Below are 144,179 nucleotides of genomic sequence, written 5' to 3'. Positions count from 1 at the left end.
ATATGCATGTGTATATAAACATAAATATATATATATACATATATATATATAAACATATCTATATATGTGAAGTGACAAAGTATGCACACACATATATAATACAAATTTGGGTTCTAAAAATAAACTTCCCAAGTTCAAAAAGGGTGAGCATACATAATAGTTCATGTGAAAAAGACAGGAGTCTTTTAATGAACTGCAAGTTCAATCTAAGTCACCAGTGTGACACTCAGATCCAAAAAGCTGAAGTGATGGTTGGCTGCATTGAGATGGTCAGGTTTGGACCAGGAGAGATGGTAATCTTGCTATTCTCTGCCCTGATCAGGTCACATATGAAAGATTCAATTCCAGGTACCATTTTTAGGAAGGATTTTAACAACCTGGAACGCAATCCAGAGAAGGGTGTCCATCATATGGAGGAGGCTTCAAATTATATCATATGAAGAGCAGCTAAAGAAATGGCCTATTTCCTGGAGGATAGAAGACTTATAGGGGATTTTCTAGTTGTCTTCAAAGAGTTATTATTTGAAAAATGGATTTGATTTGTTCTCTTGGCCCAAGGGAAATCATTGGGACTGTTGGGTAGAAGCTTCAACGAGGCAGATATGAGCTCCATAACATTATACAGGCTGTCCTAACCATTAAAGCTGCCCCCAAATGAAATGGACCACCTTGGGACAATGGTGGATTCTCACTAATGAGAGGACCTCTAGTTTAGACTGGATGACCCTTTGGTAGACCCTTTGTTGGGTTAGATACAGGTAGGACTAGTTGGCCTGTAAGCTCCCTTCCTGCTTTAAGATTCTATGAATATATTCTAGTTGCTGCCTCCTTTTGGCTGGAATTCTTTGAGATTGGTCTAGTAGGTAGATAAAGGCTTTTTAAAGGGCTTTGGCCTGTCATATTGGGAGAGATATAGGACAGAAAAGAGCCTTGGTTGAAGGAATCATGATAAGGAGGCCCAGTGTCTCAGATCATTTGGCCAGCTCTCTGCTCCAACTCTGGCCCTCATACTAGGGATCTTGTTTACACATAGTGGTTTTCCCTCAACTCCTCCAACCTCCAAATTCTTCAGTCTTCCCAGTTCCCATGAACAGTATACTTGTCTATGTCACATCAGCTACAGAAGGGCCAATCGTACCCATTCTCTATTTTTCTCGGCTTTATGACCCATAACAACTGCTTTTCATCCTCACTGTGGCCCTCCATCCCTCCACCCCTCATTTTTCCCCCCAGGTCATTGCCTCTATATTGACTACACTTATCCCTTAGAGAAATACATCAACTCTATATGGATCTCTACAAAAGAATTTTTGAATTCTTTGCCTTCTTGTCCTATTGCCGAGCACATTTTACCAAATCCCAATGGTGGATTACTTCCACCATTTGCCTTTTTCGCTCCTGTTCACAAATTTCTGAACAGAATTTGGGGGAAATCACAGAACTATGCTGACTGGGTTTACTACACATTAACATTATCTTATCTAAACTGGATTCTCATTACAACAAGGCAAACTTTCTATTTCTCTCTTATCAATTTACTATCCTGCTCATCACAACAACTGTTTCAACTCTTCTCTACTCACCACAAACTTCTCACCTCCCTCACTCTCACAATAGAGGACTTGCACCAAAATAATTGAGGTCATTTGTCAAGAATTCCCTCTTCTCCTCAACTTCCAATGCTTTAACAACATCACTTGCTCTCCTTCTTGTGCTCCAGACTTTAATGAAGGGGTAGCCTTTCTCCTTACTAAGATCCACTCCCTTATAAAATGCACCCTTGATCTTGTACTCTCCCATCTTCTCCAGAAGACTGCCTCACTATCACTTTCAATCTCTCTAATATTCAATCTTTCCCCATCTTTTTTGTTTTTTTAATTTTACAATTTTCCCCCAATCTTGCATCTCTCACCCCACCCCCCCACAGAAGGCAGTCTGATAGTCTTTGCTATACATTGATCAAAATTGAATGTGTTGAGAGAAAAATTATATCCTTAAGGAAAATATAAAATATAAGAGATAGCAAAGTTATATAATAAGATACCTTTTAAAAGGTAAATAATAAAGGTAATAATTTTGCTTTTTGTTTAAAGTTCACAATTCTTTCTTTGGATACAGATAGTATTCTACATTGCAGATACCCTAAAATTGTCCCTGGTTGTTGCACTGATGGAATGAGCAAATCCATCAAGGTTGATCATCACCCCCATGTTGCTGTTAGGGTGTACAATGTTCTGGTTCTGCTCATCTCGCTCAGCATCAGTTCCTGTAAATCCTTCCAGGCTTCTCTGAATTCCCATCTGTCCTGGTTTCTAATAGAACAATAGTGTTCCATGACATACATATACCACAGTTTGCTAAGCCATTCCCCAATTGAAGGTGATTCACTCATTTTCCAATTCTTTGCCACCACAAACAGGGCTTCTATGAATATTTTTGTACAAGTGATGTTTTTAACCCTTTTTCATCATCTCTTCAGGGTATAGACCCAGCAGTGGTATTGTTGGATCAAAGGGGATGCACATTTTTATTGACTTATGGGTGCAATTCCAAATTGCTCTCCAGAAAGGTTGGATGACTTCACAACTCCACCAACAATGCATTAGTGTCCCAGATTTCCCACATTCCTTCCAACATTGATCATTGTCCTTTCTGGTCATTGGTCAGTCTGAGAGGTATGGAGTGGTACCTCAGAGATGCTTTAATTTGCATTTCTCTAATCAGTAATGATTTAGCTCAATTTTTCATATGACTATGGATTGCTTTGATTTCCTCATCTGTAAATTGCCTCTGCATATCCTTTGACCATTTGTCAATTGTCTTCTCATCTCTTTACTCTTTCCCTGATGCCTATAACAATGCTCATGTCTCCCCCATCTTCTGTATCATCCTCTACCTTTCTCTTCCAATTCTCAGCTAAACTTTATAAAAAAAAAATTATCTACACTAGGTGCCTCCACTTCATTTTCTCTTTTAAACCATCTCCAATTTGAGTTATGACCTTCAACTGAGTTTTCCAAAGTTAGCAGTTTTGTTCAGTCATATCTAACTCTCCTTAACCCCATTTGAGCATTTTCTTGGCAGAGATGCTGTAGTGGTTTGCCATTTCCTTCTCCAACTCATTTTACAAATGAGGAAACTGAGGCAAAGTAAAATGAGTTGCCTGTGGTCTCCCACAACTAGTAAGTATCTGAGGTCAGACTTGAACTCAGAAAGATAAACTTTCCTTCCTCCAGGCCTAGTACTCTATTCACTGCAATACTTTTTTCTACTGGATATATTCTCTTTTCTAGGTTTTCATAATCCTGCTTTTTTATGGTTCTTCTCCTACCTATGTGATGACACCTTCTTTATCTTCTTTGCTGTATTTTCTTCTATGACATGCTCACCAATTATAAGCATCTCTCAAGGCTCTGTCTTGGGCCCTCTTTCACTTTTTGGTACATTATCTCACTTGGTGATTTTATCAATTCCCATGGATTTAATGATCATTTCTATGCTAATGACTTCCATATTTCTATGTTTAGTCCTCTTCTCTCCCTGGAGCTCTAGCCTTTTTATAAAAAAAAAAAAAAAACACTATGCAAACAATAGCTAATAATAGCTAGCATTTTTTTTAATTTTAATTTTTTTCAGTTCCAAATTATCTCTTATCCCTTACCCTCCCCCACCAATTAAGAAGGTGATATCCATTATACATTTGCAGTCATGTAAAACATTTCTACTTTAGGAGTTCCAGTCTTATAGAATTCACTGCCTACTGGACATTTTGAAAGGGATGGCCCAACCATACCGCCAACTTTTTTTCCAAATTCACTCCTATTTTGAACTTCCTACTACAGTTCATGGCACTGCTAGTCACACAAATTCTCAAACATAATATTATCCTTGACTTCTCACTCTTTGTCATTCCATATTTCCAACCACTGGCTTTTCTTCTTGTATCTACCTCCACATTTCTCCCTTCCATTCCCTTCTCTCTATTCACACAGTCAATAATACCCTAGTTCAAACCCTTATCACCCCTTATTTAGACTATTTCAGTGACCTAATTGCTTTTGCTCCCTCAAGTTTCTCTCCACTCTAAGTCATCCTTGATACCAAAATGATTTTCTAAAGTGTAGATCTGACCAAGTTATCTACCTAATCAGTAAGTTCCATTTGTTTCCTTTTATCGTTAGGATCTAATATGAAGTCTTCTGTTTGGAATTTAAAGATCTTCACAATCTTGTCCCTTCCTGGTCTTCTTACCCACACTTCATTCCTCTTGGTGTATGCTACAGTCTGTCTACACTGGCCTACTTGCCATCCTCCACACAGGATGCTCCATCTTCTATGTGTGAACTTTCACTGACTGCTCTTGCCTTTGTGTCTTAAAATGTCTAACTATCTTCAAAACTCAATATAAGTGCCTCCATCTTCAGGGGGCCTTTCTTCCTCCTCCTCCCCCCCTCCCCCAGCTACTGGTGTCTTCTTTCCTAAGATTACCTTCCATCTACTCTATCTATATTTTATATGTAGGAGTTATTTACATGTTGTCTCCCTCATTAAAATATAAGTTTCTTGAGGGCAGGAATTGTTTTACTTTTTCTCTGTTGCCTGGCACATAGCAAATGCTTAATAAATGATTATTTATTGATTTTCATTTATATGATTGATAACTTTATTATTATTTATTTATTAAAATAAATTAATAACTACATTTCATTAATTAAAGAATTTATCTCTCTCAACAGAGGACTTTCTCATCTTGATTTTCTGCAAAGTGCTTGCTGCATTGCTTCTACTCAATTCTTAATTGTTAATCTGTGATTTCATCTGTGTGAGTATTCTTTCCCCTGATCAAGATTGTAAGCCATTTATGCACTAGTGGAAGGTCTTGAAGAGACTCATAATTAACCTGGCGATGAGCCTCCCTGATTCTAGCCCGACTAATCCTTGGATGGCATACAGTTCAATGCTGGGCCCACAGAAGCCTATCCTTCTTGGTAGGGTACTTGTACCATGATGGTAGCACCTTGAGAACCCAGGGTCACCCCCATACCCACCATAGGGCATTAGCACAGGGGGACTTGAATGGAGTTGTCATAATTTGAGAAATGTTTAAGTTTTAACAAAGCAGCACATTTATATGTTGAATACATTTCTATGTTGAACATATACCATCTACCAATTTCATTTGATCATCAGATAGTCTATAAAAATGTTTGGCATAGAGATCTGAGAATTAAAACCTATCTGCCGCAAAGAATTAAGAAAGATAAGAAGTTGGTGTAGCACAAATAAGTGTGCCAGCATTAAAGGATCATAGAATCTCAGAGTCCTAACGAACCTTAGAGGCCATCCAGTCCAACCCAGGTCTGCTCCATAGTTATGAAAGATAAGAAGTTAATAATTACCTAGCTATGTGGCCTTGGGCAAGCCACTTAACCCCATTTGCCTTACAAAAACCTAAAAAAAAAGATAAGAAGTTGGTATAGCACAAACAACCTTTTGCCAGCATCAAAGAATCATAGAATCTCAGAGTCAGAAAGAACTTCAGAGACCATTCAGCCTAACACAGACCCAGAATCCCTGACAATGTGCCTGACAACTAATGATATGAAGCTACTAATGGTGGAGAAATCCACTAGCTCCCTAGGAAACCCATTCCACTTTGGGATAAAACTAATTGAAAATTATTCATTACATAGAACCTAAATCAAGGATTTTTTTACAAATGTAATTTTTATATACCACTCATAATTCTTCTTATTGGAACCAAGAATAAGTCACAAGGAAGTTCTCCAAATATTGAAGACAGTTATTTTCTTTCAAATGAATTATAAAAAATATGTATTTAGCAATTACTATCTACTAACATTGTTCTAAGAGTTGGGGGACATAAATAGAAAAAATTCAAGATAGTTCCTGCTCTCAAGAAGCCCAGGTTCTAATTTAGATATGTAATACATTTTCAAAAATCAAACTGCAGGACAATCAGAAATGCCCAGAAGCTCTAAGAGTAAAGCAGCAGGGTGGATGGTAAGGACAAGCAATCTAGGTTATATGAATAGATCATATCATTTTCAGGAGATTGGCCTGAAGAACCTTAGAAGACAGTAGTAGAGTAGATCCTGGTAGGCAAATAGCAAATTAAGTTCTGGTATGCCTTAATCTCATCAGAAACAATGGAATTGTTAATAACCATCTCCAAGTCTGGAGAACAGGTTAAATCTCCCCATTTTGGCAGGTACTCTAGTGCCCTCTCCATCCTGGTCAACCTTCTCTGTATGTATCCCAGTCTATTTTTTCTAAACTTAGAATTTAGTACTAAACACAATACTCCAGATGTAGTCCGAATAAGATATGGTATGTGTTAAGGCACATTTGGATCTGGTGTCAGAATGTGTGGATATAAATCCTAATTCTGCTGCTTATTAGCTATTAATGTGAACAAGTCATTTCACTTTACTGGGTCTCAGTTTCTTCATCTGTAAAAGCAGGGACTCAGGCTATCTGATATTTAAAGTCCCTTTTAGCTCTTTATCCTGTTAACCTATAGCTCTGAAATTTCTTCATTTTACAGATGTACACTGAAGCATAGAGAGATAAAGAAATCACACAACTAAAAATAAGAACTAGAATTCAAATCTACCTGTTTTAACTCTAAATCCAGGGCTCTTACCTCTCAACAACAGATCTCTCTCTCTCTCTCTCTCTCTCTCTCTCTCTCTCTCTCTCTCTCTCTCTCTCTCTCTCTCTCTCTCTCTCTCTCTCCCTCTCCTCTCTCTCTCTCTCTCTCTCTCTCTCTCTCTCTCTCTCTCTTTCTCTCTCTGTCTCTCTGTCTCTCTCTCTCCCCCATTATGCTTCTCAATAAAGCCTGAGAGATCATGTTAACTAATTTTCAGCACTTAAATGAATTGAAGTGAATTGACTGCCAACCCTAATAATGATTATTGATTTACATTGGGAAGTCCACTAAAACCCTAATATCTTTTTCAGATGAACTGTTACTCCTTCAACTTGTCCTAATGAAGTTGGGTTTTTTTGGATCCAAAGTGCTAAACTTGACATTTATTCCTATTAAGTATCATGCCAAAAAGCCACAAAGTATAGTAGATAAGAGACCAGTCTTGAAACCAGAAAGTCTTGAGTTCAAGTCCTGACTTTGACACATAGTAGTTATGATAAATCCTCTAGCCTATCAGTTCTCCTCTCTCTTTTCCTCCCCCCTGCCCCTTAAGGCAACTCTTTAAGATCCTAAATTATGGAAAACTTTTTTTTGTAATATGCATCAGAGTTTCCACAAAGGAAACCCCCCCATGCCAATGAAAACATAAGTTCAGACCTCCCTCCTCACCTTGTACCCAGTTTACCCTATTAGATTTAGTTACATTATTCTAGCTTCTTCACATCTCTTTGGTCCTTATTGTCCAGTATATTGGTTACTACTCCAAACTTGGAGGAGACACACACAAATTTGATAAACACCCTCTCCTATGTCTTTAAGTGTTTGATAAAAATGTATTTAAAAACTCACATCTATGAACCATTAATTAAGTGTAGATTCTAGCCTGTGGTCATTTCAGGGTGTGACTCATTCATGCAGCTGAATTACATAGTGAAGAAGGAAAAGGCTTACTTACCTTGAAGGGAATGAAATTGAACTGTGGCAAATCCAACCATGTTTTATAGTCATAAAGACACAGTCTGAAATGCATTATCTGCTGGGGGTTTTCTATGAGCAAGCTGGCATGAACATTTATAGTGCAGTTTTCCCGTGATGAACTCTCTAATCTCTGAGTGTTTGGAGTCTTTAAATTGTGAATCTAACTCAAAATCCACCTTTTCCATGGTTTATGCTGGGAAAGGACCAATTTGTACTAGGTGAGTATCAACTATTTGCCCATTCCATTTCACTACCTGTATAACTGAATGGGGTGTGGGAATGATAGGGGAGAATTGCAAAGGGAAGGAATAAGTGGACGGCTTTAAAAAATTGCCAGCTGGCTCTAATGACTTAACATTCACTCCTAATAGCATTTCTCCTTGCCAGAGTAAATTCAGTGTCCATCAACAAAAGCAAAAGCATTGCAAATGTCTCTATTTGCATAGGATTGTGATAATGGCTTGGAATATATCATCTGGTATATCAACTCTTCTTCAGATTGATGGCCTTTCCCATTTTAATTGCTGATTATATGCTATTTTTAAAAATCCTTATACAGGATTGGATCGCACTGTTTTGTGGTCTCCTTCAGGAGCAAGTTTATCTTCTCCTGATAGCAAAACAATACTTCATCAATACTTAAATACCTGAGATCTCATCAATATGGGTATTTTCTTTTTTACTGGTATGAATTATTTTATCCTGTGCAGTTTCTGTTCATGTTCTCACAACATGCTAAGGGTCTTTCTCTGCATCTGATTTTACTTCCTGGGTATCAGTGGAATACTCAGGTTGTTCATTTGTTACCAAAAGAAATTGCTAGAGAAACAATAGTAGTATAAAATGAAGCAGACTGACATTCATTTGATTGCATGTCATTATTGGGCATATTCCATGCTTGACTCTGTTTTTATGGATGAATATTTTTTATGACTCCTCTCATCTTTCATTTATTTTTTGAATGTTATTTTATTTTATTTTTTCAATTACATGCAAAGATAGTTTTCAACATTCATCTTTTTGAAAGTTTTTGAATTGCACGGTTTTCTACTTCCCTCCTTCATTTCCCCCTCCCCATGACAGTCTGTGCTTGATTCTTGTTCAATAAGAAGACAAATCCTTGTTCACATGACTGATTTCACAGCATCTAAAACCTGGAAGGGATCTCTGAGACCTGTTAGTTTGACCCTGTAGCTTTTCTAGGATTTAGGCTAATCGACAATGATCTTCGGCATTGGCTAAACGCACAGATGAGCCGCACAGCAAAGTGGGTACATTTGCAGTGTTCTTCCTTTGATCACAATTTTTTTTACACACACTATCTAGGATTATGTTACAGAATCCTGAGACTCAGTGGAGGAATATCATTTGAGAAGCACTGGACTAGATGAATTCATGGGTTTGATTTGCCACTATTTCTGTCGGCAGAAGTGGAGCTAAATTGTTCAGGGTAGGGAAACCTAAGGGCACAAAGGTGAGAAGGACAGAATCAGAGTGTGGGCGGTAGACATAGCTATACCTATGCACTCTTAGAGTGGGGTAGAAGGTCCTCTTATTTCACAATCAAAGCATTAGTAGTTGGTGGCAGCTATTTTCTGCTTGAGTGTGGTATAAGTCTGGGAAGGGGGAGCCAAGGGAATACAGAAATGGATGGAGGTTGCGCCTCTTCAATCCGTTCCCAGGAGGAACTGTTGCTAGCTAGCACTGTCTTGGACTTGAGGGGGAAATTGCATCGACTAGTTCAAATAAATTTTGCATTACATTCTTTTAACCAGGATGCTCTGTTTTTTAAATGAATTTTATTTTTAGTTCTAGGGTAGAGTGATTCAGGAAGGAAAAAAATTAGAACTTCAGACAAGAGTTCTTCCAGTGATTGAAAAAGAAGACCTGCCAGACCATGCATAAGGAATGATACACAGTTCATTTCTATAATGGTTATAAAGTCAAGTTGATTAAACATTTTCTAACAGCTTCATTTCTATCTGGAAAAACAACACCATTTTATTTACCTTGATGAATACTTCTAAATTGGGATCTACAGACAAATAAGACACATTGCACATAATGGACTGAGTTTTATTTTATCCATCAACTATAGAAATCTAAATGCAGATTATAAAAAGGTAGAAGGAGAAAAGTAATAGCAAGTTTAAAAACAAACTGCAAACTGTCAATATCTCCTTGGATGGGGATTAGTAAAAGCAGGTAGCCATGTTTGGTTACAGTAATGGTCTTAATATTAGTTTGAATCAGTTTGAAATCAAGAGTGATAATGCTCCCATCCTAAGACCTATGTGAAATAAATGAGTGGGCTGAACTAAGGCCTTGGGGGCTGAAAAGTATATTAGAATCATCCACTATTACAATGAGTACTAATAAATATAAATCATCCTGGTGGGTTTACCCAAAAAGCCAGAATCTGATAAGTTGAGTGACATCTTTTCAATGTGTTTATTCTTTCGGTAAGGATTACTGAAACAGAACCATTTATAAATCTTCAGATGATTTTGGGCATTGTATGGCCTTAAAACATGGAGTGGTAATATAGCATAGAGGATTGTGAGAGTGGCCACAGCATCAGGAAGACCTAGATTCAAATCTAAACATCTTTCTGCCACTCCAACACAGACATAGTGTCACACAGACACACACACACACACACACACACACACACACACTGCCTGTCTGGTCCTGGCTAAGTCACTTAATCTTTCAGTGATCCCAGGCAACTCTGTAGTAAAGAGAGGTTGCCTATCTCCAGCCAGTGGAAGGAGTTACCACACTGATGAAAACATCCACAAGGAACCAAAAAGAGATTCTGTCCTACCTGCTCACTGATGGTAAGATTTTAAATGACATTGGATAGGTGTTCTGGTTAACCAGATTCTGCCAGTGAGTACAAAAAAAAATCCTGGCATATGCATCAACTCTTTGAGGTTATTCTTGGCATAGAGAAATGATTTATTAAATGACACATTAGTCACTGATGTTGGGGAAGGGGGGGTTAGGTGGGAGTGGCTCCTCTTGACAAACAGTTAGTAATGATCTTTTCTCTTCTTTTCCATAGTTCAGCTCCCATAAGTCAAGATCTCAGGGAAGGGGGTGAATATCTTTTTAAGGTTTAAAGGCCCTATCTTACTGAGGAAGTACAGTTCTTTTTTATGAGTTATGTTTGTTGAAGAGAGAGGATTACGTATTGAAGTAACCCACAACAGCATCTCTTTAATGTGAAAAAATAGAATAGTGGCCAAGGAAACTGGAAGGGCCAGCTTTGGTTTGTTCAACACCTTTTTACTTAACGCTGTATTTTAAAAACCCCTTTTGGGTTGTTAAGGAAATAATCCTTTAACCTCTTCTAGAAACTGAGCTCACAGTTTCCTCCCATGAACCTGTTCCTCATTCCCTGGATATCCAGGGAAAGGCTGTTCTTTTAGTTTCTCCCAGGACCAAGTCTCCTTTGCATTCTCCCAGTACTTTGTTTCTCTACTATTGCTATTCATTTAATATATAGTTATTATAATTGTTAGTTTACCTGTCATTTACTTGAGAGTAAGTTTCTTGAGGGCTAAGACTGTATATATCTTTCATCTCTTTAATCCTCCTTTTCCCCAAGCATGCAGAAAGCTCAAAAGTTCATTGAATGATTCAATATTGAAATTGAGGTGCTTAACATACTAGGTATTATTTGAAATAATACCTCTTCCATTTTCTTAAGCATGCTGAAGGTGTCCTCCAGTTTTAGTTTTAGTATTTAGTTGTAAGGAGAGTGGCAATCAGAAAACATATGGTTACTAATTTTTGATGGATTTTAAGTAGAGGGGGTGTATGGTAATTGTGGATAATTTAACTCCTATTAATTTAACTCCTATTTTGTGTCTGTCCCAGTGGATATAAACAATGCAATGATAAGTCATTTTAAACTTCTCTTGCACTAATTTACCACTTACCTTACATGGAGGAGGTATAATTAAGATTAAGTAATGGAAGAATTAGCAATGACATGCAGCCAGCTGGTGGGAGGGAGAAGGGGGGCACTGAACAAACTAGAATTTTAACTGTTCTTTCACCTCTAAAAAAGTTTAAAAGGGTTTCCTTTATTCCTGAAGTAATAGTTGATATTTATACAACACTTTATATGTGTGAAGCATTTTCACATACACAATCTCATTTGATTTTACAAGCCCATGAAATAGGAAGGATGAGGAAACTGAGGCTCAGAGAAGGGAAGGCACCTGCCCAAGGTCGCCCAGCTAAGAAGTAGGAGGAACAGAGAATTCTACTGAGTTCTTCAGATTTCAAGAGGTGGTACTCTTTCTACTATGCCACAATGCTTCTCTAAATCTACTGTTATGTCAGCAGAAACTCAGGGCAACTGCATTTAAGAAATCAGAGGATCATTGATTTTAAGCTAGAAATGAGCTCAGAGGCCATTGAATTCAAACTCCCTCAGCTTTCTAATAAGGAAATTGAGGCACAGATGAAGTTAAGTGACTCTGTAACTGGGTTTACACAGCTAGTTAGTGCCTAAGGCAGAATTTGAACTCAGATCTCTCAGACAACAGGTCTAGTGCTCCAGCCTCTATATTTATCCTGTTTCCTTACAAGAACGTTCTTAGAGTAGACTGGATTGCAAGCTCCTTGAGGGAGAGGACCGTCTTATATATCTTTTTATCTTCCTTGTCACCTAGCTCAATTTCTTGTCATAGTTCATTCTAATAAGTGTTTGTTGACTTATTGCTGAATAGATAAACATTTATAATGGCAAAATGTCACACTATTGTCTTTGCTAACAAAAAAAGCATTTTAAATATCTGCATTCTTCTACCTACATATACAGTAACTAGCTCTGACCACGAAAGACAATGTGTTCAATTTACTTTTCCAAATACAAATCTATATATCTATATACAATATACATATGTACCTCATAGATGTTCATAAATGCATGAATCTGATCAAAATAACCGAACAATGCAAATTAAAATTTACCATCTAGGGTGGCTAGGTGGCCAGTGAATAGAGCACCAGCCTTGGAGTCAGGAGGACCTGAGTTCAAATTCGGCTTCAGACACTTAATAATTACCTAGCTGTGTGGCCTTGGGCAAGGCATTTAACCCCATTGCCTTGCAAAAAACCTAAAAAAAAATTTACCTTCTAACACATTGCAACAAAAACAACCATGAAGGGCAAATGAACATTTTCCATTCTTTTTTGTAAAAAACTAAATTTTGTCTTTTTTCAAATTTTCTCCAAATGGCTCTCTATTTTACTGAAACTCTAAGGAAAATAATAACAATGATGATGATAATAGCAACTCAGCTTCATCTAGCACCTTTGGGTTTTGAGCATCATAGCAAGCTTGTCATATAAATGCTGTAATTATTCCCGTTTTACAGGTGAAATAACTAGGGCTTAGAAAGGTTGTTGGTCAATCAATTAATAACAAGCATGTATTAAGTATTTACCATATGACAAACATTAGGCCAAACGCTGGGGATACAAATAAAAGCAAAAAGAAAGACAGTTCCTGCCCTCAAGGAACTTACATTCTAATGCAGGAAGGTAACAACAATAAAAGGAAGACTGAAAAGTGGAGGCAGGGGAGGTGCCCACTTGGAGGGTCTGGAGGCTACATGGAGACAATGAAGGATGGTGGGATGGATGTCCCAGGAAGAACACCTCAATGAGAACCATCAGGAAGCAGCTGGGACATGGTGCTGTAGACTGAAAAATGAATTAAGTGACTAGTCCAAGGTGATGTAAGGTGACTGAAATGATCCTTGAACTCAGGTCTTCCTGACTCCAAGTTCATAGAAGATTAGGTAAAGTTCCAAAATACAAAACTGTAGGAAATTTCTGAGAGCATCTAACTTAGTTACTCTTTGTAGTTATAGATGAACAGTCTCTAGGATATAGCAAATTGGGGCAGGTGCTCTGAGCTTCATGCTTTGCAGGACCCTGTGTTGCTGCAGAGACCAGGAAGCCAGAGTTATACAGTGACTCAGGATAGCAGTGGGTGGGAGGAGGAGAAGGAAATGGTGCCACCAGCCAGTATTCAAAAATGGCTGGGAAGTTCTTATACAACCAGCACTTAAATGATTCTACCTGTCACCAAGGCAACTGGGGTTGGGGGGAGGAACTTGCAATAGCATCCTTCTCTCTGTCTCTCCCTCATCCCTCCAGCTGTATGTTGTAGTTCTGGGATATTTCTGAATCTTTGGCCAATTCTTCTGGCCAAACTTCTCTTGATTGTTTTTCCTAACATTCACACTCTTGGTTCCATTGAGCAAAGTTCACTTTGGTGTTCCTTTACCTGTGTAAAAATCTTAAGTAGGATGGGGAAAATTGAAAGCATAATTTCCTATTGACCCTATACTTGCTATGGCATTCAAGGCCTGTGAAAGGTACTTTAGATGGAATGTTTAGTACAAAATACTCTGACTTAAGGCACAACATTTATGCTAATAATCAGATTATTTTTCTCAATCCCATGGCACTGTTAGATTCAGTTGTAATAAACATAGATTTAAGAAAAGATTTTATTTGGTTTAAGTTCCATTCTTCCAAATGATTAAAATTCATTAGAAAAGAAATTGTGTTTTTGGACTTCTGATTCAGAGTATATTGCAATCTGACTTTAATTAAATTTCCATTCAAATATACCAGATCATGGTCAGAGCAGTAACTAGCAGAGAAGTGAGGCAGTCGCTTTGACACTTTTGAAAGACTTTTCTGTGGTTACATAGGATATGTTTTCTAAAATAATTCAAATGAGTTATGAGATTCTTTCATATAAAATTCATTTTAAAAGCTGTCTAAATCATACTTTAGGTCAATTCAGAAAAATGTTTTAGAAGGTCCCTTCTAGCTCTAAATCTTTGATCTTCTGATCCTCTGAGCTAAATGCATTCTGAATGCCTATTACTTAAAGTTTATAGTTTCAAATTGGATGCTAAAAAGAATAATAATCAAAATAATTCTTAAATCTCTTCAGGATGGAAGAACCATTTTTTGATGCTCGCTGATTTATTAGTCTTACTTTGCTTCAATTTATTGGATCTTCAGCCTTGACGTCTGGACTAAGAAAGATAGGGATGTGAAAACAAATCATTTATTGATCAGGAAGGTGACTGTCACTAAACTCCTTTCATCCCTTCACACACACACACACACACACAAACATGCACACACAAAAAACACATAGAGTCCCCAGTTAGACAAGAAGGTACCTACTAGTATTCCCCTTGGCTAATTAATTAATATAGGCAAAAAAGGCGATAGTTTCTCTATATTCTGATCTGGCCAGATCACATCTAGAAACCTGTGTTGTCTTCTTCACACTATGTTTCAGAAAAGACAGTGACAAGCTGGAGGACATCAAGACTAAAGTGACTAGAATGGTGAGGGCTCTTAATATTATACCATAATAGGATTAGGTGGGACATCATATCTAGCCTGGAGGAAAGAAAACCTGTTTGGGGGCAGAGGGGGAATAAAAGCTACCTTCAATTACTTGAAGATCTGTCACGTGGAAGAGGGATTAACCTTGTTCTGTTTGGCTCCATAGGGCACAATGAAGAGTGAGAGTGGTGAAAAATGCAGAGGCAGGTTTAGGTTAGATGGAAGGAAAAACTTCCTTGTCATTGGGAGATTGTGGGCACCTACTCACTAGAGTTCTTTAAGAGGCTGGATGACCACTTGTTCATGATGTTGTAGAGGGAATTCCTGTTTAGATTTAGTTTAGGTTAGATTATCAGGGACAGTCATTGTAGGCAATGACTAAGAGATCCCCCTGTGATTGTCACAGGACAGCCCGTTTCCTTTTTCTTTATAGACATGGAGAGTGGAGGCATCCTTGATCTCCTGGGGGATACCCTTCTCTTGCCACATAACCCAAAATATTTTAGTCAACTTTTTTTTGGTCAAATTCTAAAGGAGCAGTAGACCCCTGCTTTGTAGATTTCTGCTGGGATGGAATCAGCACCAGGTGCCTTGTCACATGGGAGGAGCCTAATGGCATTCAAATCCTCTTCTTCAATTGGAAGTTGAGCAAGAAAGGGATTGACTTCAACCTGAGGTATACAGCCAATGGGTTCAGCATTGGTTGATGATAGTCAGTTGAGAACACTTTGGAAGTGTTTGGCCCATCTCTCCAGTAACATGTCCTTATCACTGATCAGTGTAGCTCCATCAACACTGAGTAGTTGAAATGGGGCAAAAGTCTTTGACCCAGAAATAGGTTTCAGGGCATTGTAAAAGCATTTTGGATTGCTAATATCAGCATAAAACTGAATCTTATCTGCCTTCTTACTGAGCGAAGAATCCTGCATTTTTCTAAGCCTTGTTTATACTTTATTTTTGATGGGCTTAAGCACAGTCTTCTTCAAGACAAATGAACTCTCCTACTCTTAACCCCTGTGGAGGTCTCCATCTTTTTGTTTAGCAGCTTTTGAATTTTAGCATCAGTCATTTTTTTCACTAAGTCAATCCTGATGTTTCTAAGTATTCTGGCCCAGATGAGCAAGTGCAGTCCTGTGCCTCAAGTCTCTGAAAGCTGGCCAGGTCGCCTGAATGCCAAAGGCATGTTTACCTAAAAGACTACTTTTTTGAGAGCTTACCCAAGACAAGAGCCCATATAAAGTTAAGAAGAAGATGTACAAGGATATTCTCAAGGTCTCTCTGAAGAATTTTAATATTCATTGCAAGACATGAAAGATAATGGTAAATGACCACTCAGCATGGTGTGCCTGTATCAAAGGCGACACTGCTCCATGAGCAAAGCAGAATTATAGCAGCACAAAAGAAATATGAGATGAACAAATCTAAAGACATCTCTATCCCAAATGTTCAAATAGACTGCTTGTGCCCAACCTTGGGTAGAACATTCTGAGCTCCCATTGGACTGATCATTCAGTCACAATCAAACACACTGTACCCTGATCCCAACATCATAATGTCATTGGTCTTCTTTGAGTAGAAAAGACAAACAACAAAATTAGACAAAATAGTCTATGATGCACCTCCTAATTCTATAATTCTGTGATGTAATTTCTCATTTTCTATGGAAACTGAAAACTCTTGGGGAAGGATAAAGATAATCCTGGTTTCTAGAAAATAATAAGGATATATATATATATATATGTGTGTGTGTGTAATTGAGTGATTGAGGCCCCAGTGTCAACCAAGGAACTCTTCCAAGGGGTGAATACAACTCTGGTTTAAAAGGCCTCAGTAGGGCTTCAAGTCTCCTAAGGAGCTATCCAGGGTACTAGATGGCTTTGGCCTAAAGTGGGAACAGTCCTCTTTGTCAGGCTTACTACTTCAGTCTGTCTTCAACAATTGCTTCCTTATTTTGATTACCCCAATACAAGCTGATTTTCCTGGTCTGTCCTTTATCCTACCTGATCTAATAGTAATCAACAATAATTATTAAGTGCCAAATATGTACAATTAAGTCAGTCAATAAATATTTATCTGTCTACTCTGTGCTATGTAGCATACTAAGCAATGGGGATACAATGATCAGCAAATGGTAGACCTTGTTTTCAAGAATTTCACAGGAGGAGCCAATATAGAAACATAAACATACAAATAAGCTCTAGATGAGATAAACTGAGATAATCAATAGAGGGAAGGCATTAAGGGGAATCAGGGCTAGGAGGATAAAAAGGGAGAGCAGTTCAGGTATGGGGAACAGTCTGAACAATTTCCAGAGTTTGGACCACAGGCATTTCTTGAATTAAAGTGTTCAAGGAAAACTAGCATCTCTGGGCTAAGGGCTTGCTGCACTCTTTTCAGGGTAATTCATCCACTTTTGCTGTTCACCTGCCACTCAACTCTCACCTGTGATTTCAAGAAGCCATAGCATGCTCAGTGGCCATATCTCAGTAAAACCATCTCAGCAGACAGGCTAAACCAGGTTGAGGGTAACCAAGAGGCCTCAAATCTATGGGAGAGTTAGGGGAGATGTCTACCCCAGTCATGTGGAGATTTTCCTGGTGGTATAGGTGGGTGGAACAATATTCCCAAAGGCCATTAAGGACACAGGAGGAATCAGAAGTTGGCAAGACATCAAAGACACCAAGGTCATCCTCTGAATCCTGGGTCATCTCTAGTAGTCTTGATTTTTGTCTTGCCATGGACTTTGATGATTCATGAAGAGATTGTGCGGTCTACAACTTTATGCAACTCTGTCTCATTTAAATCCATTTCTCAAGCAAGTCAAGACCCTGATGTTATTGGCCCTCTTAGAAAACTACAGAGGACAAACAATAACAATTGAATGGGGGAGGGAAGTAACATGGTCACATCTGTATTTTATATGGATCAATTTGACATTGGAGGGTGGTTTAGATTTAGGAGAGACTTAGGACAGGGAGACCAACTATTGGGCTACTACAGTAATCAAGGAGTGAGGTGATGAGGCTGTACATGGTGGTGGTAATGTAAGAAGAAAGGGGCAAATATGAGAGATGTTATCAAGGTAAAATCAAGAGGACTTGAAAACAGATTGGATAAGGAGAACGAGATAGAAAAGAGTCAAAGATAACAACTAGATTATGAAGCTGGGGGACAGAGAACATGGTGGTATTCTCAAAAGGAATAGGGAAGTTAGGAAGAGAGAAGAGTTTGGATAGAAAGAAAAAATGTGCTAGGTGCTGGGAATTCAAAGATAGAAATGAAATAGCCTCTACCCTCAAATAACTTCTGTTTATAAAACACACACATCTAAATAGAATAAAAGCCATTCTAAATAGAATAAAAGCCATTCCCTAATAGTTAAAGGATCAAATGATGTGAACAGGCAGTTTTCAAAGTAAGAAATTCAAGCTATCAACAACCATCTCAAAAAGTGCTCCGAATCACTGGAGAAATGCAAATTAAAACAACTCTGAATTTTATCTCATAGAATTATATTGGCAAAAATGATGAAAATAGAAAATAACAATTGTTATGAGAAAAGAGGAAGACATGCCTTATTGACCAAGCTGTGAATTGGTCCCATAATTCTAGAAATATATTTAGTACTATGCCTCTCAAATCACTAAACTGTACATACTTTTTGATTGATCAATACTATTAGGCTTGTACCTTTAAAGAGATCAAAAAGAGTGGAAAGGTACCCATAGGTACAATAATATTTATAGCAGCTTTATCTGTTATGACAAAGAACTGGAACCCGAAAGGATGACAATCCATTGGGAAATGGCTGGACAAATTATGGTATATGGATATAATGGTATATTGATGTGCAGTAAGAAATGAAGGGGAAGGGATAAACCATAACCATTCCCAATAAGATCAGGGGTGAAATAAAGATGTCCATTATCACCACTATTATTCAATATTGTATTAGAAATGTTAGCTTTAGCAATAAGAAAAGTAAAAGCAATTGAAGATATTAGAATAAGCAGTCAGGAAACAAAACTCTCAATCTTCAAAGATGATAGTATGATATACTTAAAGAACCCTAGAAAAGCAACTAAACAACTACTTGCAACAATCTGCAACTACAGCAAAGTTGCAAGATATAAAATAAACTCACATAAATCACCAGCATTTCTATATATAACAAACAAAACCCAACAAGCTAATATAATAAAAATGACAATTGTACCTAAATTAAATTACTTATTCAGTACCATATCACTCAAACTACCAAAAATTATGTAAAAGAAATAGACAAATAATAACGACATTCATCTGCAGTAACAAAAATATCAAGAGCATCAAGGGAATGAATGAAAAAAAAAAACAAAGGAAGATGGCCTAGCCATATTGGATCTAAAACTATATAAAAAAGAGGTAGTCATCAAAACTGTTTGATTAAGGTTAAGAAATAGAGAAATGGATCAGTGGAATAGATTAGATACAAATGAAATAGTGGTAAAAGACTATGGTAAAATAGCTTCAAGCATAAGAACTCACTATTTGACAAAAACTTCTAGGAAAACTAGAAAACAGTATGACAAAAAATTAGGCATAGCCCAACATCTCATACCCTACATCAAGGTCAAAATGTGAACAGGATTTAGACATAAAGGGTGATACCATAAGTCAATTAGGAGAACAAGGAATAGACTGTCTGTCAGATCTATGGAATGGGGAGAAGTTTATGACCAAAGAAGAGATAGAGAACATAACAAATTGAAAAATGGATAACTTTGACTATAATAAATTAAAAAGATTTTGCTCAAATAAAACCAATGTAACCAAGATTAGACAGAATGAAGGAAGATGGGAAACAATTTTCACCACTAGTGTTTCTGATATATGACTCATTTCTAAAATATACTGAGAACTGAGAGAAATTTATAAGAATACAAGTCATTCTCCAGTTGATAAATGGTCAAAGGATATGAACAAGTAGTTTTCAGATGAAGAAATTAAAACTCTCTTATAGTCATGCGAAAAAAATGCTCCCAAATATTATTGATTAGGGAAATGCAAATTAAAACAATTGAGTTACCACTTCACACCTATCAGATTGGCTAAAATGATGAAAAAGAATAGTGATCAATGTTGGAGAGGATATGGGAAAACTGGGACACTAAGTCTCTGTGGGTGGAGTTGTGAACTGATCCCACCAGTTTGGAGAACAATTTGGAACTATGCCCAAAGAACAGTAAAACTGGGCATATCCCTTGATCTAGCAGTACCACTATTTGGTGTCTATCCAAAAGAAATCAGAAAAAGCAGGAAAAGACCCACATATACAAAAATATCTATAGCAGCTTTTTTAATCGCAAAGAATTGGAAATCAAGGGAATGCCCATCAATTGGGGAATGGCCGAACAAGTTGTAGTATATGAACATGATGGAACACTATTGTTCTTTTAGAAACCAGGAGGGATGGGACTTCAAAATAGACTGGAAAGACTTGCATGAAGTGATGCTGAGCAAAGTGCACAGAACCAGAAGAATATTATACATACTAACAGCAACACTGTGAAATGATGAACTGCGATGGATACAACTCCTCAGGAAAATCCTGTTAAGGAAAATGTCATCTACATTCATCTACTTGGAGTTTGAATGGAGAGCAAAGCATACTATGTTCATTTTTTAAAACTTCTGTTATGCTTTTCTTTCTTTCTCATGGGTTTTCCCACTTAGTTCTTTCTGGTTTGACTAATACAGAAATATGTTCAATGTGATTTTACATGTACAATCTATATCAGATTGTTTGTTGCCATGAGAAGTGGTGAGGGATGGGGGGGATGGTAGAAAAATATGAAACTCAAAAGCTTGAAAAAGGATGAATGTTAAAAACTATCTTTACATGTAATTGGAAAATGAATGAATATGGGGAGAAAAGAAATGAAAGGGGAAGAGAATAAGCATTTATATAGCACTGTGCCAGGCACATTACTTACATTATCTCCTTTGATCTTCACATCCACTTTGTGAAGTAGATGCTGTTGTTATTCCCATTTTACAGTTGAAGAAACTGAGACAAACAGGGGTCAAGTGACTTGCCCAAGTTCACAGAGCTAATAAATGTCTGAGGTGGGATTGGAACTCAGATCTTCTTTACTCCAGCCTGCTAAATGCCATATAAATGATGAGATAGACTTTTAAAAGAGAAATCTGGGAAGACTTGCATGAACTGATTCAGAATGATGTGAGCAGAACTCAGAGAACAAATTTATACAATAACAGATTTGTAAAGAAGAACAATTTTGAATGACTTAATTATTGTGTTCAGTGCAATGTCTGGTCATGATTCCAGGGAAGTAAAGATGAGTCATGCCACCCCACTTCCTGAAAAAGAGGAAAAAGAGTTAAGGAACAGGATGAAAGTACATTTTTGGACACGGTAAATATGGGAATTTATTTTGACTATGTACATTTGTTACAAAGGTTTTGTTTTTCCTTTTCTTTTTTTGGAGGGGGGGACTAGCAATTGCCAAAAAAGGCAAAGAAGAAAAAGGTCACTGAAATGTTTTTAAATACACAGAGGAAGAGCAGAAGAAATTACAATCAAGCAAGAGAAGGTGAAAGGTACAAGGTGAATTTATTATATATTTAAAAAGAAAAGAAAGCTCTACAGAATATTCATGGTTTCATATACAACTCTCTTTTTCTTTTCTACTTTGTATATGAAATTATTCATTTTTAAAATATTTCTGTTAAGTATAGAGTAAACAAATTAAAAAGATGAACTTTTGCGGTGAATAAAAAATGAGAAGACTTACTGTGCAAAGGCATTATACTTTGTATAAGGGGTAATACAAAATTTAGACAATAGTTCAAATTTACATGGTGCTTAAGATTGGCCGAGCATTTTACATACATCATTTTATGAGACCCACAAAGCAGTCCAATGTGGTAGGTACTACAGGTATTATTATCCCTATTTTACAGAAGAGGAAACCAAGGCAGAAATGACTTTCCCAGCTAGTGTCAGATGCAGGATTTGAACTCAAATCTTTCTTTCTTGACTCCAAGACTGTGACTCTTTTCACTATATCTCCCTTATGGGGCCTTTAAGGGATAATACATATGCATGGGTGATTAAAATGTGCCGTTTTACCTAATAAGTATATTAGGAAAGCACAAAATAAAACCTTAATTGAGGCCTAAGTGAAAAGGTTATCACTCACAGCAAAGGTAAGGGAGGGTTTCATGGAAGAGTTGCCATTTAGGGTAAGGTTTCAAAGGAGGGTTATGATTTCAACGAATGAGGAGGGGGAGGGAAGATCTTTTGGACAGAGGGCAGAAAATGAGCAAAGGTATTGATATGGAAAATATCAGGACATATTTGAATGGCACAGAGTCATCTGGTAGCTCAGTTTGGTTGAAGTGCAGAACATATGGGAAGGAGTAATATAGAATAGTAATATAGAAAAGGAGATTGGTGCATGGTTGTAGAAGGTCTTAAAGAACAATTTGTTCTTTACTCAGTAGGCAAAAGGATGTCAATGAAATTTTTGTTCACAGTAATGATGTGATCAAGTCTGTTGAAGAATAGACTGGAAGGAATTGAGCTCAGAGTCTGGAAAACCTATTAGAAGGCTGTGGAAATAACATACTTGGATACTAAAGAAGGTCTCTGCTAGAATAGTGGGAATGAGAATAGAAGAGGGACCAGAGTGTAAGATATTTTAGAGGAAGAGTGAGTAGGATTTGAGTTTCTTCTCATATCTAATAATAGACTAAGTATGAGAGGAGAGAGAGAGAGAGAGAGAGAGAGAGAGAGAGAGTCAAAAGATAAGCAACCTGAAGGCAAAGAACATGGGAGACTCGGTGAATGGTGGTACCACTGACAGGAATAGCAAAATTTTGAGGAGAAACAGATTTAGGTAGAAAGAAAAGAAAGAAAACCTGTTTGGGGTATGATGAATTTGAGTTACTGGTGGTACATCCAGGTGAAGGTTTTCATTGTTTCATAGATTCAGAGATAGAAAGAACCTAGTCACCTACTGCAGCTCTCTTCTACAAAGTAGGAAACTTAAGTGACCTGCTTAAGTTTCTGGTCATTCCCTGGACCAGAATTATGGTTCCCCAGCTCTACTCATGATTTAATAAGTCTAGTCAGTCAAATCTGATAGATTAACAAGAGAGAAAGCTAGTTTGAACTAAAGGTCTAAGTTAAATAATATTTTTTAAAAGTATAGGCTTGTTCCTTTTCAAAAAAAAATCCTGCAATTCAAATGATGTGTAAAGATTATTTGTTGTTAGATCTTGCTATCATTCTCAAAACCAATCTGTTCTCTTCGTGTATATAAGCAAATATCTCCCTTACAATTCTGGTACATTTAAATTTTCTCAGTCCCTTCTTATAGAAAGTAGAAAGGGAAACTTTCATCGAAGCCCTGTTTATATGATGACCAATTTGGAATAGGTATAACATGGTTTAACGAGGTTTTATTGTATCAGAAATTTTTTGAAAGTTAGCTCAGTTAGACTTCAATGCTAATAGGCTGTGGTTGTAAGTCTGACTGGCTCAGCTTTGCATAGGAAAACAAAACCCAAACTGTTCTAAACCACAAATAGAAGTCATAACTTCAGCTACAAATGCTTGGGCCAATCAAAGAGGCACTGAGTGAGCAAGTGCAGTTAGCTTGATGCAATCTACAGCAAATACAGGTCCAACTCAAAGGCTGGGTCATAGCTATCTGTGTGACTTTGGGAAAGTGATTTCATTAGACTTCAGTTTACTCCCCTGCAAAATGAAAGGCTCAGATGATCTTTTTGATCCTTTCTAGGTCTAAAAGTGTGAATTCATGAGTTCTCCCAATATAGACATCTTTGTAATAACATTGAAATGACAGCATAAAATTAGACAAACTATTAAACATTTGAACTAATCCCTTATTATTTTAGTAGTTAAATCACAACCCACCTTGTCTGATTACTGCATTTTTTGGCATCCTTGGAATTTACTTCCTGTTTAGTTACTTATTACAATATCATGGTGAGTCTAACAGTAAGATCTATTGTATTTTGTTAAGTTTTAAAGAAAGTGACACTATTATAAAAGAAAGATTTTGGACATCAAAAATTTCCTATTTCCTGTTCATATAAAATTTTGTAACAAGGCTCATTATTAAAAGGATTTAGTTATTATGGGGTTGGGGTTAATAAAACCCCTTACATCAGACATTAAGAGGAAACCATAGCTGTAGACTTGGAAGAAACCTTAGAAGTAGTCTAGTTCCACTCCCTCATTTTATAGATGAAAGCAAGGCCAAGAGAAGTGAAGTGACTAGTCCAAGGCCATATGGGTAATGTGTGGCAGAGCAAGTATATCCCACTGTATGCATTACATACTTGGGTTAATGTCTATACCGGGGAAATAGCTAGTAGAAAATTAATTGGGACCATATTACCTTATTCTATTGAAAAAGAAAAGCATTGCCTTGTGTCAACTGGCAAGAAAAAATGGTTGTAAATGATAGAAGTATATACTGAATCAAATGAGGTAATAATTGTAAAGTGTGTATTAGCACAGGGTCTGGAACATAAAAAGGGCTATAGGAATGTTAACTGCTAAGTATTTGTGAGTTGTTTACTTCTGTAGAGCACTTCACACATATGACAACCCTATCAATAAAGGGGTAGTACGAGTATTATTCTCATCCCTGTTGCACAGGTTAGGGAACTGAGGCTTAGAGGTCACATGACTCATAGGGAGGTGAGCTGAGAATTGATTTTTACATTTTTTAAAATTTTTTGAATTTTACAATTTCCCCCCTCATCTTGCTTCCCTCCCCCTACCCCCACAGAAGTCAGTCTGATAGTCTTTACATTCTTTCCATGCGATACATTGATCAAAATTGAATGTCGAGAGAAAAATATCCTTAAGGAAAAAATAAAATATAAGAGATAGCAAAATTACATAATACATAACTTTTTAAAGAAATTAAAGGTAATAGTCTTTGGTCTTTGCTTAAATTCCACAATTCTTTCTTTGGAAACATGGTATTCCCCATCGCAGATACCCTAAAATTGTCCCTGATTATTGCACTGATGAAATGAGCAAGTACATGAAGGTTGACCATCAACCCTAAGTTGCTTCTAAGGTGTATAATGTTCTTCTGGTTCTGCTCATCTCTGAACTGAGAATTAAACTCAGATAAAAAAGAATTCCAGAATCTCAGAGTTAAAAGGAACCTTAATGGTCATCAACTCCAACCCTCTCCTAAAGTATGAATCTATGAAAACCCTTAGAAAAGCATCTTTTGGTTTCCCAGGTCTGACCTCTAGGACTTTGGGAAAGAGAAGAGGAAGGAATTCCACTTGGGGAAAGCTCTAATTATTATTAGGAAGTTTTCCCAAATGTGGTGCCAAATTCTACCTTATGACTGTCCTTCAAATATTTGAAAAACTGTATATTTCCTTAAGTCTTCTCCAGGTTGAAGAGGAAATTCTACTCAGAAAGGACTTCAGAGATCAGCTCATCTAATGCATTTCTGAACAAGAATCCCTTCTACAAGATACTTAACAAGTGTTCATTCAATCTTTTCCTACTAGACTTTAATAAGAGAAAGCATACTACCTCACATAGCAATTGATCCAATTTTTATATAAGTCAGATTTGGAGGAAGTTTTCCCCTATATTGTTTAAATCGGCCTCTGCATCTTGCACCCCGTTTGTGGTTCTTCTATCTTGGGTCAAGCAGAAGAAGGCTAAGCTCTCTTTTACATGATGACCCTTCAAATCCTTGAAGACTACTGTCACAGAACCCTAAACATTGCTATTTTCTTCAACTAAGCCTATGGCGTGGTTTTCCCTTCCCTTAGCACCCTAGTTCTTTTCCTTTGGGTATACTCTTGTTGGTCAATTTCCCTTCTAAAATGCGGTGCCAGAACTAAAGACAGTATTCCACATGTAGTCCAAAATGGGAGGAGAAGAGTGAGACTACTACCACCCTTGTCTGGACACTACTGCTATTAATATAAAGTTTTCTGACTCCACATCCAGTGTCTTTCCATTACACTATGCTGGTATTACTTAAGCTAATAAATCACCATCCTTCACAATAGAACCTTAACAAGACCATAAGTAATGAATTTGCTATTACCATCCCTGTTTCTGGACATTAGCCCAAACTTGGTGATGTAATCAAAATAGTTCCAAAATAACAGTTTGTGTATAGTACATTTATGTGTTTAGTTGAAGGACCATTTTAAAATGAGTTAGGTTGTAAACTCTTGGAAAGTATTTACAATAGATATGTGGAAGCCAGGTGGCTCTTTTTTGTGATAATATTTTCAGTTATACATTTTCTCTGTGCTCATCAGCATCAGAGATCAGCACCACAATGTATGAACTGTGTGTGATCTCTGATCTGCTGAGAAAGGCCTCCAGCTTATATTTGGTACTCTTTTAAAGAAGTCAAATTGGGTTGGTTGTATTTCCAACAGGGAAATTGTTAAATTAGATGGCTGCCACTTTTACTTTTAACAGAAACTGGCTGATGTGTGTTATTTGCTATGATAGGGAAAAGAATTCTGAAAGTGATGCATTAATGTAACCATTCTAACTAGTGGGAAAAATTCAAACTGTATGTCTTAGTTTCATCATCATTCTATACAAAGGACAACAATTTGTTCTATATGTTACGGTAAGTGCATTTTAGCCCTTGAATTGCTGAGATTCTACAGGCTTCTATACAACATTGTTGACTTAGAGCTGGAATATACTATGTAGCCCATCCTGTGGATTTTACAAGAGGAGAAAATTGAGACCGAGAGTACAGAAGTAGCTGTGTGTCAGAGCTTGGATTCTAATGCAGCTTCTCTGGCTCAAAAGGCAGTTCTTTTCCGACTGTGTCGTAGTGTTCCACTAAAGTTACTACTGTCCCTGGGACTGCTACATGTTATGTAGATCAGCTCAGGCTAAAATCTTCTCCAAACATTGGAAAAAGAAACAGATAGCTATCTGTCCCTGCAGAGTGGCATAAGCAGAACAAGGAGCAAAATGTACACAATGACAACATTATTGTAAAGGCAAACAACGTTGAGACTTGAAAACTCTGATCAATGCAATGCTCAACCAAGATCCCAAAGGCCTCATGATGAAACATGATACCCACCTCCTGACAGAGAAGGATTCAGTATGCAGAATGAGAGTTTTTGTGGACTTGGCCAATGGGGGAATTTGTTTTGCTTGACCATACAGGCTTATAACAGTGGTTTTATTTATCTTTTTTTTTTCCTCAATGGAGAGGAGGAGGGTAAAGGGAGAGGTGGATTTTTGTTATTTAAAAAAATAAAGTTGAATGTTACAAAAAGGCAGCTGCTTGTATTGCATTTACTCTGTGGCAGTGCTGAGTGAGTGACTTTAAAAACCTGAGATATGAATCACAAGCTTTGGGCTTCCATGGATGAAATCGTTCTTTATAAAGCATTTCCTAGGTGTCCTAAGCACGTTACCGTTTTAAGATCCTTCTCTTTCTCCCCAGGAATAGCTGTTCTAGAGTTGAGATAGAGACAAAACAACTTGGAAGGTCTCTGCCTTCTGGGGGCTTTGGATCTGTTACAGATAAAATGCCTTTGTTCCAAGGAGCACATCTCGTCTTAGGCGTTCTTGGAGCTTCTACAGAACCCACCAAGTCCCTTTGCCGAGAGGAGGCATTCCCTCAGCGTGTCCGTGAGTGGCTACCTAAGTCAGTCGTCCAAGTGTGACGTTTGGACTTAGAGGTAATAAGTCTTGTTTTCGTGTAAAAACGGACTTTTCGAAGTCCCCAGAAGCAGCCCCTTTTCTGCAGCCGATGCCTCAGTTTTCCCGATGCAGGTCTACCCTTCCGTGGACTGCTGGCTTTCTTGCCAACGAACCTGAGCCCGTCTGGTAAACCACATGGCTTCAGCTTACTTCGTGACGTGAGACTGGTGGAGCTGGTGGAGCTGGTGGAGGGGCATCTGTGCTAGCCCCTGGCATGTCTGATGGGGCTCCTTCTTCTCCCGTCCTTCGCTGCCCAGCTACTGGAGGTGAGGCTGGGGGCAGCTGGGGGGACGGAAGTGAGCCAGGAGGGCGGGACGCAGGTGACCCTTGAAGGGGCCGGCGAGTCGGAGGCGTCCGGGAGGAAAGAACCTGTCCAAGGTACTGAGCGGCCGCTTTCAACTTGCCGAATTGCCCGGAGAAGCCGTGTGCTCGGAGCTCTGGGCCGTTCTCCCAGAGGGCACTTGAGGCCAGAGCCCGGCCGCTCCGGGAGCCCTCCCGCCCCAAGTGTGCACAGCGAGGTGTCCCCCCAAGGCAGCGCCGGCAGCGTTTCTGGGGGTGCACCGCCCTGGCGCGTGTGCGCGCGCTTGGTGAGCCGGGGCAGAGGGTAGCCGGCTGGCAGGGGAGCGCCCGGGCTGGCAGCCCCGGGCGTGAGGAAGAGCGCGGAGCGCGGCCCGAGGGGAGGAAGGGAAGTTCCCTGCTGTCCCCAGTCCGTCAAGCCCTGCGCTGTCCGCCTTGCCGATCGGCGGCCGCGGCCGGGGTGGAGGGGCCCGAGCCGCGGCCCCGGGGCGGAGCGCTCTCCCTCTCCCGCCCTGGGCCCCTCTCCCCTCCCCCCCCGCCCCCCCCCCCCCCCCCCCCCCCCGCCAGGCGCCTCCCGCTCCCCTGTCGGGAATCCTCCCTCTGGCTACTCCACTCCGGAGCCCCGAGAGGGCCTGCTGAGCATGTGTGGAGAGGCCGCGCATGCTCGCTGCGCCGGACAGGTTTCCTGAAGCGGTTCGCCGCGGCTCCTAGTCCAAGTGGCTCCCTCCGCCTCCTGCGGCCGGCCCCGGCCCCCTCCCCTCCCCCTCCCCTCCCCGGCCCTCCCCGGCCGGCCCCGGCCCTCCCCCGGCCCTCCCCCGCCCCCCCCCGGCACTTCTGCCCACTTCTCCGCACTTCTGCCCTCTTCTGCCCTCCCCTGCCCTGCCCTCCCCTCGGCTCCCTCAGCATCCTCCTCCTCCTCCTCCTCCTCCTCCTCCTCGGCCGGCTGCACCCCGGGCTGGGGAATCTCCGTTGACGTCCGGGTGACGCCGCTGTGCTGCCGCCGTAGGGGGTTCCAGGCGCCGGCCGCACAGGTACCGCCGCCGCCGCTCCCGCCGCTCCCGCCGCCGCCGCCGCCGCCGCCGCCGCCATATTGGCTGAGCCGCGAGCGGGGGAGGGCGCGAGGGAGGGGGCTGGGACTCCAGCTCGGGCGGGGGGGTGGGGGGTGGGGGGCGGGTCGGGAGTCGCGGCTGAGCAGCAGTCGCAGTAGCGGCGGGAGCGGGCGGCGCGCGGCAGCAGCCTCGGCTTCCGCAGCCTCAGCCTCCGCCTCAGCCTCCGCCTCAGCCTCCGCCTCCCTCGGCGGCGGCGGCGGCGGCGGCGGCCCGAGCCCCGGCACTTCCACCCCCGTGCGCCCCCTCTATGGCAAGCGGCGGCGGGCGGTAGAGGGCAGCCCTTGCTCGGCGCGCCCGCGGAGCGGAGCGGAGCGCGGCCAGGAGGGAGCGCCGGCGCGGGCGGGAGGCAGCCAGCGGGCCGGCCGGCGGCGGCGGCGGCCACAGCAGCGACGACGGGATGTGTGGCCGCGACGGCGGCCGCCGGCTCCTCCGCGGCGGCTGGTGAAGGGGCGATGCTGCCGTTCGCTCCGCTGGAGGATCCCTGGCACCACAAAATGGAGGTGTGCGGCGGCGGCGGCGGCGGCGGGAGCGGCGGCGGGAGCGGCGGCGGCGGCGGAGCGGGAGGCGGCGGCGGCGGGAGCGGCGGCGGCGGAGCGGGCGGCGGCGGCGGGAGCGGCGGAGAAGGAGGCGGCGGCGGCGGCGGCGGCGGCAGCAGCGGCGAGGTGAGTGCGGGCACCGGGGCGAGCGCCAGCCGCCGCGCCCCCCCCCCCCCTTTGCCCCGGTACAGCCCGGTGCGGGACCCCAGGGAGCCCCGTTGCCCAGCCGGGACGCGGGACCCTCGGAGCTTGGAGCCAGCGAGCGCGCGGCTGGCGCGTCCTTCCTGCAGCTCCCGCCGCCGCGGCCGGCCCCCCGTGCCGGCTCCGGACTTGGCCCCCCGTTTCCCACCTCCCCCGGGCCACCTCGAGCCGGGGGAGTCCCCCCCACCCCCTCGGCGCCGAAGTCGCGCACTTTGGGGGAGCGGCTGGCCGCCCGGCGGCGCCCGGGCATCCGAGCCGCCCCGAGCACTTGGGGATGAGCGCTCCTCGCCAACTTCCTTCCTTGGTGCGGGCCTCGGGCCGCGAACACCTTGAGGCGGGGGCACCTCCCAATGGGCCGGTGGGGGGGGGGGCCGGGCCTCGGCATCTTCCCTCTCCCTGGCGAGCGGGATCTCCCAAAGGCAGGCTCGCCCGGCTCCCAGGTACTTTTCCGAAAATAGAGGCGGCTCGGCGGCTCGGCGGCTCGCCCCTTTGAGGCGATGGCCCCTTCCCTACGGGACTAGCCCGAGCCGGGCAGCCGCGGGCTGCTCCCGCCGTGCCCAGGCGGACGGTCCGAGCCCCGAAGGCCCCCGCTGGGCAGCAAGCCGGCGCTGGGCTGTCCAAACGCGTGTGCCTAGAAGGTGCGAGATGCCTCTGCTGTCAGCGCTCTGCCCCTAGCTTACTTTTCTAATCGCTCTTTTCTCGTCTGAACGAACCAGCAGAGGCCACCACGCCGCTCTGCAAAAAGTCCATTCCACCGAGGGCTCGCAAAGAAGGGACTGGTGCGGCTCCCGGCAGCTCCGGGGCTCCGCCACCCCCCGGCCTCTAAACGATTCGCCCCGATGTCCAAAGCGAGCCAACAAACAAACAAACAAATAAGCGAACGCCAAAACCGCTAGCCCCGCTCAAGTCCGTTCGTTCCCCCCCCCCCCACCTTTTATTCCAATTGAACAAGAGGTCAGACACGGCTGGCCACATTCACGTTGAATGACCCTCCCTAGGAGAAAGGAAGACAGAGCTAGAGGAAAAGTTGCCACTTTCACTGTTCTGGGGAAAGATTTTGTTACATGGCTTCCTTTTCTGACATAGGACCATTTTATGTTTCACATTTGAAAACGTGCCAGAGGTTGATTTGTTCTGGCTATGCTTCTTTGCTATCTACAAGATAAAGTTTTTGTCACACAGTGATGACTAAAGCCTTTGTAGTAGCAGCTTTTTTTTGATAAAAGAAGTTTAGACACATAATTTAATGGTGAAAAATATTTTGATAAAGGTTGCAACGTGACAGCCTTCAACAAACCAAGTGCATTTTCCCCCTTCTTCCTTTAGCAGTTCTGATAGTTGGATTCTGATCATTTGAATGACTCCTCATGCCTTTTACTATTAAATGCACTGTGATTTTTAAATATTGTTGGGAATTAGCACTTAATCATTCTCTCGATGTCTCAGTGTTTTCAACAAACATTCGAGTACAAATTTTTCAGCCACCAGAAGGTTCAAGAGCCAATCATAGGAAGATGGATTTTTTTGCTTAAACCAATATATTTATTGTTGGCCACATTTAATAGGAAATTCAATCTAATGGGTACTCCTAAGTAAAACTCAGAGGGATAGTTTATATTTTGATGTGATTAATTCTCAGACCTTTTTTTTGACAAAAAGATGAATTTCCTGCCTCTATTTTGTTCTGCTGATTTATAACTCATGTCTTATTGTATTGTGGTGGATGTACAAATTGTATGTTTTTCAATCAGTTTTCAAATAATTCTCAATAGAATGAGTGCTTGGAATTTTTTGACTTGGTTTTTACTGTGAATCATATATGTTTTAAAAATATATAGCAAAAATATAAGCATCTCTTTTACTTTTTAAGCCCCAGGAAATAGAACATATGTGATGAATCCTAGGAAGAAAACAATAAGAATAGATTTATATTTTTGGTTGTCTTTATCTGTTCTTTATTTTTTTCTTGTTTGGAGTATGGCCACTTCCCCCAAATGCTAACAGGTTGCTTTCCAAAAGAACTTTGGTTGTAACTTTACTGGAATTGGAAAATGGTTTTTATCATTAAAAATCTGTTATGAAAGAGCTAAAATTCCATACTATTTCATAATGAGCCTATTACAGCTCAGTTAGATAAGCTTTATAAATCAAATGAGCTTTTTTAAAGTTCAACAGCAGACCATCACACAGTAGGACTTAATAAACCTTGTTCCTTTCCAGACAGCCAGGGAGCCTCTCTTCTATGGTTTGGAAAATTCTAGAAACATTATCACAAGAGCATCAGTGGTCTTGAAATACTACCATGTTTGTTTTTCATCAACAAGTCATGCCAGACTAATTTGATTTGCTCTTATGATCGAGTAATTAACTGATGGATTAAGGGAATATTGTACACAGATATCTAATCTTATATTTCAGGAAAGCTGTTGATGGTCATTTCAGTTGTGGAAGACAATTTGAAGATGAAGTGAAATACAGTTTACATAGATTCCAAATTGTTTGACCATCCTCCAAAAGTTGTCTTTAAGAAGTTAATGTCCTCTTGGGAGTAAGTGTCTAGTAGAATGTCCCAGGGGATCTACCCTTTGGCCTCGTGCTGTTTTACAGTTTTTTTTCCCCACTGTGTCTGATGAATGAATGCATTTAGCAAATGCATTTCAGCATTCATTACTGTTGCTTACTATGTGCTACATTTCACTACTGCTTCATGTTCTAGCTATAGGCATACCTCCTTATTACAACACTGTTGCATTTAGTTATTTCAGCAATAATGGAAATAGAGCAAAGGTGGCAGAAAAACAAAATGAGTTTTCATGGGAAATCTCCAAAGGAGACAGTGGTTACACTAACTATAGGGTTGGTGTCAAGCCCTGATAATTTGCTCTTCTGACAATAGATACTTCTTAGTTAGAGACTGACTGAAAAAAATTATGAATCAATAGCTTGCAGAAAACAAAAACTGAAAAAAAAAGCATGTTCTTTAGGAAGAATGAACCGTGAAACAACAAAGCAGCCTTAGCAAGACAAATAAAAGTAGCATTGAGCAAGTCTAGAAGGTAACTCTGGAGCAGAGAACAAAGAATCAAAGATAGAACTATGCAAATTAAATCCTATTCTCTGAATAATGGCATTGCATAAATATACAGAATCATTTTAAAGGGTTGTTGTGATAGTTAAATTTTAGTCTTGATAGTATGATAGAAATAATATGTATAAAGGGGAGAATTCAATAGGGTTTTTTTCTTTCTTTTTTCATAGCCGATAAAGAGCTTTTCTTGTAGTTTAAACAGCCCCAATTAAATAGCCTGGACTGCAGTCCCCTACACCATCTTGTTCACTCATTTTAAGCCCACTTCAAATTCTTGTTCCAGTTTGAATGTATCCTTTCTAAGTCATGTGTTCAGAACTTACATATCTTGGTTTCCCAGATAAACTTTCCACCCTGATGCATATTTCAGTAGATAACCTCTTCTTTCTAACCTTCCCCAAGATAACATTTGTTGAAATGTGAAATCCATTTATCTAATAGATTAATACAATATGATCATTGGTGAAGAATAGATCCATAAGCAAATATGTATATCCTTCACTAATGATAGGTATATTTTAAATTGTAAGTTGCAGCAGACCTTTTTTGGGAAGCTCTTTGGAGCCCTTGAGAACCATTAAAGTCATTAGTACAAACTTGAGCTAAGCAGAAAAAACCAACCCCTGCCTAGTAGGAAATAGTTTAGCTGCCTTTCTCAAGTCATTAAACTAACCTTGGGAAAGTCTTAAAGGTTCCACAAGAACTTTCTAATGGTAAATTATTTTGATCTACTTAGATCAACTTAGTAACTTGGCATGTTCATTACTAAATTCTCTTTTAAAGTGTGCCGACATTTAGTTGCTTTTCAGTGACTTTAAATCATAGGAATTTAGAGCTAGAAGGGACTCTAGAGGCCTTCTAATTAAAAAACACACACACACACACACACACACACACTCATTTACAATCTCTTTTTATTAATTCATCAAGTAATTTTGAGACTTCTCTATGTGAAGAAAAAAAGGTACTGTGGGAACTAGTAATAGAATTCATATGATTTTTGCATGAGGATCTTCCTAGCAAATACATAATTAACATGCTGAAATGCCTCAGAAGCACTTATCTTTTCACCTATCAGCCCCTCCTACAACCATAAAACTAATGTCTGATGAACAGAAGAATTTGGTACAATTATGCTTATGTAGACCAACAAATTTGAATTGTAAAGAACATTTCTCCTTTTATTTTCTTTTCTCTTTGATAGTATGTCATTATAGTGTAATAGATAATGTGGATTGGCAATGAAGTTGACATTCAGTGAAGACCTGAGTTCAAGACAGACTGCTGATTGCACACTATTAGTTTATGACCTGGGCAAATTACTTAACACCATTACCCCAACCACTCTGAGATCTGCATCTGTGCAGTTGGTTTCCACATCTGGATTTGGCCAGGCTTAAATACCCATCTCCTGTCTCAATTCTAGAATTGTTTGATATTGGGTTCACTGATTGTCCCTGTTCTTTTATCTTTCCTGTCATCAGCTTGTTTTTCTCTTATTCAGATAGGTGTTCAGTAAGAAGAGCAGTAATAGGCATGGCAATTCAGTTGGACTTAGTCTGAATCAAACCATAGATTATGGAGGTCCGAGCCAATTTAGGATTGGACATGTGTAAGCCTTGCGTTTTTCTTGTGCTTTTTAAGGCAATGAGAAGTCAGAGTTATCCTTGTATTTAGACTTGCTCAATGCTTAGGACCCAGGATTGTTGCATTCCTGATAGAACGAGGAGCAGTCACTTTCTGGAAGTCGAATTTCTGGGTCAGCAAGTCTGACCCTCCCAGTTGCTCATAATATTTCTCAATTCAGTAGATCTAGGCTCTCTCTCGCACCTCCTAAATGCTGAGGTGTGAGCAGGGAGTGTGCCAGAGAACATAATGTACATTCTCCATCCTGCCTGTTGTAGCAAACTCTATAGAATTTGGTTATTTAGACCTTCCTCTCCTCATTTTCTAGGTATATCCTAATGGGAGCGGTCAGTCCCTAGACAGTAAGACAAGGAACAGCTGCCTCTCCCCAGCTTCTGTGGCCAGTTGTCTATCAGTGTGTATCGCCTATATATCAGTGCCCCCTCAGGAGCATGGAGGAAGTTAGCTTTGAGAGGACTGACTTCACGTGGGCATCTGGAGAGTTGCATGAGACTGCTTTGGAAGACACGATATGTCCATTTGCTTGGAACAATAACATATCCAAAGGGGCAGTGGGATGTTTGAAACAGGCTGGGAGTTGGTAGCAATATTTGGATCTAGTTAAGCTGCTTAACTTGAGGCCCTTTACTTTGGCTTCCTTGAAAGAAAATAGTTTTGTTTCCCCTGTTGCAAGTTTAGTCCATTCTAAAATTAGACATTCTTTGTGGACAAAAGCCTTGATTTTCTTTCCTCTTCTGAAGCACTTCTAATGGTCTTTGTGCTCAGAAACACTGAAGGTGATTCAGATAGACTATTCCCCTCCCAAATATCCCTGCCTCCTACCCCCACCTCTTAGCCGTCACTTATTTTTAGGACTTAAACCTTCTAAGATCTCAATGTAGGCATCCTCCTACCCATAGGGAGGTGTTTTTGCATATCTCTGCCAATAAGGGTGCTGGTGCATCCTCATTGGCTCTTACAAAGTTGGAAAGATAAAGTGCTCTTCTTCCAGTGTCTTCATTCATGAAGATCCTTAGAGACACTGAGATAAGAGGTAAGTAGGACAATGGTCTTCCTGTTTTGGGGCGTTTGTGAATGTGTGCTGTGTATAGCAATGTCTTGGCCATACTGGGTGGCTTACAACCATATATTCATCGAGTGTCTATTTTTAGTTTGCTCTTCTGTTGCTGAGGCAACTCAGTACACTTTCTTGTGCATATTTTTAATTTATACTTGTACTAATTACCAAAAAAGTGGACTCTCTCCTTACAGTAGCCGATTGTCCTAAACATGGCGTTGGAAAAGGACTTCTCTGGTAGTGTTCAGAATTAGGCATTGGCTTCTGGAAAGCTTTGTGGGGCATAGAACCTTTTAAGAAAAGAAAGAAGGAAGCATAAAACTCAGACTGATGTGGATCCTTGTGGGGGGTACGGGGGGGGCTTTTGTTTGATTTTGGATTTTTCACATGGCGTGTTTAAAAATCATTGAATTCATATATGACCTGGGAGTAAAGCTTTACAAAAAATTTTTGGAAAAATAATCCCTCTCATGTGAAATTTTACTTTATGAAAGACTTTCAAAATTTACTTCTCAGCAGTCCAGATAGGAAAATTAGCTTTCAAATAAAATCATACAGGAAATATGTATCGTCTAAATTAATTCCTGTAAACTTAGAAGAATTGATTCTCAGATTTTGCAGTTTTATAGAGAGGTCTTGGAAGCAGAGGTTACCAAAAATGGCTGTTCCTCCAAAGATCAGTGTGTTTTATAATTTGAATATGTGTTTTGTTCAGTTCAATTCATCCCCCTTCCGGACCAGAAATCCAAAAGATCATACCCTTCTTCTGCCCTAAAGATTTGGAAACCTCATCCTAAAGGGGGAAATTTTTTTCTCTCGGCCCTCTTTGGAACAGGTTAGGGGTTGCTTGTTTGGGTTTCAAAAGGCTTCTCTACTGGGGGTCCAGGCTGCTTGTTAACTGGCCATAAACTGAAAGCCTGGAGACAAAAAAAGAAACCCTTCAACAAGTCATTTTAAGAAGGTTATTGTATGCATTGTTGAATATTTGTCCAATAAACAAGCAAATTTTCTGTATGCATTTCAGTTAAATGAGGTGAAGAAAAAGTCTAATTAAGCTAATTTCCCCAAGAACCTTTCAAAAACAACAAAAAAAAATTGCCTTCTCTGAGAATATTGACGAAATTGACTATATTGGCACTATAATAAAAACACTTTGGAATACTTTCTCATTTGGTTTGTAAAGATGTGTGTGTGTGTGTGCGTGTGTGTGTGTGTACAGTCTCTGTATGAATTCATAGTTTAGAAAATAGTCTTAAAATTCTTTCCCCAAATGAAGCAGGTGTCACTGTCTTAAAAGTAATTTGTTTAGCCTTCCCAGAATAGGATGACAGATAGAAGTTAAATCTGGATTTTAGGCTGTTAATGATGTAGCAACAAGTTTTGATCCTTGAGAGAGTTTTATTAGTTAGCTCCAGTAAAGCTGTGATGAACAAGAACCTTCCCTCCATCTAATCTGCTTTTTCTTCCATCGCTTTCTGGCATTTGCCTTTGCCCTTACATTGTTCTCTACTTGACTATGCCAAGGCCACAGCTCTGCCCCTCCCCCTTCTCAAAGGCAGTTCCTGTCATGTTTTATATTTAAACCCCAAAGCCTAGCACTGTGTCTTTCACATAATAGACACTTAATAAATTTTTAACTTGAAAAATGACATAGGAAGCTGAAACCCCTTGTAAGTTCTGTTTTAGGCTTAAGGCAGATTCTGCCCGGTGGCATAGACCTTCCATAGTACTGTGTAATAAATGATGTGTTATGATCAGAAGATGACAAAGTCATTGCAGCATCCAGAATCAGCCACCAGAATAGACCTGTCCAGGATACCTGTCCTTGTGAATTAGGAAAGCGTATTCATGAATAAGTTAAATTTGACAGGACCTAGTCTTCTTCCTTAGCTGCTCAGCATCAGATGCCTGTGTATCCACCCAAACTAGCAGAGATGGTTTTATGAAAATTAGCTTGTTTGGGGAAAATGTACAAATATGGACAGTTTGGTTCCCACAGTATTAACTCAGCTAGATTCCTTTTAGTTTGATTAGAACCTCTTGTTCAGTGCACAATAAATAAGAGCAGATCCAAAGTCCCATTTACTGAGCTGACGCAGCATGTGCTTTTGGATTTACTCCCCAATGGTTATCTAGACTGAAAAGGAAGGGGAGATTTTTTTGGGGGGGGGGAGGGTCTGAAGTTAGTTGATTAAGATTGCTAGTTTTAAAAGCAAATTATTTTGTTTTAACCATGATAATAGTGACAGTATGGAAGCTAACATTTATTTCACTTGATCCCCACAACTACCTGGGAGGTAGGTGTTAGTATCACCCCTATTTTACAGATGAGGAAACTGAGGCAGACAGTGACGAAGTGACTTGCCCAGGGAGCAGCTAGGAAATTTCTGAAACTGAGTTTACACTCAGATTTTCCTGAATCTAGATAGACCTGGTGCTCTATCTATCTACCTTGCTAGCCCATAATTTCAAATGTCATTTACCTTATATCTCTCTTAGGATAGAGGGAGTCCAGACCTATTATCTCACTTATTTGGGTCATTTTTGGCAACTTTTTGCTAATTGATAGTCTCATTGAATTCCTTGGGGGCACTGAGACATCAAATGACTTGTCCAGGCTCATCCAACTATTAGGTTCTGGGGCAGAACCTGAGCCCAGTTTTCCTTGATTCTCAACCTACCTTCTCTCCTATGCCGAGTTTCCTCTCATGTGAGCCATAGAAATATGTTTTTGCTTATCTGTTGAACTTTAGAGTGCAGGAGGATTTTTTAAGTAGTTTCTTATTAAAAGTTCATTATGAAGAATGGTTTTTTATTGTTGCTACTCACTCTGATTTCCTTTTCCTTCTTATCTATTTATTCTCCTCTTTCCTGACTAACCCTCCTCTATGTTCTCCCCTTTCTTCCCCATCTCCCATTATTCTTCCCACTGAGGATTGTAAGTATTCTTGTTTCTGTAATATTGAGGAAAAGGGTGTATGATTTTCTATGGTCTTGCTCTATCAGTAAATCACAAATTAGAAACTATATTTACTTGTGTACTTTGTCCTCTTAAATATTTTCTCCTACTTTTTAGTTTTGAGAAAGTAAAGATTCCTTCCCCCAATATGATTTTCCCTTGATGATTGCCATTGGCAGCAGTAACAGCAGTAAGCCAAGGTTATAGTAATCTAAATATAGATGGCATCCTATGTTACATATATGGATTTTGGGGGAAAGCTTGTTGGTTCTGTTCAGAAAGTAGTAGATTCAGAGGGACTCCGGTGCTTTGCTGACTCTAGACCAGTGTAGCAGTTTAATTTACAGAATCCCTAGATGAACTCTTGAAAATAATTTATTTTTCCCTTTTCTGTGGAAATGACAATTTTCAAAAATCTTCAGTAGACTAATGTATGTGAGTATGCTCTTTGTTCCATCACCTTTTGGCTCAACTTTGGAAATGCTTTCGAATTCTTCAGAAATTTTCTTCTCTACAAAGTTATTTCCATAGGATTTCAGCATCAGTTTGACAACATGTCTCTATTTTTTTCCATTTTGGAAACTTTATTTTTGAAATAAGATTCTCCAGGGCACATCTAAGGAAATGACATGGATCAAACAATGGCTTTACGTTTAAGAAGGCTACTTTGGAAATGTCTCTGAATTTATATGATTATGATCTGAACATTGTTTTGACATTCAAAAACTATGAGAAATGAGAGCTGCTTCCTTTCTACAGTCTTTGACTGTTGTTTGGAATGATCATTTGTGTCTCCAGTGTTTTGAAAATTTCCCATAAATAGAATTTTATGTGCTCCAGTTATTGCCTTTTGTACTTGAATGGATTTGTATACTCATTGAAATACATATTTTGTCTATTAATATAGATCACAACTTATCCATGTCTTCTTATCTTGGGTTCTTCTTGTCCGTTCCCTTGCATAAATCTTCCATCAAGAACCTACCCATCTTGCTGGAGACATTCCCCTAAGTCTTTTAATATTTTGTGAATACCAGTACTCTATCCCTCATTCTGATTACATGACTGGCCCACCTATTTTCTAATTATACATAGTTTGATTTCTTCTGTTCTACTTCTTACAGATCATTATGCTTTGGCCTTCATATACCTGTTAAAAATCTTTCCATTGCTCTTGAGTCATGTACAGTTTTTGGTGCTTTGGAAATTGTAATGTTCTATTATGATTCATAGCCATATGGCATCCTTTGAAGGTTGGCCACTAGGTAATGAATTTTTCAGCTATGGTGACCCACAAAATGGTTGAACCCTGGGGAGAATGAAACATAGTGGGGAAGCAACCACAAAATACTCAATAAAGATAATTTTGGAATACATAGGTTCACCACTAATCACACATCTTTAGCTGAGGTGACCAGTAACATTGGCAGTGTCAGAGGAAACGTTTTATGATTGTGGGATATAACTTTGCCAGCTTTTCACTGAAAAATATTTGAGGAAAAGTCAAGTGAATAAATGTGGTAGCTGAACAGGGGGCCTATATATCATCTAAAATTTTCAGTTCGTTTGGGATAGTATTAAAACTCTTACAAAGCTTTTGGAAGTAATGGAAAGAGCACTGGTCTTAAAGCCAAAAACTCTGGATTTTTTTTTTTTGAGGGGGGGGAGTTTGCCTTTATAGTACTGTGATCCCAGGCAAGTCACTTAGCCTCAATTTTCTCATCTATAAAATAGGGATAAATCTACTTACACCATGCACCTTAAAGATTGTTTTTCAGGGTCAAATGGGAAAGATATCTTAGTTACTTTGTGAACCTTGTATAAATATAGGCTATTAAAACTACTTCAGTCTTGAGGTGTGTAGATTACCCTTAGTAATCTTTTAATTCTGATGAACATTTCTTTTTGGTTTTTACAACGCAGTGGGGTTAAGTGACTTGCCCAAGGTCATACAGCTAGGTAATTATTAAGTGTCTGAGGTCAGATTTGAAACTCAGGTCCTCCTGGGTCTGTGTACTATCCACTGTGCCACTTAGCTGCCCTCTATTGTGAACATTTCATAATTAAATGTTTCAAATTTGTGTCCAGGATAATTTTTGTTTTAATATTACTGATCTGATCATTGAATCCTACATGTTCAATTCAAGATAATGATAATGATAATAACATTTATCTAGTAGTACCTACTCTGTGGCAGTCACGGTTCCAAGTACTTTTTACAAATATTATCTCATTTGATTCTCACAACAACCTTGGAAGGTAGTTATTTTTTATTATTATCACCATTTTATTATTATTTCCACCATTTTACAGTTGAGGAAACTGAGACTGACAAAGACTATGAATTGCCCAAGGTCACACAGATATTAATTCTCAAGAACTTCCTTGATTTGGGTTTGTCTTATTATTCTTAATAGCTTTTGGTTAGGGCGTCAATTTTTTTCCCTAGAAGTTCTATTTGGTTTACTTTCTACTCCTTGTGTTATATTCGAGTATAAAATGCACATTCTAGCTGAATACCATTTCAGAAGTGTGTTTTAAAATACTGTTTATAAGAAATACCACTTGCTGTTTTTGTCCATTTTACTTTTGGCTGAACCAGTGATCTTATCTGGTAAGGAATGCTCACTGGTCGTAGAAACTCCCTCTACTGATAAAAATATGTAATTTATACTTAGAGAATTTCTGGGAACAGGCTTGTCCTTGATTCCATGGCTTGTTGTGTACCAAAAGTAGACTTGTTCAACCAGGTCATTCTGACGTCAAGGCTTGACAGTCTTATCTTCTCTATCATGCTCCAACTCCTTCAGCCAATAAAAGGGTTAAATTATCAGAAACATTGCAACATAACAGGGTACACTAAAGAACCTAGACTAACAGTGATGAATTAATATTTTGGATGTATTTTTGACAATTTCTTGAGAAGTAATTAACTTCACTCAGAGTCATTGTTGATATCGATTACTTCATTAACTATGCTGAAGTAATAACGCTGTCAGATGTGAAGATATAAGTACTGACATCAGAATATGTATTGTGTTTTAAATAGTGTTGATGGGATTTGTTCTGATTCTTTCATCAGTTTACTTTATGGCCAGTTTTCAGGAAACTTGTAGCTATTTAGTGCGTAGTTTTCAACTGTATAATAGTGAACCAAACTGGCCGTGTCGAACCTGAACACAACAGCCAGGAGCCCTTAGTATATACAATGACATATGATTTAAAATAATGTGAGACACAACTATAAAACAGTGAAATAGATGTTGATGTTTGCCTTATGGAAAGTAGTGTCATTACTTTATAGTCACATTATGTCTATGACTTTGAAATGATGTTATATTGATCTTGCAGAGCCTATTAGAAGAGACCTGCAATCGTTCAGAGGAGTCTGGTTGGTCTTTCCATGCCCAGAGAAAAGGAAAAAAATGAATGAAGGCTGTCAATTGCCCAGCACGATTCTAGAGCTTTCTAACAATGTATATATTTGGAACAGATGATACAGATAGTCAGTGAACTGGGGCCATACTAGATGGGGGGGGAGTGCAAATTTGATTTCTTTCAGGAAATTGCAAAGTACTAGTACCGACACCAAGCTTTTCATAACAGTAAATGCTTAGTTTTTCAATATAAACATCTTACAAGTGTCACAATACCTTGCCTCCAAAGAACTAAAGATGGGCATCACACAGAAAAATAAGTATGAGGAGGCTGCCATAGATAACTACAAAAGTGTTATAAAGAAATTATAGGTTAGGAAGAGAAGGAAGATAGATTGGTCACTTGGTGAAAGTAAGGAATTTATAGGTGTCCTTGTTATGTTGAGAAAAAAGCAAAAGTCATCAACACTTTGGGTGGGTCCTTTGTGACAAACTTCTGGGAGGATGTGTACAACAATCATGTAGGATGCTCAGGCATGGATGTGTTGTGTTCTTCATTGTTTGAAGTAACTCTCAAGTTGATCACAGATATATTTGAGTATTTGAGAGAGAGTTATTTTTATTATAGTAGATGATGTAGATATTCATGATCAAGTAAAAGTTAGGTCATCTGGTGTTGTCTTCTAGAAATGACTACTAATTGGCTGTTCGCATTCAGAACTTGTTTTACCTTGGAGGTCTCATTCTCTCCATCTTCATTCTTACCTGCATTTTTGAATACTGAGTAGACATCTACACCTAGATTTTTCTGTTCTCAACTTGGGTCAAAATTTAACTCACTATTTGGCTTCCCTCAAAACCTTTTCAGCCCACATTTATTTATTCAATGTCTCTGTGCTCATTCTGATTTTCCTATTTCTGTCAAAGCCTTCTAGTCACCTAGGCATGAGTCAAATACTTTTTTAAAGTCCAGAACCCATTAAGTACAGGTGGGGTCTTATCTTCTTGACATCTTTCAATCACTTGCTGGATGATAAAAAACTACTCTCTTCTATAATGCTGCTTGGAAGAAGCGACCTATTTCCTCAGTTAAGTGACCTATTTCCTCAGCTAAGGATGCCGTGGGTGCACCTGTGGATTATTTCCCTAAAAGTATTTAAGTGGGAAAGTATGTCTCAAAGCCCCTAGTTTTTATAGTCTTTCTTCCCTTTTTTAAAAAAGTCTTAATCAAGTCCTTGCCTTGACGATCTTCCTTTTTAAAAAAGTCATAATCACCTCCATGCCTTGATTTTCTTCCTCTCCTTCAAATATCTTTAATACATGTTTCTTCTGTGTCCTCACAATTGACACCTACAGTTGATCACCCTATGATAATTATAATGATGTTTGTCCTTTATTCTTGAAGAAGGCTATGATACCCGGGAGGTGATACCATGACATGTGCATGGATTGGATTTGAGTGAGGAAGTGTTCCGCTAAGACATCAGCCTCACTTTCTCCTCTGGAGTCATCTGGGTCCAGTGGTAAGATAGGAAATCAGGATGACTGGAGATGGCCCTGGATGTGAGGCAATCAGGTTACTTGCTCAAGGTTACACAGGAAGTAAGTGTGACTTGCCCATGGCTACACAACTAGTAAGTGTTTGAGGCTTTATTTGAACTCAGGCCCTCCTGACTTCAGGGCTGGCATACTACCCTCTGTACCATCGAGCTGCTCCTACCCTGCCTATACATATAATGGATATTGTACATAATGTTATTATTGCTTTGGGTAGGCTTAACCATTATTCTATTTGCTTGTATTATGTTTTCTATAACTTTGTCACCCATAATACATTACTGGGAAATTTCTTTTTTTTTTTTTTTTTGCAAGGCAAACAGGGTTAAGTGGCTTGCCCAAGGCCACACAGCTAGGTAATTATTAAGTGTCTGAGACCGGACTTGAACCCAGGTACTCCTGACTCCAAGGCCGGTGCTTTATCCACTGTGCCACCTAGCCGCCCCTGGGGAAATTTCTTATCACAATGCATCACTACTTTTATCTTTACTTTAATTGCAATTTTTCAGGAAACCAACAATCCACTTGGCTAAGCTTTATTCTTTTCAGTTTGAGCCCATTTGTTGTGGGGGTGTCTCAACTTGCTTTTCACTGGCATCTGCTTCTTGAGAACATTTCACCTAACTTGCCTGTTCTTTCCTCTTATATAAAACATGCCAGAGGATTCATGACCAATCAGTTCATCATTCCATATAGAATCACTGGACCATAGATTTAGAGATGGAACTACAAAAGCCAAAAAGAAGAAATCCCTTATTTTTCAGCTGAGGAAGTTAAGATCCAGATAGCTCAAATGGGTTGTTCGAGGCCATACATCAGTAGTAGTAAGTAGTTGAGATGGGATCGGAAACAAGGTCCCATTGTTCCAAATTCAGCATTCTTTCCACTCTATAGTCAAAGTAGGCACAGTTTTTAGAACTGAGGAGGTAATGTTACAGTTAAGTGATAGTCTTTTTGTGCTTTGTTTTGGTTAGACATTATTGAGCAATTCATGTTCAGCTCTGGGTGCCACAATCTAGGAAGTGTAGATAGAGAATGTCCGTGAAGGATCTTGAGTCCATGTCACATCACGATTGCTTCAAAGAATCAGGAATACTCTAGAAAAGAGAAGACTCAGAGACATAATAGTTGTCTTCAAGTATTTGAAGGACTATCATATGGAAGAGACATTACAATTTGTTCTTTTTGGTCCTAGGTGGCATAACCAGGAACCACGGATTACAAAGAGATAAATTTAGGCCTGGCAACAAATTAAAAGCTTCTAACAGTTAGTTTCCCTGTTAGGTGGGTTGTACCTTCTTCCCTCATCAGAAGTCTTCAAGTAGAGGTTGAATGCCCACTTACTGGTGGAGATTCTTTTCTGCATGTTGGTTGTTGTTCTTGATGGCCAATCTGAAATTTCCACTCAGAAATTCCATGGGTGTTCTTCCTCTTTTTTAATCTCCATATACTTATTAATTCTAAACTGTACACTATCTGACATCTTCATCCATTCCCTTCATTTCATTCTTAGAGTCACCACTCTACTTCTGGTCCTCATTATTTCTTGCCTCCTCTGTTGCATAACTTTCTAATTAGTCTTCTTGTCTCTAATCTTTCTCCACTCCAATTTGCTCTACATATGTACTGTCAGCTTTAATCCCCCAATATAGAATTCTGACCATTCCATTCTGTTGCTCAAAAAAATCTTTAAGTAACTCCCTACTTTTTCTGTTCTTATTGCCCATTAGTCTCCTACTTGTAATTTGCACTCTAACTGAACTGGACTATGTTCGATTTACTCTAAATACAACCTATTTTTTCCTACGTCCATCTGTTTACTCTTCCCCCCATCACCACATGTTGAAATTTTGTCTCAGACATTCTAGGCCTAGTTCAAATATCATCATACTTTCAAAGAAGCCTTTCCTCATTTTTGTATTCTTTCTTGTCTTCACTCTTTTTCGTTTCGTCCCTAAACTAGAGAGGAGTTCTCTTCTGGATTCCTGTTACTACCTGGTATACCACCTTTCTTATAGCAGCTATTACTTATGAATAATTATAATGTAATATTGAATATATTTTGTCTGCTACAGATTCTAAGTTCCCTGAAAGCATAAGCTGTTATTTATTTATGTATTTTCTTTTATACCTTGTACAATACTGGTCCAGAAGAAAGTATACAGAAATTCCTTTGGCCAGAATCTTTAATAAGAATATGCCATTTAATGATTACTTTCCTTGAAGTAAAAAAAAAGTCACATTTTCAACTCCTGAAGTTGTAGTAGCCTGAAAAATATTCAATTTCTTCCTATTTTCTAGGTGAATATTTTCCTTCTTTCACTTCTGTTCTAATTTCTCCTAAGTTAGGACCTTGATGGAATTCTCTTTCAAGTTTTGGATTGAGCAGAGTTGCTCTTCCCTTTCTTTGTCATAGTCTTGAACTCTGTTGGCCCTTGCCTCATTCTGCCCCTTGGATATTGCTTATACTCTTATAATTCACTCTGGTTCTCCTTTGCCACTCTACATAACTTCCCTTCCTACAAAATCATGCTGGAGACTTTCCTTTATTACCCTCAACTAGCTCTGATACCTTTACTCTGATTCCTCTCAGGAATTTTGTGGTCAATTGTATTTGTTTATATATTGCTGCAGGAATTTTGTGGTCAGTTGTATTTGTTTATATATTGCTGCATAGGTGTGTGTGTGTGTGTGTGTGTGTGTGTGTGTGTGTGTGTGTGTGTGTGTGTTTTAAAGGAAGGTCCCATCACCTAGATTTAAATTCTCTTTAATGGAGATAAAATCTCCATACCCCTCCCTTTATCCAATATAGTATTCTATACAATTTCTAGTGTTGACAGGCACATATCTTTTGAGGGTAGATAGAATGAAAGTAAGTGCTTTGATTTAACAGGGGATTTTTTGGTAGTTAATACATGATCCCAGGATCTGGTGATCTTCTTAAATCGCTGATTTCATTTTCCTCCTGTTATTTAGGATTGCAGCTTCATGTTGAGTAAGTCAACACTGGGTTTGGAGAACAGGACAGTTGGAGTTACATCAACAGAAAAGAAAGCAATATTGTCCCCCCCTTCCTGTGGGTAGGAAAGAGAGTTGATTATATAAAACAAATTTAATTATCTGGACCTTTTATTTATAGTTTCACACAAGTCAAAATTTCAGAACTGGAAGGGACCTCACTGGCCATTTTTAAGTCTAAATCATACCTGAAAAAGAATTCCATTGTTAATCAAAGCTGAGGGGCAGGTAGGTGGCATAGTGGATAAAGCACTGGCCCTGGAGTCAGGAGTACCTGGGTTCAAATCCGGTCTCAGACACTTAATAATTACCTAGCTGTGTGGCCTTGGGCAAGCCACTTAACCCCATTTGCCTTGCAAAAAAAAAAACTAAACAAAAAAAAACCCTAAAAAAATCAAAGCTGGTAAGATGTTGTTATATCTGGATCAAATTGCTGAGGGATTCCCCTTTCTGCTAAGATTTGTGGATGAAGTAGGAACTTATCACCTTCCTCTGCATCCCTCATAGTCTAGTATAGGTGATTCATTAATGATAATCAAATCTTTTAATTAAATGTGTTTTGTGCCAGCTTCTGTAAGAATGGTAATGCAGAAGTTTAGAGGGAATATTAATATTGAGTTTGTTTACCTTTAGGCAACCTTTTAGTAAAATTTGAAATCTTTTTTTTCAAAAAGACTCATTTGAAATTATACTTTGTGGGCCAAAACATTTCTTATTCTATTTGGAAGGTGGGTAAGGAAGAAATGGGACAATATATTAGACATATTTTTTAAATTTTATCTTTTTACTGAAGAAAGTATATAAAAACACACAGAGGTACTGGTGTTGTGATAATTGCTTTGAAATTTTCTCTCTAATTACTATGATGAATTGAATAAATTATCTACTTTGCCTTTGGTTTGCCACGGTATGCTAAAAGGAGATATGGTAGTTCAAACCTGGAAGTGTCTAGTTAGTCTCTTTGTATAGTGAGAGTTTCTGTAGTACAAATCACCCTTCAGATTTGGTTTTGTTTTAAAGGTAACAGAATAAAATCATTCACAGTGAGTGTTAAACCTTTCTTGGTTTATATTAGGCCTTGAATCCTTTAGAACATAAGACATTTAGTAAATATAGAAAATAATTTTTCTGGCAAATAGCTTCCCTTAGGTCAGAGTCACTGTGAGGTGTCTCATTTTTCAGACTTTATGTTACTGTTATCATCTGTTAAATTCTCAGAAATAAAGAGCTTTGTGTCTTTTAGACCTTAGATAAAGCCTTGTTTACTTAAACAGTTTTGTAACATGGCCAGGCATTTCTGTTTCCTATGCTATGTTAGGTATATTATCATAACAGATAATTGAAGAAAGTGAAAAGTGTGGAATACAGACTAGTTTAAGTGTTTAAACTCTTCCTAACCTAATTTCTTTTGAATATACCATAGAATAGATACATTCTGTGGCAAATTTTCCTCTTTAGTTTTCTCATCAGGTATTTGGCTAGTGGCAATCTTGAATAGAACCTAATAAGTAATTACTTATTTGAAAAAACTCCATCTTGCTGTAAATCGCACAACCTAAGTCACATTTCTAATTAGTTATTACATATTGTAGGAAGATCTGTACAATATGAATTGAAATGTACTATAAGGTCATTGAAATCAGTTCTCCTAGCATTGCTTGTATCATAATAATTTAACTATGTCCTTTTGTTTATGCTTTAATAGATATTAATCTCCTTAAGTTGTAAAATGTGGTACCTTTGAGAATTATATCTTTGTTCTAAGTGGATTTTATTTTTAAATTAATACTATGAAACTTCAATTTGTAAAAATATCTTTTTCAGCTGAATGGTCTTAAAATGATTGAGCCAATGGAAGAAGGGGAACCATATTCCTACCATGTAAGTATTTTTGATGACTCAAGTTTTTACTTTTCTCAAAAACTTTTGCACTTAGATTTTTTCTAAATTGGTAAAATAGGCCTAACATTAGCCTGTTTAGGTTCTTTTATTTATTTTTCTTTTTTTAAATTTTTATTTAAGGCTATGAGATTAAGTGACTTGCCTAAGGTCACACAGTTAGGTACTTAGTAAGTGTCTGAGGCTGAATTTGACCTTGATCCTCCTGACTCCAGGGTCAGGGCTCTATCCACTGTGTTACCCTAGGTTCTCTTATTTCAGAGTATCTTCTGACTTTCTCTTGTGTAGAATTAAAACTTTCTACTATAATTACTTTGATATTTGGATGAGGTCAAGAATCCACTGAGGTGGCCATTCTTGCCAGTGGAACAACTTACATCCCCTCTTGATCTCATGGTTCTGGGGTTAGAGGAGCTCATTTTGAGCCCTGACTCTGACACTTTCTGACATTCTGATCTCAGGCAAGTTAACTTGACTCTCTGGACCCCCACTTCTTCATATGTAAAACATAAGGGTTAAACCAGCTGGTTTCTCAGGTCCTTTTCGGCTCTAAACTTGTCATCCCTGTGACCTTGGCCATATCCTCCCAGAAATTCTCCACAGGAGATCAATCTGATGTGTGCTAGGTCTTCCACTAGGTTTTTTAACATTTCATGAATGGTGATTTTAAAAAAAGTTTTTAAAAATCCAGTTCTAACCTCTCAGGCTGAATCTATTTTTCTAGGGTTGTTGCAGTGAAAGCAAAACAGCTTATCCTACAGAAAAGTGGAACTGTATTCGTATTTTAGACATTAAAACCTTTTGGATTCTAATTTAGTATTAGCCTGAGATCTGTTTTAAAGAGTGGTAGAAATATTTATTTTTAACCTCAAATTGATATCAGTTAAGTTTCATAACTTCAGTAGTTTCTTGCTTAACTTATTTTAAAAGATAAATACTCCTCTATTCCTTGTCTAAGTAGGAAACTATATTCCTTGTCTTATATTTTATCTTGCCGCTGTAAGGGTGTGTATATGTGTCTGTTTGTCTCTGTGTCTGTGTGTGTGTTTATTAGAGAAAATGTTGCCTCAAATTGGAGTTGATGATGTTCCATTATCTGTGTTTCTGTGGAACAACTAGACATTTCCAAAACTGAACAGATTGAGAAATACAAATAAATACTGGTGCTTCATTGGGCACTTTTGCAGAATCTCAATATTTGAAGGAACCTCATTAAAGGTTTTCAAATCCAATCTATTCCCAATGAGATATTCCCTTTAGCACATTGGTAATCCAGTTTTTGCTGGAAGATCTCTAGTGAGGGGATACCACTACTTGTGGCACTAGAATTCCAATGTTGTTGTGGATGCCCCTGAGGCCTTTTGCTAAGAGTTTCTATTGCTTTCTCTTGCCATTCTCTTTCTTAAACAAAAGGAGAACAGCATTATGAAGTTACCCTAGCTATGAGGTCCCTGTGTGAAGCCTATACAGATTGCTTTTCTTCCAGAGAGTTAGTTTAAAACATGATACTGTATTTAAGATCCATAGGATAGTCTTCATGTGGTGAGAGTCTGCATTTCAGATTAGAACTAGCTTAAGTAGGATTATGAACATAGAACATTTAGCAAACTTCAAAACACTGTGTATTGTCAGTTATCATTCCTGTGAAGTTTTAGTTTCTGTATATGACATATTCATGAGATCATAGATTTATAACTGTAATGAATCTTATTTTATAGATGAGGAAACTTGGATCCAGCAAAGAATAATTTGATTAGAAAGTGAGGGAGTCAAGGTCTTCTGACTCCAAATCTACCATTTTTTCCCATTGTACAGCATTCTTTCCCTGTGTTGTCTTTATTCAGATAATTTATAGTTCAGAAGCAAGATGTAGTAAAGAACCCACAGTTTCAAGATTATATGAGGACAAAAATCAACTTTGATGCTAGAATTCTTATTTTTCGTTTTCATGGAGGCAATTTGCAAATGTCTTTCTCTGATGGGAACTAGTAGAACGATTCATATAAAGTTGTAGCCAATGCTTCAGCATTCCATCATAGCATGAAAGCAAAACTGGATTCTTGAAGAATGTTCCAGCAGAGTGTACTATAAGAGCCCTACCAAGCTTAAAAGATGCAAAGCATATATCTGTCATCTGAAGAGCAATCTGGCTAATTCGGGAAAGGCTTATCACTAGAAGATTGGCCACCAGGCCAAATCTTTGCTTTGTCCATAGCAAGTCATGAAGATGATGTACTAAGATGTTGAATGGTTCTGGTCTGTCAATGAAAAAATTACTGAAATTAATTGAATCATAGGTTCTTAAAATATTAAAGTTAAGAAGCATGATTCTTCTTTGAAATGTACATTTGTAAAAATTTGCCAACTGCTAATCTTGTGACCATTCAGTTCTAGTAAAAATAAAAGTAAAAATGTTGACATTTTAGCTTTTTTTTTAAGTTTATGATTTTACAAATACTTTTATTACTATTCTTAACCTTGCTTTGATTTCATTTATGTGTGAATAAACTAAAAATTAAAGTTATCTAAAACATATTATGTAACTTGAGCTAAGAACAATATTAATGTGCTTTTTTGTTTATCTATTTCTGGGAAACATAAAGAAATAAACAGGACAAACTAGAAGATTGTCTTAGTTATCTTAAGTATAATGTGGTAATAAGCAAAGGGAATGCTCTTGATGTTTATGGTCTGGAAGGGTGGAGGGGTAGTTATGTATTTGGAGCTCAGGTTTCAACAAAGGGATTGGGTAAACAAAAACTGGAATGAACAACACAGTAGTAACAACTCCTACTGCTGCCACCCTAGTTCAGGCCCTTATTTACCTTTCTCTTGGAGTATTAGTAATAGCCTCCCAACTGATCTGACTGCTTTTTCTCTTCAGTCCATCCTTTACCTGACTTCTAAAATCATCTTAATTAGCATGTTGAACCACAGCTCTCTTTTATCCAAAACTAGGACTACTGGTCAATCCTGTTTTGTTCCTATCTTCCTCTCTCCTGTTTCTTTGCATGTTCTGTTCTCTGATCCTTGAATGGTCCACTCATATCCCTGCTCATCTTTTCTCCTTTCGGTCTTCAGTAAAACTTTCCCCCATGTCCATGATTTCTTCCTTCTTGTATTGGTCACCCCATTCTCAATAGCTCTGCATTTATATCATGACTTATTTCTGTATGCATCTTGTCACTCCTACTAGAATCTAAACTCCTACAGGGAAAAATACTGTGTCTTGTCTCAGTTGCATAGGACAATGCCCATAATGGGCAATTAATAAATGGTGCATTGATTTAAATTCACAGATGCTTTGAACCACAACAAAATCAGAGAAATTACAGTGTGCCAAAGCCCAAAGATATTTGAGCAGTCAGCTGAGGGCCAAAGAGGTGAAGGGACTCATTCCAAGTCACACTAGGGAATCAGGGATAGAAGAACAGAACTCTAGAGAGACGAAAGAATTGGTGGTTTTCTCTTGTCAGCAGGGGACAGGAGAGAGACAATGTCTGGCCGTTTAACCTTTTAATTTGGGGGTCTCAGTTTAAATATTAATTTGCTTTATCAAAATTCTAAACTGGTGGGATAGCCTAATAAATAGGATTTTTTACCTTTTATTGAATAATTTCCACTCTACATTTATTCTTTTCTGTGCTAATGCTGCTGATTGGTATCTCAACTGCTAATGATAATAGTCTCCTGCTGTGTCACGTAGGCTTTCAGCAGTATTCCAGACTGTTCTGGGAATGTGAACTTTTGTGCTTCTGCAATCTAATACTGCTTTATAGTCTTTTCAGCTCCATGATTGATTATTTTAGTTAAACTGTTCATTCTATCTTCCTTTGTTAATTTTGTAGATTAATATGGTTGCTTAGAAAAGCTTTCCTTACTGCATTAGATGTTTTAACATTTTATCTTTTTGAGCATATGACTAGCCAGGTTGAAATGCAGCATAAAGTACCCTTGATACATCTAGACCAGGGGTTTTGAACAGTTTTTGTGTCATGGATCCCTTTGGAAGTCTTATGAAGCTTTTATGATGCTTTCAAATGTACATATGAAAATACATTGCATTGAAAAAGAAATCAATTCTATTGAAAGACTATTATCAAAAGACTATTAACAAATTTTTAAAGTAAGTTCACAGTCCTCTATGCTAGATTTACCACTATTAAATACTCAGCTATGTCTTCCCATTTTGGTAAGTGATGAGCTAAAAGTCTTTGTTAATTAACTAAAAAAGCTGCTTTATCATAAAGAAATATCATATTTCACCTCATCCACCTTTTGCTTCTTCCATTTAATGATTGGAGATTTACAAATGTTAGAGGAGGAAATGTCATATTGCTTTTCTTTCTTAGTTGATGAAATAAGGAAACCATCTGATAACAAATGAGATGTTTTTGTAGTTATATCCACTCACCTGTTATTTGATATGCTGCTTTTGTGGCAATGGTAACTGATGTAAGTTTTTTTTTTTTTAATGTAGTTGCCAGGGTAAAACATGTTAGTTTGTCTTTTATGGATAATACTTAGTGATTTGCTGATTTATGTGGCTTTTATCTTATTTGTCAAAAGCTTTATGCTTTGACAGTGGACTTTTTAAAATGCCAAAATCATAGTAATTTCTTAAGAAAACTGAGTTATCAATTAAATTTTTGTATTTCATTAATACTAGGTGAGTACTGTTTTCTCAATCAGTTTTCCAACTGTGATCCTATGAACCTAGCTGCAAAACTTTACTGTCAAAGATTCTTGCTTTATAAAACTTGGGCTCCTTATTAAAATATTGACTCCCCCCACCACCCCCTCTGTACTTCCTAGTCTTCTTGCATCCTGATCCTTGCAGAAGTTCTGATTCCTTAACCTTGGAGTTAGATAGAGAGCTGAACGCTGATGCCATGGAGGGCAGAGCAGGCAAACGTAGATAACATTCTGCAGTTCAGCAACACAGTTCATGCTGAAAAACAATGTTTTGGCTAGATTGATACCTTTCATCTTTCAAAACTTAGATCTGTGTTCAGAAATGTCAGATGTAATCTAGAACTGTACATTTTTAAAAGGCAATGTACTTGAATTCAAGGATGGATGGTGTAGTGGAAGTCCGAAGAGATGAGATCAGGTCTTCCCTCTGATATATGCTAGCTTTATGATTCTGTACAAGTTGCTTTTTTGCCCAAGGCCTCAGAGTTCTCATACTCTTAAGTTGCAGGTGTACTTCAATAGGATTTGAGAGCTTCCTACACTAAAATTCTAGGTCCAGGAAAAATATTTTAAAGAAGTTTGAAATTTGGGACCCTTATTACCAATCATGCTTTTATCCTTTTAGAAACATCTTTTCCACAGTGGTATTTTGGATGTGGTAAGTGTCTGACACTGAGGCCTAACTTTTTGATTGACTGATTCCTCCCTGAGTCTCAAATTTAAGGAAGCAGTGAAGGCCCAAGATGTTCCTCTCCAGACTGTGCTGCTACCTTATCTTTCTAAGACTTTTCTGGACCATACTATATAGAAAACTCTTTATTCTGCACATACCCTCTGTGCCAGAACTCCTCACATTTTGCAAGTCCTCTTCACCCTTGAGACTGGTGCTTCTCAGAATTCCCAATTTAAGGAGGAGGCCCAGACCAAAGATGTCTTCCTCCCCTTTCTAGGTGTACTGTTGTTTCACCTCTATTCTGCCATGTCCTGAGCCAGGCAAGATATCTGTAGTGTTGCTTGGAGGCACTGAGAGGTTCAGTAACTTGTCTAGGATCATATAGTCAGTATGTGTCAGAGACTTCTGTTAGTAGAATGGATTTAAATCTGTTATGCCATATGTTGTATCTTTGATGGTGAAAGTACATGATAGGGGCAGCAAAACCAGTTAAATCCCTTCTGAAGGACCCTTTGTTGCTTACGAATGAGAACTGTGAGTTATTTGTTGACTGTCTTCCCATTCTGCTGAGCAGTAACCATATTGTTCTGCCTCTTTTCTTCCTCTCTTGATCTGTTCAGTTTCTCATGTGTGGTTTTTCATTCTATTTACTTTCTGTATTTCTATTTCCTGCTTAAAATACCACTTCTATTCTTAGCTTTAGGACAAATACTATGTTATTTCTAGTTTATGCAGCCTGAGATTTGTATTTTCTAACCTCAGAATTCTTTATTTTTAATTGACTATAGAAAATTCCCCTGTTCCTGAATAAACTTGTCCTAAAGCTTGTAAATCCTCAAGGAGGGGAGTGGGGAGGGGGGTAATAAATCCACTATGATAGAGGAGCTAAATATAACCTCAGTGTACTCCTTGAAAGCAGTTTGGGTTACCACTTGACCATTCTTTCTTTGATACTTAATGTCACAGCATGAAACTTAGATGGTTGTTTTAGGATGCCTTTGGTATCTTGGTTTTAAAAAAAATCACCGAACTGAAAAAGAGCAATTAAGTATATTGAGTTTTATGAGTCAGTACTACATATCACACCAAAAATATTGCTTTCTGACACATACTTATATAACTTGACTAAATGAAATTTCTTGTAGTTTTAGCACAAATTATGTTTATTGCTTGAAAAACTTATTATTTTCAAGTTTTGTAATATATTGTTTTGACATTAATATAAGTTGTATTAGGTTTTTATTTGCATATTTACTACAAGGAAATAAACTGATCATTATACTATATTATGAAAACCAGTAACTTCTTAGTTATTAAAAAATTTATCATTTTTAGTTTTTGTTTCTTCCTTCTTTTGTTTTAGTTACACTTTGTCTCTTTCCTGGACTCCATGGTTTCATTACTAGGTATTTGGTCACGTATGGTCTCTTGCTTCTTTTGTGAAACATCCAGAATGTTTCTACGGAGTCAGGTTGATAGAAATGAAGGTCTAAATATTATATAGATGGATTCTCATATTTTCTCTTTTTTTTCAGAAATTGATTTTTGAGGGATTTGGAATAAAAAATATTAGGCACATTTCACTGCTTTCTGTTCAAAATTACAGGGATATTCATTGCTATGTGAAATTATAATATAATAGGACATTGGATTGGGAGTCAAACCTGAGTTCTCTTTCTGCCCATGCCATCAAAATTGTATGTAACCTTGGACAATTAGTCAGTAAGCATTTACTAAAGGCCTACTACAGTTACTGTGCTGGGGTTACAAATATGAATACAAAGAATAAAATTCACTGTTCTTAAGGTGCTTACACTCTAATGGGAAGGCATAAAGTCAATAATTAATGCATACAGAATAAATGGAAAGAAGAATAAACATAATGCTTTGGGAAGAAGGGTACTAGTAATTGACAGATTAGGAAAAACTTTATATAGAGAGTGGTTTTAGCTGCAACTTGAAGGAAAAGAGGAATTCTATGAGTCAGAGGGAAGGAGTGATGCATTCTGGGCCTAAGAGATAGCCAGTACAAAAGTATGAAGAGAGAAGATGCGTGTCATATATGAAGAATAGAGTGGAGGCCACTTGTATGGATCAGACCAGAGAAGTCTGTGTCACAGAATGGAAGTCATATCCTAACAAGACTGGGAAAATGTCTTGGGGACAGTTTATGAACGGCTTTCAAAGGTAAACAGAAGAGTTCATGTTTTATTTTAGAGGCAATGAGGAACCACTGAAGTTGATTGAGTAGGGGAGGTAAAATGATCGAATCTGCACTTAAGAAAAATCATTTTGGCTGCTGAGTGGAGGATAGATCAGTGGTGAGAGGCTAGAGGCAGGGAGACCACTTAGGAGACTCTTGCAAGACACTTGCCCACTTTGAGCCTTAGTCTCTACATGTGCACAAAGCAGTGCAGAGAGCCCCTTCTCCCCCCGCCCCAAAAAGCAACTAAAAACCAAAGTCCTCAAACCAGATCTAAAAATCAGATCCTAAAAACAGATTGAATTCTGATGGGAAATCAAGAACAAGTCACAGCGAATAATTTGTGCAGTGCAAATCTGCACAGGAAAACAAACAAGTTAGCTGGGCCAAGAGCTCATTGCCCTGAGATCACTCCAATGACAAGGAGAGAGGCTATGAGGCTAGGGCAATAAGAGGCCAGAGAATCTTATGGGGTGCCTAGACCTAGACTGAGTATTGGGATGGGGGACACATGTTAATGAGCAGCTCTATTGCCATTACTTAGTTTTAGATCACAGTTACAGAACAGACTAAAAAGAGGACCTGCCTTCAGTGGTGGTAGGATAAGCAAACAGCAGTGGTAAGGTTCAGACATCAGGGGTAGAATGGGGTCTCAGTTTCAGCATCTAGTCCAGTCTTCAGAGAATTAACTAGGGTAGGAATTCCAGACCAAAGGAGGGGCAGGCTTACAGTTCTGTCCCTCTGAACCAACAGAGCTTCCCAAATGGCTGATCGAGGTTGAGTCTGACAGGATTCTATTGTTCAGTTCCAAACTCATGTCAGGAAATTGTATAGATCAGACCAGAGAGGAGCTAGTCAAACTCTGCCCTGGATCAGACCATGTAGGGATCATTAAAAGTTTAAGGGGTCTTTGTGAATGATGAAATACTAAAACATTGATTCTAAGGTAACATTTTATTTATCGAATTATATTTTCTAGCTCTCTGCCAGGTGCATTAATTAGATGTGTTCAACCAGAAATTCATTTGAAACTTTCATTTTCAAGCACATAGCTATTACCTAATTTTATTGGCTTAGAACTTCTTTGGAAGTAATATGGAGTTGGCAGCATTGGATAAAGTTGTCTTGAGATTGCATTACAGGCAGAATTGTATAGCTCTTGGCCCCACTGGTAGAATTTACTTTTGAGATCCCATAAAGTAGGAAGTCAATATAGTTATATGTTACCCTAAAAGATCTCTAAGAACCTTTGGGTAACATCTACTAAATCCATTAAATGCAGGAAATTTCAGTGGTTTATGTAGCCATATACCAGCAGAGCACAAATTCTAGCAGACTCTACTATGTTGGAATGGCCTCATGTTCAGTCCCTACAACAGACTGGTATTTGAAGACTAGCTAGCTAAATATGGAGAGACTCTCTCCGGTAGGCTGACCACTTGGTGATGATTTTTTGATGGTGACTCATCAAAGAAAAATACAAAATGGCCTTCAGTTTTCTGTGTAGCCCCCTTCCTCTTCTGTAGCACAAGGTTCTGGGTGGTAGAATAGGAGCAATATTTGCTAAGAATCATGCTCTTTTTAAACCATATATAAAGATTTACTTAGCAGTTAGTACTCTAAATGTGATCTCCTTGTCCAGTGACTAAGTAGATAGATTAGTAGAGAAACAGATTCATATCAGTATGGCCATTCTCTTTGAAACCAGAAGACTGTAGGAAGTTATAGTTAAATAGAACAGTCGTTCAGAGGGCCTCCTTAGAGAGGGAAATAAAACTTAATGGAGTTGGTTTTATCTTGCCCAAAAACTTCGAGAAGCATTTCATGACTTGGTTGTATTGTAGTACATTGTAAATGTTTATCATGAAAGAAATCAGAACTTATGTGTGACATCCATTGCAGAAAATAAAGGAATTAGTGTAAGTCTACGTAGAACTTAAGAAGACACTCCAAATTAAATCAATGTGGACTTTAATACTTGGTGACTTTGGTACAAAGATAAGCTGAGAGAAAAATGGGAAAATGTGTGGGGAAACAGTTTAGGAGAAAGAAATGAGAGATGCAAAAGATGTGTAGAATATACAGATCCTTCTTGACTATGCATGAGGATTTTTTTCAAAAATAGTCTGCTGGTGTGTGACATGATAAATACCAAATAAAATCACAAATTAAAGGATATATAGCGAACTGATTATTGATTTCGAAATAAATAGGAGGAAAGTAGGTTAGAGTGCATTTGGGAAATTGGGCAGTGTTCTTAATGACTCCAAACTTCTCCCTGAAAAGAAAGTTCATCTTTTGAACATTAATAATCTTCTAGTGATGTGTGACTGAAATTAATAGAATATTGTCAGTCTCCAAAGAATTAAAAATGTGAGTCACCTAAAGGACAATGGAGAAGCACATGCTGGTTGTGAGGGGGCTGTTCCATGTTATCATCGAAGAGCTGGGTAGGAGAAGAGATCATAGCTTCAGAGATGATTTTTGATTGGAAAAGTTTATGGACCAGTCATAGAGCAAGAACAAGGGATCATGGAAACTCCATGTTTCATTGGTATCCATTTACTGTGAAGAAATGTAGAGGAACATCCTGAGCTTATTGACCCTTTCTTTTCCACCCTCACCAATACTAAACACACACACACACACACACACACACGCGCGCGCGCGCATGCGCGCGCACCCAAATGACATGGCATCTAAACTCATAAAGGAAAAGTTAATTAAATTGCAGAGACTAGTATTCTCTCAGAATTAGAATCTAGCAGAAAGATAAAAGGGAGCATATATAAATGTGTGTGTGTGCATATATATTAACTGACCTGTGAAACATACCTATATTGAGAGAATCTAAAATAGAGATTTTAACCCAATCTCGGAAAATTATGTTGAATTAGCTGAAAAAGAATTGCTAAAGAAAAATACCTGGTCTAGGTAGATTTATAAGTTAAAGTCTTTCAAATATTTTAAGAGTGGCTATAATTAATACCTGTATTTTAGAGATTATTCTCAAAAACTAAAGAAGAATACACTACTAAACTCCTCTTATGAGATAATATCTACAGAACCCTTGAAGGTCTATGTAGACCCTAGGCTAATTACGAACTCTCTATTTTATATGAACCCTTTCCTGATGCTTTTTTTTGCAAGGCAGTGGAGTTAAGTGGTTCACCCAAGGCCACACAGCTAGGTCATTATGAAGTGTCTGAGGCCGGATTTGAACTCAGGTCCTCCTGACTCCAGGGCAGGTGCTCTATCCACTGTGCCACCTAGCTGCCCCTTCTTGATGCTTTGGGAAAGAGAAGAGGGAGATAAGTTTCTCTATGTTAACAATACACGAGGGAGGTAGAGGGCAATTTTAAATATTACTTAAACTTTATTTTTACTATAAATTTTGAGTAAAGTTAATACTACGCTAAATTCTTCTGCCACTGTACCTTATTAGTTTGTGGAATCTATATTTTCAAAGAGGGTTTCTTATTGTACTTCATCCTGTCCCATTTCGGCTTTGCCATTCTCTTCCTTGCTAAATTCACTTTCTTTGAGGTTTCAAATATAGCACCTATTTTCTAAATGCAGATTTGATTTTTAAGCATAGTTCTGAAGCATATATTCTGAAATATCTCCATCTTTTTTTGTTTGGGTATATTTGTCACCATTAAGAAATCAGTGCCTTTTCAATTTGTGATTGATCTGTGGGAAGAATGAGTATGACAGCTTCTTTGGTCACTATTTACCTTATTTGTATAAACTATCTTTTTAATCCTTTTGATTTTTCCTTGGCCCTGGTCCATATTTGATTCTGTAAAGCAGGGAAGTCCCAAATAAAAATTTCTTTTTCATTAGCCAGTCCATGGTTTCTGTGGGATGATTTTATTAAAAAGGTGAGTTATTATTATTAAATTCTAAGATTTGGAAATACCTTCCCCAATTAATATTAGGGTTTTTTTTTGTAAATGAAAGAATAACCTTGCTTTAAAATAAAATGCAAATATTTATTGCAGAAGGGCTGGTTGATTGTATATACATATATATACATACATATATGATATATGTATGTGTGTGTGTGTGTGTGTGTGTGTGTGTGTGTGTGTGTTTGTGTCTAAAGAAGAGATAAGGAAATGGAATTCTTTCTCTTCACATAGATGGGAAACTTTAGGACCCTGCACATACCATCAGACTCAGTTGTAGTTTTTTTTTTTAGGTTTTTGCAAGGCAATGAATGGGGTTAAGTGGTTTGCCCAAGGCCAGACAGCTAGGTAATTATTAAGTATCTGAGGCTGGATTTGAACTCAGGTACTCCTGAGTCCATGGCCAGTGCTCTATCCACTGCGCCACCTAGCCATCCCTAATTGTAAAGTAGTTTTGCTGAGCTGCTTTTTGTTTTTTCTCATTAATTACCATTCCTTGCTGAAAGGAATGTCTTCTGGCTAAGGGAGAGGGGAAGGGGTAGATTTGGAAACAAAAGTGATATAAAAGAAGAAATATAATTCCAGAAAATTTTAAATAAAATTGAATGAATTGATGAATTTCTTTGATTTTCCTTCTCTAGGATGCTGAGTTTAATTTTATTGTAATAACTTATATAATTCAGTGATGGCTGGCTGGTTGTTGTCCTTCATTCTCAAGGAGGACCAAAATGACATCACTATGTTGGGGTCAAGGTATGATTTGATCGACTGTGATTGATCAGACCAATATGAGTTCAGAAGGCTTTACCATAGGTCGGTCACAAATGATCCACATGAACATTTGGAGTAGAGATGTCTCTAAATTTGAAAATCTCTTGTTTCTTTTGAGCATTTCTTTGCTCATAGAGTACAGTGCCTTCATTGATACAGACACCCTGCTGGGCAGTCCTGTGCCAGTGTCTCCCATGTTACATAGCCAATTCCAAAGTTCTTGCAGGGGTGACAAACTTAAAAAGAAACATATCCCTGCAGACAACATATTGACTAAGCAAATCACAAATTAATATTATGCATGTTTTACTGTATTTTTATTTAAGAGTTCCCATTTATATTTTAACATGGACTGTTCTGGGTATTTTGTGACTCTAAGTTTGACACCTCTAATGGATGATTATCTACAAGAGAGGAGTCCTCTCTATTCCAGAATAATGTCCCTATAGAATTTGTGGATATCACTGTCAAAGACTTTAGCAACCATATTGCATTTTTGCCAGTTAAGTTAATGAATACTCTTGGAAGTCCTCTAGTTGGAAAAAATTTTTGAGCATTTTTGTAGATTGGGATACATAACTCATTTTAAATGTGTCCTTTTCTTTTATTTCATTATGGATTGTTAATTTGAGAACTGGCATTGTTTTTCATTTCTATGTCTCAAGTACCTAGCAAAGTACTTAGCACTTATAGATACTTAATAAATATTTGTCAAGTTGACTATAATCCCTCATTTATTAGTGTCAAAAAGACCTTCCTTTGAATGATATTTTCATTAATTGTTAGTGACAGAAACTACAGCACTTTTGGGTTTAGACACATTTGTACATCAATAGGATGAAATGATGCAATGACAATTTTTCTGTAGATTATTTTTAAAAAACAGTGAGTATGGTGCTAGAAATGAATTATATATCTGAGGCAGATAGGGTGAAGTGATTTTCCCAGGATCACACAGCTAGGGGGTGTCTGAGGCCAGACTGAACTCAGGGAGATGAGTCTTCTTGACTCCAGACCTGGTGCTCTATCCACTGCAGTGCTACCTGGCCACCCCAGTGAGGTATTACTATGCCATATAAAGGATGACTGAAGAATATAGAGAAGCATGAAAAGTTTTACATGATTTGATACCTAGTGAAATAGTCAGATCCAAGAAAACAATAAACATTATGTGTTAAGAGGAATGATCTCAACTCAGCCTGGAAAGAGATGAGTACGTTATCGCTCGTGATTGTCTGTTAAGTTGATATCCTATAAGCAGTAGGAATGCCTGAAGCTTCTTTAGCCAGATCTGACCTGTGCTTCATGACTCTCATTCTGGAAACTCTCTATAGAATAGATTGAGGGTATAGCTGAAAGGCAGGAAGATCAATTAGGAGATTATTGCCATGAACTACACTAGAGCTGTCGAACCTGAATATGTCAACTTACAGCATTCCTCAGTGCAGCAGAAATTGGGAAATACTTAACAAAATAAATAAAAATACAATAGAACATAGATACGGTTAATATGTGATTTTCTAAGTCACTGTGCTTAGTACAGGGTTCATTATGTTCAATTTAGGAGATCCTTTTTTATTTAAGTTTGTCTCTATACTACATCAGAGGTGGCTGTGTGACTAGAGAGAAGATGATATAATGGGAGAGATGATAAGGTCTGGTTCCTGATGGATGAGAGAGAAAAAGAGGTGGAGAGAAAAGTCGGAAAGACCCTGAGATTTAATATAGTGGAGAAAAGACAGGGACTCACTTGAGCACTCACAAATTCTTCTCCATACAATTTGAAAATAATGTCTCAAAATAAATTCTGGAGCTACAGAACCCACAAAAGGATGGGGTGAAACAATTTTCAATCCCAAACAACTTAGAAGGTTGACAGAAAAGATCTTTTGCACAAAAGTGATAGTTGAGCTCAATCCAGTACAAGTGAATCAGCAGCAGTGGCTTCCAGAGCTCTCAGCCAATAGATGAAAGGAGATGGATAACTGGTCAGAAGGAGATTACAGGGGTCCCTTTGCTGACACTAAGTTAAGTTTGTAAGAATACAAGTCATTCCCCAATTAACAAATGGTCAAAGGATGTGAAGGGAAAGTTTTCAGACAAACTAAGCAAAGCTATCTATACCCACGTGAAAAAATTCATGAAATCACTATTGATTAGAAAAATACAAATTAAAATATCTCACACCTACCAGATTGGCTAACATGTCGGAAGAGGAAAATGATAAATGTTGGAGGGGTTGAGGGGAAAACACTATTAATGGAGTTGTGAATTGATCCAACCATTCTGGAGAGCAATTTGGAACCATGCCTAAAGGGCTATAAAACTTTTGACTCAGCAGTTCTACTAATAGATCTGTATCCCAAAAAGAAAAAAAAAGACCTATATGTACAAAATTATTTATAGCAGTTTTTTTCGAATGGCAAATAACTGGAAATTGAGGGAATGCCCATAAATTAGAGAATGACTGACCAAAGTCGTTGTGATGAAATACTATTTTACTATAAGAAATGAGCAGGATACTCCCAGAAAAACCTGAGAAACCATATTTGAACTGATAAAAAATGAAATAAGTAAAACAAGGAGAACATTGTACCCAGAAACAGCAATATGGTTTGATGATCAACTTAATTATTCTGAGCAATGAAGTGATCTGAGTCAATTCTAAAATACTTATGAAAAACACTATCTTCCTCTAGAGAAAGAATTGATACAGTCTGAATGCAGACTGAAGCCTGCTTTAAAAAAAAAAATTCTCTTTTGTTGTTTTTTTTAGTTTGTTTTCTTTCACAACATAGGTAATATGGAAATATATTTGCATCACTGCAAATGTCTATAACCTATATCAAATCTCTCTCTTTATCAATGAGGGGGCTAAGAAGGAGAGAATTTAGAACTCAAAACTTTATAAAAAAAGGAATATTAAAAATTGTTTTAACTTGTAATTGGGAAAAAATTTTAAATTAAAAAATGTCTGAGATTCCTCACCTGGATGGTGGATAGAATAGTCTGTTTTCCACATGCAGATGTCTTTCTAGAAACCTGGTAGGTAAAACTCTGCCTTTTTCTATTCATCCTAATTAGAATTATATTGCCATAGATTTAGAGCTAGATGGAGGTGAGCATAGAAGTCACTGAATCTAGCCCTCTCATTTTAAAAATGAAGAAATAGAAGTTTAGGTTAAGTGACTTGACTGTAGCTGCACAGTTAGTAAATATCATGGTTGATTAATCTAAACTTTTCTTTTTTTGTTTGTTTTTGCAAGGCAGTGGGGTTCATGTGACTTGCCCAACATCACACAGCCAAGTAATTAAGTGTCTGAGACCAGACTTGAATCAGGTCCTCCTGACTCCAGAGGTGGTTCTCTTTCCACTGTGCCACCTAGCTGTTCCTAATCTAAACTTTTCTAAATATATTTCAAGAAGTCCTCGAAGACTTAGTTGGGCTGTGTGAGTTTTGTCTCAGTCTTGTCTGCATAGGAAATTTCTCACCAAATTACTCACTAAATAACCTTGTTTTTAGCAAACTCAGTGTATAAGAACAGAGAATCAAAGTATCATAGTGTCCAATCTGGAAGGGACAATTTTATAGTTCTTTATAGTCTTCCTACTTCTCCAGTGTTCTCTACCATGCATTCTACACTTCAGTCAGGTACAACATCCCTTGGAGAGCCATCTATTATAGCTTGTCCCAGATAAAAGAAGCTAGAGTATTCATCTATCCAGACCTTAGCTTGGAACTAGCTAGGCATATACTTGTTTTTGTTGTCTAGACCAGTGAGGTCAAATTCAAAGAGAGAGGGGATACCAGACCATATAGATGGCATGTTTGTTTAGAAAACTACATCTTAATATCATCTATATTCTATTGTATTTCTAATTTATTTTGTTAAATAGTTCTCTCTTTTTGTAAGGCAAACGGGGTTAAGTGGCTTGCCCAAGGCCACACAGGTAGGTAATTATTAAGTGTCTGAGACCAGATTTGAACCCAGGTACTCCTGACTCCAGGGCTGGTGCTTTATCCACTACATCACCTAGCCGCCCCTGTTAAATAGTTCTCAATTGCATCTTTATCCCTTTTGGCCACATTGAGGAATGTTGTGTGCCACATATTGGGGAATGATGTAGCTCACAGGCAACATCTTCTATGCCTCTACTCTATAGCATTTTTTCTTCTCTTGTCACCAATTGAGTTGATTGTTCTGTTTTTTTTTTTAAGTTTGAGGTTTACAATATTTTGCACTCCTCCTAATATGCAGTTCTTTCCATTCTCCTCAAAGTATAGCTACAGAATCACTTCTAAACTAGTCAAGGGACCCTATTGGAGACTCAACTACTGCTGTTATTTATTACTCTTTTTACACATCAAATCAATAAAAAGGCACATTAAAACATGAATACATGCTGTCCTTGCATGAGATCTTTCAAAAGGAAAAGATATGAGGCATTGGGATGGTGTTTAGGGGGAACACCATAGGTCAGTATTATAGTTGTAGATTGGGCAATAGTCTTAGATGTGGTTATATTTGGATTCCTGTGATCTCATAGAAATGTGTTCAAATTAGTAATGTGAAAGAAAAGAACTTGATGTGCATGAAGGGGGAGGGGGTTTAATCTTTCTCCTCATATAAGAAACCAAGTAGAGTTATTCTAATGAAAGTTGTGTTTAAAATTGCCTTTAGCAGGATGAAGAAAGTATTAAAGAAATTCCTATTACCCACCATGTAAAAGAAGGCTATGAGAAAGCAGATCCTGCTCAGTTTGATTTACTCAAGGTTCTTGGTCAGGGATCATTTGGAAAGGTAAGGGCATTATTTTTTCATTTATTTATACTTGAGATACTTAAGCAAAATCTATATATTCCTGCAGGGAATATGGAAGGACGCCCAACTTCCAAGTTTACTAAAGGGCACCCATATCAAGCCAGCACCATACTTTTACCCTCTTCTTTTTTTCTCTTCTAGCTTCCCTTGTTTTTATTAATCTATATATCACCTCTTACCAATATTCACTAATTTCTCTAATTTACCCAATTTAGTGCGCTGCTGGCTTAGTCACTGAATTCTTGTAATAGTCCTTTCCCTCTCTCTCTCCCTCCCTATACATGCTAGCATCCCATTTTGGCTCTCTCTTTCTTGTATTTGTTCCCTTAACAAAATCTCAGGAGTTAGGGGACATTTGTATGTTGATTGACCTGTTCAACAGGCAAACAACAAGTTCCACTCTGGACCAGATAGTATTTCCTACTAATGCTAAGTCAAAATTGTAAAAATACTTGTCTTCAAATATCTTGTCTTTTACTGGAAGAAAACAAGCTGATTACAGATAGAAAAAAATACTTTGTGTGTGTGTTTGTGTGTGTGTGTGTGTGTGTGTGTGTGTACTCACAAAGTCATTTTTATTTGGTGGGGAGGCTCTGGAAATGGGTGGAAGAGGTGTTGGTAGCAGCACTTCACCTGAGCCTTGAAGGAAGCTAAGATTTCTATATGTCAGAGGTAAGGAGGTAGAGCAGACTACTTGACTTGAATACAGGCTGTATAAAGACTCAGAGGTGGAAGATGGGATATCACATATGAAAGAAAGCAGTTAGGCCAGTTTGCCTGGATTGTATGGCATTTATAGTGTGCAATGAGCCTGGAAAGATAGGTTGGAGCCAGATTGTGAAAGACAGAAATGACTCAGATATTATTTGTTAATCAGAATGTATGAAAAGGGCTAGGTAATGAGTTAAATGGATCCTTCATTCAAAGAGTTTAAACTTGAAAAGGAAGAAATATCTGGATGTATAACCTATATACAGATATATGTGTGTGTGTATCAAAATCTATCAATTTTGTCATATAAATGTTTGTTTAGTGCCTGCTTATTTGTGGGGCTGTATAAAGAGAACTTTATTGACTTCATTTCTGATTTCAGGGGGTATACTTTTAAAGACCTGAAAGTATTAAATACCAGTGTTCAAAAATCAGCCTTCAGATGTGTCTATTGAGATGCCAAATAAGACAAACTCTTTCTTCACTCTCAAAAACTCCACCAAAAGAGAGAGATTTACTCTAGACAGAAGGCAATTAGAGCTGAATTGACAGGCAATAAAACAAGAATCCCAATAAAGTAATAGCCTTATGAGTTGAAACTGAAGAATGCTGATTCTTCAGGTGTTCTCCCAGCACCCTTTTCACACTACCTTCCGTTTCATTTGAGAAGTGCACATCAACCCACAGACTTACACCTGGAGCATGCAATAGGGATTGTGTGCGGCAGAGACTTTTGAGGCCTATACCAGCTTCTATTTGTCCACTACCCTATCGCACCAAACAGAAACATTGATTCAGCTCAGTCACTTGAACAAATGAGGAAGACTGGGAAGAATCAGACTCCCTACTGTATGAGTGCTTAGGTTAGGGAATCCCAACACTACAGGTCCCCTGCTCAGAATACCTGCTCTGGGCTACTCTAATCCTGAAAAAAATCTGATTTTGTTCAACAAGAGAAGAAACTAGGGCAGGGGGCAAGTGAGAGTGGTTATACTGGGCCTGAATGAAAGATGATTGAAATTTAGCTGGGGTCAATCTGTTCCCTACCAAAAGATGATTAGGACAGGAACCACGATTATGAAAAGTGAATCTCCTAAAAAGGGAAGAAGTGGAAAACAATTTTGCAGTCTGTGCCCCAGGGATCATACAGACTATCAAAGAGGGAACTCAAAAGAGTGAGTGATGGGGGAACAAAAGGCTGAAAAACCACATGTTTCAAGAGGAAGAAAATTCAATTTAAAATGTAGGACCCAAGCAGATGAGGAATATGGAAGTTAGGTTGTTTGTCCATTCTTTGTTTTTGTAGAGTACCAGTGACACCCTTGGTGGTGTCTTGCCTTTCCTATGAATTGGATTTCAGTGAGGCAGAGTTATACAAAGTTGCCAGCCTCACTCTCTCTTCCTGAATCATCAAAGTTTAGTGGCAGAACAAAAGTCAGGATGAGGAGTGATGATCCACGATGCAGTGGTTGACCTTGGCATTTTTAATATCTCTTAAGTCTTCCAAAACTCCTTCAGCTGCTTCATGGCCATTGGAAAAAATTCTTCTCATCTGTTCATTCCACCAGGGGAAGTTTTCACAAACTTAAGGCAGATATCCTCCTAACTAACCAACAGTTTTAAGGCCTGTCAGTTACCCTCAACTGGATTTAGCTTGTCTGCTGAGATGTTTTACTGGGTTGTGGGCACTATACCTGCTCCAGCTTCTTGGAGCCACAGGTGAGAGTTGAGGAATAGGTGGACACCAAAGATGAATGAGTAGCCTTGAAAAGGACTCAGCAAGCCCTCTCACCAGAGTTGCTAGTCTTGCTTGAATACCCCATCCACCCTGTGCATATAACAATACACACAGTATATTAAGTATTAAATCCTAAAAAAAGGAGTTGAACTAATTCCTGATAAAACACAGAACTCTGAAGAATCCCAGGAGAGGACAAAATAAGAACAAAATATTCTAGAATGCCTTGTACCAAATTTCTCAGATAAAAGTTTATTTTACAAGTTAAACTGGATATTCCCAATGTCTTAGTAACCTTCCAATGTAATGGCATCAAATCCATATAGAAATGGATGCCTGTTGACTACATATTGACTTAGAAACCCACAAGTTAACATTATGTTTGCTGTATTATCCTTTTGTTTATTTTGTTAAGCATATCTTGTGTGGATAGCTAACATCCATGTGCATAAACACACATATACACACACATACACAGGCATGTACACAAAACCAGAAACTAAGTGGTCAAAGAATATATAGAATTCTCAACAATTCTCAAATGAAGAATTAACAATGATTAATAATTGTATTAAATAATGTTCCAGTTTACTTAGCTCATAAAAAAATGCATATCAAACCAACTCTGAGGTTTTTCCTCATTCCCTGTAAATTGGCAAAGATGACAAAAGATGGGAATAGCTAATGTTGGAGTAGTTGCAGGAAGATGGTCATCACTAGAACATTGGTGAGACAATGGATCAGTTTAATAAAGCATTTGGGGAATCTGCAAATAGACCATCTTTTGACTCAAAGATTCCATTACTGGGCTTTTACCGTGAGAAGAATATTGACAAGAACAAAATCACCACATCACCAAAATATTTGCCACAACATTCTTGGTGGCAACAAAGAATTAGGTGATAAAATTTATATTTATCAATTGGCAAATGGCTGCACAAACTGGTGTGAGAATGTAATAAAGTAGTTTCAGTCATGTCTGACTCTTTGTGTCCCCATTTGGGGTATTTTGGGCAGAGATACTGTGGTGATTTTCCATTTCCTTCTCCAGCTCATTTTATAGATGAGGAAACTGAGGCAGATAGGGTGAAGTGATTTTCTTGGGATCACACAGCTAGGGAGTATCTGAGGCCAGACTGAACTTAGGGAGATGAGTCTTCTTGACTGCAGACCTGGTGCTCTATCCACTGCAGTGCTACCTAGCCATCCCAATGAAGAATTATTGTGCCATGTAAAAAATGACTGAAGAATATAGAGAAGCATGAAAAGTTTTACATGATTTGATACCTAGTGAAATAATCAGATCCAAGAAAACAATAAACACAATGACTGTAGCAATGTAAATGGAAAGAACAACTATAAAACAATTTAAAGTGGTGCAAAATTACAAAAAATAAGCATGACCCCAAAGATGAGATATGAAAAGACACTCATACCCCACTTCTTGATAGAGGTGGTCCACAGGTCTGAAACATTTCAGTATGTTCATACTTTTTTTAATGTACTATGTCCATTTTGCTGACTTTTTTTCCTCTTTAAAAAAAGTTCTTATGAGATAATTCTGGAAAAGGAGAGAAGGCTACTGGGAGAAATTCAAATGATGTAAAAAAGCAAACAGTATTAAATAAAATCCCACTTTTTATGCCAAGCCTTTCCTGATCCTCCTAAATGCTAGTGCCTTGCCTCTGTTGATTATTGTCAATATGTCTTGTATGGATCTTCATGATATTGTCTCTCTCATTAGAATGTGACCTCCTTGAGGAGTAGACTGTCTTCTGTTTTTCTTAGTATCTTCAACGTTTAGCAGAGTGCCTGACACATTGTAGGAGTCTTTTAAAATGAACAGTTTAACGACTGTCTGGAAGAAGAGAATCAAAAAGCAATAATGTTAAACAAATGATTTCTTTGTAAGCAAAAACTCCTGACTCCAAAAAAATATAAGAAAAAGAATTAGGATCATATGTCTCCCAGATGGTACTAACATGCAGGATATAGTTCAAAAAATTACCCAGAAATTCTAAATATAGAAAACAAAAGCACCAATTTAAAGAATCTTTAAGACTTTGCATGAACTGATACTGAGTGAAGTGAGTGGAACTAGAAGAACAACAAGTTAACAGCAACATTGTGACATGATCAACTATGGTGGACATAGCTCCTTCTGGAAGTTCAGTGATCAAAGAGAACCCTGAGAGACTTGATAAAAAAAAAACCTATGGAGTCTGAATACATTATCCACTTTTTAAAACTACTTTTGTGTTGTTTCTTTCTCTCTTCTGACCATTTACCCCTTAGTTCTAATTCTTCTTTTATAATATGCCTAATATGGAAATATGTTAAACACAATTATACATGTACACCCTCAAAAAAAATTAAAAGAATCCACAGCTTACCTGTAGGGGAAAATGTTATATTTTAAACTCCAAAACACATAATAATTAAATTGAACAGTTGCAGTGATAAACAACAAGTTTTTCAGGTCACCAGGAAAACGACCTTTAAATATCAAGGAAATTTGAATAAAGCCAAGATTATTATATACCCACTTGACAAGAAAAAGAGCTTAAGATGCAACCCAAAAGAACATTCTGCAAACCTTAGCCTGATGAACAATTTTAAAAGTTAGAAAAGAGAAGCATTTGAAGTATTCCTGTAAAAATAATCAGATTTGAGTAGACCATTGAACTTGTAAACACCCCAAAACAATAGAAACACAAGAATGGTAAATAAGAATAATTAGCAGTATATAAGGAAAGAAATAAATTATCTCATCTCTAGAATTGTTGTTTTTCAAGAGAAAGACTATGATTGACTTATAGGGTTAAAAATATACAAAGGCAGAAAGAAGAACGCAGAATTTAGAGAAATGGAAAAGAATATGATGGAGCAGAAAAAAAGACTATTAACTTAACCCTACCTTCTCTGAATGAGAATGTATTTTCTGGAACAGTGCTAAATAGGAGGGTATATAAATAGAGAAAAGGATAGGTGAAGGATGAAGGGGAATGTGATATGTTCTTATCAAATCCCTGGATGATTAATAAAGAAATGATAGCTTCTGTAGTCTTTGAGCAAGAAGAAAGGCTGCAGGGGAATGGAAGAGATAACAGAAAGGAGGAATTGAAATTGAGGGAATAAAGACAGGTTTCAACCCAATAAGGGCCGGGGGGTCTCACTAAAGGACACTTCCATGGGGTATGAGTAATATATGTTTTGACCTTATGTTAGCTTTCATCTGGGAGGAGCTGGTACACAGAAAAACCACTTGTTCTGTGAATGCTGTGCTTCCTTGGGCAGTATCTTGCTTCAGGAGAGGGAAAATTAGAGTTTTGGGGGGTAAGCAGTACCCAGAAGGGTGGGAGGCATGGACTCCAGAGATGAGACAACAAGGCAGATGAGAAGGAAACTTATCATGGGGAAAGTAGGGTTGGGGGATTTGAATTAGACTGCACCTTTTGAGACACATGGAAATTTTTACCACAGGGTATTGATTTTATCCTCATGAATTGATGCTTCTAAGAGTGAATCACAACAGGAAAAAAGGGACAAAGGCCTCCAAAGGTAATAACATAGAAACTGGTTAGAAGAAGAAACTCAAGAATAAAAATAAGAGGCTAGAACAACATTTTCTGTGCATCAGATGGATCAAAAAAAAAAAAGCAGAGGGGAGTACACTAGATGAAGGTCACTCAAATAATGAAATTCTGTAACCCTATATTCAAAGTAACCAGAAACATAGCTTCTCTAGGAAAGAACTCCCTCTTTGTTAAGAGCTGTTGGGAAAACTGTCAAGTCTCTCCCTACTTCAATCCATTCTCCACTCAGCTCTTATTGATCTTCAAAATGGGCAAGTCTGACCATGTCATCATCCTCATTCAATAAATTCCAGTGATTCCTTATTACTTTGATAAATGCTGGGGATACAAAGAAAAATCAAAACAGTTCTCACCCTTAAGGAGTTCAGAATCTCATGGGGGAGATAACATACAAAGAACTATAAACAAATGATATATACAGGATAAATTGGAGATAATCTCAGGGGAAGGTACTAGTATTAAGGCTTTTTTGGAGAAGGTGGGATTTTATTTGGGACTTGAAGCCAAGGAAACCAGGAGAATTGTATATTTGATCCTTAAGATATTTGAGATCCACTTGAATTTTTTAAATAGGGCTTAATATGAATAGACCTGTGCTTTAGGAAAATCACTTTGAAAGTTCAGTGTCAGATGAACCAGAGTGTGGAAAAGCTTGAGGCCAGGAGACCAACTAGCAGCATTAGAATAGGAGTGAGGTGATGTGGTGGTCTGCACCAGGCAGTGCCAGAAGAAAAGAGGGGCATATTTGCAATATATTACAAAAGGAAAAATTAACAGGACTTCTCAATAGATTGAATATAGAAGGTGAGAGAATGGGGATTTGAGAAATACACTTAGATTAGAAGTCTAGGTGACTGGGGAGGATGCTGATACCCTGGAAAGTAATAGGGAAGATTGGGAAGAGTTTTTGAGAGAAAGAAAATGAGTTCAGTTTTGGGCAAATTAAGTCTAAAATATCTACTGGACATCCATTTAAGTATGGCCAAAAGGTACTCAGAGATTCAAAACTAGAGGTAAGAATGGTTAGGGCTTGACGAGTTGATCTGAGACTTATCTATATAGAGATAATAATAGAAAATCATAAAGTAAAATCGCACAGAGCAAGAATACATGAGGGCCAGGGACAGGGCCTTGGGGAATTCCCATAGTTATTGGGTATGATATGGTTGATGAGCCAACAAAGGAGACAGAGGAGAGGTCAGACTGGTGGGAGAATTAGGAGAAAATCTAGAGAGAAGAAGGTGACCAACATTATCAAAGGCTACAGAGAGGTCAAGGTGGATAAAGACTAAGAAAATATCAGAAATAGATATGGCAAGTAAAAGATCATTCATAACTTTTTAGAGTGTAATTTCATTTAGTAATATTTGTTTTTTTAATTTTTTTTAATTTAAGGCAATAAGATTAAGTGACTTACCCAAGGTCACACAGCTAGGCAATTATTAAGTGTCTGAGCCTGGATTTGAACTCATGTCCTCATGACTCCAGGGCCAGTGTTCTATCAACTGTAGCACCTTAGCTGCCCCTGTAATTTCATTTAAATGAAGGAGTTGGAAGCCACAGGAAAGGACCTATCAGTGAAGCCTTTTAAAATTTTATTTCAGGGGGTGGCTAGGTGGCATAGTGGATAAAGCACCGGCCCTGGAGTCAGGAGTACCTGGGTTCAAATCCGGTCTCAGACACTTAACAATTACTTAGCTGTGTGGCCTTGGGCAAGCCACTTAACCCTGTTTGTCTTGCAAAAACCTAAAAAAAATTATTTCAAAACCAAAATATGAAGTTGTGATCTTAATAGTTTATCAGTATACTAGCCTAAAAGGCTCTCTGGTTCTGTATGTTTCAATAGAAGTGATGTATAGCATATACCTCTTGACCTGAATTAAAGACATAGATCTGCTACTTTTGTAAATATAAAGCTTTTACTTGTAGAATTTTTAAATGAACTTTCAAAAAGATTAAAGACTTATGTCTTATAAATACTTTGGTTCACAAATGATTGTTATGATAAACATTATTTAATTTACATTGTTTCCATTGTATACATTGATCTACATTGAATGTGATGAGAGAGAAATCATATCCTTAAGGAAGAAAAATAAAATATAAGAGATAGCACAATTCTTTCCCTGGATACAAATGGTATTCTCCATTGCAAATAGCCCAAAATTGTCCTTGATTGTTGCACTGTTGGAATGAGTGAGTTTATCAAGTTTGATCATCATTCCCATGTTGCTGTTAGCGTGTACAGTGTTTGTCTGGTTCTGCTCAACTCACTCAGCATCAGTTCATGCAAATCCTTCCAGGCTTCCCTGAATTCCCATCCCTCCTGATTTCTAATAGAACAATAGTGTTCTATGACATACACATACCAGTTTGCTAAGCCATGCCCCAATTGAAGGGCATTAACTTGATTTCCAATTCTTTGCCACCACAAACAGGGCTGCTATGAATATTTTTGTACAGGTGATACTTTTACCCTTTTTCATAATCTCTTCAGGGTATAGACCCAGTAGTGGTATTGGGTATGCACATTTTTGTTGCCCCTTGGGCATAATTCCAAATTGTTCTCCAGAAAGGTTGGATGAGTTCACAGCTCCACGGGCAATGTATAAGTGTCCCAGATTTCTCATATCCCTTCCAACACTTATCATTGTCCTTTCTGGTTATATTGACTAGTCTGAGAGGTGTGAGGTGGTACCTCAGAGATGCTTTTATTTGCATTTCTCTAATAAGTAGTGATTTAGAGCAATTTTTCATATGACTATGGATTGCTTTGATTTCCTCATCTGTAAGTTGCCTTTGCATATCCATTGATCATTTGTCAATTGGGGAATGGCTTGGTTTTTTTTTTTTAAATTAGACTCTTCTCTGTATATTTTAGAAATGAGTCCTTTGTGAGAAATACTACTTGTAAAATTGTTTGCCAATTTACTACATTTCTTTTGATCTTGGTTACAGTGGTTTTGTCTGTGCAAAAGCCTTTTAATTTAATGCAATCAAAATTATGTAGTTTGTTTTTAATAATATTCTCCATCTCTTCCTTGGTCATAAACTGCTTCTCTTTCCATAGATTTGACAGGTAAACTATTCCTTGTTCTCCTAGTTTGCATATAATATTGTTTTTATGTCTATAAACATAAGGTTTTTATATCAATAATAGATCAATACTTCTTTCATTGAAAGAAGTAACTATTGGCCATGGAGAATTCTATTTTGATTCTTTAATTCCTTCAATAGAAATTTAGTTTAGCATTCCATTATATAGAACAAAATTTGTGAACTACTGCAACCTTTCAAGGTTTGGAATCTTCTTCAGGCAATAACAGGTTTTATAGCTATCTTAGAGGCATTACTGGATACAAGGGAGGAAGAACATATCCACATACAGAAGAGAGCAGATTTAACAGGACAGGCCCTAGAAATACTTGTTAGGTCCATCTGATACTTGTTTCATTTCTGTTGCTGTCTTGGAAGTTGAACTATCATGGGGGTGGTTTCATTTTTGCCTCCTGTATATGTCATGTGTATATGTCAGTATGAGAATGTGTTTGGTTATCAGTATTTCATCATTTGTGTAGGCATTGTGTAGGCATGACTTGTTATATGCTGAACCTAAGCAGAAATCTAGCCAAAGCTATGAATCAGATTGGTGTAGGAGCGATTCCAAGAAACTTTGGGTTTCTGAGTCTTGATTTAGGTTATGCTTCGAATACTCCATTGTGAAAATGCTACAGATGGGATTTTAGAGTCTATAGCAAAACCTTGAGGTAGTAACCCTTTCTTCAGCTGCCATAATCAAAAGGTGAGTAAGAGATACTTTTAAGGCTTCCCTTTAGTGGTAGATTTGCCTTTTGGTGAATTGTATTAAACTCAACTTTAATGCTGTGGATGAGACTCATTGACTTGGATTCCAGCTACAACACTGTTAAAAAATGCCCTTTAATTTTTCTCCCTTAATTATTTTTCATAAATTATATTTATCCCCAAACCCTAATTCTCCTTAAATTATATCCTATGTCCTTCATTCTATTCAAGCTATATTCTCTTCTTTAGTGAAAATTTTAATGTTTTTTCTAATTTCATGTAATAACAATTTTTAACATTCATTTTAACAATTTTGAGTTTTCAAAATTTTCTCTCTCTCCCTCTCCTACCCTCCTTGAGAAGGCAAGAAATTTTATATAGCTTCTTCATGAACAGTCATGCAAAACAGATTTCCCTAATACTCATGCTATAAAAGAAAATGCAAACCCCAAAGAAAAAATAATTTTTTTAAAAAAAGTATGCTTTGATTGGCATCTAGATTCCATCAGTTCTTTCTCTGAAGATGGATAGCATTTTTCATCATAAGTCATTTGGAATTTTCTTGGATCATTTTATTGCTGAGAACAGCTAAGTCATTCACAGTTGGTCATCATACAGTATTGCTGTTACTGTGTAGAATGTTTTCCTGATTCTGCTCACTTCACTTTGCATCAGTTCATGTAAGTCTTTTCAGGTTTTTCTGAAAACACCCCCTCATCATTTCTTATAGCACAATAATATTCCTTCTTAATCATATACCTCAACTTGTTCAGCCATTTCCCCATTGATGGGCATCCCCCTACTATAAATATTTTGTACATAATGGTCCTTTTCTTCTTTCTTTGACCTCTTTGACATACAGAACCAGTAATTGTATTGCTGGATCAAATGGTATGCACAATTATATAGCCCTTTGGGCACAGTTCCATGTTGTTCTCCAAGATAGTTGGATCAATTTGCAACTAAAACATCAGTGCATTAGTGTTCCAATTTTTCTGCATCTCCTTTGAGATTTGTCATTTTCCTTTTCTATATATAAGCCAATCTGATAGATGTGGGGTGGTAACTCAGAGTTGTTTTATTGTGCAATTTTCTAATCAAAGGTGATTTAGAGCATTTTTATGTGATTATAAATAGCTTTGATTTCTTCTATATCCTTTGACCATTTATCAATTGGGGAATGACTTGTTTTCTTATAAATTCAACTCAGTTCTCTGTATATTTGAGAAATGAAACTTCTTTCTGAAAAATTTCCTATAAAAATTTCCTCCCAATTTTCTGATTTCCTTCTAATGTTGGCTGCTTATGTGATACATAGAACTCAGATTTAAGGATCAAAATTTGAAACCCATACAATTTCTTCTTCCTTCTGTAGCTGATCTTGGGGAATAGGATAATAATATTCACAGGATCATAGATATAGAATAGGAAAGGATCTCAAAGAACATTTTGTCCAGTTCCCTCATTTTACAGTTGTGAAAACTGAGGTTTAAGGGAAGTTAAGTGATTTGTCTAAAGTCATATACGTAACAATTATTGATTTATCAAGTATCTAGAACCAGTATTCTTGCCAGTGAACCATCTTGCTCACATGAACCCATATCTTAAAGACCTGAATTATGCTGGATCTTAAAAATAACAAACAAATAATTACTTTAAACCATGAATGAACTCTGTTAATAATAACAACAACTCACCAGTAATAATAAGAAAGTAATTAATGGCTGTATGCTTTAAGGTTAAATATTTTATGTGAGTGTTTGAGCCCCCCAACACATTGAGATCAGTTCTTTAGGAATTATCATCCTCCTCTTTTTATAGATGAGCAAACCTGAGGCTCAGAGGTATCATCCTCAACTGCTTTCTCTCTTTTTTAGCTCAGATTTAATCCTCCCCAGTGGAATAAATGCCATCAAATTTCTGTGACCTCCAGGATCCAAAACCAAATCCATTGTTTGGCATTCCAGGCTCTTCACATGCTGGCCCCCTCCTGTCTTTCCAGTCTTCTTATGCCTCCCCCTCCCCCCTCCTCCTCCTCCCCCAGCTGTTCTGTGAGCCAGTGACACTGGTTTCCTGGCTGTTCTTTGTACAGGATGTTCCATCCATTTTCAGAGGTTCCCTGGAATGCTCTCCCTCCTCATTTCTGTCTCCTGGGTCCCCTGGCTTCCTTCAGGTGTCAGCTCCAGTCTTCCCTTCTGCAACTCTAGCTTTCTTGATTCCCTCCCTCAATGCTAATGCCTTACCTCTGCTGATTATTGCCAAATTATCCTGTCTAGAGTGTGTTTGTATATATATATTTGCATATTATAGATATTTGCATATTATCTCTCCCTTTAGACTGTGAGCTCCTTGGCTGCAGGGCCTAGTTTGTCTTTTGCATTTCTTAGTATCTTCAGCTGGTAACACAGTACAGTATCTGGCATACAGTTGGCCCTTAATAAATGCTTACTGACTGACTGATTATAGAATGGACAATAGGAAATATTTATGTAATTAAAGAACTTAAATGTAGCTTATAAGAGGAGCAGATATATTCAAAATGGGAAATTTGTAAATGTGTATGTTTACAGTAATATTAACTTGAATGAGATGTTCTGTTTCACCTTCCTCCTCATTCCTCAGGTTTTTCTTGTAAAGAAGACCATTGGTCCAGATGCTGGTCAGCTTTATGCAATGAAAGTATTGAAAAAAGCATCTTTAAAAGGTAGCATCTTTATCAGTGTGACTTAAAAAAATCCTTTTAAAACTTGTTTTCTAATGCTTATATTGTGAGTATTTGTATCTTTTAGAAATTGTATCATGATTTTCCAGCATGTCTTATAAAATGCATGCTTTCTAATATGTATCTGAAGCATTCCTTTAATGTATATTTTTCTCTTGTTGAGAATTTTCAACTGGCAAAATCATGTCATTACCATTTATTTATTTGGAATTTGAGAGCAGTATAGTGTGAGAAAGCATTGGATAGGTAGTCAGAGGATTGGGGTTCAGGTCTGGACACAGATTACTTTGCTCATTCTGATCTCAATTTTCTCATTTCTAAAATTGAATTTTGATGTTTGTGCTGCCAAACTCAGATTTGTTCTGAGAATCAGATGAGGTGGTGAATGCAAAGTGCTTTGTAAACTCTACACTGCTACGTAGATGTGACTCATGCATAGAATATCACAGACCTCATTCTTTTTTCTCCCAAATTATTCTTTTATTATTCTTGTTTTAACTCTTCCATTTTCTTGGATAAATTTTTTAGAAGTTATGAATACAAAAACATTTGCAAACTGTTGTATACATTTGTTTTGGTCCATAGGCACATATGTTCATATGTCTCAAGCGGATAGATTTTATCCATCTCCTTTTTCTTTCTTTCACCAACTTATTTAAACATTTATATGTGTAGGTTGCTGAATACTTTTTAATTGATCATGTAGTTGTACTGTTTTAGACTATTCTGATTAAATATTAAAGCTGATATGTTAAGGTTTTCACTGAGATTTCTCACATTTCACCAAATTTTTGAAGACTAGATACGTCATTGACATAATCACAGTAAAAATTGGGGAACATTTCACTAATCATATAAGAGATGAATCTTTTTTTTGGTAGACCACTTCACTATAAGTTTTTTCAACTTTAGTTGAATTACGTATCAGTAAGTGTTGATTTCACCTTTATGTAGATGGGAAAAATTTATAGGAATGGGAACTGAACCTATGCTTTCATCTACAAGAAACTCTCTCCACCAATATTGGCAGATCAGCACCTTCACTGCATCTTGTAAGCCTGGAGAGTTGTGAGGGTATTTCAGAGTTCATTGATTTGCCCAAGATCACACAGCAGGTATAAGAGATAGAAATTGAAACTATATTGTCCTGTCTTTAAGGCCAGCTCTCTATATGAGGCCACACTGCTTTTCTACTATACATAGATACAAATAAAGGAAATTATTTACTTTAAAAAATTTTTAGTATTTGATTTTTTTGTTAAACTTATGTTAGGTAATACTATTACTGTGTTTTCTTTTCAGTTCGAGATAGAGTCCGTACAAAGATGGAGAGGGATATATTAGTAGAAGTAAATCATCCATTTATTGTCAAATTGCACTATGGTAGGTATTGTCTGTTTTTCACCATTTTTCTGAACTGTACTGTTCTCTGCATCTCCTTTAATAAGGGAGGGTTGAATATAATTCTAAGTCATCGAAATATTCTAATTACCAACTGTAGTTAGCTCATGTGTCACCCTTTACTCAAAAAAAAAGGAGAACATTGTGTTTATAGCATTGCGAGGTGGATTGCTGTTTTAAAGACAGGAATTCCCAAATAAATAGAGAACAAACATGTTAAATAATGACTATGGACAAGATGTCATTCTAAGTGCTAAAAACCCAAAGCTGAAAAATGGCTAGTCCTGCCCTCAAAGGGCTTACGTTCTACATTCTCTTCACCATGTACACAGTTAAATAGATTAGGTATGTGTGATGAGAGCAAAATAGAAAAAAAAGCCTGGAAAGATTCCTCTATGAGTCTCAAAGGAGCCGAAAATATTTATTCTTCTGTTATCTTACTCCTAAAGGTTGTTCCAGTTTCATGTGCGAGTAGGACATAAAATCAGTGATAACCCAGGCATTTTTGGTGGTTAAGACGTTGTTTCGTTGAATTTATAATGAGAACAGATATGAGTAATGTATAATATCTTGACATAATCCTTCTCCCCTCCACCTCATTCCAAACTTGATTTTATTCTCGTCAGGGTTTCTTTGAGAAATTATATATTTATGTTAACATTCATTTATGAATTTAGCCAAATGATATGAAGTCAGCTTTAAGAAGAGACATTAAATTTCTAATCTCTCACTGTCTGATTCCCTGATGGAAATCTGTGTACATAGGGAGTTAGTGTTCTGCCTCTTTCTCTCAAGCCTGATGTTGGGCAATAAATTATGCACCTCTTTAAAGGAAGAGAGTGATATGGGCAGTTATGCATGAAGACCTCTTTCTGGGAAGAGGAAAGTAGCTTTTGTCAACATTGAAATCAAATTTGAAATGTTAGCTGATGGTATTCCTTTAAAGGTGACCATGCCATTGAACTTTTATACTTGAGTATTTTTTCTTATAAACAGATTTCTGAACAGTGGTAAGCTATTTAATTTTTAAAGATTTTCCTCGTTAGTAAGTTTCTAATTTTTGATTAGCCTTTCAGACTGAAGGGAAGCTGTATTTAATATTGGATTTTCTCAGGGGAGGAGATGTATTTACAAGATTATCCAAAGAGGTAAGCTTTTACTTATAACTTGATACTATAGGTCCTTTAAATAGAAAAGGGAAAGATAGCTAGTTCTGCTAATAATATTCTTATAGGAAATTTTAGTCTAAATGATTTGCAAGTCTCATTGTATTTTACATACAGCATATGTCTTTTAATGGTGTCTTGCATCTGACTTAGAAAACATTTTGATGATTTATGTGAGATGAATTTCAGTTCTAGACTGTCTGGCAGCATGAATTTCTGGATAGAGTAAGCTGGGATGATGTTAGGACTCTGGACATGCAAGCTACTCAAGTCCCTTTGGGATTAGTATTTATGTTTAGCCTCACGTCTTACCTCCACATTTCTAAGTGGGTGAATATGGCGGGGGGGGGGGCACCATTGCTGTTTCTTTTAATTTTGGAACTTCTGAGTTGGCAAGAGGAAGCAAATGTGATTTTAGCATTCTTCAGATGACGAGGTTCTCAACTTCGTTACCACTCTGGATTCTTCACATCATGAGGAGAATCCATTGTATAGCAGATTCTGTTAAGGATCCCATATTTAAAAACCATATTATACTAGAGAAATATTAGCTTTTAAAATACTAATAATAATTAATAGTAGTATGTACTTCTTCACTTAGCAAAAAGACCTTGGAAAGATGATGTGGTGTTTTTTGGCAAGACATTGGAGTTACGTGACTTGCCCAAGGTCACACAGCTAAGTAATTAAGTGTCTGAGGCTGAATTTGGACTCAGGTCCTCCTGACTCCAGGGTCGGTTTTGGCAATCTGTTTTCTTCTAAACCAGAGGTTTTTAACTTGGGGTCAATGTATTGATTTTTAAAATATTTTGATTAGTGTATTTCATTAGAGAGTTCCATAAACCTGAAACTGCACTAAGACTTTGGAGGCATCCTGAATAATGGTTTTATTTGGTGAACCTCTATTTTTTATCTTTTACATTTAAACATATGACTGTGGGAAAGATTCCCCAACCTTCACTAACCTGACTCTCGGTGCCTATCAGCAATGCACACAAAAGTGAAGAAGTCCTGCTCTAAACTCTCTAGGTATAGATTCTCCAAATACAAATTGTCTAACTCACTGCTAGTTATAGGATATAACTTGGTAAAGTCAATGAAATGTGAATAATGCTCATCTTAGAATATTAATAGCCAGTACATTTAATGCTGTTCTCATAAAAATAAGTAACCAAGCCCTTCATCTATCTGGCAGGAGTAAAATGGGATCTGTAACCTATGGGTTTGTTTGGTCTCTAAATTATAGAAATCATAACTCTATAGTATAAACAGAATCTGTTTGTGGTTAATTCTTTCATAGCAATTCCACACTTATTGTATAAAAAGCATAATATTTTTAAAGGCAATAAATATGGCTAATTGTTTATATCTTATAGAAAAAGGTAAGTTTTGTACTATTCTCAGTTGCCATGTTTTCTTATTGATGATATTATTATGTAATATTATGATCTGTATTTCTAGGTGTGTCAGTTTTTTAAATAATATAGTCACTGGCACCCTCCTTGCTCCACCCCCCCCAAAAAAGTAAAGAAAACAAAAACAACCAAAACAGTGACCAGACTGGATCTCTCTTTAAGCCAAGAACGTCTACCAGATTGAATGGGTGGGTGGAGATGGCAAGTGGTAGTTGTAGATACAGATCTCAAAGTGCAGGAGTAGGGCTGTGGTCATAGCATCTATGTAACTCGTTACTAAGAGATTAAGTATTAAGTATTGTCTAAGCAAGGTAATAGGCTTCTTTAAGCACCAAATTGTGTTTCCCAGTTGGCAATATCGAGGAGCCAAGGTCCCTTGGTGTGTAAGTGACAAGGACCCTCAGACGTTCTGATTCTTGAGACAAGCTTTGTGGTTCTTTGTGATTCTCAAGACTGCCACTCAAAGGAAACAAGTAACATATTCAATTCAAGCAGTGTTACCCAAATAACCAAGAAGTAAATGACAATAATGTACTTAGGTTTCACAGAGAGGCAGTGTAGTACAAGTGACCCTGGACAAGTCACTTCACTTGAGTGCCCAGAGGTAATTATAAGTTGCAGAGCAGTTGTTGCTCTGCATTGGTAGGAGTGCACAACTCTAGTGATATTATAAGCCTAGTAAAAACAGTGTTTATATCTGCAAATTATTGAAGTTAGAAGAAAACACAGAAGCATCAGCTCTGCAGCAGAGTCCTTAGTATTAATAACTCCTGGGGGTGCCTTATAATTATTTCATGCCATAGTAATTCAGCTTCATGATAACAACTAAGACAGCAAGAGAGAAGGTTCAATTCAGAAAGCCCAGAGACATTTTTAAAACATCTTCATAAAAAGAATTCATAGAAAACAAGATTTAGTGTGTAAAGGAATGAACTTTAGTTTTTCAGAAAATTTATCTTTGTGTTAACTCATTCCCTAATGTTTCAACTGTTTGATTTTGAAAAGTAAACTATTAAAATGTGATTTTAGCCATCAAAACAGAGATCAGAAAGTAAATCTCTCCAGTTCTTATTAGGTTATGTTTACAGAGGAAGATGTGAAATTCTATCTCGCAGAACTTGCCCTTGCTTTGGATCATCTGCACAGCCTGGGGATTGTGTACCGGGACTTGAAGCCAGAAAAGTAAAGTAACCTGTGGGCCCTGGGAATAGTCACTGTTTTCGGAGAGTTTGAATTCAGTGTCCTTCTGTAGTCTCTACTATATATTTTACTTAAATTGTATGAAAAAAATTTTGTTAAAAAATATAAACTAGAAATCTTATTTCTTAAGTAATCTAGTAATCTATTGCTTCTAATTGGACTGGTCACTTTTATAAATTGCCAATTAATGGTTGAACTATTAGAGATTGGCTTTTTTAAAAATTAGTGTTTTATGCATAAATATTTTACTGTTCTATACATTGGTGAATGTGAATTTTAATTTTCAGCATTTTGCTTGATGAAGCAGGACATATCAAGTTAACAGGTATGTAAATTCTCAGTACAGTTACTCTTTCTATACTGTATATTTCCCTTATTTCAGTAACTGATTCATCTAGATTTATTTTCCCTTTTCCCATTACTTGATTTCGATTTATGTCTTACCTCTTTAATTAACTCATTTAAATGTTAAATAAGCTAACTCTCTGTCCTAATGGATTTAGGAATTGATAGGGTTAGGGGGGAGGGATGAAATGTACAAGGTAGATGCTGTCTTATTGAGACATATTTGTATAATTCTTCACCTGGGAAGGATTGCTAGTGTTTTAAAATCAATTTGACCCTAAATCATTTTAAGTAGGATATATAGAGATATATACATACACATATCTGAATGGATTTTTTGTGTGTAGGTATATATATGCCTATATATAAAAAATAAAATTTTACTTATCAAAATTATTTTTAAAAAGATTAAGTCTTGATGGTCTTTTCAGAAAATTTTGAGATCTATGCAGTTTAAAGGTAAGTGTCTCCAGAATTATTAGTGTTATAATCCACTAATCTGAGATAGCAACCTGGGCTAACACCATTGATACTGGGGTTCAAAGTCACTTTAGTGAGGCCTTTTGATTCATAACTTCACTTCCTCTTTTATGTGTGTGTCTTTAGAAAAAGCATATAGGGAATGGGATGATCTGGGGGAGGATAAAAAGGAAATGGTACAAGGTGAGAGTTGTATAGTGATATAGGATACAATTTGTATTTGAAAGTCACTTAGTTCATTGTGCAGTTAATGTCTTTCCTTTTGGGTTGGGGGTATTGGGGTACAGATTTTATTTCTTTTTATTTATTTTTTTTTACAAATTTTATCAAAGTCTATACCATATTAAGGTTATTTGAGTAAAGCAATGGTACCAAATGGTATTTTCTGATAGAGTTCTGATATAGTAATTGATTTCTTTACCTGAATGAAGTTGCTACCTTTTCCAATGCATCCATCATACCACTGCCAAAGAGATTTTATTAAAGTGGAGACCAGAATCAAATAGAAACTCCTCTTTTTGGTTTTTTAATGTTCTTCATGATCTGCCCCCTTCTACATTTCCACTCTTACTATCCATTCTCTCCTTTATGAGGTCCAACCAAACCAGTCTCGATAGTCTTTTTCACACATCATGCTCTATCTCCTATCTCTGTATATCGTTCTGGTGCTTGGAATGCTCTCCTTTTTTAACCTTTGTCTCCTGGAATCCCAGACTTTCTTTAGCAATAAAAATTCATATGCTTGCATATGAAAACAGTTAAAACTTCAAAACTTTTTCTAAGGTTTTTTGGCAGATGAACCAGTAAATTATGGTATTCATTAAAAAAGCATAAAATTAATTATATTTTGAATTTGAGTATTTTAGAAAGAACTAGTAAAAGTACCATAGTCAAGTACATTTTTAAAGACATAATACAGGGGAAAATGAAGAATTATTTATAGAATTTTTCATCATAGAAAATATTTTCCTCTACCATGAACTGTTTAGAAAAGACAGATACTTAATAATTCATTGGCTCCTGTAACTCCTGATTTTTATTTGTTTTTGTATTTATTTGTTATTTTTTTTGCAATTTGCTGTTGAAAAATTAGTATTAAAAGTATCAGTTTTGTTAGGATTAGACAGTATAAGAGAAGACCTTCCCTAGCATGAGATTCTAAGAGTGAGACTCTGTGAGCAGGCATTCAGAAGATTAACAGAGGAAGTAAAAGCATCCCCTTCTCTTTATCCCCCCCCCCCCCACTCTGCCTCCTATCTCTTCTCTCTAAGAAAAAAAATAGGCAATACTCTTTACAAGACTCGAAGGTATATTTTTAGCTTGAGTGGAAGTAATGGGAGAATTAAGCTGAGTATGTTTACATTTTGTTAATAGATGGTACGATGATAATTAATCTTCTTAGGGCAACAACGCAAAAGTAGTTCACTGTAAAGATGAATACACAAAATGATATTGAGAATATAATGATAATTATTTAATGAAAGTGAAGAATAAGTAAATGCTTATGAATATCCTAAGACACTGAGTCCTTCTCTACAGTAAAGCATGCTAAAACAAATTTTGCATTTTCTCTTTTGCCCTCTAAATGCCCCCCTCCCCTTACCCCCAAAGGAAATATTGAAATGGCTACCTCCAGTTTGGTCTGAGGTAGCAAAACTTAGATCAATAGGGTAGGTTTCCAAATGTGTAGTTTGTGTATTCTCATTTTGTAAAAAGTTATATTTGTGAGTGGAGAACTAAGAAGCATATATTTTGGATACTTTGGGGTTTAAATGTACACTTCTCAAAGCAATCTTAAATGTATGTAGTTTGTGTAGAAATTGTATATTATGTAGAATTTCCTAGTGTTAGTGTTCCCAGATCTAGACTCTTTTCCTGTATCTTCCTTTGAAGAGGAATTCTCTGTATAACCATAGATATGGAGTTTTGACTCCATATCCACTTATCCAATTGATTCCTATAGTCTGGAGGTCTTCAAATATGTTTTTTATAACACTATTATTTTAGATTTTGGACTCAGCAAAGAATCTGTAGACCAAGAAAAGAAGGCCTACTCATTTTGTGGTACAGTAGAATACATGGCTCCTGAAGTGGTAAACAGGCGAGGCCATTCCCAGAGTGCTGACTGGTGGTCATTTGGCGTATTAATGGTAAGCTTTCTGCTCAGTCCCTCAACCAACACTTATTTAGCACCTATTTTGTTGCATTACTTTTCTGAGTTAAGATCAGAGAAAAAGAAAAAGTAGTATTTTTTTTTTAACAATTCCTATATACTTTTTTGTGGAGAGTGGAGATGGAGGAAAAATTTGACAATTTATGATTATTAAAAAGCATCTTTTGTACTGTGTTTAGTTTTGTCCGAAAGAAAATTAGCTTTCTTTTTGTTATGATCCTGTCTTTATCTTGTTAAATAAAGTTGGAAATGGTGGTGCCATTCTCAAGACTTCAAGGTCCTAGTCTAGAAAGAATCTTAGCTTCTAGAGTACAAGAAATAAGTATTGAACAACTGGATAGTAGATTGTTATACTTCTAGTTGCTACCGCAGGTTTTAGCACAAATATTTTTAGCGTGTACATGCATGTGCATGCACACACACATCTGAATATTTCTGTGAGGTCTTAACCCATCAGTATATTTATAATTTCCTTAGAAGAGAGAGTGTTTTTCACTTAGTATCCCCCATTATGTCTAGCATGGTGCTAGTCGTAAGTAATATAACAAATACTCTTTTCTGTGCTTTGGAAATAAATTTAAGTACCTACTGTATACCCAGTACTGATAGTCATGTATGACATTATTACTAACCTCCCTTTACCTATAGTATAGTTGGAAAGACAAGACATTCATATTGATATGTGCATACATACATGCATATAAACCATTCATATATGAACACTGAGAACAGTGACATGCAGAACTGTTTAGTGCTCACCATAAATGCAACAAGATTCAGAGAAGGCTAAGGGAAGGATTTAAATCACTTGTAATATGTGTAGGAGAAAGCTTGCTTGAGAGGAGTTGAGACTTGAGCGCAGACCCTTTTTTTTCTATTTTTTTTATTAAAGATATTATTTGAGTTTTACAATTTGTCCCCAATTTTACTTCCCTCCCCCCACACCTCCACGGAAAGCAATCTGTCAGTCTTTACTTTGTTTCCATGTTTTACATTGATCCAAATTGAGTGTGATGAGAGAGAAATCATATCCTTGAGGAAGAGACAAAAAGTCTAAGAGATAACAAGTTCAGACAATAAGATATCTGTTTTTTTCTAAATTAAAGGGAATAGTCCTTGAACTTTGTTCAAAGTCCACAGTTCTTTCTCTGGATACAGATGCTATTCTCCATTGCAGACAGTCCAAAATTGACCTTGATTGTTGCACTGATGGAATGAGTGAGTCCTTCAAGGTTGAACATCACCCCCATGTTGCTGTTAGGGTAAACAGTGTTTTTCTGGTTCTGCTATCTCACTTAGAATCAGTTCATGCAAATCCCTACAGGCTTCCCTGAATTCCCATCCCTCCTGTTTTCTAATAGAACAATAGTGTTCCATGACATACATAGACCACAGTTTGCTAAGCCATTCCCCAATTGAAGGACATTTACTTGATTTCCAATTCTTTGCTACCACAAAAAGGGCTGCTATGAATATTTTTGTACAAGTGATGTTTTTACCCTTTTTAATGATCTCTTCAGGGTATAGACCCAGTAGTGGTATTGCTGGGTCAAAGGGGTATTCTCATTTTTGTTGCCCTTTGGGCATAGTTCCAAATTTCTCTCCAGAAAGTTTGGATGAGTTCACAGCTCCACCAACAGTGTAATAGTGTCCCAGATATCCCACAACCCTTCCAGCAATGATCCTTGTCCTTTCTGGTCATATTGGCCAGTCTGAGAGGTGTGAGGTGGTATCTCAGAGAAGCTTTAATTTGCATTTCTCTAATAATTAATGATTTAGATCAATTTTTCATATGGATATGGATTGCTTTGATCTCCTCATCTGTAAATTGCCTTTGCATATCCTTTGACCATTTGTCAATTGGGGAAATTACTTTTTGTTTTAAAAATATGACTCAGTTGTCTATATGTTTTAGAAATGTGTCCTTTGGGGTGGCTAGGTGGCGTAGTGGATAAAGCACCAGCCTTGGAGTCAGAAGTACCTGGGTTCAAATCTGGTCTCAGACACTTAATAATTACCTAGCTGTGTGGCCTTGGGCAAGCCACTTAACCCCATTTGCCTTGCAGAAACCTAAAAAAACAAAACAAAACAAAAAGAAATGAGTCCTTTGTCAGAATCATTAGTTGTAAAGATTGTTTCCCAATTTTCTACATTTCTTTTGATCTTGGTTACAGTGGTCTTGTCTGTGCAAAAGCTTTTTAATTTAATGTAATCGAAATCATCTAGTTAGTTTTTGGTGATGTTCTCCATTTGAGCAGGCCCTTTTGAAATCTGGGTAAAATTTGGAAAGATAGAGAATATTATTATGAGGAGTAATAGTATTAGAAAAGAGAAGAATGACCACAGCTTATAGATAGGAGCATTAGCACGGAAAGTGTGTGTTTTGGGGCTTGTGGGAAATGAGGTTGAGTTGGTAAGGTAGGATCAAGTTCTCAGAGGGCTTTGAAAACCAAGCCAGAAGAATTTGACCTGAATGATGTAGATAATAGGTACTATTAATGGTTCTTAAGCAGGTGAGTTATAAAATAAAATCTATTTTTTAGGAAGGTTAATGTTACAGTGTTATGTAAAATGTATTAATTATTGACAAGACAAGAGACAGAAAAACCATCTAGGAGGCTGTTGGAATAATATAGGAATGAATTTAGGGCAGTAGCAACTATAAAAGGTTTTTTTCTGATGTGACACAAAACAGGAACGTAAGTGAGAGAAGTGTCCAGGTTTGATATTTAGAATTAGGAATCCTCTTCATAGAAGATTAGAAGCCATGAGATTAAAGGAGTTCGCCAAAACTAGAGGGAGAAAACAGGATTGAGGCCAATCCATTATTAAGAGTTAAATAGGACTAATTGAAATTTTAAAATATTTGTATATGTATTAACAAAGAAAAAGCTCTTTCATGAATTGTGGCACTACATAATGTTGAGTCTTCTCCATTTTGTCTCTGTTTATCTTCTTTCTAAATACCATTTTAGAAAATTTATTTCCTTAACACCATATATAATTACCTTATATCTTAATATTTTATTGTGTTGGTTCTCCATTTTGCTCAGTTGTAATTTTTTAAAATCTTTTTCATTTTTTTTCTAAATAAGAATAAAATATCCTCCTATCTGGTATCTTTAAATGGGAACATCTAAAGTTTCTTAAATCTTGAATGTCTATAAATTTTGTATTTAAGTATTCATTTTCACTTAATCATTAAATTCTTTGGAGTAACTCAGTTTTATTTTAGAAGAAAAATAATGTGTCTCTGAGGATTTACAGGTTTCTTTGGAACTTCCAAAGGTGAGATTGCAATATTTAATTGTTTTAACTTGTCACCATTGAGATATACAATAAGAAACTAGGAATATCAATCATTAAGTGGTTTCTAGAAAGTAAGGCATATTTACTTTCTTGGTTCTACTTTGGTTCCATGATCATAATTTGAAAAAAAAGTTATGTATCCTAAATCATCCTTACTGGATTTCTGGTATTTTTTGTTTTAGTTTGAAATGCTCACTGGTACTCTGCCTTTTCAAGGGAAAGACAGAAATGAGACCATGAATATGATATTGAAGTAAGTCTAACTCTTAAATTTATCTTTTGTACACCATTACACACACACACACACACACACACACACACACACACACACACACACACAAATTAAGATAAAAATAATATTTTTAAGTATAAACTGTTTTCTTGCTAATAAAGGGAACATTTTACCTGCCAGTGTGAAAAGTACTCAGTAAAAAAAGTCTATTATATGGTAAGTTTTAAAGTGCAGATTGTTGTTAAGTCAAATTTCCTAAAATTTTATTTTCCAGAGCAAAACTTGGAATGCCTCAGTTTCTTAGCCCTGAAGCACAGAGTCTCCTAAGGATGTTATTCAAAAGAAACCCTGCAAATAGATTAGGTATTCTTAAGTTTTATGGTTTTTCTAGCAAAGTGTACTGCTTATTTTTCTAGGTGAATGATAATTTTGATTTATTTGATCAAGCATTTCATCAAATTTGATCAAATGATTTATTTGAATTTAATCATATTCATTAACCCTTTGAATTCTAGATTTTGCTATTGAGAAAATAATTGTTGAACTTTCTGAAATGTTGAAGGATGAGTATTCTAGCTTAATCAAATGTCTTGGCTGGTAAGAGATTGCCATATATACATCAGCCATCCATTTTTGAAAGAGTCATAGGATCCTAAGGAAGGAATCTTAAAAATCATCTAGAAATCCTTCCTAGTAGAAGAATCTTGTCTGTCATGTACATGACAAATGGTGATCCAGCCATTCCTTAAACACTCTCAGGGCCAGCAAATGCTATTGTTAGAAAGCTGTTGGACAGCTGTTCAATCAAAAGAACTTTTCCTTCATCCAGTAATTTCTGCCCATTGCATCTCAGAGTAACAAAGAACATTTAGATTTTTCTCTTCCTAGTGACAACTCTTTGGACTTTTGAAGCCCTCAGTCACGTACTCTTTGCCATCTCTATGCTTCATGTCTCATTTTCCTTCAGTTATTCTCATATGACTTTGTTTCCATACTGTTTGTCCTCTGTACACATTGTAATTTTTTTAAGTGGGATGCCCTGACACAGTACTGTGTGTTCCAATGAAAACATCTTGATCTCTGGGGCTAAGATGACATTTTACAAATAGCTGGAATGACCTTATTGAATTTTCCTCTAACCAAAATTCTCATATTTTCCCTCTGATTTCTGAACCACTCCTAGGGACAGTGGGAGAGAGCTGTAGGACTAGAGAAAGACAAGTGTTGCTCTCTATTTTCATAAAAGGAAGAAATTGAAAACTTTAGTCCAACAAATTTGTCTGATTCCCAGGAAAACTCTGTAATATATTATCAAAGAACTAATAACCATCTAGAAAAGGTAGTAATGAGCACAAAGAGCCAGCATGGCTTCATTAACAGTAGGAAGCCTAAATTTGCTTCATTTGCTTTTTTAACAAGATACATAAACTGGTAAGTCTGACAATTGCTATAGATACTATGATCCAGGTTTTAGAAAAGCATCTGACCTAGTCTCTCCTATACTCTTTGTGTTTGTATATCTGGTACCTAGCACAATGCTAACACATATGCCTGTTGACCAATTCAATTCTTGTAGGCAAGATTAAAAGATATGAGCTAGTTGGTAGTATAGGTAGGTGAATCTTAAACTGAATGACAGAAATAAAAAACTAGTCATTAATAGATGTATAGCTACTTGGGAAAAAGTCTTCAGTGTAGTGTCCTAAGGATCTGTCCTTGGCACTGTGCTGGTTAATATATTTTTATCAGCAGCTAAGATAAGGGAATTGATTGCAACCTTATAACATTTGTAAATGGCTTAAATCTTACAAGGACAGCTAACCCTTCAAATGGCCAAATCCCAAACTATCTCAACTGGCTAAAAACTTCAACGGTTAAATTGAATAGGGCTAATGTAAAATTTTACGCAAAATTCTGTTGTATGCCAAAAGGAAACTTGATAATCTCATAGGTTATTTGGCCATCCTGCACTACAATACTAATTAAAAGTATCTATAAAAATGATACCATGAAAATCATTGTAGCCTATGTACCAAGATGATTACTAAGGATGAAAGGGAAGAAAAATTCAATGAATGATTTGAAAAAATACTCCAAAATAAATCAACATGCCCTCTGACACTTTATGACTTTGATACTAAGGTGGGAAGAAGGGGAAAATTAAAAGAGAATTGTGACCTAGGAAGAAGGAATATGGGAGATCAAAGACATAGATTAGATTCTTCAAGAGAAAAATTGGTAGATGTTAAACAGGTTGAGAACCAAATAATATCTTAAGAGATTAAAATTGATTTTGTTTTAGGAAAATACTTGTTATTGATTAATCATTCTCCTGGAGTCAAGGAAGTGTGTCAGTCAGTCCATTGACTCATCAGAAGCAAAATCAGAATCAGCTACAAAATAACAAAGAATAATAATGATTAAAGGATATGCACGCCTGAAACAGATGAGCCCTGAACAAGCACTTGAAGATCAAAAATAGGAAATCAGAGACAGAAATACTGACTGCAATAATTTCAGCCAGTGTGATTGAATTACAGGATTACAGTGGGTCTACTTGGCAGTTAGTGACATGAGACTGCTGCTTGGGAAAGAACCTAGGTCTGGATCTGTAGACCTGGTAGTCATAAGCATAGTGATGGTAGTTTACTCCTTGGGAGCTTATATAGTCACCAAGTTAAGAGGGTGAAGTCAAAACAGAAGAGAGTAGTTCAGGAAAATCAAATAGAACACTCACAGTTAGTGGTTATGGCATAGATTATAAATTAACAAAGGAGACTGAGGAATGGTAAGCTGAATAGGATGAGAAATGAAAGAGAACAATCTCTCAAAAACCCAAAGAGAACAGGACATTCTGGAGAGGAGGATAGTCAAGAATGTTAGGTGCTTCAGAGAGGTTTATAAGGGAAGAGGCCAAATTTTTTACACTTGACAATTAAGAGATTATCAGTAATTGAAGAAATTTAAGTCGAATTATTGACCCTTCTGTCAGTTCACTAAGAAACTTTTGGTATTTATATCAATCCATTAAACAGCCTTTTGGGGGTGCTCTTCTTTCAGCTGATAGAAAATCATATAATCAAATGATTAATACTTTCTCTTTTGTCTTTGAAGATTGAGATTTTTTCATGTCTTGCTAAAATCATCATATACTACTAGTCTTTGTCATTTCTCTGAACTACCAGCTTCCAGAATTCTTATCTTTCAGAAAAGGGAATATGAACTAGTATGACATAAGTTATTCTTAACTCATGCTGATTACTGGTGACTTTTTTTCTTTTCAAGTGCTCACAAACACTTCCTCTCTTTCCTTTTTATAGCTCATCTGGACAGTAGTCATGTTTTCCCTGAATTTTTATGTTACTAATTTTCTGATGTACAGGGTATAATGCCCTGTGTTCCCTTCTTTCTCTCATTGTGAACTTCAAAATGGCATGATCATTTACTCTTAAGATTCATACCACTTCTACCTTTTCAGTTAGTTAGTTTTTCCTCATTGGTTAAGGTTAAGTCCAGGATAGCTATTGACTTTCAATCCTCTTGCATGTTGTAATTGTCAGTACAACAAAACAAGTGGGAAAAAATCTCAGTTATATTTTTAGTAGAATTAGCTTTCAGAGCTGTCTACACTATACCTTGTCTCTCTGCCAAGATTCATTAACAAAACATTATCCATCTGACCAAGCAGTCCATAGTGTTCACCCCCAAAACAAATAAGCATCACTTATTTTATCTTCCTTTCGCTAAAATACTATCCACTAATTTCTTTCCTTAAGTTTGCATATTCCCATGTAGGGGTCTACCTTCTTAACTTACAATGCTACTCTTTTTTCCCTTTTGCTAGACATTTCTTTTGAACAAGGTATTCCTTTCCATTTCTACATTTTAGTCATCATTCCCATATATTTATTCAATCATCAAGTGTTTATTAAACTGTTATGCTAGGCACTAGTGATATAAACACAAAGAATTAAAATGATCACTACTTGAAAGGAGTTTGCATTCTAATGGAATATGTATAAAATTATATTTCAATTTAAGTTGATTGTTAAATTTTCCTTACTCTGTACATTGGCTATGAGTAGTCTTATTTAAAACAAATAAAACGTATTTAATGCCACACCTGTATTAATGATAATTTAATCGTTCTATTGATTTAGAAGATACTTCAGGATCTTCAACAGTGCCACTGGAAAGGAATTGTGAATATCCAATATCATTGTCCCAGGGATATACAGAAATTCTAGGTGATAGGGCTGCTTGATAAAAGTATACATACTATAGCTATCCACAAATGAGAGTTAACACTTATGAAATAGAATAGAATCTTGAAATGGAGTAATAAGACCAAGAAAATCATGCCAATAAAAATTTTTCCATTTTTAAAGGAGCTGGTTCAGATGGAGTTGAAGAAATCAAAAGACATCTTTTCTTCTCGACTATTGACTGGAATGTAAGTACAGTACAGTCTAGTTTAAATTAATAAATAATTCTTTTAGCCTTTGTCAGAGGATAACTGTATAGTAATGAACAAAATAGATTGGGAGAAAATATTTGTGGGCATTGCCAAGTAATAGATACAAACTCTGCTTAAATTGCCATGTGACATTTTAACTTACAGGTCCATTATAAAATGACTATTGGCTTGAATTTTTTCCAATTCAGTTTTATCCAGCTTAGTAGGTCAGTAGATTCATGGTTAATAGACTTTAAGCTAATCTTTTGTGGTAGATCTTATTTTCCATCCATAGCAATATCTCATAGTGTGGTATAGTGGAGAGGTTTGAAATTGGGACCTGGGCTCAAATCCTGGCCCTGCTTTTTACTAATTGTGTGACTTTAGGTAAATTGTTTAAGTTCTCTGTGCCTCAGTTCTTTTACAAGTAGAATGAAATTGTATTAAGATGATCTCTTCCAGTTTGTGAATTTCTGCTGTACTATAAAGCTCCTAAAACTTTTGAACCTGTCCCTGTAAATGATTACTGAGGGAAAGAGTGAGGTGAAGACAATTTGTAAAGAATACTATAATTGGGGCGGCTAAGTGGCGTAGTGGATAAAGCACCGGCCCTGGAGTCAGGAGTACCTGGGTTCAAATCCGGTCTCAGACACCTAATAATTACCTAGCTGTGTGGCCCTGGGCAAGCCACTTAACCCCGTTTGCCTGGTCAAAACCTAAAAAAAAAAGAATACTATAATGGAATAGCAAGATGCTATTTAAATCCAACCTAGCATATTTCAGTTATTAGGATTAATAGAAGAGGGATGAAGATAAAAAAGTAATTTGAGTTTCTAACAAAATGTTATATTTAGAAAATTTTTAAAGAAGTTAAGGCCCTCAATAGTTTAGTCTTCTTTTAGAAAATCTAATTTCATTGTTTTTATTTGTCTCTCAACTCTTGTTTTCACTTTCTGGGTATATAGTCATCCACTAAAGTGCTACTCCGATGCCTCATCATGGTGAGGAGATGACTTTGGGTTCTTGAAAGCTTTGCCAGTAGAGCACAAGCTCTGGCAGGTTCTACCAAGTTTGACAAGCTTTAGTTTACAGGCCTGGCAATGGACTTTGTGTCTGTTGTCAAAGGACCATCATAGCTAAGTTTGGAAAGGTGTATTATCAGAGAATTGGCCATGAGTTGATGACTTTTTTTGGCTACAGTAACTCAGAGACTGTTCTTATAGGCATGGAGGAATTGTGGTCTGTATTTCCTTACAGTGAAACCACAGACCCTTGAAGAACTGAAGTGTATATGTGATATTTGTCACTGTAGCATTCAGATATTTTGCATAACTGAAGAATTTGTTGGTGACTTTCTAAGATGGGGATGGAAATGAGAAACCACCTGTCCCCTTGGTAATAATATCTGCCTTGCAGGGCAAGTACCATAATGCATTGCCTTTACTTATGCCTATAGAGACAAAAAAAATATAACCAAGTTCAAAAGTCTGTAGTACGATATCTTGAAGAACTACAAGATATAAATGGTATTCCATGAAGATTCAACTCTCAGTTTTTGTCCCTCTCTTTATTTCTGTCCTTCTTTTCTTTCTTCTTCCCTACACTGTCTCTTTCCCTTAGCTAGTCACAATAGTGAACAAAAAGTATTTTATTACTTTTTTATTGAAAAGCTTTATATGCTCTCTTAATTTTACAAGAAAATAAATCAAGTGTTGTTTGTTTCTCTAATTAACATTAAAGTGGCTTTATTTCTTGCTGATCTGTGATTTTGTTCTACATGTAAGTGGTTCATCAATAGAAAAAAAAATTTTCCACGCTGCCTTTTCAGACTTTTTTGTGTATCTTTCACTGAAAAATAAACTTTATCCAGTTGTATTCAGTTGGACAAAGTTTAATTTAAGATTTCTTTAATATATGTCACCTTAAAAAGCAAACAGCCTGTTTTCTTTTATATTTCCTAGGTCATAAAAAACCCCAGAAAATATTTGAGATTCTAAGTATATTTCAAGTTTTCAGGTATCACCAAGTATGGTTGAATTTCATATTATAGAAATGGGATTTATATGGTAGCCTTTGATTTCCAAATCCTTGAATTTTGCTAGTTATTTCTACATGACTACACGGTTATGTGTTGTTATCACTAGGGAATTAATCCAGTTTTTAATAAAATTTGAAATTCAATATTCTCATCTCTTGCAAATGTAACCTTTAGCATCTCCATGCTCATTGTGTTCCTTGGCCTACTCATTGAGATCAGTACATTATCTACCAAGTTTAATCACCTTATTTTATTAGCAGCTATTTGGAGTCTGTTGAAATTTGGCTGGTAAATCTAACCTGCAATGTCCCATTTGTTCTTCATATATTTTCATTTTGGGTAACTCATTAAAATTAAGCTGTGATTATTATCCGCTTTAACTTGGAAAATTGAACAATTTGTACATGATAATAAGTTTTTTTGCCTACCCCTCTACTGCTTCTTTTAGAAATTATATAGAAGAGAAATTCAACCCCCATTCAAACCTGCTTCTGGAAAACCAGAAGATACTTTTTGTTTTGATCCTGAATTTACTGCAAAAACACCCAAAGGTAATACACATTTATATGGATGAAATTAGGTCTTATTAACAAACTAGTTAATAAACCAGCTTTTAACTCCCCAGATCAACGTTAAAAGGATGTAAAGATGGAATGTTAAGGTATCATTTTGTGTTAAATCATATGCAAACATGCCTGGTTTTTGTATATAGCGTATACACGTTTCTTAGAAGAATCTGAGGATTGTAGCAGTAGAAGTCACTTTGCAGTTATTTAGAACCAGACCAGGTACCAACCACCCTGCTCAAGCTATTGCTTCATCATTGCTGTGGGTTACTATACTGTTTCCCCAAATAAGGCTCAGAAGACTTTTAACGAATCACTTCTGTTTAGACAGAAGTCTTTAGGAATGAAGGTCAAGAGGAATCTTCAAATAGGAGATATTTAGAAGAGAAAGATACACGAGATGGGGGAGAAGGCTGGCTTTTGGTCATGAAATGTGTGTGTGTGTGTGTGTGTGTGAGAGAGAGAGAGAGAGAGAGAGAGAGAGAGAGAGAGAGAGAGAGAGAGTGTGTACACACATATTTTTATCTTGTTTTATAAGTTTTTTTAGTCTTTTCAATGTTTTGGTAGGGAGAATTTGAAAGAGAAGTAATACCTTCTATATTTCTTATTGAATTTTTTTTATTTTTATTAGGCTTTTTTTTGCAAGGCAATGGGGTTAAGTGGCTTGCCCAAGGCCACACAGCTGGGTAATTATTAAGTGTCTGAGGCTGCATTTGAACTCAGGGCCTCCTGACTTCAGGGCCAGTGCTCTATCCACTGTGCCACCTAGCCGCCCCAATACCTTCTATATTAATGATTTTTTTTAATGTAATACATTTTGTTTTAGTAGAATTGCACTTTTATCATGATTTAGCTTTAACTGAAAAGAGTAGCTTGTATGCTGTGAAATTTTTTTAATTTTTATAAAATTTTTGTGTTTGAAAACTAGACTCTCCTGGAGTTCCACCCAGTGCTAATGCACATCAGCTTTTCAAAGGATTTAGCTTTGTTGCAACTGCTGCCATAGAAGATCAGAAAATTTCTCCCCTCACAAATATATTGCCAATAGTACAGGTAAATCATGTCTAATTGATTTTTATCCTATTATAGGATTAATTATTTCCTTGAAGAGCAAAAAGAGCTTGAATTTTAAAGCATGTCACTGCCAACCTATATTAAAGGCACCATTCATAATAGTGGTTTATTTTATTTTATTGTACTTTATTTTATTTTTTAACTCCACATTGGGGAAAATGGCAAGTAATGGTCATACTTTTAAAAATCAAAAAATATTCTTTAAAAAAATAAGCAATATGACCCTTGCAGTATGGTGATTTATTTACTTTTGACTTTATAAGTTTGTTGATTATTCTTGTTTAAAGAATCCAGAGTGTCTGTAATTTAAACTTGGTTCATCATTCGTTTAATTCGTTTATATGGCAAGCATTGCTTTCTTTCAACTCAGTGTTTTTGTATGGTTTTTGAGGTTTCTGTTAAACACAAAGTTAGGAAATAGACACAGAGTGTTGTGGGAGATCAAGTGTCCATTCTCCTTGATGGACAAATATGTTTTTAATGCATTATCAATTTTTCCCCTTATTTTCTCAAAGCAACTACATGGAAGCAGTACACAATTTAATGATGTGTATGAACCAAAGGAGGACATTGGTGTTGGCTCCTATTCTGTTTGCAAGCGTTGTATCCACACAGCTACCAACATGGAATTTGCAGTGAAGGTATTGTCTTCAAATAAGGCAGGGAGGTTGAGAGAGAAGAAAAAATAAAAAAGAGTTCACCTCTTATTTTGGAATAGGTTTTACCAGAATTTCTTTTGAAGAATAGAAAATTTCATATTTTTCATTATAGCTTTAAAAATATGTACTTTAAAAAACAATATATTGTGATTGAAAAAAGTAATTCCCACAATTATTCAATAATTGGTTGGATCAGTGTTTAAAACAGGTTTAAGTAAGTAGAAAATTATGTGTCAAAATATATCTTCTAATTTACTGTTTGCATCAATGCTGTTATACCCTTACTTTAAAAAGAAATAGAATAAGAAAAAAAGAAAATATATTTCTGTGTTCCAATGTAGGCAAATATTGTGATGACTCTTATTTTTGAGGTATTTCTATGCCTACATCCCCATAATTGGAAAAGTTTTCATGATACCTTTTGATGCTTTTATGATAAAGAAAATGACAATTTTAATTTACCTGAGCTCCCTCGTCTTTTTTTTTTCCTCAGATAATTGACAAAATTAAGAGAGACCCCTCAGAAGAAATTGAGATTTTGATGCGTTATGGACAGCACCCCAACATTATCACTTTGAAGGATGTAGGTGTTCATTTTTTTTTTAAAACACTGATGCATGTTAAGCATTCTGGTAAATCTGATGACTACTTAATGAATTACTTTGTGTTCGATCATATATAAATATTCCTGATTTTTATAAACAGCACGTACAAGCTTCTTGGAAGAGTCTGAGGCTGACAGTGATAACTAATTCAATTGTTTCGGACCTGACCGGTATCTTTGCCCTCCTAACACCATTACTAAATATCTTTGGTGTAGACTAGTATTGAGTTTCCTGAAACAGGGCTTGCAAGCCTTTGGATGAATCACTGTTGTTTAGACAGTAGCCTTTGGGAACTCAAGTCAAGGAATCTTTAAATATAGGCTATTGCAGAATGACGATATAAATGAAAACTACAGTCCCAGAGGGCTCATGATGAACTGCGGCCTTTGCCTTCTGACAGAAAGGTGATGGCTTCAGGGTTGCAGACCAAGACATTTTTAGTGGATATGGCCATTGCCATAATTTGTTTTGCTTGACTGTAAATAGAACAAAAGTTTTGTATTTCTCACTTGAAGAGAGGGAAGAAGATTGTCATTGATTGAAAAAAATAATTTAAAGAAAAGAAATTAATGGTAAAGTATAAAAATTCAAATCACCTTTTTTTCCCCAACAGGTCTATGATGATGGTAGATATGTCTACCTTGTTACTGAATTAATGAAGGGAGGAGAACTACTTGACCGTATTCTCAGACAAAAATATTTTTCAGAACGGGAGGCCAGTGATGTCCTATACATAATAACTAAAACAGTTGACTACCTTCACTGTCAAGGAGTAAGTCATAAAGTTACTTTGTTCACTTTAATTCTGGCAACTTTTGTATTTGTATTTTGTATTTGTATAAACTTAAGGGGGGTGAATGTAAGGGACATTTTGACAAATCAGCTCAATCTCCCTTCCCTGTAAAACCTTCCTAGGTAGATGCTCTGATTTTAATAATAATAATGATAATAATAATAGCTAACATTTCTAAAGTGCCATCTACATATGAAGCACTTTATGATTTTGATCTCATTTGACAGATGAGGAAAGTGAGGCAAACAGAGGTGAAACGAGTTGTCTAGGGTCATCCAGTAAGTCTCTGAGACCTTGTTGGAACTTAGGTCTTCTTGACTCTAGCCACTGTGTTCTATCCACTAGGCCACCTGGCTACCTCCCCAAAAATCAGTGTTATAACTTGTTTGGTACCCACTCAGTGTCAAGTGTCAGTACATTTAATCCATTTAAAAACAGATGTTCTCCTTCTACCTATCAGACCACTCCTCAGTTCCTTTTGCTAAACTGTCATTCAGGTCACACCCTTCAACCAAAGGTGTCCTTCAGGCTTCTACCCTGGGCCCTCTGCTTTTCTCCCTCTATACTGCTTCAATTGATGATCTCATCAGCTTGTAAAGATTTAATTATTATCTTTATGCTGATGATTCTTGTACTTTGCCTGCCTCACTCTCTGCTGACCTTCAGTCTGACATGTCCAACAGGCTTTCAGAAATTTTGAACTGCATGTCCAGTACATATCTAAACTAAACATGTCTAAAACAGAACTCATCTTTCCCTCTAAACACTATCCACCCCCACCTTCCCTATTACTGTAAAGTACAGTATCCTTAAGTCCCTCAGGGTTACAACCTAGGTGTCATCCTTGACTCTTCACCATCTGTCACCCCCTCCATCCATGACCTGTTGGCAAAGCCTGTTGATTTCACCTTTGAGATATCTCTCAAATAGTTGCCTTTCTCACACTGCCTCTGCTCTAATACAAGTCCTTATCACACCTGGACTATTACAATAGGCTCTACCTGCCTGAATTGTCTTCTCACCTCAGTCCGTTCTCTTCAGCCACCAAAGTGATTTTTCCTAAGGCTCGGGGCTAATATTGTCATCTCTACTCAAAAACTTCCAGTACCTCCCTGTCTCCTCCAGAATCAAATACAAATCTCTCTGTTGGGTGTTCAAAGCCCTTTTAACCTCGTAATCCCCACAGTTCTCTTGTCTTCTACCTTATTTGCCACCACCTACTCTTCAGTCCTCTGACTGTTCTCCTTATTGTTCCCCAAAGGAGATGCTCCATCTCTCAGCTCTGGGCAGTTTTTCTGTCTGTCCTCCATGCTAGAGGACATCCCTGCTTTTAAGTTCCAACTAAAATTCTATCTTCTAGGAGAAGTTTCTCAATCCCTCTTAATTCTAGTCCTTTCTGTCTTTTGATTATGTCCCTATTTATCCTGAATGTAGCTTGTTTGCACATATATGTCATCTCATCTAACAACTGGGAGCTCCTTGAGGCCAGGGACTATTTTTCTCTCTTCTTGTATCTCTGGTGCTTAGCATAGTTCCTACCAATCAGGAACTTAATAAATGTTTATTGACTGACTGAAATGATACATCAGAAAACTTAGAAACAAAAATTCAATGCATAATTCTTACTTAAAATTTTAACATCTGTTTCCTCAACGATCTCATTTTTTATCTCTTGACATATTGTGGCACAGCTCTTTGAATTTATTTCCAAATTCTCTATGACCCTCCAATTACAGAAAGACCACTGGGAGCCTTATGTCTTCTGTCATCTTCAGAAGTGGTCTTTGATTGCCCATCTTATTAATGTGATTTAATTTGTTTTAAAATACTCTATTTGAACTCTGTGGTTTTGAAGGAGAATTGCATATGTATTCTAATGTCCTTTTCTACTTGGGACACTGTGTGTAATTATGTTCTCTGTACTTTGGAAGAGACAAAACAGAAATAAATCTTTAAAGGAGATATAATAACTTACACAGAAAGGGAAACTAAAAAGATCAAGACTAGAATGGTGAAGGATAAGTAGAGCTATAATTCAGATCTTTAAAATGGTTTAGATAGAGCAAGAACAATTTTGTTTACCAGTTTTATGTGTGAGAGATAGAAAAATAAAATCTTGAAGTTTAAAAGGGGAGGTAATTTTAGACCATTCGAGGAATCATGACTTTGAGAGTAATTTGTAAATGTGTAACTCTTTACTTCAGAATAGCAAGAGGTTCATTCAGCAACCAATAATTCACAAATTAGCCAGTAGAGTAAAGGATAACTTCTGGAGAGGCACATTTGGCCTAAATTTCCTTGGGTATTACTTGAGTTTCCTTGTTCCACAATACAGTCATCTGAGGCCTTGGGCCTTGACAGAGCCAGTCCCACTGACCTCTTGGCTATTCCATTTCTTGACTTCCCCTGACCTGGAACACTCTCCCTCTTCCACTCCAACAACTGACCTCCCTGGCTTCCAGTAAGGCACTGACTACAATCTCATCTTCTCCAGAAAGCTTTCTGTAACTTCCTCTTACTTCCAATGCTTTCTCTCCTTTAATTATTCCCTATTTATCCTGTATATAAGTTGCTTTGCTTATATTTGTTTGCATTCAATTGTAAACTCCCTGGAAACAGAGACTATCCTTTGCCTCTTTTGTATCTGTAGTGCTTAGCCCATAAAGTACATAGTAGGTACTTTAGTTAATTGGCTCCAAAGCTGAGTTGATTTCAGTTGTACAAATATGTTTTAAAATATACTACATGTTATTTAGTGAGTGCTGAAAGAGAAGTGCAAATAATAGCCTCAAGGTACTCTAAAGAGAAAAATTCATCACTCTGGCCTCATGTAAGAGGGAGCATTTAAACTGGCTTTTGAAAGAATGGCACTTTAGCAAGCAGAGATGAAGATGGGAGGAAAGATGTTCCTCATGGAGGGGACTAACTGGGTGAGGCTCAGAGATGATCCAGCAGAGACTGAGTTAGAATGATGAGTCTGACTGGAAAATAAGATATGGAGAAAAAATAGTAGGGGATGAGACTGGGAAAAGCAGGTTGGGTCAGATTAGGAAGGGCTCTGATTACCAGGCTGAAGAATTTGGACTTTATTTGGTAGATAAATAAAAACCACGGAAGCTTTTTGAGGTAGGGGAGTGACATGGTTGGATTGATTTAATATAAATAAGATCAGAGGATTTTAGAATTTAGTCCCATGTCCCATTTCCTTCCCCCTCCACCCCATTTTACGGGTGAGGTAACTGAAGCTTAGCAATGTTAAGTGACTTGCTGGAGATCATTCAGGTGGTAAATGGCAAAGCAGAGCTTTCTGACTTCAACTACAGTGGATTTCTCCTGTTATCATGCTGCTTTCTTAGCAATTGTGGGGGGGGGTGTCGCATTGCAAGGAGGTGAATGTTGAGGGAATGCAGTTCTGAATGAAATTTATATTTTCTCCTGGTTGTATAGAATATCATATAACTTCAAATTTCTATCACATTTTATGTCACTTAGATACTTTATGAGCATCATATTCATAGAGCTCATTATATTGGAAAGGTTAAGGAATTAGTGAAACCATATATGCCTTATTAATTCTCTGCTTTGTGCCCAGGGGCTCTAATTTAACTCCTTTTTTAATCAGTTAAATAACACTTTTACCTAATTATTATTTAAATTCCTTCCTAAATCTCTTCTGAATTCAACAGTAAAACATAAAAGAATTGTGTGAGAGCATATGTGGCACATTTCCATGTTATGTAGTAATATTGGAACTGAAGTCACATTGCTTGTTGGTCGGGCGGCTGTATTATTTCATTCTCTACACATCTTTCTTCCTGGTGTCTGTAGTAATGATAGTGGGAGTTTGGAAGCTTGTCTCTGTCCTCCCATTATACAGTCAGTTAAAAGAATTTGGTTTGTGAAGGATTTTATTAAAAGTCTGACATTAAGAAAGGAGTAGTTAGTTATATAGGGAACATCCTGAAATAAATTAAGAAGTCATGGCTTAGTTTTTACAAGGAAGACAGATGATTAAATGCTTTAAATTAGACAAAATTTGATTGATTAATACATAGTGATGTAGAAAAGTAGTGTAGAAAATAAAACTGAATAGCCACAAGATTCTGTGGTGGAAGATTTGAATTAGGAATTGACTTACTGATCTTGGTTTTGCCACTAATTGGCTGTATGATATTGAAACTCTCTTTATTTCCTCATCTGTAACATAGGGGATTGAACAAAAACACTTCCAAGACTCCCTCCAGCTCTAAAATTCTCAGGTACATATAGATAATTGATTGAAAACTCAACTTAGAAATATATTCAGAAGAACATCCCTACAGAAATATATAGTCATCCTTTTCATTGCCAGGCCTTGCTCCCTCCTGAGTCATGACTGTATTGATTACATAGCAAACAAGAATTTCTGAGTTACCATGAATAATTCACTTGTGAGTAACTAGAGTTGATTCTTCTGAACAGAAATCTTACCTTCTCTTGTATAAATTTTTTAAAATCTATATTAGATGTCCGATTGGGATTTTATTTCATAAAACACACACACTTGAGAGTCGAATAGTTTTTTTACTCTTTTAAAACATCACATATCACTAATGAAGTGATTTTCAAACATTTTTATTCCATAAGCCATCACTTAAAATTGTGATTTAAGGGGAGAGTTGTGGTAGTAGAATGGTCATCGGTGGCCCAAACAAAAATGGCAGGGAATGAGATTTTGTCCTCTAAAAACAGATGGCTGGAGGAAGCCAGTCATTGATTTGTGTGTAGCTTAGTATACATGGAGTTTAGGACCCTTGGTAAATTGTGATAGGTCTTACAGAGACAGGTGACTTAACTCAACATTCCCTTTATTCAAATCCAATTCATATGCTTGTCATGACATCACCTCCCTGATGCCATGTTCTTCTTCAAGAATGAAGGACAACAAAGGGTAATAAAAATGTGCATCCCCTTTGATCCAGCAATACCACTACTGTGTCTGTACCCTGAAGAGATCATGAAAAAGGGTGAAAACATCACTTGAATAAAACTATTCATAGCAGCTCTGTTTGTGATGGTAAAGAATTGGAAATTCAGGGGATGTCCACCAATTGGGGAATGGCTAAACAATTGTGGTACATGTATGTGAGGGAAATCAGGAGGGTTGGAATTCCAGAGAAGCCTAGAAAGACTTGCACAAACTGATCCTGAGCGAGTTGAGCAGAACCAGAAGAACGTTGTACACCCTAACAGCAACATGGGGGTGATGATCAACCTTGATTGGACTTGCTCATTCCATCAGTGCAACAATCAGGGACAATTTTAGGGCATCTATGATGAAGAATGCCATCTGGATCCAGAGAAAGAACTATGGAAATTAAACAAAGACCAAAGATTAATATCTTCAATTTTGAAAAAGTTGTCTTATGAACTACATAATTCTGTTATCCCTAATATTTTATTTCTTCCTCAAGGATATGTTTTTTCTTTCAACACATTCAATTTTGATCAATGCATAGCATTGGAACAATGTAAAGATTATTAGATTGCTTTCTGTTGGGGGGAGGGGGAAGGGAAGGAGGGAGGGGAAAAACTATAAAATTCAAAACTTTACCCAAAAATGATCCATAGAAACTACTATTGTATATAATTGGAAAACAAATAAAATATTTATACAATAATTTTTAAAAAGAAAAAATGAACAAAGGGAAAACATTTGAGATCCTCTCAGTGAAGGAGTCCTATTATCAAAAGAAACTCAAAAGTTTTATAAATGGGGAAAATTCTAAATTTTCAAAGTACTTGGAATGAAGTTTGATTTTGCAAATGTTAATTAGGAGCTACCATTAAAAATGTCTTTCGTTTTCTTTTTAAGGTGGTTCATCGAGACCTCAAGCCTAGTAACATTTTATATATGGATGACTCAACCAATGCTGATTCTATCAGGATCTGTGATTTTGGGTTTGCTAAACAACTTCGAGGAGAGAATGGGCTTCTCTTAACTCCATGTTATACTGCCAACTTTGTAGCCCCGGAGGTAACCTTCAAGTCATACATTACTGTGTCATTCTGCATTTGCCTTGTGGCATAATTATGTGTGATAGTGGGGTGCATTTTATTCAGTTAATTGATTGGACTGTTAGACATGATCAGAGTAGATAACATGCTGTAAGAATTGTTTTTATCTGATCAACCTGAGTAGATAGTGTGATCAAACCTTCAGTCGTCCAAACCAACTGAACTGGACTATACTAGGAGTTCTTCCATTTCAGTAGGGGAATATTAGCAATTTGATGTTCCTTTTTTATAGAAGAGGAAACTGAGGATCTGCAGGGTGAAATGACTTGCTCTCAAAGTTTTAGAGTAGCAGAGTTGGCACCAGAACCCATAGTTGTCCAGACTCCCAGGCTAGTTTTTGGTTTAAAAAAATGTAACTGTCAAAAAGGGATTTTAAAAACATAAATTCAAAATTTAGAGCTCTGTCACAAAAGGCTTTTTTTATCTCCCAAATAAACCATTTCCTGTATGAATGACACAATTAGCTGTGTGTACCAGAGAATTTTAGAACTGGAAGGGGCCTTGGAAGTAGAATAGATCCACATACCTCAATTGTGGGTTATCTAGATTTAAGCTCCAGTTACATTTTTCCCCACCAGGGTGGTATTTCCTATGCTTGGTGTATAGAGGCAGTAGCCATAGGAGGTGCTTGAGCAGAGGAATGGCAGTAGCAGTGCTTCCAGAGCCTGGCTCCAACATCCTCAGTTTCTCACTTTGTCCATTTAGCTTATTATCTGGTGAAAGTGAGCCATGTACAGAGCAGAAGCACCTCAGAATTCCTTCCTTGTCTCACGTTGTCCACAAGGCACTCCATTAATATAGGGTGAGTTGAATTCCACACCTCTTCTTTCTTAATGGACAATTGACCCTAGTGAAAAGATAATATAAGCCTTCCTTCTGTATAGGAGCAGAAAGAAGGAAGTGCTGGGGGCTGACAGAATCCACTTGGTGACTTGCTGACTTCACCCCGCCTGTTTAGCAAACTAGGAAAGGGTCCCAGGAAGACATCTTGGAGCAAGAAATGCAACATGGTGACTGGCTGGGGAGCCAGGAGCCTGGAAGGTGGGATTACTTGTGAGCAAGTCATCTTACCTTGCTGTGCCTCTCTGATGGGATCCTCAGCTACAAACTAGGAATGAGAATTCACTACCAGGTTGTGAAGAAAACATTTTGTCAACCTTCAAATATTATATCAAGGAAAGAAATTGACTGGAAAGACTCTCTAATATAGGGAATAGAGTTCTGTGCTTGGAAGAGGAAGACTTGGATTCAGATCTCACCTGAGCTACTTTCCATCCAGACAGGTCACTACATCTCTTTGAATTTCACTTTCCTCATCTATAAAATGGGGTTCAGAATGAACCCTTGTTTCACAGGATTGTTGTTGTAAGGATCAAATGAGTTAATGTATGATAAAATACTTGGCAAAACTGGAATAGATGAGAGTTTTTAATTATTATTATGCATATTTCTCTGGATCCTTTTGCCAGTCTAAGATGACTGCAGTGTGTTCCATGCTCCTTAGTCCAGATCATTCTTAATTTTTTTCTTCAGATAAGTGAGGGGGTGAGATCTGCTACACCTGATAGGAAGGGTATGTAGCAGTGCCTCATTTTCTGGATCTTGGTTTCCTATTTGTATTATTTGTGGGAGTTGATGACATAAATTGAAAGCTTCTTCAGCTACACAATTTTGCTTTTTGTTTTTGAATTTTCTGGCTGTAAAAACACTTTAAACTTGGATTATTTGTTAGTTATATACTTACTCATGTCTGGCAACTGTCAAAGCCAAATATGATTTTTTTAGCCTTTTTCTGAAAACTTGATGCTGTTATGCAATTCTGTGTTAATGTATTAATAACGTTTCTATTTTGTCCATATGCCTGGAGGCTTTAGCAGTGGACTAATTTTTCTAAGTGAAAAGAAGGCTATTTCATTTCCTTGGCTTTTTCTCACACTTTTAAACTTACATTCATTTCATAGGAAACTTGCAATTAAATATACTGTTTGGTTACTATTTGATTGAATCCATATTGTCCTCTATTTTAAAAAAAATGTGATAAGAGTATATAAGACATTCACAATTAATCTGCTATATATTTGTGATCTAATTAGACCTTTTTCAAGAAATTATTACCAAACCTAAACCAAATTCCTTCATGCTCTCATAATGATCATATACAGTCTTGTGACATTTTCTGTATTGCCTCCTATTATCTGGCTCCTTATATTGTTTAATCTTTCATTAGTGGGTGTATCTCAGCTTCCTCAGGCAGGGTCATGTCTTATACCTCTCTTTTGGATTTCACAGCTGCTCCTTCCCCTCCAGCTCTTAAGAAAGTACTGTGCCTATGCTCTCACATGCAAAGACACACATATATGTAGATGTGCTGAAACAGTAAATATTTACTCAAAATTCAGTTTTTAAAGATTGGGAGCATAGAGTTTTCCACCTAGAAGGGACTCGAGATCATTTAACCACTGAAGATCCTAAGGCTCACACAAGATGAGGAGGGCCTTGCTCAGGATTTAGCCAGTTGGCCCCAGAGCCTAAAGCTCCTCACATCTAACCAAGCATCTTTTCTGTACTTCCTCTATAGGTTCTTCTAGATCAATAATATCCTTGGGATTTTGGCTCAGGAAATCATTCAGTTTGATTTGGGGTAGAAAAACTATTTGAATGTATCAAATTTTTAATCCCCAACCAATAGTACTAATATTGTTTCTCTGTATCTATAATTTGTGTTTCCTAGGTTCTTATGAGGCAAGGTTATGATGCTGCTTGTGATATTTGGAGTTTGGGTGTCCTGTTTTACACAATGCTGGCTGGGTAAGAAACTTTTAAGTCTCTTGGATGAAAATAGTTCTGAAGAAAAGGGTGGTTTCATTTGTCAAAGATACTGCATTTTCTCTTTCAAAATTGGTTTGAGTACTGTGTTCTAATAGATCTTACCAGTTAGATAGCTTATCCTGAGTTAACCTGTCCATTTATGGTCATTTCATGATACTGGGATCAAGCCTAAGATTTCAACCTCTGAACAAATAATATTTTCCAATTAGAATTCTTATTAGGAATAACATTAATTTGATACAGTAGTCTATTTTTAAAACTTTGTCAAAGTTATATTTGATAAGAAAATAAATGACATGTGGAAGCAAGAATTTACCCTGTTTGTTGCTAGTGAGTCATTGATAAGAGCTAGAAGTGAAATAGGATTCTTAATAATACAGAAGGAATACTTGATAAGATCAGCAAATAACTTTTATCAGTTTAAACTGAGACCTGTGCCTGCCTCAAACAGACTTAATAAAAGACCTGAAATATTTGAATTGTGCTAAAAATGGTTGATCTTACTGTCGGCATTGCACCTGATAACACACTTGCCTTGTGGCCCTTAACAGTGAGTCCTCTTTTGAGTAGGTTTGCTTAGAAGTGGAAATACTGTTTCTGGCCATCACAGTTGTTATGGAAAACTGTAGTGGAGAAAGAACCACTCATTTAGTCAGTTGACAAGCATTTATTAAGCACCTACCATGGGCCAGGCACTGTCCCTGCCCTGGAGGAGCACTGAGTCTCAGAGGAATTCACTGAGCTTAAAATGTAGAAGGATAAGGGAGTAGCACAAGAATAGATTGAGATGTGACTTGTCAAAAAGTATATTTGGAACAATCGGATATAATACTGAGGATGTACTAGATGTGCCATAAGCACTTCTTTCATATACAAAGTACAGTTTTAAAATGTTTTATGATGGTCAATCTAGAGAGTTTGTCAGGAACTTGGATTTGAAAATCATTATTTATCTAAAAATCATTATCTGAACCTCATTAAAGTGCTTATCAATAATTTTAGTTGTTGCATTAGGGAAAGACTGCATATCAGACTTGGGATGTCAAAGCAAATTATTCAGAATGAGTGATCATCCTTAAAGTGTTTTCTGTCCGTAGAATAATATTTCCAGCTTGTTAGATTCAAACATATTATCTACTCTGTGGTTGGGAAAAAAATTCTAGGTTTAAATTGATTTTTGTCCACAATTGACTAATATTAGATGGAAGTTTAGTTAATTCAATCTTTTAACATTAATTATAGAAAATTTGTTCTCTCCACTTTTTTTTAACATAAATCAACTTTGTCAAATCCAAACAGTGGATGAATTACCATCTGCTCAGATATTGGTCTCCCCATTTGTTGTTCCTTTTCCTTGTGAAAGGTAACTTCCAAAGAATTGTGTGGATTGGGGGGGGGGAGTGATTGAGAAGACCTGGGATTTCATTGGTATAGCAAAGAACATTGAGGAAGTTTCCTCTACTATGCAGATTAGCCTCTTCTCTGCAATTTCCTGCCTTAGAGAGGGTAAGTGACCTGCCTAGGGTCCTATAGTCAGGATGAGTCAGAGGTGTATCTTAAATCCAGGTCTTCCTGACTCCAGATCTGGGTGTTTATCCATTCTATCTTTCCAAAAAATGAAGGAAAGTACCAGTTTATGAGATTTTAAAAAATCAAATAATGTCAGATTCATGTGCAGATTTTTGTTCCTTTGGGTACATATCATGTCTTTAATTCATATGTAGAAAATAGTTTCCACATCAAAGCATGAAATTTCTTATACTTGTTTCTCCTGAAAGGGGAACAAGGAATTGGTGCTGAATTGAGAAAGCTTCTTTTTTAATTTCTGAAACAGTTTAACCTTAAACTTAAGTAGTGACTGTCTTACCAAATTATCATTAAAGTGTTTTACTTGAATGAAAATCTGTTTTTTAAAATTTTGCATATCATTAAATAAATGCAAATTACAAAGTTTATTCTGGTTAGAAATATTTGAATTGGTAATAAGTTCTTGGAGGGAAATGACAGCATTGGAATTATCTTCTGGTTTGGTTTTAAGCTAAGAGTGCTACACTAAAAGTTAGATTGGTGAGCATAGAACAAATATGCCCATATAGGTAGGTGCAGGTTAAATTTTCTTCTTAACTTTACAATTCAGCAGACATTTAGTAAGGAGAAGGAAGAAATGGCAAAGCACTCCGGTATCTCTGCCAAGAAAATCCCAAATGGGGTCATGAAGAGTCAGACATGACTGACCAATGACTGAACAGCAACAAAAACAACAAAAACTGTGCAGAATATTTTTGGTAATGGGGCTGATGATGTGTTCTAGTAATTATTATGGAAAAAGATGTGGGGAATAGCAAAATTGAGAGCCTTCATCCTTTGATGAATATTTTCCTGAAGTTTTATATTCATATGTAAATTGATTATATCTGTACTCTTTTATTGGCTTCCCAAATATTTGTTCTTTTTGTGTTTGTTTTATAGCTACACTCCTTTTGCTAATGGTCCCAATGATACTCCTGAAGAAATCCTGTTACGGATAGGGAGTGGAAAATTCTCTCTAAATGGTGGCAACTGGGACATTGTTTCAGATACAGCAAAGGTGAAAATATGTTTTGTTTAACATTCTTTAAGGTCTGCAAATATATTGTGATCTACTGAATGAATAAAAGAATGAACATTCATGATATATTTGCTTAGGAGTCAAACACTGGACTATGCATTGGAAAGACCAGCACGAATGTAAAGCAGTTCCTGGGGCTCCTCTTATATCTCTGATCTCTCCTCCTTCATCTCCAGTGATGGCTCATCTACCATGTCACACCCTCTGACCACACTGGGTAACATCACCAGTTCCCAAGGATTTCATGAATTGTCATCTTTATGCTGACATTCTCAGATCTATCTATCCTGTCTCAAGCTCTTGGTTGACCTCCAGTCTCCAACGAGAGTTGCCTTTCAAACATCTCAAACTAGGTGACCAATAGATAACAAATTCATCTATTCCAAACAACTCATTATCTCTCCCCTAAACCCTCTCCCCACCTCCTACTTTCCCTAATACTCAGAAGGCAACAGTATCCTCCTATTCCCTCAAGCTTGCAGTCTAGGAGTAATTTTGGATTTCTTGCTATCTCTCACCATTGCCAAGAACTGCAACAGTTCTTAGATGGTCCTTCTTCCCTCCTCTGACTCTGCCCTCATCTCCTCTCACCTGAGCTATTTTCTTAGCCTCCTAATTGGACTTTCTATGTCTAGTCTCCCCCCACTTACTACTTCTAGGCTCTCAGCTCTCCATACAAACTTCCTCCAACTGCCAAACACAATATTCCTAAGACAGATGTCACTATATCATTCCCTGCTCAGAAGTCTTCAGTGGTGCCTTATTTGCCTCCAGGATAAAATATAAATGCTCCACATTGGAACTCAAGGGCCTCCAAAATCTGGCTCCCACCTACATTGAAGCCAAACTGGCCTACTGGCTGTTTCCCAAAATTGACATCCCATCTGTCACTTCTGGGCCGTTGGACACTGTCTCTTGAAAATACTCCCTCCAGACCTCTGCTTCTTTGATTTTAACTTCCTCCAAGAGCCAGCTCACATATCATCTTTCTGTGTGTATCCTTTACTAAACATTCTTATCATAAACCCCCTATTATCTCACTATCAAATGATAGGAGTTGTGTAGGAGTTGGAGCTCTGGTTGAAGATAAGCTCCTTGAGCCCAAGAATATAAGAGTCTTGATGTCTTTGGATCACCAAGCCCTTGTCCCTAGTAGCTACCAAATAAATGTTTGTAAAATAATAAGTAGCTTTGTGAATTTCTATTAGCAGATTAGGGTTTCCCAGAGTATCTGATGCTTTCTCTGCCTTCTGAATGCAGATTAGTCCATTAAATCTGTGTGGATTATCAATTATTACATTTTTATTCCAGGATGTCTTTGCCCTGCCATACTTCTGGGTCAAGTCCCCTGTTACCAAATTATATCTTTTCATGGAATGTAAATACATTGCAGCACTAGCTAAGCCAAGTGTAATTAGCAAGGTAAATCAACTCAGGGAAAAAAGCTCATTTTGAAATAGGATTGATATTTTTCCATTCCATAGCGTCTTCTATTAATCTTGATAGTTGATTTTCCTTGTTCAGTCGTTCAGTTGTGCAGTTGTACAGACTCTTATTCCATGATCCTTAACACACCAGACACTTTTATCCTCCATTATCTCTGAGAGTCTAGCCAAGCTCCTGTTCGTTACTTCCATGACTCTGTCTATCCATATCATCCTCTACTGTCCCCTGTTCCTTTAACCTTCAGTCTTTCCCAGTGTCAGGGTCTATTCCAATGAGTCCCATCTTTTCATTTATGTAACTAAAATATTTAAGCTTCAGCTTCAGTATTTGTCCTTCCAGTGAATAGCCTAAATGAATTTCTTTATGTATTGACTGATTTGGGTCTCCTTGTTATCCAAGGGACTCTCAGAAGTCTTCTCTAGCAACATGATTTGAAGGTGTTGATTCTATAGCACTCAGCTTTCCTTCTAGCCCAACTCTCACAGTCATACATTGCTGCTGGAAAAACCATAGCTTTGACTATATGAACCTTTATTGGCAAGATGACGTCTCTGCTTTTTAGTCTGCTGTCCAATTTTGCCATAGGTTTTCTTCCAAGGAGCAAGAATCTTTTTAATTTCATGGCTGCTGTCATCATATGAAATGATCTTTGAGCCCAAGAATATGAAATCTGATGCTACTTCCAATATCTTCTCCTTCTATTTGCCAAGAAGTGATGGGACCAGTTGCCCAAATCTTACCCTTTTTATGTTAATCTTTAAGCCGGCTTTGACATTCCCCTCTTTCACCCTCATCAGGAGGCTTCTTAATGATCTTTTTGATTTCTACCATCAGAGTGGTATCATCTGCATATCTGAGATTGCTGATATTTCATTCTGCAACCTTAATTCTGGCTTTTGATTCATCTAGCCTGGCATTTCGCATTATGGACTCTGAATATAAGTGAAATAAGGGGACCATAGATAGCCTTATGGCACTCCTTTACCCATCGTTTTTTTTTTTTAGGTTTTTGCAAGGCAAATGGGGTTAAGTGGCTTGCCCAAGGCCACACAGCTAGGTAATTAAGAAGTGTCTGAGACCGGATTTGAACCCAGGTCCTCCTGACTCCAGGGCCAGCGCTCTATCCACTGCGCCGCCTAGCCGCCCCCCTTTTCCAATCTTAAACCAGTTAGTTACTCCACATTCAGTTCTAACTGTGCCTTCTTTGTTGTTTTTCCTCACGTTGATTTATTTTTAGAAAATATGCAAGCCTATTTATCAGTAAAATCTAGGTATTTATTGCTCATTGTTTTGAGTGGGAAGGAACTAGTAATACAGCATTTTAAAAAATTTTAAAAATCTAAGTTTTAACACTATTTCCTTTTGGATTTTTTTGATGATCTTATAGCAGAGGAACTTGAAAGACAACATGTGTGGGCACTTAAGCTCAGACAATATTTCTGGGACTGCTCTGTTAAGAAAGATTCTTTCAACCTGAGCAACTTTTCCCTTTCCTGCCTGAAAGAAGTCAGGAAGGAAGGGAACCCTGTAAGACCCACCACTCTCACACACTACAAGATGACTAGGGCCCCTCTCCAAGCAGAATAAAGAAAATCTGCATTTACTCTTAAAGAAATGATTCCTGGGCAGCTAGGCGGCGCAGTGGATAGAGCGCTGGCCCTGGAGTCAGGAGGACCTGAGTGCAAATCCGACCTCAGACACTTCATAATTACCTAGCTGTGTGGCCTTGGCCAAGTCACTTAACCCCATTGCCTTAATTAAATAATTTTTTTTAAAAATAGAAATGATTCCCTATGGGGGCAGTTAGGTGATGCAGTGGATAGAGCACTGGCTCTGGAGTCAGGAGGACCTGAGTTTAAAGCTGGTGTCAGGTACTTAATACTTACTTAACTCTGTGACTTTGGGCTAGTCATTTAACCCCCTTGCCTTGCAAAAAAATCCCACGCAAAAAAAATGTTTAAAAAAGAGAAATGATTGGCACTTAGTAAGTCTGTTGAAATAATGAATAAATCAATGGGTGAATGAATCAATGAAGAGTCATATAGCAGTCCTGCCTTCAGTTTTTTATCTCTAAACTGATTTAAATGATTTTATACATAGTAACTTAGAGAAGTATTTCTTTTAGCAATGCTCTTATAGTGACTTAAACAACTTTTATCATCTGCCTTTGAGAAGAGAGTTCTTCTTGAACTTTTTGGAAAGATCTAGAATGCTTTACACAACATACCAGAATCTCTCTAACTTAAGAAATGGAGAGAAGTCCAGACCTTCAGTCACCATAACCACAAAGGTAAAGTGGAGTGAATAGTACAGAGATATGACTCATGTATCACTTGAACCTGCACGATTAATTGCCCTGATTTACCCCAGCCCCAAAGCAGCTTACCATCTTTGTTCTCCTAAAGTCGGGGAGGGAAAACATGAAATCAGGGGAATGGATGAAAATACATTATTAACCCAGATGAAATGAAAGGCAGTAAAATCTGCCCACTATAAGCCAGCGGTATCATTGCTTCTGAGATCAAACATACACTCCTCTTTAGCTTCCAAAGTTTCACACAACCTGTCTCTGACCTAGCTTTTCAGCCTCATTGAACATTAAACCCCTTCCCACACTGGACTGTCTAGCCCAAATTGCTTCTCTTTTCCTTGCAGAGGACACCTTCTTTCTGGTTATCCCTCCCTACCTGAAATGTACTTCCTTCTTCACTCTTATCTTGAGTACCACCTTCTACATAGTCCTTTCTCATTCTCTACACCTGTGAATACCATTACTTCCTTGTCTTTCAAAACTTTGTATATAGATTTGAATTTATGCTGTGCTTGTTTTCTCCCTCCTTAGAAGATAAGGGCCTTGCAAGTAGAGATTGTTTCATTCTTTATATTTTCAGTGTCTCCTGGGTACCAGGTATTCTGCTTGATATAGACTCCAAGAAGGAAGCAATCCCTTTTTTCAAGGATCTTTAAAAACATATTATTTCAATTACATAAGGTGACTAAGTTTGCCTGCCAGTAGTCATTATGGGAGTCTAATTTATGAGTTCATCGACTGTATGAAAATAATACCTCAAAAGTGTTGGGACCTACTTTTCCTAAGCACTTAATCCTTTCCTGGTTTATATTTTCGTTTGTACCTGGTACCCTTTTTCATAGATGAGAAGAAAGGCAAATGTCAGACCAGTTGCTTGTCAGAATGACTAATTAATGGAGTCAGAATTAGTCAGGTTTTAAACATTTACTCCAACGCTTTTCCTAGTTTGAGGTAAACTTAAATCCTTAAAAAAATGAGATCAATTGGCAAACATTTTCAACTTTGATATCCAAGTAGTAAAAGACTCCAACAAAGCAAAGTCTTTTTTATATTGTCTTAATTAGTTTCTACAGTATATGATTTAAATATACTAGATAGAGACTTTTACAAGCCTTATTCTGGCACTGTTCATGTTGCTTGGCCATTTATAGGCCATATTTATAGGTTGTAATGAAGTCCTTCTAATACTTTCTGTAAAACTCAGAATTCAAGAAGTTCTACTGGATATCACATTCTTCTGGATATCAAATTCTTCTTCTATGTATAGTTTCGAGTAAACTCAGTTGGGAAGCTAGCTTAGAAAATGTGTTAGAATTTTGATATTAGAATTCTGTTTATGAGTAATGATCATGTACTTTTCTCAATGGTCAACCTATGAAAATATTTCCTCCCAAATGCAAAAACTCTCAATTGTGAAGTCTTTGTGAAAATTCAAATATAGTTTCCTCAGTATGAGGAATAACGATTAATAAGTCAAAGCTTAAAGAAGGCAATAGAAGTGTTAGGACCCTAATTGATTAATTTCCCAGTTGATCATATCTGTTTGCAAAGAAGATCATACCTCTTTTAGTACTTTGAACAGTATAACCAAGGTGATGATTACTCACATTCAGCCTAAATAGTTGCGGTTTTCTTGACTTTCATTGAATATAAGAATACCATAGTTCTGAGAATCATGTTGAATTTAGTTGAATGACTTTGGAGTTAGTAATGGTTTTCTTCTTAATGTATCTTCCAAATGACTTTCCCATTCATTATCTCTTTTTTTTTTGAAAAAAAGATTTTATTTGAGTTTTTGAGTTTTACAATTTTTCCCCCAATCAGACTCCCCCCCCCCCCCAAGGAAAGCAATCTGTCAGTCTTTACTTTGTTTCCATATTGTACATTGATCCAAACTGAGCATGATGAGAGAGAAATCATATCCTTAAGGAAGAAGCAAAGTCTTAGAGATAACAAGATCAGACAATAAGATATCTGGTGTTTTTTTCCTAAATTAAAGGGAATAGTCCTTGAACTTTGTTCAAAGTCCACAGCTCTTTATCTTGATGTAGATGGTATTCTCCATTGCAGACAGCCCCAAATTGTCCCTGATTGTTGCACTGATGGAATGAGTGAATCCATCAAGGTTGAACATCACCCCCCATGTTGCTGATAGGGTGTACAGTGTTTTTCTGGTTCTGCTCATCTCACTCAGCATCAGTTCATGCAAATCCCTCCAGGCTTCCCTGAATTTGCATCCCTACTGGTTTCCAACAGAACAACAGTGTTCAATACATATACCACAGTTTGCTAAGCCATTCCCCAATTGAAGGACATTTACTTGACTTCCAATTCTTTGCCACCACAAACAGGGCTGCTTCGAATATTTTTGTACAAGTGCTGTTCTATCCTTTTTTTATTGTTTTTTTAATTTATTTTTTATTCTCATTTTGTACAAATGTTTTTTTTACATTAATAAAATATTCTTGTTTACAAGTAAACAAAATACCCCTCCCCCCATGAATATAGATAGACTTGCTTGGGTGAAAAAAGTAAAGGGGAGAGAAAAAAATAAAAAAATAATAATAGTAATAATTGTAGGTATGGCCAGGTGGCGCAATGGACGAAGCACCAGCCCTGGAGCCACGAGCACCCGAGTCTATATCCAGCCTTGTAAACCCAATAATCACCCAGCCATGTGACATGCAAGCCACCCGATCCCCATTGCCCTGCAAAAACCAAAAAGAAGAAAAAAAAAGACCCAAAATAAAATAAAATATTAATAATAGTAGGGGTGGCTGGGTGGCAGAGCATTGGCCCTTGAGCCAGGAGCACCTGGGTCCAAATCCAGACACCCAAAGATCACCCCTGCTTTGTGGTCCCAGGCAGGCCACCCAGCCCCACTTGCCCTGCACCCTCCCCCAAATAATAATAACAAAAAATGTGCTTCAGTGTTTGTTCCAACACCAACAACTCTGTCGTGGGTGGATCGCATTATTTATGATAAGTCCATCACAAAAGTTACTTCCATATTTTTCCAACGTTGCCATTGCTGATTGCAACTCCCTCCTTTCTTATTTCTCCACTACCATGCACTATATTTTCTCTCTCCTTTCACTCTGACTCTGCTGTAGGGTCGCTGAGTGGCGCAGAAGACAGATTCCTGGTCCTGGGGCCAAGAAGCCCTGAGCCCCCAAACCACCCCTTAGGCCCAGAATCCACCTGGCCCTATGGTCCTGGGCAGGCCATCCAATCCCAGCCCCTTGCAAGAAGTAAAAAAGAAAATGTGTTATATCTGACCACTCTCCCCCCATGGTCCATCCTCTCCTCCTTTATTCACATCCCCACCCATTCCCCCTGCTCCCCCCTCCTTCTTACTCCAGATGTCTATACCCCATTGAGTATATTTGCTGTTTCCTCTCCTAGCCATCTCTGATGAGAGCAAAGGTTCCCTCATTCCCCCTTGCCTCCCCCCTTCCATATCATTGCAATAGCTCATTGTAATAAAAAAAAATCTTATTATGTGAAATATCTTGGACTATTCCCCCTCTCCTTTTTCTTTCTCCCATTCTATTTCCCTTTTTTCCTATTGACTCCATTTTTACACCATATTTTATCTTCGAATTCAGCTTTCTCCTATGCTTCAACTATAAAAGCTCCCTCTACCTGCTGTATTAACTGAGGTGGTTCATATGAATATTATCAGTATCATTTTTCTATACATGCAGTTCATCCTCATTAAGTCCCTCATATTTCCCCCCTCTCCTCCAATCTCCATGCTTCACCTGAGTCCTGTATCTGAAGATCAAACCTTCTGTTCAGCTCTGGCCATTCCAAAAGGAACCTTTGAAATTCTCCTGGTTCATTGAAAGTCCATCTTTTTCCCTGGAAGAAGACATTCAGCCTTGCTGGGTTGTTCATTCTTGGCTGCATTCTAAGCTCTTTTGCCTTCTGGTATATTGTATTCCAAGCCCTATGAGCTTCCAGTGTAGTTGCTGCTAAGTCCTGTGTGATCCTGACTGCAGCTCCACAATATTTGAATTGTGTCCTTCTGGCTGCTTGTAATATTTTCTCTTTGACTTGGGAGTTCTGGAACTTGGCTATAATATTACTAGGGGTTGGTTTTTAGGGATCTCTTTTTCTCTGGGGGATGGGAGGATTCTCTCCATTTCTATTTTGCCCTCTGCTTCTAGAACATCAGGGCAATTTTCCTGTAGTAATTCTTTGAAAATGATGTCAAGGCTCTTTTCCTGAACATGACTTTCAGGTATTCCAATAATTTTTAAATTATCTTTCCTAAGTCTGTTTTCCATATCAGTTGTTTTTTCAATGAGATATTTCACATTTTCTTCTAAGTTTTCATTCTTTTGGTTTTGAAGTATTGATTCCTGATTTCTGATAAATTCATCAATCTCCCTGAATTCTATTCTTTGTTTGAAGGATTTGTTCTCCTCAGAGAGTTTTCTTATCTCTTTTTCCATCTGGCCAATTTTGCATTTTAAAGCATTCTTCTCCTCAATAACTTTTTGAACTGTTTTATGCATTTGACCTAAGCTGTTTTTTAGCATGCTATTTTCTTCAGCATTTTTTTGGATTTCCTTGACTAAGCTGCTGACTTCATTTTCATGTTTTTCCTGCATCTCTCTCCTTTCTTTTCCCAGTTTTTCTTCCAACTCCCTCATTTGATTTTCAAAGTCTTTTTTGAGCTCTATCATAGCCTGAGCCCAATTTCTGTTTTTCTTGGAGTCTTTAGGTGCAGGAGCTTGTGCCTCCTCATCTTCAGACTGAGTATTTTGATCCTTCTTGGGCTCATTTGCAAAATATTTCTCAATGGACTTCCTCTTGTTTCTTTGCTTGTTCTTTTTCCCAACCTAAGCCTGTTTTTTGCGGTGCTTCCTGAGCTTTTGGGACACTCCCACAAGGGTCTCAGTGTGTGAGGTTCTGTCCTCCCTCCCGGTCTGTGAATGACCATAAGTGCTCCCCTCTGCCACGGGGCCGAGGTGAGGGGGCCCTGTTGTTCTATGGGGGGGCCTAGACTGGGATCAGGATCTGAATGTGGTCAGAGCCCCAGAGTCCTGTCCAGGGGCAGAGGACAGAGCTCAGTAGTCTCTCTCTCTCTTCACTCCCCTCCCTCAGCTCAATGGGCTCATGTCCTGGGGGCTCCTGCGTACCTGTCCTGCATGCTTCTGTTTCTGGGTCTGGGCTGCAGAAAGACCAAGCTGCTTGCTGTGTGCCCTGAGGCCTGGGCTCCATGTGCTCACTCTGGCAGAGGTCCCTTGCTGTTCTCCCACTTTGTGCCTGGTGCTGCCGGGGTACAGCTCAGGAGACTCCCCCGCTGCTGTGAGCCACAGCTCCCAGCGACCTGGGGCTGCCTCCGGGAGGCTGAAGTTCTTTCGCTCTGGTGGGCCACCCCTCTGGTGGGCTGCCCCTCTGACCCCGGGAGCAGAGTCTTTCTGCTCTTTTCCAGGTTACCCTGAGTAGGATAACTGCCTCACTGGGTCCCTTTGTGGGTTCTGTCTCTCGAAAGTTTAATTAGAGTCCTTAGTTTATGAGTTTTTATCCGATTATCTCTTACAGTGACAAAATCTTAAATCCTTTCTTTTTTATAATAAGTTCTGCCAAGACCACTCTGCAAAACTGAAAAATATTCATATGGAGGTGACAGATTTTGTTTTGTGACTCATGAATGAGCTCATTTCCCTCTAATCTCAACTATTATGAAAATTCAGTGAATATTAAGTTAATGACACTTTTATTTGTTATCTGTCTTCATCTTTCTACTCTGCCAAGGAAAACTTACCTCTTATTTGAAAGAAATGCTGAAAAATTATAAGATTAATGAGGTTCCATATCAAACACTTTGAACTCTGTAGGAAAAAAGTTATACAACTTTGTGTGCTATGAAAGCATTTGTCACAAACTAAAGAGCATTCTATTCAAACCTTTCCAAGTGAACAAATACTGACCATAGAATCATGGAAGAGCTCCTGGGATGGCACCATTTCTTAGTTATCCTTTTTTGTTCCACACCTCAGGAGAAACCACTTTGCTGTTGAAAAAAAATCAATCCTTATTTCCAGATATTAATTGACTAGGTTTTATGACTGTTCATTGTCTACCAAGGCTCCTGTGGGACACTTATAAAAGTATATTAATCCTAGATATCTAACCAGATTTTGACTTAAAAGTAATTATTTCCTCCCTGCATTAACTCTTCTTGGTTTCTTCCCTCAATAAGACCAAATACTCTTTCCTGTACCTCCTGGGCTGATGGCAGTACTTTCTGAATAAGTACTAAATGATCAGTGCCTTGAAACAGAGAACAATGAGTGTTTACCATTGCTTATCAAGCTTAATGAGTATTATGTCAAACACTGACAGACATTTGAAAGAAAATAACATGTAAACTGGTGGTTTGCACCATGAGACTACTTTTAGGGCTAAAAAGAAAAATTCTGCAAATTGACTAAACACTAAGCTCCCCTACCCTCTAACACTGGTTTGTTTCTGAAGGAAGCTAGGTCATTCTGACCTAGAAGAGTTTCAGTCTCCAACTCTTAGGCTCAGGGATTTAATTCTAGTACAGATATATTAAACCATCCAGATCTATCCTGCTGTGACATGGAATAGTGGATAGAGTATTATACATGGAATAAGGAAGACATGTGCTCAAATCCTGCCTTAGTAGATTTGTGACTTAGTGTAAGTCACTTAATCAATGAACATTTATTATGTATCTTAACTATATACCAGAAACTCTGCTAAGTATAAGAAGCCCCAAACAGTCCCCATCCTCACGGAGCTCACAATCTAATGGGAGAGGCAATTTGCAAACAAGTATATGGAAAGCAAGTTATATACAAGATACATAAATTATCTACATAGAAATCCTATATATAAACAGGCTAAGGAGGAAAGAATTAACAGAGGGAATTAAGAGGAGTTGGGGAAGACTTCCTGTAAGAGAAATGTTAGTTGGGATTTAAAGGAACCAGGGAGGTCAGTACTCAGAGTGAAGGAGGGACAGAGGGTCTTGTTCATGGAAAAGCTAGGAGGCTGGTATCACTGGAAGGCAGAGTACATACTGGGGAATAAGGTGTAAGAAGACTGGAAAGATAGGAAGGGCTTTGAATTCCAAAGAATCTTGTATTTGATACTGGAGGTGATAAGGAGCCATTGGAGTTTATTGAATACGTGGGGTGTGTGTGTGTGTGTGTGTGTGTGTAACAAACTTGAATTTTAGGAAAATTTTTGTGGATGAATGGAGGATGGATTTGAGTGGGAAAAGACAGGAGGTTGATTGACCCACCAGTAGCTATTGTAGTCCTCTTGACATTAGGTGATTAGGGTTTGCACCTATATCAGAGGAGAGAAGGGTTATTATATTCAAGAGATTTTGCAAAGATGTAATTGACAGACCTTGGCACCTGCTTGGATGTGGTGATGTGAGAGAGAGTGAGGAGTCCAGGGTGATTTCTTGGTTGTGAGTCTGTGGGACTGGGAAGATGGTTTTATCTCTTCAGTAACAGGGAAGGTAGGAGGTGGGGGCAGGGTTTTGGGGAAAAGATATTGAGTTCTGTTTTGGGACATAATGAGCTTATGATGTGTACTAGTATCCAGTTGAAGCTGTCTGAAAGACAGATGGAAATGTGAGATTGAAGGTCAGCAGAGAGATTGGGGTAAACTAGGTAGATCTGAGAAGTGTCAGCATAGAGACTATAATTACATCTATGGCAGCTGATCAAGTAAATCAGTTGTGAAAGAGGGAGAAGAGAAGAGGACCCAGGACAGAACCCTGAAAGACACCTACTACTACTACTACTATTAGAGGGTTTGATTTGGAGAAAGATCCAGCAGAGACAGAGAAGGTGATCAAATAGGGAGGAGGAGAACCAGGAAAGAATAGTGTCCTGAAAACTTAAAGAAGAGAATATTAAGAAATAAAGTCTGGTCAGCAGTGGCAAAGGTTACAGAGAAGTTAAGGAGAATGAACATTGAGAAAAGATCCTGGCATTTTTCAATTAAGATATCATTGGTAACTGTGGAGACAGTAACAGTTTCTGTGGAATGGTAAGGTCACAAGTCAGATTGTAAGTGGTTAAGAAGAGGAGGGAAAGTGGAGATATCTGTTGTAGATGGCTTTTTTTAGAAGTTTAGCTATAAAAGACAGAAGATGTATAAGATGATAGATAGCAGGAATGAAGGGTCAAGTGATGGTTTTTTCAGGATGGGAGAGACATGAACATGTTTGTAGGTAGCAGGGAAGGAACCATTAGACAGGGAGCGATTGAAAATAAATGTAAGAGTGGGAATGACATTGGGGGCAATCTGTTGGAGCAGAGGGGATGTATTGGGATTGTTTAAACAAGTAGAGAGATTACCCTTGGTAAGTAGCAAGGCCACTTCATTATGAGACAGGTAAAGGAGAAGAAAGTGGCAGAAGGTCTTTGTTTACTCATCTGTAGAATGGGTTAAATGACTGCCAAAGTCCTTTCTTGCCCTTATTTTATGATCCTACACAAGAACATACAGTTAAAGTCCTAAGAGCAACCTCAGAATCTTAGTCACTTAGTTATCCTTTAGGATCAGGGTGACCCAGGGCCAGTGTGAACCAGAGTAGATTTCCCATTTCTGAAAATTGGGATATACAGTAGTGAAAAGAGCACAGGACTGGAAGTTGAGATTTGAGTTATGGTCTTGATTTTTTACCAGCTAACTGTATCATTTTAAGTTTTTCACCTCAGTTTTCCCATTTGTCAAATGATGGTATTAGACTAGATATTCCCTAAATTCTCTTTTAGCTCTAACATTCTAAGTTTTTAGTACCCCATCACTAGTTTGGGCTAAAACCAAACTGCTAGCCTTTGCCTTATTTTCTCCCTTCACTTTTTGTGACTTGAAACATTTTCCTTATTTAATTGACCCTAATGGATATTTTCTGATGGAAAAGGTAGAATTCATGCTATAGCAGCACATGGTACCAATTTTACAAAAGCCTGCCTACCTTCTGTGTTCTCTCCCAAATGTTTTTCTTTCACTCCTGCCTCTATCTCCCCTAAATATAGAGGTCAAGTATAAATAGCAAGGTGGAGATTGGCATTTTGTTTTTTCTGATCTCTATGGTTGATTTAAAGGCTTAAGTTTTCCACAATCAGAGGTAACTTTTCTAATGATTGTGATTCAGTGAAAATCAATTTTGATTTGGCTCCTTCATAAGTCACATTCTTCATTCAGTTCTGTTACATGTTATATTTTGTTTTCATTTTATTTATTTTCCTTCCATATTACTGTTTCTACCTGGGTGTTTAAGTGTCTTCCCATAATTATCTAGCTTTTACAGTTTGTTATCACAGTTTTCTGTTATGTCTAAATTGATACCAGGTATCCCCCGCCCTCCCCCTCCACCCCCACCACCAAGAGAAGTGGGGAAGAGGGGGAATGTTTTACAATTTTAAAGGTTCATTTATTTTGAATGTGAGATGAGTTTATGAGGTTTTTAAATAGTATTATCTCATTTTCAAAAATCAAACAGTATTTTACTGTGTCTGTAATAAATATGAAAGGCCACATGACTTAATGTTCATCTAGACCTGGTCTGGAGACAAGAAGACCTGGCTGAAATCTTGTCAATTCCACATAAGTTGATGATCTGTTGAAGGAATCCCCACACTGTGAGTTTCCCAAGCTTATGGAATCACAGGTCCAGACATTTTCGTGAGAGTAATATGTATCCATATTCATATACATGCTATCATGTCAAAATGAAGAGTAACCAATTGCTATGATATATTTGTTAATAAACATATGGAAGCTAAAAGACTATAGTGTTAACATATGTAAAATATAATAATGTAATGACATTTGACATCATAATACACAGTAATGTGAGAGATTGAAGTTAAGGGCATTCACAATACCTATAATAAAAGGACTTAGCACTGTTTCAGTTCAAGCATTATAACAAGGTGATTAAGAGTAAATTCTAGATTTAGATGTTTTATTGCTTTCCTGTTTCATAGAGTAAAAACCAATTATCTCCTAAATTAGCCACATGGAACCCCTTCTTTCCCCCATCCCCTATGTTTTAGTCATTCACTGTTAAAGTTGTGTAATAGTATAGTTCTACAGTTCCTTTCTTCTTAACCACTTACCATATTTCAGTGCAGGTGATTACTGCTTTAATGGTCATTTTCTGGAAACTACTTTCTCTTCCTCTTTGCTTACCATTTTGCAGCTTCTTACATGTATGGCTTTTCCCAGTTAATGGGAACAGCCAAAATTGATACATTTTGGAAAATTGCCTCTTTTACCATTTTACATTTTTCAATGTATGTGATATTCCAGTGAGCTTATGTCCAGAGAAATTAGAAAACTACAAATATTTATATTTAAGAAAAATGTGAATTGGTATCTTTTATTTATTTCATATTTGGTTCAACTAAATTTTTTTTCATTTTTATTTAGGATTTGCTATCCCATATGCTTCATGTAGACCCACATCAACGGTATACTGCTGAACAAGTGTTAAAGCACTCATGGATAGCCTGTAGGGACCAGCTACCCCATTATCAGCTCAACAGGCAAGATGCACCACATCTAGTAAAGGTAAGGTAATTATTTTTTAAAAATTTAAAAATTATTTAAAAATTTAATTATTTAAAACTATTTTAAATGATTTTAAAAGGAAGTCATCATACTGCCCACAATAAGGTAATTATCTTAAATTTGTTATTTTAACAGCTACAAAACCACCTCAAGGAATTAATCACAGGCTATTATTTTAAAACAGTAAATCTTGAACTTGCTAACATTCTTTAATTTTTTTTCCCATTTGATGAAAGCAAAACTTCCTCTCTTCCCCTGCTTCATTCCAGATATCTTGAAAGATAATACTTTTATTTTCTTTTAAATATATCATTTGTGGGGCAGCTAAGTGGCACAGTGGATGGAACACTGGCCCTGAAGTCAGGAGGACCTGAGTTCAATCTGGCCTCAGACACTTAATAATTACCTAGTTGTGTGACCCTGGGCAAGTCACTTAACCTCATTGCCTTGCAAAAGTAAAAAAAAATGTGATAATGGACAGGTAGTGGACAGAGGACACAAAAATTGGTAATACTAACTATTTTTAGTTTGTTGTTTTTAAATATCATTCCTTGCTTTGACTTTGTTTTTGTGTCTTATGATGCCTTTTGAGGGCTACTGTTTAGTATAGGTATCAGTGGAGAAGGAACAAAAGATAATTACCAAATGAGCAATGAGCACTTACTTGTTCATAGTAGAATCTAGTTTAGAGTCCCATGTAAGTATTATGATTTAAATTCCCAACCAAATGAGACTTATTGATTTAAATATAACAATCAAAACAGATCTTCTGAACCAAATTAACCCCCAAACAAATATATGTGTCTCTAATGATTTTAGTGTATTGCAGTATATAGTTCAGTGCTGTAAAAATAGTTACAGTATCAAAGGGTTTCATAATGTGAAGAAATCACATTCAAGTAGAGGGTATGAAGAAATGTTTTGTGGAGTGAGTGGTAGTTGAGTTCAAATAATAGTAGGATTTTGATATGTTGGCATCCCTAAAATACTGCCTGGTGCAAGAACAGACCCTATCTGGTAGCTCAATTGTACATTATTCAGTTTCTGATCAGAATGAGTCAGAAGGAGGGGACCTCCAAATAAGAATTGTACAGAGAAGTGATCATGATGGGTTCTAACTCTGTGCTACACAAGGAACAAGTTTGGAAGCAAATAGTAGCTATATTTTTTTGATTCTAACTTCAAAGTAGATACTCTATTCTAGCCTCCAGCCTAGATGGAAGTATGCAGTAGATTAATCAGGGAAGAAGTCCCACACCAAGGGAGTAGCCTGTAGTTCAGTCATTCTGAACCTGCAGAGCTTCCCAATGGGCTAATAGTGATTGAATCAAGCAACAGTCTACTTAAACTCCCAACCACAATAAGCTGACAGACCCAAACCTGGATTAGGAACTTGCAGAGCTCAGACCAAGATGGTTGCAAGCAGACTTCTTCCCTATCATCTCATATGGGAGACACTGAAATCTTTCAGGCCCCCAACCTGAGTTTTGAAAGTAGCAGAAGGACATAAAAAAACCAGCCCAGGCCAGACATCCCCCCTCAGATTTGCAGAGTCCAAAACTAACGAAGTCCAAAGTCAAAAAGTATGAAACAATGAGCAGACAAAACAAAAAGAATTCCAACATAATAATAGCTGAAATCTCATTGTAATAAGCTGTTATGGCAACAGAGATTAAGACACAAACCCAAAAGAAGACAGTGACTCAAAAGCATCTATATGCAAAACCTCAAAAATACAGCTTGGACACAAAAGCTAATAAGATTTCTTGGAAGAATTAAAATAAGCTTTTTTAAATTAGAAAATGATTTTAAAAATAAAGAAGAATGGTAGAAGAAAAAATTGGAAAATGGGCTATGTAAGAAAGTTATGAAAAAAGAATTAAAAGTTTGAAACAAAAGGTACAAAATCTTACCCCAACAATATAATTCTGAAAATTAGAGTGGACCATACAAGAGTTTCATGAGACATTTAGAAACATTTTTTAAAAGCCAAAAAGCCAAAAAAAAAAACTGAAAAAAACTAATATCTCAGAACAAAACATCTAGAAAATAGGTGGAGGAGAGATATTATAAGAATTATTGAGTTACCTAAAAGCCTCACCTAAAAGCCATGATCAAAAAAAGAGCATAGACATGAAAGTCGTGACTTTCAAAAGAGCAAAGCCATTGTATTTCAAGAAATCATAATAAAATTTACCCAGAGGGCAAAATAGGTACAAAAAGATAGCTCCTGAAAGAAACTCCAAAATCAAGACTTACAAGATTTTATAGCCAAAATCTAGAGCTTACAGATCAAAGAAAAGGATACAGAAAAGAGTCAGAAGGAAAGAATTCAAGGACTTGAGGGGCCACAGGTGGGATCCCTATGGATTTGGAGATCCCCTTCTCAATCTGACTAGGAACCTTTTAATAGGCTCCTGAGAGCCAGACTCAGTTACTGAATGCTTGTGCAAACTTGGGTAAATGCTGTAATTTCTCTGTCCCTCAGTTATCTCATCTCTGCAGTTAAGGACTCTTGTTCATATTGTCTCTAAGGTCATAGAATCTTAGAATCTCAGAATTTGATAGGATCCAAAAGGCCACTTCAACTCTTCCTGTACCCTTCCCCTTCCCCAATGAATGAATCTTTTCTACAAAATTCCTAGGAATTGATCAGACTTTATTTGACTATCTTCAGTGACAGAGAACTTAATACTTTCTTGAGTGTCACATTACAATTTTAGATGACTCTATGATTTGGAATTGCTTCTATTTTATTTATTAAGCATTTATTAAGTGCCAGGGATCCAAAGAGAGGTGAGACATTTCCTGCCTGTGAAGAGCTCACAGTCTAATGAGGAGATATCATACAAACAGCCATCTAGAAACCAGATGTTCCAGGATACATGGAAGCTAATTGATAGAGGAAAAACCAGCCAGGGAAGCTGGAAAGACTTCTTATAGAAGATAAGATTTTAGCTGGGATTTGAAGCCAGGAAGAAGAGATGAAGAGGGAGAGAGTTCCAGCCAGTGACTTCGCTCAGTCCGGAAACAGAGTTCCTTGGGTCAGGAGTAGCTAGATCACAGAGTACATGAGGGACATGAGGTATAAGAAGATTGGAAAAGCAGGAGGGGCTAGATTATAAAGGGCTTTGGATGATAAATAGAAGAGTTTGTGTTTGATCTGGAAGTGATAGGGAGCCATTGGGGATCATTGAATAGACACAAACTGGTAGTTCAGGAAGATGAGTTTGGCAGCTGAGTGGAAGATGATGGACTGGAAGGAGGACAGACCTGAGGCAGGAAGATCAATTGGAAGACTGTTGCAATAGTATAGGTGTGAGGCCATGAGAACCCGCACAATGGGGATGGCAATGTCAGAGGAGAGAAGGGGGCATATACAAGAAATGTTACAAAGGTAGAATCAATAGGATAGTGGGGGGAGTAGAGGTGATGCAGTAAAGAGTCATAGGTGACTTTTAAGTTTCAAGTCTAGAGAAGAAAACAATAAGAAAATAAGGATATGAACCAACAGTATTTTTAATGAAGAGAAAAATTACATTTGGTCATATGGAAGATGTTCTAAATCATTATTGTTTAGAGATGCAAGTTAAAACAACTTTGAGATATCATCTTATACCTGTCAGATTGGCTAAAATGATAGAAAGAGAAAATGACAAATGGAGGGGATATGGAAAAATTGGGACACTGATACACTATTGTTGGAATTTTGAATTTATCCAACTATTTTGTAGAACAATCTGAAATCATGCTTAAAGAGTTAGAAAACTGTGTATGCTTTTTGACTCAGCAATATCACTATTAGACCTGTTTCCCAAAAAAGATAAAAAACAAAAAGAACTTCTAGGTTCTAAAATATTTATAACAGCTCTCTTTGTGGTGGTAAAAACTGGAAATTGGGAGAATGCCCATCATTTGGGGAATGGCTAAACAAGTTGTGGTACATTATAGTGATACAATAATATTGTGTTATAAGAAAACATGAGTTGCTTGATTTCAGAAAAAATGAAAAGACTTGCATAAAATAATGAAAAGTGAAATGAGCAGAACTAAGTGAACAGTAGCATTGTTCAAAGAATTCTGATTATTATAAATACTCAGTTTTTTATAATATTAATTTTTGAGTATTATAAATATTCAAGGATCTATTTAGGAAGATAATATCCACTTCCAGATACGGAACTGATTAGTAGAAGTATTCATGGTATGGTTTTCCATGTATTTATAAATCTGTGTCAAATAATGGCCTTCTTTGGTGTGAGGTGGAAAAGGAGGGAGGGAGAAATTTTTAAAATTAAATTAAAAAAAGAATTATTTCAACTTTGGACGCGTTGAGCTTGAAAGGCCAACAAGGACATCCAGACAGTGAAGTTCAGCAAGCAAAAGGAAATTCAAGACTTAGGAGAAAGGACAGTTCATAAGACAGTCTGAGGGATTATATATATGGAAATGGTCATTGAAGTCATGAGAATGGATGAGATTGCCTTTCGGGGCTAGAGTGATGAATGAATAGGGAATGTGAGCAAGAGCTCAGGTGGGAAGAAGAGTAACCTTGAGTAGGAAGGAAACATTACTTAGAGATAGTTTCAAAAGAAGTGGAATTGAGTAAAGACATAGAAAAATTTAGAGACAGAGAGAGGTCTGTATCTGGTGAGGTTATTTCTAGAATGAGAGGAGCATGAGTAGGCTCTTAAGAGAGTTGGGGATTGGTTTGGAATAATTACTATGGTGAAAATGATAGGAATAAAACAAATGTTTGATGTCTGAAGTTATTATGAATTTGTAATGGACCCAGCAAATTTTGTGAAATTTGTACAAGAACACTTGGGAGAACGAAAGGAGAAAGAGCAAAGTTTTGGATTGGCAAGGTGAAGATGACAGTAGATCAAGGAATAAAAGATGGGACTGTGAAGCAATGGGGAGCATATCATTAGTGAAGCCAGAATAGGGGTGATTAAGATAATAGGGCAATGTTGAGAGATTGGAAGGTTATGGGGGGCGATGGGAGAAGAAGTTCAGTAGAAGAGAGGGGAAATGATGCAATCAGAGAAGAAATTTTGGAGAACTCAAAATGTCAGATAAAGAAGTGATGAGACTGAAGGAACTTCTGTGTTGGCAGATGTCTGAAGTCAAATAGGGATGTTGGCCAAAAATTTGGGGAGTTGCTGTGAGAAGGGCAACCAATGCATGTGTCAGACTTACTGAGGATAATGGTAGGAGATGGAGGAAAAGGGCAGCTATTGTTCTGTTTTAAATTTCATAAAACATTTAATATGGAAGTTACTTCTTTCTCTCAGCAATCTTTCAGATTGTGATTTTTTTCTCTTATTTCAGGGAGCAATGGCTGCTACATACTCTGCACTGAATCACAAGACCTTTCAGCCAGTCTTAGAGCCTGTTGCTGCTTCAAGTTTAGCTCAACGGAGGAGCATGAAGAAGCTAACATCCACAGACTTGTAAGGTTGCCAAACTAGAGGAAGGGAAACATCAGAAGAAGAATGGCTCTCTCTTCTCTCTACCTAATCAGTGATCAAGTGATCAAAGGCGCATATATATACATATATATATATATATATATATATATATATATATATATATATATATGGTTTTCTGTACACTACTTGAAAATTCTGTATAAGTCCTTTTTTTAGAAAAAAATTTTTAAAAACCACCACAGGTCCTGAAAATTCATACAATGTTGTTTCACAGCAGTGTCTGTGTGTTTAAGTTAAACAATAGGGTATGTTGAGACCCTAAAAAATTCCTGCAAACTGACTTCCTAGAAGTCTGTTCCAGCTGTGGATATGTTATAAATGATTTCTCTGGTTTTGTACAAAATGGTTTGGAGGGGGTGACCATTTCCAGTGACCAGGTTGCACATAAAAAATATAATGCCAAGCAGTATCAGTATTTTTTTTTAACATTGAGCCCTGCTGAAAAACTTGTTTTGATTTATGTCATTTTAAACAAGTATAGAAACTTGTCACTTTTCATAATAGGTAGGCTCCATTTAACTGTCTTTAGCTGCTGAAGTGTAGACTTGGCAATTTGATGCCAACACAATCTGGATTAGAACTCCCAGCATACTTAGGGGCAAAGGCCTTGACCTAAGATCAGATAAAAATGGTACATGCAGTTTCCAGTCAATTCAGTGAGTGACTTTATCTAGATACATCAGACTTCTATAAACTTGAAATCTAATTGGGGTCTTTCTAGAAAAACCAGAGATACCCCCACACCCCTAGAGTCTGTCATCAGTAGTGGAATATATTAAATAAGCTTCAGCCTTTGAAAATATGAGTCTGGTTTTGGCACTGACTTAGTTACATGTCACTCTTTGAAACTTCACCAGTCGGATTTAATCATTACCTGCCCCCTTTACACATGAATTACACTGCTGTTTTTCTGACTGCTGTGTGCTTTGGATTGCAATATGCCACCGTAATCTCTCCTGAAGTGTATTGGTGATCTCATGGACATTTTAGTGTAGTACCTGTGTACTTAGCACATGTGACAGAATGTGCATCTCAGTAAACTTTAGCAAATATTATGGAATCATTGAAATTCATTAAGTTGAACAGCATTTTAAATAAGAAATACCATTCATGGTCAACATCTAAATTTGAGCACATTTTCAAATCAGACTTCATCAAAAAGCCAAACCGGTCGGAAGTCATTGAATCTATGATTCAGAACCACCGCTAAAGTAGGTATTGTTTTCTCTTTAGTCATGGACTCTAAATAATGACAAAATAACTAAATGGAACATTTTAAGTTGATGCCATAATTCCTATTACTACTGGCAGAAGGAACTCATGAATGTAAAGTGGAGGATATTCAGATTTTTACTTTGTGAATATCTGTGAACTACTTGTGTGTGTGCTAGGAGTACTGTTTGCTGTGTGTGTTAATTTTATTCAGTTTGAGAGCAGGAAATTGATTTCTGCGTGCAGAAATATGCCATTTAGGTTGAGAGACTCGGAGGTTTGGTATTTAATAAAAGAAAACATATTCTTTTCATTATATAAATGATATATACCCAGTGCCCCAAGATCTGTTTCTTGGGTATAATGTGTGAAAGTTTGTATCTCTTATTTTAAACTGTCTATTTGAAATACTTGAAAGACATTAAAGAGCATCTAATGCCACATGAAATACATCATTTAGAAATAGTTATACTGGTGTCTTCTGGTGGCTTTTCCTGTCCCACTTTAGCTCTTTCTTCTCTCATTTTGTTTTGTTACTGGAAGTTCTCGCATGTGACACTAGTCTGTTCATATCTTCCAACTTCTTACCTACTTGTCATCATCTTACTTGTCCTGTTAGGTCACTGTCCTATCAAAGTTGTTAACCCAAGTTCAAAATATAGTTTTGATGTTGACTTTTCAGAACTTTTAAAGATCTGTTTTCATATGTATTTCTCTAGTAATAAGATTTGGGGACGTAACATTGGGAAAGGAGATGGAAGTGATTCTAAAACTTGCCAATTTTCCATAGGCAATCTTTTGTTTAAAAAGTAAATGGGAAAAAATGTGATTTTTTTTTTAGAAATTTTATTTCATACCCAGGACCATATCAGGCAATCCTACTGTTTTCAAGATCCACAATCTGTATTAGATAAAATGATTCCCTGTCTGATGTGACTCTTCCAGTTGAAACTTTGTACAGGGCACAAAGATAACCTGATGGATGTGCCATTTTCTACTGGTTAGATTACCCAAAGTTTCCTTGTAAATTCTGCCATGCTAGTCTAAGAGTATGTAGTCTGAACTAAGATCTCACTTCAAATGGAACTCATTTTGTAGAAGGAAAATTGGATAGGAATATCATCATGTCACTTCTACAAATAGAAGTTGAAAGGTATTTGAGTGGCAAGGGTTGGACAGGACATGGCTTTTTTTGATTGAACTAATCTGTACTTTCTACAGAATTCACTGTGTTCCTCTTGTAATATCTTTGATTATTCCCATTCTGTAAGATTTTCCTTCCAGTTAAAAAAAGAGTTCTTGTCAGTTTTTAGTGGAGTGGGGGAAGGGAGTAGAATAGAATAAGCATTTAATGTCTCTTTCTCAAACTTGAGAAGACCAATTTTGCTCAAAAAAAAAATTATCTTTAAGTCCTAAAGCACATCTTACCATGAGAAAACTCAGGAAGACATTTACAAGTTAAATTGTATGTAAGTCTAGGGCTGGTGGGAGTCATTTTGTGAGGGGGGAGAAATGACAACTTCTGTCCTTCTGTGAGGATTAAATTTCAGCCTATTATTTTGTTAGACCCAGGGATGCTCATGCATCAAATTCCTTGACTTTCTTATGGTTGATCTCAAAACAGTGAAACATTTTCCACAGTAAAAATGTAGCTTTGATAGCAGCTTCCTTCTAGGGAGCTCAAAAAGCGCTTTCACATGTAATAGTATTCCCCGACCTGTTGTGTTTCACAAGTTCATTTGTTAAAGTAGTTGAAGATTCAAATGCATTTTCCATCAACACAGTTTTCTCTAGATGGTGGTTGGATCCCCAAGCTAGCTCTCAAAAGTCTCTTTCACCTATAATGTAGTTGAGCTATAGTACTAGTCTTGAGTTCAATATTCTGGGAGCAGAGGGGCCATGTGACAAAATGAGAAGGCAAAAGTAAAGAGTCCTCCTCTTCCCCTCCTCCTTTCCTCCACATTTTCTGGGCACAAGTAAAGACCTAGGCAAAACCTTTGGAAATTGACAAAGATGATCTTGGTCATCCATTCCCTGTTTATTCTTCTCTGGTACCTTTGAGGGCTTCTCTGCAGGTGATCTCATGTGGTCCAGTGTTTTCCCTAGGGATATGCCTCCCTCGGTTTATCTGACTCCCCAAAAGGGTTCCACGATGCAAAATTTTCTACCTCCCATTCCCTCAGTCAAAATTATCATTTTCTCAGCACAGCAACTATTGGGAGAAACATGTTCTTTTTTTGGGTTTTTTTTTTTTCAAGGAAAATGGGGTTAAGTAGCTTACCCAAGGCCACACAGCTAGGTAATTATGAAGTGTCTGAGGCCGGATTTGAACTCAGGTACTCCCGACTCCAAGGTCGGTGCTCTATCCACTGCGCCACCTAGCTGCCCCCAAAGGTGTTCTTGAACAAATTCACATCAATGTATGAGTGACTAACCCTCACAAAGGAATCTGCATTTTTAAATAATAAAGGCTCATTAGATAAGTGATCTCGCAAATAAAAATGAAAAAAAAAACTGATTGAGAAGAGGGAAGTATTTTTTTCAGTTTGAAGGATCCCCCTCAGGAGAGATCAACCTGCTCCCTGGGTGTGTGTCCCCCAGTCAGCCACCCCTAAGGTGCTTTTGCTTTTCTCAGCTTCATCCCTTCTTTCACTTCTGAACCTACAGATTATTTGAAAGCTTTTCTTGAAGAAATGTAAGTTGAAGATTGCTTGTGTTCTAATTCCTTATAACACTTCCTTCAAGATTGTCCTTATTTTACAAAGACACTTAAAAGGTTATGACACAGTAAATTGGCACTGGAGGCTTAAGTTTCCAAAAGTACTTTTTAAACTTTGGTCTTTGAAGTGTGGGCTCTCATCTTATTATTTTCTTGAGCGTAATGTTCTGTCCACTAAGCTAGCCTTTGAGACACACTGATCCTGTTACAATAGCACGTTTTCAGTTAAGTTGCAAGCAATACTAAACCTTGGGGGACCAACTACCATTTAAGAATGCATCCTAAATTTCAATTGATTTGTGCATTTGTGGAATAATGAATGCAATATATATATATATATATATATATATATGTATTCATACATATTCATACATATATATATATATAATATATATATATAATTAAATAGACCATTTAATTATATATTATACATATCCATATATGTGTGAATTTGTAGTGGTACTTGCCATCTCATGCAGGAGAATGTTAGCAGCCCACACTATACTTTTGAGGATGCCTTGTTCTGGTTTTTAGTGTTAATATATTTGATTAAAGTGCATTATGTCATTTAAAAACAAAGTGATGATGCTAAGCAACATCCTATGACTGATCACCTGAATTCCACCGGATTGCTAATTGTCATGGATATTAAAGAAGTAGTGTTTCCTGAATGGAAATGTTGACACTTCAGCTTAATATCCCAGGCTTCCCTAGAGTTGAAACAAAATGCAATTAAAGACAAAAGTCAAATCCTCTAAAAGTTAAGTTTATTTACATCATATATGCAAGATGTCACCTCCAAGTTTACTGGAGAGCAAGCAGTTTTTAGCTAAACACTTATAAATATTTATGTTATGCCCTATTTAGGATTATACACTAAGCTCACCAACCCCAGGAGACAGGCACACATACACCACACACACACACACACACACACACACACACAAACACACAGCTTACTTTGGTGGCATAGGGTTCTTTCCTTCTAGCTGGCTAATTACATGAACTAATTCACTATTGGAAGGCATTTATTAAATAGTTAATTGTGTGATGCCATATTAATAGGCATTGTACTAACTGCTTATACATATTAACATCTTAAAATCAAGTATTTGTCATATATGATGACCTTTTCGATGTAATTGCCTCTGTATTATTTACATTGTGTTGTGAATATTTGAATCTCTTTTCTCAAGTCTTCTTTCCAAAGTTATTGTGTTTTAAAAAAAAAGTTGAACAGAAGTGTAGGTTCTCTGTATTGTATGACATCTAATTGTTTGTAAACCTCAGGAATTCACCTAAGTTGGACAAATCTTTATTGAGCACCTAAAATTGATGAAAATGATCTCCACAGAAACCTGTTTTACGGATGTCACACACATTATCTTTACCCTTCAATTAAATGTTTTTGTGCTGACCTTTCCAGAACAAAAAACTGACTTTTCAACTCAGTCTCCCAGAGTGCCCAAAGTTTAAGGAGGTGTTCTTTGCCAGAGGAAGCATTGTGTTATTTGTGAGTTCAGTAGGCTCTCCTAAGCACATTACTTATGTGAGGATTTCTTAAGTTGCTTTGTTGACATTTCTCAAGCACCTTGGCATTTTTGCACTGATGCTCGGATTCGACTATGGATTGTACTAGCGTGTTCTTACTGCAATTCTCAATATGGAAAAGGGCATTAAGGGGAAGATGTATACAATTTAATGGACATGCTATGGTACTTAAAAAAAAACTGCTATGGAATAAAAGGTCCCCAGTGTTTAGATATTGTAGTTCTTATTTCCTTCTATACATATATGGTGGAGTTTATATCATATTTATTTTGCTTAATTTTTAAATGTTTTCTTTAAAGCACTGTCCATGTTGACATTCACGTTTGCATTGTACTACCTTCTTCTCCTTGTAAGGCTGACTCCAGTAGTGCATTCTACAGTTTGTGTTTTCTTGTGCAGTGCTGCTGATGAACAGCTCTCACGTTGAATCTACAACATGCCAAAGACAACATAGAAATTGTATTTATTTTTGTTCTTGTTGAAACTCTGTGATCTACAATTATGGAGATACCATGTTCAATAACTGGCATTCTCTGGGTACTAGAATAAAAAGGCTGCAACTTTATAATACCTTATAATTGACCACACTTGATCATTTATGGGTGTATGGGTATAAAGTCTGAAGACTGCTGTTTTTATTAACCTTGTACTACTGCTCATTGTATGGTTCATCTTCCTTTACCCTTTTTGTGTTCAGATTTTATGTTCAAAATCCTCTTGTGGAAGTGTTTCAGAAAACACCAATTTACTCTCATTTTTCAAAAGTTCTTTCTACTTCAAGAGCATTCCACTGATTTCTTTTATTTGCAAAATGAGAAGACTCAAATTACAAGAGCATATAAAAAGATTCTGGACTCAGGTTGGGGACATCAATGTGCCTTCATGTTGGAGGCCTGGTCTTTTCTGCAGTAAATATCAATTAAAATAATATTGAGTAATTGGTTCATATTTTGTAAAGCTTTGATTCAAGTATTCTTGAGGGCTCCATTAATAGTCATTGAAACATTTGCATTGCATCCACTAGCATTTTGGAGTTCTCTACTTTGTTGGCTCTGTGATCTCAGTGTGAGAACTCTCTAGAATGGGGCAGAGCACCCCATATTGGCCTTTGTATCTTGTACAATTCTTCATGTCCTCCCATAAATCCTCTATGAAGGATATGCCCAATACGCTGCAGGCCTTCCTCTGTGCCCTTTCATAGTGTATGGGCATCAGTATAATACTCAAGACTGTTCATAACTTATTCCTGATTTGACACCTTTTTTTTGATTGTGCATTTTCTGAATGATGGATTTTTCTGTCCCATGTGAGTCATTGCTGGTAATGTGTTGAACCTACTCACAGCCTCCACATCTTCTCCACTGCCCTTTGGATGACCCGTAATTTGAATTCTTTGAAGATTGTGGTGCTCTCTGATCTGCAGTTGTATATAAAGAATCCCCAAAGAATGAAGAAGGTCCCTCTGGATTGAAGTGGTCACCATTCCCTCTCCTCCACACCCCTCCAAAATTGAAACACCAGAAAAATCAGTAACAGATATATGTGGTTACATTTACCACTTAGGTTTCTCTCAATTCAGTTCAAGGTAAACAGCCATCACTTGAAAAAGTTGTAACATCTGCCATATTTGTTTTTATTTCCCTGAAAAGAGTCAGAGAGGGGCTCTCTGTCTTTTGCCTTCACCTTCTCCTTACTGTCAAAAGAGGACTAAAAGCAGTCAATTATGAGAAAGTAACAATTTAAATAAAATGTCCAATTACATAATGTTTCCCTAAATACTTCCCCCTATTTTGACTCTGAAATGGATAGGGGAAAATCAGATACCTAATAATTTGGCAATTTCTTGTTTGTCTGAATACAGGTATGTTTTCAAACATCCCTGTCCCCGTCCACCATCTGTGGTCACAGAGCTGATTCTCTTTGCTATCTCGAAGTAGTGACCTCCTCTTGAGCAACAGCTTTTGACTTCTCTCCTAATGGCTTGTGTTAGCTCCTGGGTCTGGTAGCAAAAGCAATAACAAAGACACACAGATTCCCCCCACCATATACTTACTCTCTCTAATTCTTGTCTCTCTCTCTAGTTCTGTCTCCATCTTTGTCTTTGTCTCTCTCTCTCTCTCTTTCTCTCTCCTCTTAGCCAAAGCTACACCTGGTTAGGGGCTGGGATAGAGAGTAATTATTTAGGGGACTTCTTTTTCCCTCCATGCTCAGAGCCTCTCAAAGGTAGGGTGACCGCTATCCTGGCCATTCTTGTTCTGCTTTCCTGATCCATTAAGTATTTAGAACATCAGTGGACTAATCTTTCAGAGTCACAGCTCTTTATATATGTCCTAAAATTCTTCTCCTTGAATTCTTGAGGGCCCTTTGCAAACCAGAAGAGAAACCCACCTGTCAAACAGCTCAGGTAGCTATACTGATGCTGGGACAAAAGGATCCTCAGAGGCTTTAGGAGTTCCAGGAAATTGTTTTTCTGCACAATGAATTGTTCCCCCACCACCACTCCGCCCCCAACCATGAGCAGCCACTGTGTTCCTTCAGCTCGAAGATCATTTTAATTAGCAACAGCAGCAGGTTTGACTCATTTCCCATTCTATTAGGAAATCAATCCAGGCAGGGGGGAGGGCCAGGACTGCGAGGGCAGTAGTTCCAGTACGACTCACCACAGTAGCTTCCTCAGGAGGAATAATGAGGATGATCCCTTAGAACCAGAGTGATTTATGCTTTGGCCATTCTGGCCTCACTGAAAGAGGTGACTCTGTGTGTGTGTGTGTGTGTGTGTGTGTGTATGTTATGGGGGGGGGGGGGGCTAATTTCCTCTTATATTATAAAGGAAGAATCTGGGGCCTAGGGAGGTATTGGCGACTTGCCCGAGGTTACTTCTAGGAGTAGCATCAAAGCCTGTGCTTCCAGTCTCTTCCTGATGGAAAGAAGCTAGAGTCAAAGGCCTGGCCTTAAAGGAGGGTTACCACAAATGCCTGTGGTTTAAGACAGGCCGGGAAGTTACAGCTGGAGTATTCCCTTGCCAGTCCCCTGCCACAACCAGCTGCAGGTGCCTGCCAAACAGTGGTCTGTGGTTTAAGTTCGCCCCACCATTCCTAAGCTAGTGTCCATGCTTTTTTCCCCTTCTGCTTTGGATTGCTCACCCGGTACCCCCGTGGCTGATTCCTCCATGTTACATTGTGTGTTGACGGCTTCCCTAGCTGGGAAAGGAAGAAGCAGAAATAGGAGTCAGGCCATTTTTCATCCACGTAGCTCCTCAAGGTCTCAGATTAGTAAATTTGTCCCCAAGTGAATTCAATTAAAGCTGCCTAATAAAGGATCTCAGTGAACCTCAGTCATTGATATACCTGAGGCAACTGTTGAAAATGAAAGATGATGAGGGTCTCGTAGCCTTCCTTTGCTCTCCAGTCTCCCTCTCCCTCCTGTGACACCAATCATGTCCTGGTGCTGCCAAGGCCCAGTTTCATGTATAGAGACTAAACAGAGATAAGGTTTCTGCCGGGCTCGGAGTGCCTAGTACCATAAAAGGCAGGGTATGATGGGAGACAGCCAGATTAGCAAGGAGGGATGGGTGAGAGGCAGGCTACCAGGCTTATGCTGTTAGAGCAAAGTGAGATTTAGGCTCTGGGAGTCTTGGATCAGCAAGCTTTGACTGGGTCAAGTGTGCCACCTGGCAGTGATCTGAAGGAACTGCTGCTTTCCATGGATTCTTTTATTGAGTAAACACCTAATCTAGTAACAAAGGCACGAAGGTGGGTAGGGGTGGCTGTTCACATCATTTCTCTGTCCCTTACTGGCCTTGTGACCCTCAGCAAATTACCTAACCTCTTGAAGCCTCAGTTTTCTCATCTGTAAAATGTAAATTATAACAACAATCCCAACCTGATAGGCTTGTCATGATAATAAAACCATAGCTTATTCTCTTTGACTAGTTACATGGCCTCTTATATAATGGATTTTCCAGTCTTTAAAGTGGAGGTGTTCATGCTTGCTTCTCTAAGGACTTACTTTGGAAAGCTTTAAGTGGTATGGAAGTGTGATCCATCCTTCACTGTTGTTACTCCTGGGAGGCAGTGTGGTAGAGTGGTACCATGCTTAAACGTAAAACATAGGCTAATATATTTTAGCAATCGGGGCAACTTCTGTCTCAACCACTTGAATATCAGGGATTACAAATTGGCATCGGAAGGAGTTTTCACACTGGGAGTTCCCTACATTGATGATATAAAGGAAAGATTAATCCTATGAAAGGTTTGGCCAGGACAACACATAGCTACGCCAACCCTTTGGTCCAACTCCTTCTGTGCTGATGCTATTTCCTCCTCATATTGTCTCTGGACAGTCTAGTACAATAGAAAGGATGCTGGATGTATAACTGGGTTTGAATCCCCAGCTTTGATACCTATTAGCAACAGAACAGGCTTGGTTTCTTGGAAGTGAGAGACAGGACACCAAAAGTAGCTCTCAGGAAGCCCCCCCCCCCCCCCCGCCCCAACCCTCATTATATTTCAGTTTCAACAGTTGCCTCAGCTCTATCAGTGACTCGGGATAACTGAGCAGATTTCGTACCTCACAAAATCACATCATATCTGAGTGATTTAGTCCAACCTAGACCAGAATAAGAATCCCCCTCTAAGTAGTTGTCATCCAGCTTTGACTCAAAGGCCTCCAGGGAAGTCGGCTCTTCCAGAACAGTCCCTACCACTTTTGTAGAGCTCAGTTAGGATTTTCCTGACAGCAAGCCTAAGTCTGCCTCTTGGAATCTTCCTTCCTGGTTCTACCTTCTGGGCTAAAACAATAAATCAAATGCTTCTTTCATATGACAGCCCTTTGTATACATGAAGACAGATCTCACATCCCATCTAGCTCTTCTCTCCTCCATAATAAACATGCCCATTTCCTCCAACCAACCTTTCTATGACATGACTCTCCTGACTGATGCAGTCTATTAATGTCCTTCCCCAAAATCCAGTTCTCCAAATGTTGTCTGACCAGGACAGAGCACAGTAAAAGTTCCCCTCTTGTCTCTAGCAAGGACGTCTCTCAATGTGGTTGGAGCTCACTAGGGTTTTGACTGCTGTATCGCACTATTAACATCTAACAGAGATAAGAAGACACATTCAGTACAAGAATGTGGTTCTTAAAGAATTACCTAACTTTTTAGTGACCTAGAAACTCTTGAGAAAAGTTGCAAAGTGAGTACTGAGTTCCCTAGTAAATGAGATTCCCAAACAAAAAGAATATGTAGTAAGCCTCATATTGAAGGCAGTTAGGTGGCATAATGAATAAGGCACTAGACCTGAGTTCAAATCCAGAATCAGGCACTGACTAGTGGTATAATCCTGGGCAAGTCACCTAGTCGTTGTCTGCCTCAATTTCCTCCTCTGTAAAAATAAGGATAATAATGACATTAACCTCTCAGAGTTGGGAGGATAAAATGAGATTTTTTTTTGTAAAATGTGTTGAGAAACTTTAGGTGATATATAACTGATTGCAAAACATGATGCTTCTTCCCCAACTTGTTGTTCTGAAGGTGATTTTTTAAAACCTACGTGAAAGCCTTTACATTTGTCCACATTAGATTGTATTAGATTCAGCCTGAGGTTCAACTAAGTCAAAATCTTTTTGGATCCTGACAGATGTCAGAGTTAGTTTTCCTGTATAGCTTTGTGTCATCTTCATAGTTGATAAGCATGCTATCTATTCCTTTGGCCAAATCACCGATAAAAGGATAAACAACACTCAGTGATAGATCCCTGGAGTACTTCACTATAAACTTCCTTCCAAGTTGTCATCTCATTCCAAATCCACCAGATTGTCTGGCAGAATGGCATTAGAAACTGCAAAATGAAGGTAACTCTAAAATGAAGGTAAACTACATCTAAAGTATTCCCTAGTCTACTAACACACTAACCCTGTCAGCAAAGGAATGAGATGGGGCAGCAAGGTGGCATTGCAGTGGATAGAGTATCAACCCTGGAGTCAGGAGGACCTGCATTCAAATGTGGCCTCAGATACTAGACACTTAGCTGTGTCATGACCTTGGGTGATTCATTAACCCCAATTGCAACAACAAAAAAAAGGAAGGGGGGACACATCATATTATTTTATGAGAATCTATTCTTTTTTGTCATTAAATATTTTATGTATTTTATCAATTAATGCAATGGTAGTTTTCAAGAATTTTTTTGGAAGGTTTTGAATTTTACATTTTTCTCCATCCCTTCCCCTTCCCCTTCCCCCTGAGGATCTACTCTTTTTTATTTTAAGAAATATTTTATTTATTTTGAATTTTACAATTCCCCCCCAATCTTGCTTCCCTCCCCCATCCCCCACAGGAGGCAGTCTGTTAGTCTTTCCGTTGTTTCCATGGTATACCTTGATCTAAATTGAATGTGATGAGTGAGAAATCATATCCTTAAGGAAGAAAAATAACCTCTTGATAAAAAATAAACTACTGATCTATCGTTTACACTTTCCATTTTGACAACGGAGGCATTCTTTTGTCCTTTCTAGTTCTGTGGAACCCTCTTTCTCTCTCCATGTTCTCTCAAAGATCAACTGCCAGTTGTCCCACAGACTTGAGGCCTTAAAATTGCCAAGGGCAACTTGGTTTCTTTCCCATTTTAACTTGTCTTTCAACTGTCTCAGTCATTTTCAATTGATCCTTTCCATCCCAAAGATTAGTCCCTTTAAATTGGAATAGAAAACAAAAACTCGGGTAGGGTGAAAAATACTTAGCCCTCTCTTTGTCATCAGATATCATCTCATTTGGGGATCCTGCATAGTGAGTAACTTTGTTCTTAGATCCTCCTGGTTTCCCCAGATATTTTGAAAGTCCCTTTCCATTATCTTTACCCTCCTCATTTAAACTTATTCCAAATTTTAGCACTCCTGGTGCTCCTTTTCCTCAATGGTCATGCTTTTCTGTCAGGCTTTTCTTCTTTTCACCTTTTCAAATTTATGTACTTGAATTTCCTGTAATCCAATTTAGAATCTAGGGGTTCCTCATCTAGGGTTCATCAATTCTTTTAGAAAATATTTTGTTAACTGTATTTCTATATGATCATTTTCTTTTTAATCCTAAATATTTTATTTTATACATTCAAAAACATTCAGAGAAAGTAAGGAGGTATCTATAGGATTACATCATAAGGGTCCAGGATACAAAAAAGGTGGAGAAGTCCTGATTCAGACAATTTATGTGTTTTTCACTTATCAAAATTGTTTTTCTTTTTG

The 144,179-nt window shown here is 37.5% G+C and overlaps 1 protein-coding gene across 2 annotated transcripts; it reads left to right on the top strand.

Moving 5' to 3' along the window:
- Nucleotides 1-29,816: 29,816 nt before the first annotated feature.
- RPS6KA6 (ribosomal protein S6 kinase A6) lies at nt 29,817-135,758 on the top strand. 2 transcript variants are annotated; one of them, XM_074208385.1, is made up of 22 exons: nt 29,817-29,892; nt 48,495-48,551; nt 65,508-65,624; nt 78,117-78,198; nt 79,519-79,599; nt 80,686-80,765; nt 83,274-83,380; nt 83,686-83,723; nt 86,231-86,373; nt 89,888-89,958; nt 90,212-90,300; nt 94,326-94,390; nt 96,880-96,982; nt 97,926-98,050; nt 98,587-98,712; nt 99,224-99,313; nt 99,949-100,107; nt 105,983-106,144; nt 108,917-108,993; nt 111,484-111,601; nt 125,823-125,963; nt 131,298-135,758. In XM_074208385.1, the coding sequence occupies exons 2-22, from the start codon at nt 48,510-48,512 to the stop codon at nt 131,421-131,423; spliced, it is 2,142 nt and encodes a 713-aa protein (XP_074064486.1). In that variant the 5' UTR covers nt 29,817-29,892; nt 48,495-48,509; the 3' UTR covers nt 131,424-135,758. The 2 variants fall into 2 exon arrangements, with proteins under 2 accessions (XP_074064486.1, XP_074064485.1); XM_074208384.1 differs by having other exon boundaries at nt 65,505-65,624.
- The last annotated feature ends 8,421 nt before the right edge of the window (nt 135,759-144,179 follow it).

This window comes from Macrotis lagotis, chromosome X (assembly GCF_037893015.1).
Source record: "Macrotis lagotis isolate mMagLag1 chromosome X, bilby.v1.9.chrom.fasta, whole genome shotgun sequence".
In the NCBI taxonomy this organism is placed as follows: domain Eukaryota; kingdom Metazoa; phylum Chordata; class Mammalia; order Peramelemorphia; family Peramelidae; genus Macrotis; species Macrotis lagotis.
This window is presented reverse-complemented; position numbering and strand designations above follow the sequence as displayed.

Excerpts from the sequence above, each read along its gene's own strand:
- RPS6KA6 (XM_074208384.1), top strand. The coding sequence starts at position 48,510 with ATGATTGAGCCAATGGAAGAAGGGGAACCATATTCCTACCAT. Across the intron at positions 83,724-86,230 it reads AGGACATATCAAGTTAACAG|ATTTTGGACTCAGCAAAGAA; the intron begins GTATGTAAATTC and ends CTATTATTTTAG. Across the intron at positions 125,964-131,297 it reads ATGCACCACATCTAGTAAAG|GGAGCAATGGCTGCTACATA; the intron begins GTAAGGTAATTA and ends CTCTTATTTCAG.